Source organism: Podarcis muralis, chromosome 3 (genome assembly GCF_964188315.1).
Source record: "Podarcis muralis chromosome 3, rPodMur119.hap1.1, whole genome shotgun sequence".
In the NCBI taxonomy this organism is placed as follows: domain Eukaryota; kingdom Metazoa; phylum Chordata; class Lepidosauria; order Squamata; family Lacertidae; genus Podarcis; species Podarcis muralis.
The window spans coordinates 1101716-1212419 of NC_135657.1; the positions used below are offsets into that span (position 1 = coordinate 1101716).

Consider the following 110704-nt stretch of genomic DNA (forward strand, 5'->3'; position numbering starts at 1 on the left):
AGCCACCCTGCCGCTGCCACGAACGCTCGGAGCACGAGGGCGACAAAAAGCACATGACGGCAGACAGGCTCCGGGGCTTTTCCGCTTTTCCTTTTTGCACAAAACAGAACATTTATTCAAGTGTTCTCCAGCACAGAGTACATCAGCAAAGGAGCCTTTCCTTCTCAGAGTGTCCTGGGCACAAATGGAAAGAAAAACAAGCCAAAAAGGCAAAGGATGGGATGGAGGCGGAACGGAGAGACTTTCTAACATCTGCGGCACCATGGACCTTTTAATTATTTTTATAAAACAGCTATGTCACCAGCAATACTTACACAGAGATACAACAGCCTGCCCGGCGGGGGTGGAGAGCTGGGCCTCCCACCCCCCCACACACACTTCCCACCCCTGGCATAGCAGAACCATACTCTGAAATGTACATTATTTATTTGTCAATAAATATAGAAGCAACCCTAAAAAAAAAGGGAGAGAGGCGGGGGGAAAGCGGCAGAAAGGATGGCGCATCCCAAAATCATCCTAGCAAAGAAAAGTAAAGTGAGGGGGGGGGGTGTTGCTGGGTGCAGGGGGGGGCGATCAGCGGCATGGAATGTCGGGAAGGCGGCAGCGACGGCTGGAGAGCAGGGAACGTGGCCGAGCTCTTCCCAGGATCTTGACAAGATTTATTTCTTCAGCATGAATACATGATTTCCCACAAACAGTAAAAGCGTCTCAGCTACTTCAATGCCTAGGCTAAAACACATGAAATCTTTCCTTAAAGGTTTCAAGTACAAAGTTAAAATGCCTTTTTTTCTTTTTTTTAATAATAATATATAAGAGTAAAATAATAGAGCTCTTTTAAAACTCCACTACAAGAAAACAAAAAAAACAGTCATTGTCCAGACAGCAGACTTAAGTTAACAATAGAGATTTGTGATAAAAGAGGGATTTTTTTTTAGCACCTTAGTTGCCCCCATATCCTTCTGTGGTCGACAAAGGAATTCAGGCAAGGGGGGGGGGGCAGTCCGGTTGCTCCGCTTTTCAGTCTAGGGCTCTGCAACCTGGCGGGAGGGGGGCCTCTTTATCACAAGAGAAGACCAGAGTCAAGCCGGTCCCTAAAGCCACCCCCCCATCCTCCCCCCCCATCTTCCTCTCGCCCCCCCGGGGGGAAGCAGGTGGATTCTGTAGCAGACAGCAAAACAGATCCAAGACAAATACAGCGGGACGCCTTGGAGGGGGGGAGTTGGGGGGCTGAAAAGACAAAACAGACAGGAGGTTTTCCCGAGAGGCCACTTCCAGTTTGGGGAGGGGTCTGGGGTGGGGGGAGTTCCATGAAGCTGGGCTGCTCAGAAAGAGGTCTGCCAGGCAGACCTAAGGGAGGGGGCAGCAATTGGGGAATACAGCCATTAGCTGCTGAATTTGGGGGTGGTGGCCAGCCCCCCCCCACTGAGCCAACAGTCGCTGGAAGGAAGGCTCTGTGGGGAGGGTCCGCTGCCCCCCTCCCCACCTTCGATTCTCCGCCAAGATAAGCTTCCCTGGTCAGGGGCTGGGAGCGCTCCCTGGGCTCCCTTTGGCCCGGGTGGGAAGCCCCCCCAAAGGGACAGGTCATGGCCGGGAGGGGGCTCCAGGCGTCCCGCATAGCACCAAAGAAGTTAGACTAAAATAATCCCCAAGGCGGCCCCCTCCTTCCCTCTCCCACCCCCGTGGGGGCCATCAAAGTGCCACCTGCCTGGGGGGTCGGGAGAGGGAGATACCCGCCTGCTCACCTGCCAGGGAGGCAGCTGGGAGCGGGTCCTGCCAGACAGCCCCCTCCAGTGCCCCCCCTCCCTTGGCTTCCCCATCGGGTCCTGAGCGAGACCCCAGCACCTTTCACAGTTTGAGGGGAAGGGAGAGGAGGCCCCCGCCTGCCTGCCAGCTCCCCGGTTAGCACCGAGACCAGAGAGCACCCCTGCCAGCTGCAACTGCTTCACCCACTGGGGGGGGAGAAGTGGGGGGGCCCCGGCAGTCTCCCGCAGACCGGCCCCCCTGCTCCTGAGCGTTTCCTCAGCACCAAGCCGCTGCCTCCGAGAGCACCATGAACGCAGGGAAGACGGCGGGGGGGGGGGGGGCAGAGGCAGAGGCGGGGGGCAGCAGGGGACCCCCAACCCGGCTCCCCGTTAGCACCAAGGGCTTCGGGCCCTGCTGGGAGCCCTCCCCACAAGCGGAAGGGAGAAGCAGCCTCCCAGGCCGCGCCCCAAGGGGCGTCCGGGGTGGGGGGGTGGGGGGCGAAGCTGGCCGCTCTCTGCACCCCCCCTGCCCCAAAGGACTAAAGTGCACACAATTGCCAAGGGAGGCAGAGCCCAGGGACCCCGCCGCCCTCTGCGCAAGGACCCTGGGAGGAGCTGCCCCTCAACCCTGTATTTGGAGGGTGGGGGGGGCCTTGCAAAGGGTGGGTTGGGGGGGCCAGCCGGGGGGGGGGGAACGGGTAGCACAGCCGGAGCCTGTTCAAGCAAAACAGGAGCCCTGCCGTTCACATCAGCCGCGGGTGGAAGGGGGCAGCAGCGGCACGGACCCCCCCCCAAAGCCTCCCGTGCTTGCGGAGAAATGGGGAGGGGCGGGCGGCAAAGGGCACCCCCTTTATCTACCTCCCTCCCCTCACGGACCCCCCCCCCCACTGCTGAGCCTGCGGTTCCAGGGGCAGAAATGGAGGAAAGAAAGACCTCAGCTGAGTCGAGCGCCCGGTCTGCCCGCTGGGGAGGACACCCAGGGGGCCCCCCCTTGTGAGAAAGCACCAGTTTACGTGGGGGCCACTATTTGGGACACTGCAGAGGGTGGGTGGGTGGGGCCCCTGGCCTGAGGGTTGCCTTTTGCAGGGGGGGGGGAAAGCATTATTGCATGACACCCAGGGCAGAGAGCGGCACCCGCCCTTCCTAGCCCGCCTGCCCTCCCTATCTGAGAAGCCCCCCCCCGGGGGCCAGCACACAGAGCCCCCCCCTTAAGCTGCCACGGGTGCGCCCTCTCCCTTGATGTAGAAGCACCATTTTGAAAGTCAGTTGTACAGCAGTAACAGTACCTTTTTTTATATATATATAGACATTTCTCTCACGTAACTCTCACATATATATAAACTGTAAACAAGAGGTAAGAGCGGCTGTAGGAGCTGGACTGGTCAAGGTCTCCGGCCTGGTAGGCACCCAAATACTGTGGGGAGGGGGGGCAGGGTGGGAGGGGGTGGGGAGGGAGGGGCGGACAGCTTCCGGGCCTGCGCCCCCACCCTCCACCGCAGGAATGGCGCTGGTAGACGTGAGGAGGCCCCCCCCGGCACCTCCCTTTGTGCTCCTCGACTGAGCAGGGGCGAAGATGTCGCCCCAAGGCCCGCTCAGCTCTGGGCTCTCCTCCTCCGTTGCGGAGGCTGGCAGGGGGGGGCACACGCCCGTGGGCGCCCGGACAGCCGGGCTCCGTGCCCGGGGCTCAGCCGAGGAGAGGCGGAAACCCATCGGACGAGGCGAAGCCGTCCAGAAAGAGCAGGAAATTGAAGGGTCACCAACAGAAAAGGGGGGCCGGTCAGTTGGTCTGGGGCGGTTTGACCCAGGGAGAAGATGGGCGGGTGGTAGACCCTCCCGTGGGTGGGGGGGCCCGTCCTCTCCCTCCCTCCCTCCCTCTTGCCCACCAGCCACCACCACCTCCTCCTCTCTGGTGCCCCTTTTCTTCTGTTCGGGGGGGGGGGGTTGTGTTTGAGACGCCTCCTCCTCCTCCTCCTCTGCTTTGCCAGTTCCGAGGGCGGGTGTCTCTTTAGACGCAGGCAAAGTACTCCTTCAGGGGGGCAAAGAGGTGGCGGATCACTGGCACACTCCAGGAGCGACCCAGGAGTCTCTGCCTCGCCAGGCGGCTCATGTTCGAGACGTCGGTGTAGTGGACCGGGAAGCCAAAGACCCTGCGGGGAAAGAAAGTGGGGGGGGGGCAGTCAGCACCAGCGTGGCAGCAGGCCCCGGAGGCATAGCTGCCAACTTTTCCCTTTTCTTGCGAGGAACCCTATTTTGAATAAGGGGATTTCCCTTAAAAAAAGGGCAACGTTGACAGCTATGCACATGCGCAGGGAGCCAGGACTCCAGCCAGCCAGCCCCCCATTCCCGCCCCGCACTTTCAGGAGTGTAGTGATCAGGTGGGATTGCTATGAGGAATTATAACATATATAGAGTAAGCCATCTGTGTCAGCAATGAAAGCATTGCATTGACTGGGTCTAAACTATTTTGATATGATTCTTGACCAATCCACACCTCTGCATCCCTGTTCCATTTCTCTTTCTTGACCAGTCACGTACACTGCGCCAGGCAGGCATCCTGGGTCATCAGAGACAGTGGGCAGTTTCTTTGATGTAGCTTTTCTGATATGTTAATCTTAGGATGTTACTCTTAGGGCCAGGAAACAGGTCTCACCTGAAGGTGATAATGATCGCTGTCTTCCTGGCCATCCTTCTTATCATGTGTATTGATTGTTTATGACCTCCGGGTTTGCTGAATGCACTCCTTTGTAGTTTTCATTTATTTACCCCCAAAATATGCGTGCTTAACTAGTGTTTGTAGTGTAACTTTGTCCCCACGTGGGGTTTGTTGAAATGCTCAGAAGAAATCTGATTGGTTCTTAGGAACACACTGTAAAAAGTTCTTTTGTGAATAAAACGACCTGGGCTGAGGGGTAGAGGGACCAACATTATTATAGGCACCCTTCCCAGAGTCTTGCTGGTTCAAGCCTCTGTGTGTATTCTTATTCATCAGAGTTCAATCCTTCCTTTGCTTTGGGAATGCCTCAAGTGGGAAGGGAGGGCAGGCACCCACCTCTCCATCTCGGTGCACCACAGAATGTCTTCCTTCTCGTTCATGAAGACGGGGAAATGCTGGTCTTTGCCTTGCTTGATGGAGTTGGAGCGAGTGGTGATGGTTCGCACTTTGCTGAACTGGGCGGGAGCACAGAGGGCGGAGGCAAGGTCAGCCGGGGGGGGGCTGCGGGACGTCCACCCTGCCCCCCTCCCCCGTCCCAGCCCATGAAGCGGGCGCCTCACCTCCCCCAGCCCCCGCTTTGCCTGACCTCCCTGCCCTTCCTCAGCAGGGGACTCCTGTTGCCCCCAACTCTGACTGGCAACTGCAGGGGGCACTGGCAGCTTCAGCAGAATCAGATACCCTTGGCTTCTTCTCATAAGGATAGAAGGAGGAGCTGCTGGATCAGGCCTGTGGCCCTTCAAATTCTCACAGAGGGAAACCCGCAAGTGGGAATCGGACACAAGGGCAACTCTGCCCTCGAACTGGGCTCCAGGGGCCACATGGCTGCCTTGGACTGTGGAGACAGAGCAGGAGCCTCTCACAGCCCTCTCCTCCTCCAGGAACTGGTCTGGTTCTCTTTGAAAGCCAGTAAATTTCCGAGCACAACACAAAGTGTTGGTGCCGACCTTTAAAGCCCTAAACGGCCTTGGTCCAGTATATCTGAAGGAACGTCTCCACCCCCATTGTTCTGCCCAGACACTGAGGTCCAGTGCCAAGGGCCTTCTGGTGGTTCCCTCCCTGCGAGAAGCCAAGTTACAGGGAACCAGGCAGAGGGCCTTCTCGGTGGTGGTGCCCGCCCTGTGGAACTCCCTCCCACCAGATGTCAAGGAGATAAAGAATGACACTACTTTTAAGACATCTGAAGGCAGCCCTGTTCAGGGAAGTTTTTAATGTGTGGCATTTTAATGTATTTTTAAGCCAGCCAGATGGGCGGGGTACAAATAATAAATTATTATTATATTATTATTATTATATCCAGGTGGGTGGCCTTCCCTGCCTGTGAGGTCCGAACACTTGGCAACTCCTGCCTTCCTTCCTTCCTTCCTCAACTAGAGGCCCTTTCCCTTCCCTGCACTCACCTTGGCTATCCTGCCATGCTCCAGACACTCCTGCAGTTCCAACTTATCATTCACAGTTGAAGCCAACGGCCTGCAGGGGAAACAGACAACTGATCAGCCCAGAACAGGGATCCCGGGAGCCTCAAGGCCCCTCCCTGCAAGACCCCCACCTCCTGGGCCTCACACCTTCGCCCCCCAAGCCCCCTCCTCACAGATGTAAGCCAGAGGAGCTGGCAAGCGGGCTCAAGTTTTAATCCATTATTATTATTATTATTATTATTATTATTATTATTATTATTATTATTAATTTCCTCTCTGTCCCAAAGCAGGCAGGGTTCTGGCAGGACCTCACCGCTTCCTTGGCACGGGCGGGTTTCTGGGTGCTGGCGCCAGACCTCTGACCAACCTGTTCATGCCGGGCAGGTTCCCCCAGAAGTAGCGGGCTCTGTGCGCTGCCGAGACCTCTTTGGCATCGATCATCACTGGGTTGGACTGCAGCCGAGAGAGAAGGGGGGAGGAGGAAGGCGTCAAGGGGCGGGCAGGGCGAAGGGCTGCCCTCCCCCCCGGTCAGGCCCTCCAGACCTTTCCGGCGAGTGCCTGCCCCTGCTCGTGCCTTTGGGGAAGGGGCAGAGCTCAGTGGCGCAGCTCCCGCCTTGCCCGCAGAACGGGCATCTCCAGGGCAGGCCTGAAGCTCTGGAAAGCCACTGATGCCAGCCAGTGCAGTAGAAGGCAGCTTCTGATGCCCCTGTGCCAGCCCTGTCCTGCCCACCGGAGGGCCTCACTGAGCAGAAGGCGCCCTGTGGTTTAATCTAGAACCAAATGAGATTCCTGCCTCACAGGGGATTGTGCTAGATGACCCTCGGTGCCCCTTCCCTATCTGTGGATTCCCCGAGATTACATCCTATATTACATCCTTTGCTCTCTTTCCAATCGACCTCCCCTTCAGCAAATCTCTATTTGCTGGCTGGCAAGAACATATTTCTTACTGCACAGGCTGCAAAATTTGCCTTGGCTGCAAGTAAGTTGAGAGCTGGGCACCAAGACAAGTATCATAAGGGGGAGCGAGAGAAATGGAGTGCTTAACTTATGCAGGTGTGTTTTTCGCATTTTTGTATGTTTGCTTTGCTGCTGTTGCTGCTGCTGTTGTTCTGTTTTAAATCAATTATTTGTATTCTGTGCATTGTGACCAATTGTGACGGCTTATTGCTTTCAGCAATAAAGATTTCATTCATTCATTCAATGCCCTGATCATGGGTAGGCAAACTAAGGCCTGGGGGCCGGATCTGGCCCAATCGCCTTCTCAATCCGGCCCCCAGACGGCCCGGGAATCAGTGTGTTTTTACATGAGTAGAAAGTGTGCTTTTATTTAAAATGCATCTCTGGGTAATTTGTGGGGCATAGGAATTTGTTCATTTTTTTCTTTTTCAAAATATAGTCCGGCCCCCCACAAGGTCTGAGGGACAGTGGACCGGCCCCCTGCTCAAAAGGTTTGCTGACCCCTGGCCCTGTCTGACAACCCCACCCTGATTCAATCCTGGAACAGACCATTCAGCTTCTCAGCCTCATTTCTGACCTGGCTGTCGTGTTCACCCCTGGGGTGCTAACATTCTGGATTCACTTAGAAGAGAGAGAGGCTGCCAGATGTTGCCCCCTCCCTCAGAAGCTGCCCCCTTCCCAAAACCCCGACAGCCAGCAGGAACAATAGACAGGGATGACAGGAGGTCAACATTGAGACCCCAATTTCCCTGCAAGGAAATTGCACCTACATGGTTCTGCCCCTCCTCATTTAATCCCAACAACCCTGCCAGGTAGGATAGGCTGAGAGCCACCTGCTGAGCGTTTCCTGGAAGAGTGGGGGATTTGAACCTGGTGCTCTGCCACTCTAACCGCTAGGCAAGACTGCTTTTTAAGCACTGGCATATGCAAGATGAGCCCTGGAAACACTCAGGTGCCCTCTGGTGGCAGGAGGAACTCCCTGCGCCTGGAGCACAGCAGAGGCGCAGGCAGGTTGTGCCTTTGGTCCTGTTCTGGCTGCTTTGGCTCAGATCCGGCCCGTTCCCCCAGGCTGCTCCTCCCTCTCCCGCCCAGGGAGATTCAGGAACTTTCAGAGGGCGGGCAAGGAGGAAAGAGCGCTGCCTGCCCACCCACCCGCTGCCCACCCTCTCACCTCCAGGAAGCGAGAGATGTCTCTCTTGTCGCTGACGCCCATCGCCACCACGTTCTCAAAGAGCCAGAAAAAGGGCCGCTCGTCTCCCTCCTTGGGCCGGGCCTCGTGCAGCAGCCGGTAGAACTCAAAGAAGAGTCGGCCCGTGCCCTCTGGGGTGGGAGGGGAGGAAGACCGCCATGAACAGGGGCGCAAACCCAAGACCAGCCCACAAGACACAAAAGCTCCCTTGGCAAGCCCTTCTGGCCCCACGCTCCAGGGCGATTAAGGGCGTCCCCCTAGGCAAGGGAAGGGAAGGTAAAGGAACCCCTGGGCAGTTAGGTCCAGTCAAAGGCACTATGGGGCTGTGGTGCTCATCTCGCTTTCAGGCCGAGGGAGCCGGCGTTTGTCCACAGACAGTATTCCAGGTCATGTGGACAGCAGGACTAAACAGTTTCTGCTGCAACAGGGCACTGTGACGCAAGCCAGAGTGCATGCAAATGCAGTTTACCTTCCCGTCGCAATGGTACCTATTTTATCTACTTGCACTGGCATGCTTTTGAACTGCTAGGTTGGCAGGAGCTGGGACAGAGCAACAGGAGCTCACCCCGTCGCGGGGATTCGAACCGCCGACCTTCTGGATGGCAAGCCCAAGAGGCTCAGTGGTTTAGACCACAGCGCCACCATCACTAGACAAAGGAAGACCCTAACCCTGGGGTCACAGCTATCAGTGACACAGATGATTTAAACGGCTTTGAGGTAGTTGGGAATGTTTAGCCTGGAGAAGATATGTCAAATATGTCAAGGGCCATCAAATGGAAAAGTGAACTAGCTTGTTTTCTCCAGCTCTGGAGGGGAGGACTCGAACCCATGGCTTCAAGTAACAAGAAAGGAGATTTCAACTAAACATCAGGAAGAACTTTCTGACAGCAAGAGCTGTTCAATAGTGGATCGGTCTCCCTTGGGAGGTTGTGAATTCTCCTTCCTTGGAGGTTTCTAAGCAAAGGTTGGAGGGCCATCTGTTATGGATGCTCTAGCCGAGATTCCTGCATTGCGGGGCATTGGACTAGATCAGGCCTTCCTCAACTTGGGTCTCCAGCTGTTTTTGGACCACAACTCCCATCATCCCTAGCGAGTAGGACCAACAGAATAGAATAGAATAGAATTTATTATTTATACCCCGCCCATCTGGCTGGGCTTCCCCAGCCACTCTGGGCGGCTTTCAACACAGTATTAAAATACAGTGGTCTGTTAAACATTAAAAGCTTCCCTAAACAGGGCAGCCTTCAGATGTCTTCCAAAAGTCTGGTAGCCTCATGTTATGTTTGCTTCAGGTTGCGCGTTTTCAGATTGCGTCCCGCGGCAACCCAGAAGTAGCGGAAAGGGTTATTTCCGGGTTTCGCCGCTCGCGCATGTGCAGAAGTGCAAAATGACGTCACGCACATGCACAGAAGCGGCAACCCGCGCATGCACAGATGCAAGTTGCGTTCTTCTCAGGTTGCGAACGGGCCTCCGGAACGGATCCCATTTGCAACCAGAGCTCCCACTGTAAAACTTCAAACATTAAAAACTTCCCTAAACAGGGCTGCCTTCAGATGTCTTCTAAAAGTCAAGATAGTTGTTTATTTCTTGACATCTGGTGGGAGGGCGTTCCACAGGGCGGGTGCCACCACTGAGAAGGCCCTCTGCCTGGTTCCCTGTAACTTGGCTTCTCGCAATGAGGGAACCGCCAGAAGGCCCTCGGCGCTGGACCCAGGTGTCCGGAGTGGAGACGCTCCTTCAGGTATACTGGGCTGAGGCCATTTTGGGCTTTCAAGGTCAGCACAAACACTCTGAATTGTGCTCGGAAACGTACTGGGAGCCAGTGTAGGTATTTCAATGATGAGGGAGGAGGGGAACTGTAGTCCAAAAACAGCTGGAGACCCAAGTTTCGGAAAGGCTGGACCCAATGACCCAACCTGACGATTCTATGACTGCATGAGCCCCGGCAGGGACCGGGATGGGGGGGCACCTACCGTAAAGGCCTTTCCTGGCGGGGTTGACGATGGAGAGGTCGTTGCAGGGGCTGCCTCCAATCACCAGGTCGAAGGGCCCCCACTCCTGTATCTGCAGTGCGGAAGGAGGCGGGAGCGTCAGAGGCGGGAGGGGCGCCCCCTGGGGCTGGGGTCCTGGGCCAGCGACACAGAGGGAGGGGAAGCCGCCCTCCCCCCCTCCCCAGAGCTCCACGTACGTGTTTCTGCGTGACATTGCGGACGTCCCCAACATACATGATCTTGCCCTGGTGCCGCACCATCCCAACCGTGATGGAGTCCTCGCACACCTCCGAGGCGATGTAGCGGTCCACCTGAATGCCCAGGTCCTTCAGCACCAGGAGACCTGGAGGGAGGAGGGGGGAGAGTCACAGCTGCGCAAGGGGGGGGGTCTGCACCCCAACACGGCCCTCGCTTCCGGGAGAGGGGCTGGGCTCACCTGTGGCAATGCCGTCAAAGAGCGAGAGCACCCGGATGGGCTTCCTCTTCTCGGCAGGGACCGGCGGGTAAACCTTTGGTGGGTCCTGCCAAGATGCAAAGAGAGACGGCGTTGGGGTGGGCGAGAGAGGAAGGCGGGTGTGTGTGTGACAGGGCTGCAGGCCGGCAACTCAGGCGGGGGGTTGTGTCCCGGGGATTTGCGTGACGGGGCAAATCTGTGCAAAGTCAAGACCCCCGGAATTCCCCAGTGGAGGGAAGGTCGTGCAAGATCTCATGGGAGATCTCATGGGGTCAACGGAGATCTTGCAAGCCAACCAATGCCTCTACATAGCTCCATGCTTCTTTTGGACATCGGGATATATCCAGTACCTTGGTTCTCAAACGCCTTGGTACTCAAACAACTTGGAACCCAAAGTTCCAAGTGTTCCAGTTTGTGAACTTTTTTCAGAAGCCGAACGTGCTCCATTTTGAGTGTTACACTGAGGTCTGTCTGTTTTTACTATTTATTTTGCACTTTTTGTGGCTTTTTTTGTTTTGTTTTTGTGACTGTGTGGAACCCAGTTCAGCTACTGATTGATCGATTGTGTAACTGCAGTACATTGTTTATTGCTTTCATTTTATGGATCAATGGTCTTGTTCGATAGTGATAATCAAGTTAAAGTGCTGTTTTAGGGGTTGTTTTTCAAAGTCTGGAACGGATCGATCCATTTAGCATACATTCCTATGGGAAAGCACGCCTTGGTTTTGGAATGCTTTGGTTTTGGAACAGACTTCTGGAACGGATTAAGTCTGAGAACCAAGGTACCACTGTATTGCCATGTTTAGCTGGTGATATATTGCAATGCTGAAAGCCAGATCTTGCCCAGCCCAAATTCAGGATTTCCTTTCCCATAGAATGCAACTGGATTTCTACATATGCATATAGCTAAGGTGATGGAATGCCATTCTACAAGCATTTAACTGCCATGAGACCTCTGGGTATATATAGGGCAGTGTATAAATTCAATCAATCAATAATTAAATTAAAGTAAATAAAATAATAATAATAATAACAATAACAACAACAACAACAACAACAACAACAACAACAGAAGCTCATGCAATTTATAGGCCTGGAGCTCCCCTTGTGTGGCTTCCCTGCCGCTGCTGCTGTGCCTTGAGCATTACAACGGAATAAATCCACTCTTGCGCTCAGGCGCAGGGCCACTGGCCGGGCAAGACAAGCGGCTCCCCAGAGGACACAGTAGAGGGCAAGGGCCAAGGTGTCTCCTGCCGCCTCCTGAACCGTCCTGGCAAAAGGGCACCCAAGACCCGCCTTATCCCCCCCCCCCGCCCCGAACTTACAAACTCTTGGTCGTGGTTGTTGGCGAAAAACATCTGGAGGCGCGAGGGCCAGTCTTCCCGCCGCCGGAGCAGGCCGTAGATGCCTTTGTGGCCGCACATGTAGCAGTTCCAGGGGTCTTCCTTGATGGCCGCCTGGGCAGCGCCAGGGCCCACCAGCAAGTCCACGCACTCCACGCAAAAGCACCTGCGGGCAGAGTCCAGCCATCAGCGCTCCGGCCCAGCAGGACGAGGGAGGGAGGGATTCCGGACTCTGGCAGTCTAACCCCCGCCCCTGCCTCCCCCCGGCTTGCTCCACTGCCTGTGGGATCACCCTGGCACTGACTGGCAGGGGTCCCTCCCAGGCCTAGCCCAACCCAAACCCAACTGCTGGGCGAATCTTTCCTTATCCCTAGCCTGAATGTTGGAAGAATCGGGGCAAATAAGAGAAAGCCCTTCTTCATGCAGCGCCTCGTTAAACTGTGGAACTCCATCCCACATGAGGAAGCAATGGACTCCCAGCTTGGATGGATTTCAAAGAGGAGGGGACAAATTCATGGAGGTGGAGGAGGAGGAGGAGAGGGCTATTGATGGCTCCAACCAGGATGGCTCTGCTCTGCCTCCATAGTCAAAGTGAATAATGTTTCTGAATTCCAGCTGCTGAAAACGGCAGGAGGAGAGAGTTGCTCTTGGGCTCGGATCCTGCCTGTGGCTTTCCCTTTGGGGCGTCTGCTTGGGCCATGGGGCTAGTCCAGCAAGCGCTTTTTGCGGTCTGGTTCCCAGCCTGCTTCTGCGTGATCCTGAATGGTGTAACTGTGCCCCTGAAGGACCAGGTGCGCAGCCTGGGAGTCATTCTGGACTCACAGCTGTCCATGGAGGTGCAGGTTAATTCTGTGTCCAGGGCAGCTGTCTATCAGCTCCATCTGGTACGCAGGATGAGACCCTACCTGCCCACAGACTGGCCAGAGTGGTGCATGCTCTGGTTATCTCCCGCTTGGACTACTGCCATGCGCTCTACGTAGGGCTACCTTTGAAGGTGACCCAGAAACTACAACTAATCCAGAATGCGGCAGCCAAACTGGTAACTGGGAGCAGCCGCCAAGACCACATAACACTGGTCCTGAAAGACCTACACTGGCTCCCAGTACGTTTCCGAGCGCAATTCAAAGTGTTGGTGCTGACCTTTAAAGCCCTAAACGGCCTCGGTCCTGTATACCTGAAGGAGCGTCTCCACCCCCATCGTTCTGCCCGGACGCTGAGGTCCAGTACTGAGGGCCTTCTGGCAGTTCCCTCACTGCAAGAAGCGAAGCTACAGGGAACCAGGCAGAGGGCCTTCTCGGTAGTGGCGCCCACCCTGTGGAAAGCCCTCCCTTCAGATGTGAAGGAAATAAACAACTATCCTACTTTTAAAACATCCGAAGGCATCCCTGTTGAGGGAAGCTTGCCTGTAACCTCACTACTCACAGGGAGGGAACCGCCAAAAGGCCCTCGGAGCTGGATCTCAGGGTGTAATAATAATACCTGGCTGAGGCAATGGGAGGTGTCTTCTAGTGGGTCCCCTGGCCTTAGGGAGGGCCACCAGCTGGGGGGGGGGAGCAGACAGGTGTGGACCCCTCCCCCTTGGCCCTCCCCCATTCTTTGGCTCACCTGCAGCAGTTGTTGTTGCCACACATGAGGACTTCGCGGCCCCCACAGCAGATGGTGCAGTAGGACTGGTAGCCGTCGTCGTCATACTGGTAAGCGCATTCCAAAAAGCAGTTCTGTTGGGGGGGGGGGACAAGAGGAGAGAGAAGTGAGGGGGCCTTCTTGGCGCCGACGGTGAGCTGCGATTGTTGCCTCGCAGGGGGCTGAGCTAGATGGCCCTCGGGGGTCCCACCGAACTCCACAATTCTACGGCTCCATGCCCTTTGCAACACACTAACAGGAAAGGCGCTGGCTGCCCCCTTAGAGGTGGGGCGCAGGCAGAGAATAATAATAATAATAATAATAATAATAATAATAATTTTTATTTATACCCCGCCCTCCCCAGCCAGAGCCGTAAATCCCAGTAAAAACACAATAGGGGGGAAAGAGAAGGGGGGGGGAAGCCCCAATTTAAAATACAGGTTAAAATGCAATTTAAAATGCAGCCTCATTTTAAAAGTAGTCAATGGATCAAAACCATAAGGGGAGGGAAAACATAAGGGTTCGACTGAGTCCAAACCAAAGGCCAGGCGGAACAGCTCTGTCTTGCAGGCCCTGCGGAAAGATGTCAAGTCCCGCAGTGGCCTGGTCTCTTGGGACAGAGTGTTCCACCAAGTCGGGGCCAGTACAGAAAAGGCCCTGGCCCTAGTTGAAACCAATCTAACCTCCTTGAGGCTTGGGACCTCCAAAGTCCTTAAGGTCCTCCATGGGACATACCAGGAGAGGCGGTCCCGTAGGTACGAGGGTCCTAGGCCATATAGGGCTTTAAAGGTCAAAACCAGCACCTTAAACCTGACCCTGGACTCCACCGGGAGCCAGTGCAGTTGGTAAAGCACTGGATGAATGTGATCCCGCGACGGGGTGAGCTCCCGTTGCTCAGTCCCAGCTCCTGCCAACCTAGCAGTTCGAAAGCACGTCAAAGTGCAAGAAGATAAATAGGTACCACTCCGGCGGAAAGGTAAACGGCGTTTCTGTGCGCTGCTCTGGTTCGCCACAAGCGGCTTAGTCCTTCTGGCCACATGAGCCGGAAGCTGTACGCCGGCTCCCTCGGCCAGTAAAGCGAGATAAGCGCCCCAACCCCAGAGTCGGCCACGACTGGACCTAATGGTCAGGGGTCCCTTTACCTTTACCTATTTGCATTCTGGCACCTGGACGCCTACCTTGCAGTTTTGGCACATGCCTCCGTTGAAGAGAGGGTGCTCCAGGGTGACATTGAGGCTCCCACAGGAGATGCAGATATCTGGGGGGGGGGGGGACAATGAGAAGGGTTAGGGGGGGCGAGGGGAGGGAGATGGGAGCTGCCCCTGGTCTCCCCCCACCTTGCTAGTCCTACCGCCCTCCTCCCTTTGTACCTATCTGCATTGCTCCCCCTCTTCCAAAGGCAGAGCCAGCAATCTCTGGACTGGACCCGGAACATTACGGCCCCTCCTGCTGGACCGGACGGAGCTGGCAGCTGCAAGGGGGGGGCACAAAAGGCCCTCCGCACTGAGTGACTGCCACTTATTAGGCAGGGGGAGGACGGACTCTCCTCGCCCCCCCCCCCAGGACCCTACGGCTTCCGGGGCCAGCATCTCTTGAAGGAAAGCGCTGAAAGTGGATATGGAAAAGCGACCCCCCAAAAAATGCATGCACCCCCCCCGCGCTTCTGTGCAGCCGAGGCAACAAGGGCTCAGGCTCACCTTCAATGTTCCTGCACTTCTGCCGGACGTCGTAAACAAGACGCTCTGCGGAGTGAAAAGGGGGGGCGGTTTGGTGAGCGGAGGGCAGAGAATAAGGTTGGGCTCTGTTCTGCTATTTATAAAAATACTTATATACCACTGCTTCCCGGAAATATATCACAGCGGTTTGCAACAACAGGAAAGCGCCAAACTACGCATTAAAAAGTTATATTTATCTTGCTTTTCAAAAGATTTATTACACCACTGTATCGTAGAAATATATCACGGCGGTTTACATCAATATCAAACCAAAAATAAATACAGGAAAAGAATTAAAAATTTAAAAGTTTTTAGGAAGATGGGATATTGAGAGGCTGGAAGGTGTGCAGAGGAGGGTGACTAAAATGATCAAGGGTCTAGAAGCCAAGCCTGAGGAGGAACGGTTGAAGGAGCTGGGTCTGTTTGGCCTGGAAAAGAGGAGACTGAGAGGAGACAGGAGAGCCATCTTCAAATGTCTCAAATGGGAGAGGGAGAAAGCTTGTTTTCTCCTGCTCTGGAGGGAGGACTCGAACCCATGGCTTCAAGTGACAAGGAAATTCCAACTAAACATACAAAAAAACTTTCTGATAGTCAGAGCTGCTTGACAGGGAACGGTCTCCCTTGGGAGGTGATGGACTCTCCTTGGAGGTTTTAAAGCAGAGGTTGAATGGTTGTCTGTCCTGGGTGCTTCAGCTGAGATTCCTGCTTTGCAGGGGGTTGGGCTGGATGACCCCCAGGGGTACCTTCCAACTCTCCAATTTTTTTATTCTCTGGAGGTGCTGCCAGCTTGGCAAAGGCTGCATGATGGGATGCCAAGGGGTGACCTCAGCTGCTCATCAGCACATCTGATGGTCATTATCTATGCTGATTTTGCCACTTTCCCCATGATAAAAACAGAGAGGTGGTCTTGACGAAATCTGCCCAGATTACGTAGGGCTTGACTGAAACTATTTACCCGCTTTTCCTGTTTTGCTTTGTGGACGTCCGCCTGCTCTGAGCTCTGGGCAAAGGCTTTGCCCCTTTCCTGCGGAGTCCTCCATGACCCCCGGGGGGGGCACAGCCTCCTTGCCCCCTAACAGCCTCCTTCAGGGTCCCGGGCTGCCCAAAGGAACAGCCGGAAGGGTCTCTAACCCAGCCCCCCAAGCACAACACTGGCCTCTTTGGGACAAGGACTCTGTGCCAGCGATGCCAGGAGGGGCGGAAGAGGAGGCTAAGGGGCAGGGTGGGGCAGGAAGGTTGCCCAGGGGCTGTGCCAGGGTGCAGGTGACAAAGCACAGAGGCAAGAAGGCCCCCCCACGCCCTGCATCCCAGAAGGGGGGAGACAGGGAAAGAGGACACACTTATGGGGAAAGCTCTGCTCTGACCACTGCTCCACGCAGCCTCTTAGAATACCTGAACCTGTCCAGATCTTTCTCTGCACAGGAGGAAACTGGGGGCAGCTACTCCAGCAAGCAGAGGAGGAGGGGGCACCCCCAGATGGAGTGGGTTACAGAGGACCAGGAACACACGTCGGGGGGTTTGCACAGCAGGCCAGCTGCTGTCCTATAGCGCCTCCCCCCTGCCCCTGCCCCCAGAAGCAGCTGGGCCAGAAAAGTCCTTCATGCGGCACAGAGTTCAACTTTGGAACTCCCTGCCACAGGAGGGAGCCAAGCAAGGCGGCTTTGAAAGGCAAATTAATGGAGGAGGAGAGTGCCGCTCTTGTGTTCGGATTCTGCTTGCACTGCACTGGCGAGTCCACGGTTGCAGGTTCAATCCTGAGAGGGGGGAGAGGACCAGGTGATCCCCTTGGGCCTAATCCGGCGGATCCTTCTGATGGTCCGACATCAGAGAAAGCGGGGAGCCTCCCAGACAAAGCAGCCCCCCCGGCCCCCGGCTGACCTCTGGTGCGCTCGTCAATGATCTCCTTGACCTTGGGCTTCTCCGCTGTGCTTTTCCTTGGTTTTTTGGCGGGGGGAGGAGGGGCGTAGGCAGCGGTTTCCGGCTCCACCCACATCTCTGTGTAAACTTCTTTGTAGGGGTTGCGCTCCTCTGCAAGGAAAGAACAAGGGGGGTGAGGGGGCAAGCCCCGAGTGCGAATCTAGATCCGCGGTCCCTTAGTGAGGAAACTCCTCTGCTTGGCTCTCACAGGGCTTCAGGGACCCCCCAGGGTCTGCCTGCCCGCCTGCCCTAGAGCCCCCCCCCAGCTCCTGCCCCACTTCCTTACCTTCTGGCGGCTCCAGGCCCTTGGGGCCAGAGGGCTGGAAGCCCCCCACCGCCCACTCAATCATCTGCTTGTTCTGGATCTCCACCACTTTGGAGGTGTCGGTTTCGTCGTTCTCGGGGCAGGAGGGGAAGATCTTGCCTGACCGGCTGCTGGCCACCTGCGGGGGCAGAAGGGTCAGCTCGCTCAGTGGGTAGAGCACCTGCGTGCATGCAGAAGGGACCCCGGTGCAATCCCCGACGGCAGCATCTCCCTGCCTGAAATCCTGGAGAGCGGTCAGCGCAGGCTGCTCCCTATGCTCCTAGGGCAGCTGCTTCAGGGTGGGGGTCTGGCTGGCAAAGATACCCCCGCTGGACCCTCTGTTGCGCCCCCCAAACTCTGCAGGGGAGCCTGGGCTTCTTCCTACCTACTTGTAGGTGCATGTGAATCTGCCCCCCGGCAAGGCTGGCTGTGGACCCTGCTGGGGTGGGGGGCTCCCCACACATTGGTTCAGCCTCTGTTTGGCTTGCCTCAAGGGGGTGGGACTAGGAGACTCCTCCGACCTCAATATGTTGTTTTTCCAAGGAAACCCCTTTTCTTCCTCTGTGCTTCTGGCACAGGTGGATCTGGGGCAGGTGAGGAAGGCTGTGGAGCAGGTGGCCAGGTCCCTTCCCACCCCCTGAGCTGGTCTGTGGGGCAGTGTGAATGGGGGGGGGGGAGTTTCGCTTGTCCTTTTAAAGGCTTCCTTAAAGGTAAAGGTAAAGGACCCCCAACAGTTAAGTCCAATCGCAGACGACTCTGGGGTTGCGGCACTCATCTTGCTTTACTGGCCGAGGGAGCCAACGTTTGTCCGCAGGCAGTTTTTCTGGGTCATGTGGCCAGCAGGACCAAGCTGCTTCTGGCGCAATGGAACACCGAAACCAGAGCAGCGCATGGAAACTTAGGGCCCTCGTATTTACTTAGGGCCCTCCTGGTCTGCCCCACAGAGGACCTTAAGGTCCATGAATAATCGTAGTTTGGAGGTCCCGGGCCCTAAGGAAGCCAGACTATCCTCCGCCAGGACCAGGGCCTTCTCAGTGATGGCTCCCACCTGGTGGAACGCTCTGTCCCACGAGACCAGGGCACTGCAGGATTTAACCTCCTACCGCAGGGCCTGTAAGACAGAGCTATTCCGCCTGGCCTTTAATTTGAATTCAGCCTGATCTTTTATTTCCCTTCCCTTCCCTCACCCGCTCTGGGATCCCACAGCTATTTCTCCCCTGGTCTCCTCGCTGGCCCAAATAGGACTAATTTAGCCAGCTAGCCCTGGTGATCATCTAATGTTTATTGGATGGATTTCCCCCTAAATTGATTTTTGAATTCTGAATTGTTATTCACGTTTTATACTGTATTTTATGCTGTTTTTTGTTGCATCAATTAAGTGTTTTAAATTTGTTGTTAGCCGCCCTGAGCCCGGTTTTCTGAACCGGGAAGGGCGGGGTATAAATAAAAATTTATTATTACCTTCCCGCCAGAGCGGTACCTATTGATCTACTTGCACTTGCTTTCGAACTGCTAGGTTGGCAGGAACAGGGACCGAGCAACGGGCGCTCACCCCGTCGCGGGGATTCGAACCGCCAACCTTCTGATTGGCAAGCCCAAGAGGCTCAGCGGTTTAGACCACAGCGCCACCTGCATCCCTTAGAGGCTTCCTACCTGCCTGCAAACAGGGACCAGGAACGCTGGCCAGGTGGGAGACGCGAACGGGGGGGGGGGGGCAGAGTCAGGCCTTACCTGCAGCACCTCGTAGATGGCTTTGCGGTACATGGGCTGCTTGCTGTACGTGGCCTGGTGAAAGGCGTTGGAGAAGGAGCTGAGCGGGAGCAGCTTCTCCACGCAGACCTGCCGGAAAGAGAAGACCGGGGGGGGGGGGGGCATGGGTGAAGATACAGAACCCTCTCCACAAATCCCAGGGGCGGTCCAGGCAGCTGGGAAGACCGCCTTCGCCCCCTTTGGGAAAATAAATGACAGAACGAGGGCAGGGTGGAGTTTCTTAGGGTTAGAAAGCAAAGTGGAACCGCGGAACTCCCTGCCACAGGAGTGTTGCAGGGATTTACATATAGGTTGAGGGGGTTGCCCCTTCAGCAGATATCATGCACTACCAAAATCAGCACAGTCACTTTTGTGACTTTTGTGATTTGTCCCCACAAAACACCCCATCACAGTTTCTTCCTATCTATTCAAAGGGCCTTGCTGCACAATACCAAATGTAAGAATCCACTGATAAATTTATCTAGAAATTCATCTAGACCTGTGAGGTCAGCTACTCAGCAGCCCCTCTGCCTGAGTGATAATCCCTGGCCTCCTGATACCTGAGTGCCAGACAGGTAGCCATTCCAGAAAGAACAAACCCAGATGAAGACAAAAGGGTGTGATGAACTTGGCTGGGAAACAGGGAAATGTAAATATCTCTTTTGTTACACTTGATGGGTGTTTGGTGGAGGGCAAGGGGAACCATGGGGCAGGGTCCAGGGTGCTCAGATTCCTGCCACCAGACCTCCCCTTTCATGATGTAACCATGATGTAGTTTTGGGGGGGTGTAACACGGGGATTAGCAGCTAATAAAAGTTTGGGTCTTCTTTTGTATGGGGCTTCCATCTTGTTTCACCTGGTGGCAGGTGGGAGTCCTGTCGCGACAGTCTTCAATCAAGACCAAGCCTACTGGCTGCTGTTTTGCTCTGGGATTCCGGGCTGGGGTCCTTGGTTTTTGCCCAAGGGAGCCCTCAGATTTCTCCATTAACAGGGGGCAGAGATGGCCCCCAACTCGGATGGCTTCCAAAGAGGACTGGACCAGTTCATGGAGGAGGAGAGGTCTATCGATGGCCGTTAGGTTGGATGGAGGCAGCCAGGCTTCTGAATTCTAGGCACTGGAAACTGCAGGAGGGGAGACTGGGGCTCTTGGGTTTGGGCCCCTGGCCTGATTCTGCAGCCTCTTCTTTCATGCAGGGGACCCTGCCGGCCTCCCAGGGCTCAGGCCAGAGCAAGCAGCCGCTTCCTCGCCCCTCGGCTGCTTGCTTGGCTCCCCCCCCCCCCGAGCCGGCCTGCACCCCCCTGGGCCACTCACCACAGAGAACTTCCCGTCGCCAAACCACATCACCCAGCGCGTTCCCTCGGCGGCTCGGCTCCTGCCCGTCATCCACCAGGAGACGATGCGTCCCGGCCACCAGGAGAAGCCCCGCAGCTTCCCCCACACCAGCTCCCCGATCCCAAAGCCCCGGCCGTCCTGCCGTGGGGAGGAGAAAGAAGAGAGGAAGAGGCCATCAGGCTAAGGACATCCAGCTCTGTTGCAGAGGTGTGTATTTAATGGACGGAAGAAAGCAAAGATTGACAGCTGCCTGCCCAGAGTTGGAGAGACGAGAGTTTCCCGCCGACCAGAGCGGAATGGCAGGCCAAGTTGCTGGGCTATGCAGAGATGGCAAAAATGACCGTGAAAATCAGAAACCAGGAGGATCAAAACTTCAACAAAGAATGGGTGGGGGGGATTTAGACTATACTTGAAAGACCACTGTAAACATCTGAACTCTTTAGCAGGTCTTAAATAACTCTTGTAACGTCACACAGGCTTTGGATACAATGGAGAACCGGAAAATTAAGAGTGACTTATAATATGCAGCTGAAAAGGTTAAGAACCGATGGAGGGGAGTCTAGAGATTCGGGAGAATCTTGTGTAATTTTTACTATTTGTGATTTTGAAGGTCAACAAATCTGTACAATCAAATAAAAACTATATTTAAAAAGAAGCAAAAAAAAAAAAAAGCAAAGATTGTGAGTCATTAGGTGGGGAGGAAGAGTGTGTGTGTGGACTTGTTACATTATTTTATAGGTCCTAAATGCCTCGTTGGTGATTTGTTCATCACCTAACATGACTTGTGCTGAACCTGCCACATTTAGCTTATTTTTCAATCCCGAGCCTACGCTGCTCCCAGGATCTTGGCCTCACTTTCCCTGGGGATTTGAGCCTCCTTCCCCTCCGGCTGAGAGCAAACCCTCTCCTGGGCGCTCCCTCTCTCTCAGCCTGATCGTTCCTCCCTGCCAACTCAGCTACCCAATGCAAGGTGGGGGGGCACCCCATAGGCGCAGTCTTCAGCACACGGCTGCATGGGGGGCAGCAGTGGCGGCCAGCCACACCAGCTTCTCCCCTTGCGGAGGTGCCCTTGCCCGCAGCCTCTGCCCTGCGTGGCTCAAGCCAGCCCTGTCTGGGGGTCAGCATTCAGTGTGGGGAGAGACCCCCCCAGGGGGCCGGGAGCTCGGGGGGTGGGGCTCAGAGAAGGGCAATGCTCACCTCGTATTCCGGCTCGTCGTCGGCCGACTTGGACATGCCTTTGTCCACGGCCTCGGGCCCCACGGGCTCCGGAGTGGTGGCCACGGTGGGCGAGGCGGGGTCGGTGGGCTGCTGCGAGGCCGGGGGGCTGGCCTCCTCCTCCTTCTGGGGCTCGCTGGGGGGCATCTCCTCCACCGCATTCATCCCGGCAATGACCTTGGCCTTCTTCTCAGCCTGCGGGAGACGGCAGACAAGGTTGGGGCGGCAGACGAGGGAAGGGGCTTCTCCCCCCCCCCCTTCTGTGGTGCCCACCCTGGCGCACTCACTGTCGGGCAAAGCCCAGCCAGCTCAGGGGGCGCTCCTTCCGAGGACAGAGAGACATTTCGCCAGGAAGGAAGCTCCGTCGAAAAAAACTGGCAGGCAGCGCATGCCATTTCAGGGGGCAAAACTTAGTTTTTGCACATTTCTCCAGTGAGAAAAATACGTTTTCGGGTGCAATTATTTTTGCAACCGGACCGCATTTAGCTTGGTTAAGTCTACATTTGATGAAGAAGCACATGAACTGCTTTCGGAAAACCAAATCATTTAACTGCAAGCCCTTGGCAATAATTTTTAACAATTTCTAAGCAACTTTATACATATTTTACTTACCAAGCAATGCTAAATTATATTAATTGGACCCAAATATTTCTTGAATTCCCACGCTTCAACTTTTTAGCACCCCTCGTTTTGAGAATTTGAGAGTTGCAAAATTCAGCATGACCTTGTGAGGTGGGGAGGGGTCTTTCAGCTGGGGGGGCTTGCTCCGTAAATGAGGGCCTGGTTGAGACCACCAGAAGCAGCCCCCCCACCCCACGCGCAAGGGGGTCTCCACCTTCCCCACAGGCTCTGCCAGCCACGCTGAGCTCGCCAATTCCAGTCCACAGGCGGCCAGAGAGCTCAGTGCCAAACAGTCTCAGCGTAACGGAAACTGCCAAAAGGTTTTGGTTAGGGCAGGATGGAAATCCGCCCTGGAGGTTTCTGACCTGGGCAGCATTTCTAACCCGCAAAGTCGTTTCTCATCTCTCTCTCCGTTTCCCATCACAACCGCCCTGCAGGGCGGGCCACTCAGGAATCCACTGGACAGGTAAGGCGAAACAAAGAGCTGGCTTGCCCAAGATCCCACAGAGAATCCACTGTGCGGGGGGCAGGATCCAAACCCCTGACTCCCAGGCAGGCGCAAGTATATCCCCACATTCTGGTCTCAAACCACAACTGGGGAAGACCAATTTTAAAGAGCAAAAGGGAGCGTTTGAGTATTTCTGCCAAAATATTTTTAGCAAGCGTCCCCCACATTCAAGGCCTCAAGCAACGGCTCTCTCCAACTACGAAGCAACAGACCAATGGGGGTAAAGGAAGTGGGGGGGGGGGAATCTCTCTTTGCTGCCCCCAGAAGGAAGCACTGCCTCTCTGGAAGGACCGGGGCTCTGGAGGAGCAAAGGGGAGGGCCCTGAGTTTGAGACAGAGGCTGATGATGCGTGTCCAAGATTTGGGGGATCAGATGGCGGCAACTGTGTGTTGGCAGCGGCTGCTAAGCCCCTCAGGGACAGCACACAGCAAGCCCCCCAGGACGCCCCCACCGAAGGCAATGAGAACCGCTCATCCCAGTCCCACCGACCTGCTTCTGACTACAGAATTGGATGGACGTAAGCACAGATTTGGCCTTTTCCCACAAGAGCCCAAAACACTCCAGGAAGGAGACGGAAGATGAAATCGCCAAGGGGGGGTGCGGGGGCTGCTTCTCACACCCTGAAGCCGACTAGCATCGCAGGCCGGCATCTCCGCCAAGTCACCATGAGAGAGGAAAGACCATCCCCAAGTTGGGACAGGTGAGTTGCCCACCTGATTCCACATTCTGCCTTCCTCCCCCCAAGCAGCTGTCCTGCCTCTCCCTGGGAAGACTGAAGAGAAGAGAGTCTCGGGGGGGGGGGGACCTCCGTTGGCCCCAAGGATTTGGCGCAGGAGAACCTGTTTAGGCAGCCCTCTTTAGGGAAGCTTTTAATGTTTAACAGACCACTGTATTTTAATACTTTGTTGGAAGCCGCCCAGAGTGGCTGGGGAAACCCAGCCAGATGGGCGGGGTATTATTATTAATAATAATAATAATAATAATAATAATAATAATAACAACAACAACTATTATTATTAACCTGCAGGCGGATCATGGCCCCAGGCAATACGGGCTGATGGGAGCTGTGCTGCTAAATATCTGCAGGGCAGAATTTTGGCCAAGGGAGTCCCCCCCCCAGCACAGGGACTCAACACCACTGGCGTGGCCCCGACTCCCACTTAAGTCTGGATCAAGGTGCCCAGAAGTGGAACCACAGGTCGTCCCCCCCCCCAGGTCCTCCCATCGTTTACTTCTTTCTGTTTATAACTTATTTATTGCTTGGCATTATACTGCTGGAAACCACTGGGATAGGTTTTTATGATGCTGTGGTATTTATACACAAGTTATAAATAAACATATTTCCCCACGAGGTCTTTGCCGCCACCCACCCTCCTTCCACGTGGGATCTTTCCCCGACCTCCTTGTCTGGATCTCGCTTTGCACAAATCCACCTGGAAACTAAAGGCACTTTTTGGATGGGGGGGGGACTCAGGCTCACTCCCCCCCCTGCCCACCCCAGACAACTGGCCAACACCCAAGGCTCTCCCTCTCTTGAAGAACACTTCTCCATCCCTTTCCAACAGATTGCGGGCATTATCGACACAGTTCCGTTTCTGCACATGCTAAAAGCAACTGGACCGAAGGAGCCCACCCCAAATCTGTAGTTCCCAGAGCCATGCCAAGAAAAGGGCAGCGAGGAAGGTGCAGGAATCTGGAGAGCAGCACCCAAGCGAGATTTGCCCGGGTTCTGGCAGAGATGCAAGCGCCCACCATGCCCAGGGCTTGGGTGAGAGTCTGCGTCCAGTCGCCAACACAGCCCCCCTCTTTGCATGTCCCCAAAGGCAGGGGCAAGGAGGGGGCTGCCCCAGATTCCTCAGGCCCCCACCTCCTGGAAAAGCTCCCCAGCAAGGACTGTGGCAGCCCCCCAAGGAGGCTCCAGGACAGACCCCGGCAGCCTCTTCCGCTGCCCCTCCAAGCCTCCTGTTGCTGCCCAGAGGGCGGCCAGATCCGCTCACTTGCGCCAGCAGCAGGAAGCCTCGCGAGGAGGACAGAGGGTGGAGGAGCGCCTGCAGTCGAAGGATGGAAGGCTCCATGGAAGAGGCCCCCCAGGGTGTGGGATGTAACATAAGCAGTCAAATACAACATTTCCTGTTTGTCTAGAGTGAACAGACAGGGGGGTGTTGGTCCAGCCAGTTGAACCACCTGGTCTGGAGCATCCTTCCTTTGTAGGTGACCAGGTAGGTGGGCATGACCCTTCCAGACCCCATAAAAGGTCCAGTTATGCAGCCACCTTCCTCTCTTTTAACCTTGAAAGCCCTAAACGGCCTCGGTCCTGTATACCTGAGGGAGCATCTCCACCCCCATCGTTCTGCCCAGACACCGAGGTCCAGTGCTGAGGGCCTTCTGCCGGTTCCCTCATTGCGAGAAGCAAAGCCACAGGGAACCAGGCAGAGGGCCTTCTCGGTGGTGGCACCCTGCCTATGGAATGCCCTCCCATCAGATGTCAAGGAAATAAACAACTATTTGACTTTTAGAAGACACCTGAAGGCAGCCCTGTTCAGGGAAGTTTTTAAAGTGTGACACTTTAATGTATTTTTAATCTTTTTTGGAAGCTGCCCAGAGTGGCTGAGGAAACCCAGCCAGATGGGCAGGGTACAAATAATAACTTTTAATTATTATTATTATTATTATTATTATTATTATTATTATTTTGATGCCTTTTCTTCTCTCAGCCAGCAGCATGTGAGATGAACTCAAACCCTCTTCTGTAACTCTAAGCTAAAGCCTCTTTGCCTTCAGGGATCCAGCTGTGAACTGAATGTGAGTAAACTTCTTATTATTTTAAAAGAAGGCTGCTGTGTCTTTATTCTTTTAGGAGGGAATCAAAGGGGTCTTACCAGGAATAACAGAACTTGAGAGATTCTAAGGAATCTGCAACTAGCTTCCTGCTATGTAAAGAGGAGAATGTACTCTGCCAGGGGTAGGCAACCTAAGACCCGGGGGCTGGATCCGGCCCAATTGCCTTCTTAATCTGGCCTGCGGACGGTCCAGGAATCAGTGTGTTTTTACATAAGTAGAATGTGCCCTTTTATTTAAAATGCATCTCAGGGTTATTTGTGGGGGATAGGAATCCATTCATCCCCCCCCCCATATAGTCCGGCGCCCCACAAGGTCTGGGGGACAGTGGACCGGCCCCCTGCTGAAAAAGTTTGCTTACCCCTGTACTCTGCTGTATGAATAACCCCACTAGCGTGAGTTAGGAGGGATAATATTTAACCAGTATATCCTCTCCTGCTGCCACCACATTCCCCCAGAGGGCTCCAGGGAAGGAGAGAATAGGAGTGGGTGGGGAGAGGCATTGTTCCCAGGGAATTACGGAATGGTAGGGTTGGGGGGCACCCTGGGGTCATCCAGCCCAACCCCCTGCAATGCAGGAGAAGTGACCAGGGAGATCCGCCGGGTGCCCACTCGATCCCAGGCCCTTCCCTGGGCGTCTTTCCCCGGTGGCTCCATCCCCTGGTCTTTGTTTTCAGACTCTGCCAGCCAAACATTTTGATGCCGCTCTGGCCACTGCAGCCGGTCTGACCCTCCTCCTCCTCCTCCTGCCGCTGACGTTGCAGTTTTCTACTTGCATCGATTGACGGCTGACCTATTGCATTTTAATATGTTGCTCTTCACTCTGGGGGGCTCACAAAACTTAATAAAGCCTCGTAGAATTAATTGTCGTTGTTGCTGTCTGTCAAGCAGCCTTGAGAGCTATCGGCATAATGGAAGTGTGAATCCCCTCCTGGGTTTTTTTGCTTGGGGGGGGGGGCTGGATTATTGGGATGTTTTTGTTTTTATTATGTCTCTTGCGCTTTTATATTGTAAACCACCCTAAGATCTGTGGGTATAGGGCACTATACAAATTACTATTATTATTATTAATTATTATTATTATTATTATTTGCTGCTCCCACCCCAACCTTCCTCTTGCCCCTGCCTCCAAACTAAACAATGCCCCCCCACTGGCAGCCCACAAACTTCCCCAACTAAACTCTTTTTTAAAATAGTATTTTTTAAATTAGATTTTCAAATTTTACAAATTCATTTTTAAATACAGCAAGAACCAATCTCTCCTGTCCGCAAACTTCCCACCCACCCTTCTACTACGGTGCTCTTTTATTCCCTTATAACGCTGCTACGTTGATTACATTTTACCCATTAAACACACCGATTCTAAATGGCTAAGCTACAAATTCTCCTCTGCTGTTCTACTACATCAAACCTGACAACCATTTTTTATATCACCGTGACATTTCCCCCCCAAATATTCCACAAAATTCCAAGAATTCCGTCCCCCCCCCCACTTTATTCTCTAATTCTCAGAGTCTTGCACCCACTGAACTCTCTCTTGACAGCACAGGAGCAGCACCCTGAACAGCATGTGGCAACCTGGGGAGGGGGCTTGGTCCTGTGGCCCAAAAGCTTTCATTTCCTCTTCCTGCCCCCTTGCAGGTTGTGGGTTTGTGAGATGGCAAGACTGCGGGAAGCGGCTGTCTTCATCTGACTGCATGTCAGGCACTCAGAGAGCCTTTCGGGCTGAAAATTGGGGCGGAAAGCCACCAAAGAAATACCGTATTTTTTGCTCTATAAGACTCACTTTTTCCCTCCTAAAAAGTAAGGGGAAATGTGTGTGCGTCTTATGGAGCGAATGCAGGCTGCGCAGCTATCCCAGAAGCCAGAACAGCAAGAGCGATCCCTCTTGCTGTTCTGGCTTCTGGGATTCAGAACATTTTTTTTCTTGTTTTCCTCCTCCAAAAACTAGGTGCGTCTTGTGGTCTGGTGCGTCTTATAGAGCGAAAAATACGGTAAATATATGGCCAGGGACGGGGAGGAGAGAGATGCTCAAGGGGAGAGCAGGCTTCTAGAAGTGTTCCCATGAGAAACCAGGATCCCAAATCATAGGGGAAGGGATTCTTGACTGCCCCACATCTCCAGATCAAGATGGGGACACTCCGTGACCAAACGCAATTCAGTAGACAGGGGAGGGTTACTGGGAGAGGGCACTCACATATTTCCCCTCCTAGTCAAATGGGGTAATCCAACCCATTGCGGAATTCTGAAGTTCCTTTGCTGGCTTCCCTATCCAAGAATCAGAGAGCTTCAGTGTTGGACGGGACCCCCCGGGGGGGGTCATCTAATCTGGCCCCCTGCAATGCCAGAATACAAGCTAGAGAACTCGCCCCACAGCTCCTTTCCGTGGATATGCTCCTTAACATGTGCTGGCATCCGTGTGTCTCAGGGGTGCCCGTGGGAGTCCAGAGACGGTTGCAGCACCCGCAAAGCATCGTCACGGCAGATGATGGCCAGTCATGGTGGCCTGCCAGGCCTTGTGGCAGTGGCTAAAGCGGCAACCGCCTGCAAGGCCTTGTCATGGCGCTGGCAGCGGCCTGAGGCTTCGCGGTGGCGCAGGAGACGCTGGCAGAAGCAGATCTGGCCACCACGACTGCTGCCACCTTCCATCACCGCCACGAAGCCTTGCTAGGTGCCACTACTGCCGCCACTGTCTGTCACCGCCATGAGGCCTCGCAAGTCGCCACTGCTTGTTCCGCCAGCGCCAGGCCTTGCAGGTTGCTGCCGCTGCTGCCAACACGTATCGCGGTCATGGCAAGCGGTTTCTGCCACTGCTGCTTCTGCAGCCTGGCAGTCCCAGATTGTTTGTACAGTGGATGCTCGGGTTGCGAACGTGATCCGTGTGGGATACACATTTGCAACCCGCAGCGGCACCTCTGCGCATGCGCAGGTTGCAATTCAACGCCTGTTCCGGTACTTCCAGGTTTCGGCAGTCCGTAACCCCAAAAAAATGCAACCTGAAGCGTCTGTAACCCGAGGTATGGCTGTATTCCCTACGACTCATCTCCATACTTTGGATTGTCCTGAATCCCACCATTGGGTAGCCAAGCCCCAAACCTAAAGTCCTGCTGGGATGAATTTTGGCTTGCCTGCTGGCGAAACAGACTTGTGTGGGGATTGATAACATTGTCATTTCTCCGTTTCAGACCCTTAAGTAGTAGCAGTTGCCAGGACATTGTCCTTCTCGCCTCTGGGTGGTTCCTTATTTCAGACATTGTGGCAGATTGCAAGATTTAGCTGCTGATAACATTGCAATGCTTAGCTGGTGATATATTGCAATATTGAAAAGCAGTTATCGCCCAGCCCTTATACACACTGTGATTAGCGATAGACTGCCAGCTCAAATATTACAAAACAATTATCACGATGTGAACTTCAAAGCAGTTTGGGATGATATATCCATATATCTGCTGGAGGAGACTCTGGAGAGTCCCATGGACTGCAAGAAGATCCAACCTCTCCATTCTGAAGGAAATCAGCCCTGAGGGCTCACTGGAAGGACAGATCCTGAAGCTGAGGCTCCAATACTTTGGCCACTTCATGAGAAGAGAAGACTCCCTGGAAAAGACCCTGATGTTGGGAAAGATGGAGGGCACAAGGAGAAGGGGATGACAGAGGACAAGATGGTGGGACAGTGTTCTCGAAGCTACCAGCATGAGTTGGACCAAACTGCGGGAGGCAGTGGAAGACAGGAGGGCCTGGCGTGCTCTGGTCCAGGGGGCCACGAAGAGGCGGACACCACTAAACAACAACAACATCCATATATCGCCCAGCCCTGGTCTGTGGGTAGTGCCAAAGCAAAAGTCGTGTCTTTTGCTACTGCTCTGTCCCGCCAAACAGCTGATTCAACCGGTAGCGCAGTAGCAAAAGATGCGCATGAATCACCTCCAGGCCCCCTGAATCGCCAGGCTGGGTGAAGGTGAATCAGGTGTTTGGCAGGACAGAGTGGTAGCAAAAGACGTGTCTCCCGCTGCCAAGCTACCCCGCAGGACCCCCCCCCCCCCCGATTAACTGGGCAGCAATTTTTATTTTTTGTTGCCCGGTCTGCCTAGACGTTTTGTTTTGGCGCCCACAACCAAGGTCCCAGGAGCCACATGGCTCCTAGCATTCCTACCCCAGTTTCTAACACTGAGCAGACCCCCCCCCAAAAAAAAGCAAGAGGGGTGAAAATACACGCTTCCAGTAGCACCCCATAAAACCAACCGTCCCCTGACTTAAAGAGGAAGACTTGGCGCACATGGGTAGCCCATAAAGGGGGGCAGGAGTTGCATGCTCCCCCCCCCCCGCAATTCTCCTATCTGCTGGCCATTTGCACAAGGGAAAGCAATTGCCGGGGGGGGGGGGGTGAGAGCTCCTGTCCTCATCCCAGAAATGGTCTCTGTATACCAAGGACCCAGAACACTCTTGGCCAGGAGGACTCAACGGGGGTGGGTGGGGGGGTGAGATGCTCAGAGCACAGCCAATGGTCTTTCTGGGCGTCAGGAAGGAGCCCTGTCCCCCCCAGATGGGGCTGGGGGCCGTGAGGATTTGCCCGTGGGTAGCCCCCCCATGTCAGCGGCCCCTCGGATGTTTTAAGCCAGGCCACCGACTCACGGCGTCTTCCTAGCTCTTGCTCACGAGGCCCCTCGCACACCTTGCCCTGGCTAACCCACAGGAAGGCGACATGGGCTCTGTGTGGCATTGGGGGGCGCACTCAGAATCTGGGGGGTGGGCTTTGAGTTCCGGGATTCGCCTGCCCCTCTACCCTGCAAGCAAACAGACTTGCAGGCTGAACTTACTGCTTCCTTCCAAAGCACAGAGACCAAACTAAGACCCAGAGTCCCACCCAACTAGCGAGGGGTCCGGGATGGGGGGGGAAGGGGGGGGGACACACACAGCTCTGCTTTCCAGGGAAACTGCTCAGAGAGTGAAGCTCTCCTGAAAAGATCTCTGCAGGATCAGGCCAGCGGCCCATGCGATCAGCATCTTGCTCAAATAGTACTGCCCAATAAGTGTTTAACGGTTGTTGCATTCGTTTAAAAGCCAATAAAAATGGTTTCTTTTATAGGAAAGATATCCCAATATAAAAACTGGCAAATTCCCACCCAGAGCCCTCTCCTCCTCCTGAATTTCTCCAATCTTCTTTCGAAGTCACCCAAGTCGGGGGCCGCAATTCCGGGGAAGAAACAGAAGTGATGGTGAACTCACTACGATCACAAGCGTTGCAAGCAAAAGGGTGCCGTTTATTCACTGCAATGTGGAATTTATCCTGCATCTCCATCTTTATCTTGTCTGGATTTATTTACACGTTTAACAACAAAACGTCCCGTTTAGCAAACGTCCGTCTCTCTCTCTCTGCCGGCTGCTTTGGGCTCTGAGGAAAAGTGGCACTGGGTAAACTAAACTTTAAAAAGTGTCCGGGAACCTCTGGGGGGCCGGAGTTGCAGCACAGATTGGTGGGCAAGGAAAGGGGGCTTCAGGGGGGAGAAGAGGAAGCCCCCCAGCCAGACGGACGGAGCAGGAAGAAGGCCGAGCCGTGATGTTTGAGCAAAACCCAGCCGGGGGGAGGAACAAAATGGCTTTCTCAGTTGAACAGAATCGGAGTCTGAACCAGGAGGAGGAGGAGGAAGGGGCGACCTTCCTGGACAAATTCCTCCTAGAGATTTAAAGGGACCGAATGGGGAAAGCCAGCTCTGGATTCGAATTCTGATCCAGACTTGGCCAAGTTCTGCTCACTTTTCTCTCCTGGGCACCAGCTGCGCAGAGTCCTGCTTCTGCCCCCCCCCCAAAAAAAGGGGCCGATCTCTGAGCCAACTGCATGCTGCCCCCAGCCCCTTCTTCCTTTGGGGGGGCTGTTGAGAAAGGGGTGCTTTGTTCTCCCCCCCCCTGCAATCTTCGAGGTCCGTTCAGGCCTACTCAACCCGCCCGCCTGCGCCTTCCGCCTGCAGCCCCCCCCCAGCTTCCTTCCTCTTCTACCCCCCCCCAAAAAACTTCTGCTTTGGGACAAACATCTCGGAGGCAGGAGGATGCTCAGAGGTTGCTTGCCTGGGAAACGGGGTGGGGGGTCCGCTTGCTCTCTCCGCCCCCCCAGGCAGGGACCAGGCCATGCACGGGGTTTTTTTTGGGGGGGGATGCACCGTCTGGAGAAGTGCGGGGCGGACAGGGGCAAAAGGGAGGGCTGACAGCTGCAGCGGGGAAGGGCCCATCCTGCGCCCCCCACCCTGAATGGGGACCCCGAGGGAGCTTGGGGGCAGCCCCCTCCCCAAAACTTCTACTGAGAGCGCAGCAAACGGGAGGGGGCGAGAGAGAATCCCCCCCTCGCCCCCAAACAAGAGCAAAACTTTTCAGGCGGGAGCCTCGCCCCCCCCAACCCCGCTGTCCCGCCTCTGGCGAATTGGGGAGGGGGGGTCCACCTTTGCAAAAGGACAAGTTACTCTTCTCCCTTTTCCCTTACTCTCCCCCCGCCCCGTCCCTTCTCTTTGCAAATCGATCCCTGGAGGGGGGGGCTCCCTCGCCGCCGCCGCCTTCTGCACGCACAGACGCCCCCGCACGTAGTGGAGGGGGAAAAACAGCAACCCCCCCCCCCGATCGCGCGCGTGCACTCCGTGCAAATTTGCTCGGGGGGATCTGGGGGGTGCAAAGCGGCCGCCCCCGCCCCCCCCCGCGGCCGCCCCGCCGCCCCTCCGTACCTGCCCGCATGTCCCGCCGCTGCAGCAGCATCCGCGGAGCCGCCGAGGGGGCGGGGGCGGGAGGAGGGAGGGAGGGAGGGAGGAGGGCTTTGGGGGCGGGGAGGGGGCGCGGGGGGGGGAGGGGGCCGCGCCGCCAATGTTCTTTGTCTGGGAAACTCCGGGACACGTGACGCGGGGCGCCGCTCCTGGTTGGCCGCGAGCGATGGAAACGGGGGGGGGGGGAGAAAGCGAGAGAGAGAGAGAAAGGTGCGGGGGGGGGGCTTGTCGGGTTTGCAAGGCTGGTCTGGCGGGGGGGGCGCCTCTGCAATTGCACGACTGCAGAGAACAGATGGGGGGGGGTCCCCAAAGTTGCAAAGGGACCTCCGAGGTTGCTGTTTTTTTGCTGGGGGGGGGGGGAGAGGTCGAGCACCGCTTTCCCGCTTCCCGATCCGGATTCCGGCCCGGGCACGTTCACACGCCCCACTCCGGATCGCGCGGGTCTTCCTAAAATCTCAGGGGGGGGGTCGTCTGCTCCGACTGAAAATGCAACGAGGCGCTATTCCCCCCCCCCCCGCCAAAGAAAAAGCGCGCACGTAGAGGAGCAACGCGGTGTCTCCAATGTCAGCCGGAGACTATTGGCGCGCAGGGGCAGCGATCCTGGCTCCTTGCGCGCCTCCAGAAGACAGGAAGGGGGCGCGCACCATTTGCGCGGGGTTTCAATGAGAGATAAATGGGGGTGTCTCTTTTTTTTTTTTTGCAGCCGGGGCACTAGAACCCCCCAGCCCCCCCGGAAAGGGGTCACGAAACCCCGTCGGTGCTGCTTGGCCAAATCAGGATCCGACCCTCCCGGGGACTTTGGGGAAACCACAAACCTTAACTTTCTTCCTCGGAAGCTGCCCTGGAACACGTGTCGGGACAGACGCTCTCCAGGAGATGCCCCCCACTATCAAAGATGCCGCTCGGAACACGTGTCAGCTCGCGGGCGGGACCCCCAGCCCACCCCCTGCCCTGCAAGCGAAGTCCGTGCCTGGGAGGGGCGCAGCGCAGTTTTCAGGGGAGTTGCTCCGAGGGGGCCATTTGCCCGACCCAGAAGCAGCAGAGGGAGGGGGGGCTCCCACGACTGGGAAGGATGTGTCCCGAACCGACACGACGACGACGGAGCCACAACTCTGCAACCATCATTCACACGCACAGAGGCCTCTCTTCCCTCGCACTCAATGGCACTCGAAATCAGACCCGGTTGATTTCACCGACCAAGTGCCCGGGGTTGGACTAGATGACCCTTGGAACCCCTGCCAAGCCTACCATTCTGCCATCGTCAGGCCCATGGAATGGGAAGGCCCTGTACTTTTCCTCCCTTGCAGCCTTAAAGCTCCCCATCCAAAAAAGTCAACATGCTGTTCTCTGGACCCCCACCTGCGTGTATAGCGCCCCCCCTCTGTACCCCCACTGCAACAAGAGGGGAGCTCACACGGCAGCATTTAACAGAGGGAGCAACAGGAGATGGGTACATCTGCTGTTGTTCTATTTCAATTATTTTAAAGTGTCTCAAAAAAACTCTGAAGTGGCATACAGCCAAATATAGACTCTAATTATTATTATTATTATTATTAACAACAACATATACAAAGGATGCAATCGAAAACAGAACTGGCAGCTACAGGATACATTAATTAAAAACAACCCAAGGTTAAAAGTGTGGGGCTATCGGCAAAACTGACAAATTGAATCCCACTCGGCAGACCCACCGGAATTCAGTTTGCCAGGCCCATTGAATTCAGTGGGTCGACTGAGCAGGACAGAGCTGGACTCACTCCAGGAGTATCAAGGAAAGGCATAAGAAATTGGGAGCGTCCCTATAACCCAGAGCAGAGAGGCTTGCCCACCAGACCCTAAAATGCAACTGGCACACTCACAGCACAACCAAACACCAGGCCAACAAGAAGGAAAGTGAATCTGGGGGCCAGTTTACAAAGCCTCCCCCCCAAAAAACACAGACACATTCTAGGCAAATCCAGCAGCTCTGTTGGCTATGAGACGCCACCCTGGCCTTAGTCCAGGATACGGCTCCTGACCATCACCATATCTTAGCCTGAGATTGCCTTGGCAACCCAACCTGGTGCCCCCCGCCAGATGTTTCGGACCACAACACAGCTGTGGTGTCTTAAGTTGTTGCAGAATCTGGAGGGCATCCGGTATGTGGAGGCGCTGCTGGGTGGCAGGACCCCAAGAGGGAGACAGGGTTTGGCCACGGAAGTCACCCCACTGAAACAGAAACAGAGGGGGGCAGCCAGTGGCCAAGGCTGGCAAAAGGTCAAAAGGAGCAGGGAGGCAGCACAGGGCCCCTTGGCCCCAGAGTCCGGAGGTCCCCCTGGCGGGCACACTCTGCACATTGATTCCCAATGCAGCTGACTAGGAACATAAGAGACGGCTGGATCAGGCACAAAGGAGCCTGTCTGGTCCAGTGCCCGGTCCCCGCAGTGGCCAGACAGTGGGAAACTGAACCCCAAATCCTTCTCCCCCCTCCTGCCGTTTCCAGGCCCTGTAACCCAAAGTCTGGCAGGGGGTTGGATTGGATGACCCTCCCCACTTACAATTCCGTAGCCCCCTCCTGCAGGAATCTGTTCCCTTGCACCCAAGGCCGTCGCCTTTGCCTCTGGAAAACCCCTGTTACCTGGTGGCTGCGCAGAGAGCCAGCTCCTGTCTGAAGGCGGCAAGTGGCGGCAAGAGAGGCAGCCCCAGAACCGCCCCCCCCTCACCATGCGTCTCTGTCCCCAGGGTGCTCCCCCCCCCCCGCAAAACACCCCACAAAGGGAGTCTGCAAAGCGCTCTCTCTTTTTGCTTCTCCCTTCAGGGCAGATTCTGTTGCAGCTTGCCCACCTCATTCCATGGGGGGGGGGAGCCCCATTCCCGGGGGGGGGTGGGGGGGCGGGAGCAGGGACAGTGCGCTGGGGAGGGGCTAGACACTTGCTTGGCATGCAGAACGACCCAGGTCCTGTCCCCAAGGGCTTCTCCAGGTAAGACTGGGGCTGCCCCCTTCCCAAAATCCTGAACAGCCACTGCTGCCTCTACAGAGGCCTCCCGTCCACCTGAGAAACATTGCAACAAGTCCTGTCCCCCCCCCTAAAAAAAAAAGAACTGTGATTTTAAAATGCATCTGCCTCCCTCAGCCCTTTGAATAGTGGGTGGTTTTAGCACACTCAGGAATGCAAAGTTTTGTGTCCCTTTTGAAGGGAGGGAAGCTTCTGCCTGTCCCATTCCAGCGCATTCTGTGCCCCCCGCCCCCAAATATCATGTGGCAGGAGACATGCTGCAGGGCAAGACCCCCAAATCCCCAGACCCTCCAGAGACGCCTCTGGCCGTCCCTCAAGCCCAGAGAGACCAGCCCAGAATGCTGACCGGCCTCCCACTTCCGACCTGCAAGGAATTCCTGCGCCATCCGTGCCCTCGGTCATTTTACCAACATCCAGCAACAGAAACAGCACATGCCGTGACTTCTCCTGTCCTCTGCTGCTTCAGAAGGAGCTGCCCTGGGTTCAAATGCTCCTCCATCTCATATCTCCCTGCACACTGAAATCTAGCAAGTCAGGGGAAGGCCGCTTTAGCCACAGATGCCAGCTCTCTACATGCCAGGAAGTTTCGCGTGGGGAAGCACCTATGGCCTGCAGACCAAAGCAGAGTGGACCCCCCCCCCCCAGTCTCCAATACAGACCTCCCTGACCTCTGTACATTAATTCCTTGCTGTCCCTGCCGCTGTCCAATCTGTGCTGCTCACAGTTGACCAGAGCCTCCTTTGAATGCCGGGGGCACAAACTGGGCAGCCTTTTCCATGTGTGCCCTCCCAAGCCCCCTGAAGGAAAGCCCACACACAATGGTGGGGGAGATCAGAAGGGCCATGCGCCCCAGTGGTTAGAGCACCTGCAGGCCCCAGAAGACTCTAAAGGGATGGGGAAAGGGACCGCCTGCCGGACAGGAGAGAGACCTGGGCAAGGTGGATGAAGAACCAGGCCTGGCCAAGGCGCAAACCCTCTTCGGCTGCAATTCCTGCGTGGCAGAGGGTCAGACTAGATGACTCTGGGTGTCCCTCCCAACTCTGCCATTCTGTGATTCTCCTGGCTTTTTCACCAGCAGAGGAGCAACCGTGCAGGGGAGTGCCCGTCGCCCCCCTGCATGCTCCTCCTTTCTGCCCCCGCTGGCTGCTCCCTGCCCTCCCTCACCCCATAAGCCCTGCCTCTGGTGCTGGGCGGGACTAAGGAAGCCCTGGGACCCTTCCCCAACTGCGGGGTCCCCTGCTCCGCCCCTTGGGCACCGCTGCCTCGTGAGAGGATGCGCCTGAGCCACGCAGGCCCCGTGTTATCTGGATGCGGAGGTGCCTGCCACCGCTCTGGCTCCTTCCTCCTGCCGCCATGCCAGCAGCCAGGGCTGCCAGGCTATAAATAGACCAGGGCCGAGCAGGAGGGGACCTGTTGCTAGGGAGACCCAGCGGTGAGGCAGCGCGAAGAGCAGGGACACGGAGGAGATTCGGGGAGGAGGGAGGAGGAGGGCAGGGCGGCTGCTGTGTGCGAGTGCATGCCCGGGGGGGCGCGGGGGGGGGGCAGCGGGGGCACCATGGGTGCTCTGCGGCAGGTCTGCCATGGGGAGGGGGTCTCCACTTCCGCCATTTTGCTGCAGTGTGCAGGCGCAAGCTGACCCTTCGGATCCTTTGCAGAGGTGGCGAAAGAAGAACAGAGGAGGGGGGGTGCTTGCAGCTGAGGCTCCCCCCCCCATTTTGCACAGCACTTCAGGAAGGGGGGGCAGGAAGGGCCGCAGAGCAGGGGCTTGCATGCAGAGGGTCGCAGGTGCAGAGCGCAGGCAGGGCTGCGAGGGACACGGCCTGATTTTCCTGGAGAGCGGCTGCCGGCCAGTGCTGGCAAGGCTGAGCTCAGGCTTGGAGGTGCCGCCTGAACTCCCAGGAGCCCCCATGGCCAATGCTCAAAGGCACCCCCTGTTCCCAACAGCTGCCGCAGCAGACGCCCATCTGGAGCGGGCAGGAGATCTCAGCTTGGCCCACCTGGAAGCCTAGAACTGTAGAGTTGGAAGGGACCCCCCAAGGTCATCCAGCCCAACCCGCTGCCAGCTAAAGAATCCCTGCCAGACAGCCACCCAGTCTTCAGTCAAGGGCCTCCCATGGAGGTAAAACCCCAGGAGAAGCTGGCGGTGATTTTCTGTTGGGGCAGGAGAGCCCCCCCCCCCCCGCGGTGGCACAACCACCCCCAACCTAAGAGATCCTCTCGCAAGCCGGGCCCCTCCCTGATGAAACACCTGGCAGTGCCAGATCACTGCAGGGCACCACCTTCTGCCCCTGCGCTGCAAGAGACCCCTTTTTCTGGGGGGGGGGGGTGTCCATGCCATTGCCCCGTGAGATACCAGCCGCACCAGCCCTTCTTGGCCCCATTTCCACTCCCTCACTCCACTCGGGCCTCCAGAGTCTGTTCTGTTAACAGCAGGGTCCCGGGGGGGGGGCACCATCTCCTGCCTCAAACTCTGCTCTCCCCCCCCCTTTCCCCATCCAAAACTAGGGTTAAGACCAGAGCACTCGGAAGATTTGAGAGCCCCCTGGAAGGAGGATGTGGCCGAGATCCCTGCCTTGTGGGGGCTGGACCAGACTCTGGGGGCTGATTCTATAGATCTAATTCAAAATGTAAACAAGAATAAACCACATCTCCTTAATCTCTATTATTAGAGATTTTGTTATTTTATTATTATTGTATATATATATGTATGAGATTTTCTCCCATTCATTCTAGGAGCCTTTTTTTGCGGAACCTCGGCAAATCTCTGGGGTGCCCCCTTGATCCCCTACGAAGCAAGTGGGTATTTTGCTAGATGTTTCCCCAGCCCTGGCCTGCCCTCAACAGGTGCCCCCCCCCGGACTATCCCAAAGGGCCTCCCCCTGCAGAGCTGCGCAGCACCCTCACCCCCACCCTCCCCACGCCCTGCCCTGCCCTGGCTGACCCCTGGGCCTCCCCCTATCAACAGCCTTGGAGGCACCCCTGGGTGCAAAAAGAGTCCCCTGGGCTCCTCCCAAGGGTGCCCTCCCCCTCTCCCTGCACCCAGCAGCGTCACAGGTAGCTGTGCTTCCTGCCAGCAGGGGGTTGGTCTAGATGACCCTGGGGTGTCCCTTCCAACTCTACTAGGATTCTGTGAGCAGGAGCAAAGGTCCTGGACAGCAGCAGAAGACCTCTTCTGCTTGCACCACCTGCCCCCCCCCTGGGCCAGGCAGGGTGCCAGGTGCGAGTCACCAACCAGCCCAACCTGAAAATCCACGGGATGACAGAAGGGGCAGGAAACACCAGTGTCAAAAATCTTTAAAGTCCCTTTTCTCTCTCGCTTTCAGCTCATCCACCACATATTTGGAAGGGGGAGGAACTCCAGAAAGAAGCCAGGCGGAGGATCGGGCAGGAAGGAAGCCTTGCATTGGAAACAGGGTGGGGAGAGGTCAGCAGCAGGCCTCAGCGCCCTCTCAAGCATCCTGAGCCCCACACAGCCCCACTGATTCCTTGGGGTGGGAAGGGACAAAAGGAGCGGCCGTTGATTCAGCTGATTTGGGCTGCGATTCCCACACTGCAGGAGGTTGGGCTGCGTGGCCTTTGGGTTTCCTTCTGGCTCTGCAGTTCTGTGATCGCCCCAACTCACCTGTTCCAACCTGCCAGCTCTGGCAGGCAGCTAACAGGAGGGAAATAAGGCCGCGTCCAACCCAGGTGGCATCCCTGGAATCGAGTGGGCAGGGCCTGGTAAGATCACGGAACTGTGGATCCAATTGCTGGCTTTCCAGCTACGTGGCAGGCTGCCTTTCGCTTGCAGGACGGGTCCACCGAGTCGAGATTCCCGCGTTACGGGGGGTTGGACTAGATGACCCTTGGGGTCCCACCCAACTCTACAATTCCAGGATTTTAGGATTTGGCACTGTCCCAACTGGGCAGAGGGTTCCAGGCAAGAAAACACTCCACCTGCAGATGCTGCTGCTGGGGACTGAATCTGGGTGCCAGGCGGATGCTCTGCCCACTAGGCCTCAGTGCCCTCTCAGCTCCCGGCTGCAGAAATGAGCCGGGTTATCTTTCCATTCCTTTCAGACCCCCATTTCCTTCTGCCCAGGGCAGGGACGAGTCCCCCCCCCCCCCCCGCAATTTAAAGGCGACCACTGGGTCTTACGCCACCCTGGCTTGCCCTGGGCCCGATAAAGCGACTCACAGATTCAACAAATAATAATAATAATTTTTACGAAGCACCCCAACCCCCAGAGGGTGGCTTGCCTGGCGAGTGGGGTGGGGGCCTAGGTGCCAACTTGGTGCCCACGGGCAATGGTGACATAGCTCTGGGGCAAAAGAGGTTCTGGGCATGCGAGGAGGAGGAGGAGGAGAGAGAGGAGATTGTGGGGGGGGGGTTAGGGGCCAGCAGCAAAAGGGTGCCCCCACCCTTGCCCCCGTCTTTCGAAAACCATGCCCTGGGCACCTGTGCGTGAGGAGGAAGGGGCGCTCCCTGGCAGCGGGCAGACGCAGGGGGAGGGCGTGGGCACACCCACAGCCCCCCTGGCAAACCCACAAGCCCCGGCACGGGGTCCACATGAGACAAGCCGCCCCCCTCCCCGCAAAACCCCAAAGGTGGGCCACGAACCTTGTCGAGCTGAGCTGCCGCTGGGTTATCAGTCTGTGGGAGAAAGGTAAAGGAGAGGAGGGAGTTAGCACACACAGAGCCACAGCAAGAGGACGCGACTGCCGCCTGCCCCACAGGCAGGCACAGGAGGGGGGCACACGGGGGGGGGGGGAGGATGGGGGGCGCAGCTTGGCAGGTGCCAGTTCACCTAAGGCAGGAGCAAAGCCGGAGCGACTGAGGTCCTCGCCCTTTTGCCCCAGGCCAGCCTGAGATCATCTGCAGGAGCACCGTGGGTTGTTCCCTGAGAAGCCAAGCCTTTAGTCCTGTGGAACTCCCTGCCACTGGAGACGCAGCAAGCGCCTTCTGCGCTGGCTTTTTACACACCTACTGGAAACTTTTCGGTTCCCTCTTGACTTACGCAGGGAATTAAGAGCGCCATCCTTGCCCAACGGCTACTTGACGTCTGTTTCTAACTTCTTTCCGTGTCTTTTTATTGGCATGAACCATAATAAATGCAGGGGGGGATTGGTATACAAATATTCAGTATTGGAGCGCCTTCTGCCCCAGTCCCCTCCTTGCTCAGGACGTCCTACGCTGCGCCAGCCTCAAGGATGCCAACCCATAATGCTTTGCAGCCAGACCCGAGTACCAGGGCACAGCAAAGCATGCTGGGAAGGAGGATGCCATTAGGTCACAGAGATGCTGCAAAGACTTAGCGATAAAACCCACCCCTCTAACTCCCTAATTATTATTATTTGAACCAAGAGTTGTGGGTCCTTGCCAGTTCTATGATTCTAGTTACACAAACAGAAGTGGCCACAGTGATCCTAAACGTGGAAGGAAAATAGGGTGTGGGAGTCCCAGTGCAGCCCATCATCGCCTGAACCCTCTGCCCCCCCTGCAAACACCGCCAGGGCCCTTCCTATGTCTTTGCACAGTTCAAAGCATCTGCCCAACATCTGCAGCAATGCATTTTTGCAAGTGCGCAGCCTCACATCTTATGAACTCAATGAGCCCACGATGGACATGCGCCCTTCCTGAACGCCAGACTGTTTGATGGGCGGCATGTGCGCCCAGGAGCTGGCAAAGTCATGGGACGAGGGAAGGAAAACCAGGGGGGCTCTGTTCATGGCAGACCTACAGGGAGCCAGACCCGAACATGTGGAAGGCTGTGAAGAGGCAGAAGATGGGGGGGGGGTAATGGGGACCAAGAGGGAAGGGGGGTCCGGGTGCACTTGCCCAAGCACATGGCGAAACGGTGGAACTCGCTGCCACTGGAGGCCATGATGGCCTGACCAAAATCACCCAAATCTCTCAGGCCCAAGATTCCCATAGAAGATTGAGCGTAGTTTCTTTTTTTGGGGGGGGGGGGGGAATTGTGAGACACTTCAATGCCTGGCTGAGTAAGGGGCTGCCTCAGAAAGCAGACGGGTGAAGGGGGGGGGGAATATTAGGCAAGGAAATGAAATCAATAAGTAGATAACCACACATTTTTAAAAAAAAGATACGTGCCAAGCAAAACCAAATGCTGCAAGCTATGTAGAAGTATGAAGACTTACATATGATTTGCATAATTATATCCTGCTAATTAAAAGGAGGGCTCTGACCCCCCCCAACCTGGTCAACTGAGAAGCTGCTCCGTCCCCAAGAAGGCCTGAGACTTCTCTACACTTTCAAGCCGCACCTGACTCTCTTGAGGACTAGAAAGTTGCCTCTTTAAACAGCGGAAGCTGAGCTAGCCAGGATGCCAACTTCCTCCCCCCGCATCCAGCCAGCCCCCTCTTGCCTTAGACACACAGAGGGAGAGCAGAGACCCTCAAATTCTCCCAGCCGGCCCCCCCAGTCTCTCCCTGGGGCTACGAAAGACCCTCAAGGGTGGGAAGAAGGCAGAAAAGGGATTTGGGGAGCCAAGAGATATTGCTCATTTCTCCTTGGAATGAGAACACAAGGGAAAGGGGGGGGTGCTAGGAAAATGAAGACCCCTCCCCACATTTCCCCAAGCAGCAAAGCGACATTGCAGGGGGTTAGACTACAGGACCTTTGGGTTCCCTTCCAACTCTAGAATCCTGTGCAATGGGAGACATTCTGCAGCCCATTCTGGGCTAGGAGAGGAAGGGGAGTGCCAGAGAGACCCAGCAATGCCCCTGGGGCAGCCTAGGCTGACACTCTTGACCCCCCCCCACCGTCCACTGCACACACACGGGACCCCCCTCTCAGTGACCCCCACCAAGCACCCAGCAGCACTGACCCCCCTGCTCTGCTCGACGGCCCCCCTTTCCCGCTGCCACCCCAAAGCAGCCGCTCCGACCACTACTCACTCCTGCCTTGCATGGCCTCCAATGGACCACCGCCTTGGCCCGGGGCAGGACCAAGAGGCAGAGCCCCGCCAAGGCCCCAACCTTCTCTGGGGCAGGCGCAGCGTGGCTTCTTCCCCCCTCCCCCAAACACAACTGGATCACAGAATCGTAGAGTAGGAAAAGGGCCCCTGCGGTCATCTAGTCCAACCCCCAGAAATGCACAGGGTTGGACTAGATGATTGTGAGAACTGTAATTTGGGGGTGGAACAAAAATGGCTCCCCTGTGGACCCCTAGATGTCCGCTGTGCAGGCAAGAGGGGTGGGTTGCTCTGGCAAAGTCTCCCTCTCCCATCTCTGGGGCAGAAAGCGCTATGGGGAAGAGCCGTAGTTCAGTGGTGAGAAACACCTCTCCTGCAACCAGGTCAAGCCCCGCCGGCAGCATCTCCAGGCAGGGCTGGGAGAGACTCCTGGAGAGTCACTGCTGGTCAGTGCAGACAATACTGATCAAGATGGACCAATGACCTGAATGAGGCAGCTTCCTGTGCTGCCCCCCTTGCAGACAGAACCCCCCACATTCTCTGCGATGGGGGGCTGACAGAGCAAGCCATCACCTGGAAAGCATAACCCCCCACAATAGCATCTTGGAAAACCCCAGAACCAGCCCAAGGCCAACACCCCCAGAGCCCATCTTGAGACCCCTGAGAAATATTGGGCATGGGGGGAGACTTGGTCCACCGTATTTGTGACCCTGGGAGGCAGAAGCGGCAGAATTCGCGCTGACCACCCTGGAGGAGCCAAGAGGGGCCCCCAGGGAGAGCTGAGGACCCGTGGGGAGGGGGGCAGAGGGGGGCCCCACCCAGGACGCCTCCACCCCGGGACCCGGGGCGCCCAGGCTCACCTCCCGCTTCCAGCGCGCCAGCCACTCGTCCCGCTTCCTCTTGCTGATGTAGTAGGGGTCCCCCGCCTGGAAGGTCAAGCGCGGCATCGGCCGGGGGCGAAGGCTCGACTCGCAGCCCAGGCCTCCTCCTCGCAGGCGGCCGCGGGATCCCTGCGCGGGGAGAGGAGAGTCAGAAGGGATCGCCGGATCGGGCCGGATTCCCATCTCAGCCGTTGCCCCGAGCGCCAGACCCGCTCTGCCCTCCTGCCATTTCCAGGAAAAAAGCACACCAAGAACTCTGGCCAATGCAAGTTTCAATAGTGGGAGGGGTCCCTCCTCCCAAATCAATAGTCAATACTTTTGAATGGATTAGTTTTTGCTACTATTGACTATTGATTTGTGAGGCGGGACCACTCCCATTATTGAAACTTACAGTGCTTTTTTCTTGGTATATTTATTAACAAGAACTCCAACTTATTTCCAAAAAGTGGCCTTCAGAAAAGCATTGCTTTTATTTTGGGGGGACAAGGCCGTTTTCATTCCGTTTCTTCAATAATAATAATAATAATAATTTATCATTTATACCCCGCCCATCTGGCTGGGTTTCCCCAGCCACTCTGGGCGGCTTCCAACAGAATATTAAAATACAATAGTCCGTCAAACATTAAAAGCTTCCTTAAACAGGGCTGCCTTCAGATGTCTTCTAAAAGTCTGGTAGTTGTTTTTCTCTTTGATATCTGGTGGGAGGGTGTTCCACAGGGCGGGTTGCACACGGTTCAGAGATATATCTCAGTTTACACTGAACCCCAATACTTGAAACAATTACATTAAAAGTAAAAACAAAACAACAAGACTCGGACAAATGTTTCTGAATACATTCAAAAAGTTGTGTTGAAACGTATATACAAAAAGTATTAACAATTATTAATGGAGATAAAAATTATGTATCGCAAAGTGCATTGCTTAGACTGGAAAAAAATTGAATTTATAGGGCTCTGTCGGAAGGGGAAAATAAAAATATGTACCCCCCCCCCAGCCAGTCAAGATCAGAGCTGCAGCTTTAAGTACAGGAACATGAGCCTGCTGTTTTCCTCTACCCTCCTCATCCTGTTTTTCCTTGTGTGTCACACCTTTCAGACCGGGACTGTTTTATTCCTGGTCATTCTATGATCCATTTTCGGCTAAAGAGTATATGCTCTGCATCAGGAGAGGGGTGATTTGGGCAGCCCCCTTAGTCCCCACCCATGGGCTCTGGTGGGGGCTTTAATCCAAGCGTCCCTGGGAGAGCGCAGCAGGACTCGCACTCTAAGCAAGCAATGCTCCAGCGTGGGGGCCCTGGAAGCTGCTCCCCCCCCAAAAAAGAGCCCAGCTGTGCGGAAAATACTTGCCTCCATTTTGAGGGAGTTGTAGTGGTTTTCCTCCTTCTCTTCTTTGCCTGGAAACAGAGAGTGAACAGAGTGAGTGCCAGGATCCCTGAAGGGCCGGGGGGAGAAGTCTGGGCCATGCGGGCCCCTTGGTGGGGGGCAAAGGAGGGCGTTGTGCCTGCGCTGGGTCTGGTGGCACCACCCCTCACGGCCAGGGTCCTCCTCTCTCGCTTTGCACATTTAAATTGTTACTGGATTTAAAAACTTAGCACAAAATCCAGTTTATACACTTCTCCTAACAATTCGACTTCCCATCTTAACATTCGTGATGTCCCCCCCAAAAAACAATTTCCTGCTGCCTTGTATTCAATATTTATTCTAAGATACATTTCTTTATTTGCTTTCTTCTTCCTATCCTTTCTTTTTTAAATTAAATAAATTTTATTATTAAAATAATTCAACATTAATACATACATATTACAAATATACAAACATACATACATTTCATACAGTCCTTAAAAATATTCCTACATACCCCCACTCAATCCCACAGATACTTCCTTTTGACTTCCAATCTACTCAATTGCAATTTCTTTCCACTTCTATTACTTTCTTTCACACACTTTTAAACCAACTTTTCCTGTTACACCTTGTTATCCATCTTATTTAGCATTTCAGTATTTATAACGGAACATGTTTATTCTAATAGTTCTGATTTTTCGATATGATTTTGCAAGTATCCTTTAAACACCTTCCAGTCCTTGTCTATCTTCTCTTTTGAGATCCTTCCAATTTCTCCCATGGTTTTGTAATACTCCAATAATTTGGCAAGCCACTCTGTTTTCATCTGTATTATACCACTTTTCCAATTTTTCGCAATCAATAGCCTTGCGGCTACTGTTGCATGTAAATATAATGTCTTGTCTTCTTCCTTTAGACTTCCTGGTACTATTCCCAATAGAAAACCTTCTGGTGTTTTCCTAAATGAATATCTGAACATTTTTTCATTTCATTATATATTGTTTCCCAAAACTGTTTGATGTTCTTCCTGTCCTTTCATTGCTTATACTTCAAGACCTGCTCACGATTTCATTTGGCTAGAGCAGTTTTTTAAAATAGTCCGGTAGGAATTTCCATTCTTCCATCGACTTTCCTTCATTCTGGTCCCTTATTTTGGCCGTCGATCTCACCATTCACCTCAAAATCCATCCCTCGCCTCCTTTCCATTTCTGTGCATACAGATCACAGGCTTGTTTTAGTCGCCTGCAGAAACAATTTGGGTGCCCCTCTCATGCCCCCCCAACCTTCCCCCACCTCACTGCGCTGGCAAGGGCTGATGGGAGTTGTAGTCCAAACCAGCTTGGGCGAAGAGGCAGTGGTGCCAACTTCCTGGGGCCCTGGGTGCCCGGGTACCCACAAAACTGCCCACAAAGGGCCCAGACACCCACAAATTTCAGTGCCAGGGTCACGAACACCGCATGGCACCCACGGATCCAGGCATCCGTGGTCAAGTTGCCAAGCTGGCACTCCTGGGGCGAGGGATAAGCAGGCAGGCTCCTTCTGCTTGGCAAAGGCAACTCCTTGAAGGTTCTACGTGGTTTCTTGCGTCCCGGGTGTGTGTCCCCTCTTAACAATATCACTTTACATCTTATATATAAAAAGCTGTTCTGCCTGGCCTTTGGTTTGGACTCCGTCTGACCCTTATGTTTCCCTCCCCTTATGGTCTTGATTTATCGGCTACTTTTAAAATGAGGCTGAATTTTAAATTGCATTTTAACCTGCATTTTAAATTGGTTTCCCCACCCCAAACATGTTTTTTACTGTGATTTTATTGGTGTTAGCCACCCTGAGCTCAGCTCTGGCCGGGGAGGGCGGGGTATAAATAAAAATTATTATTATTATTATTATTATTATTATTATTATTATTATTATTATGCCTATCGACCGCTTCAATCTGCAGAACTGGCACTGCATGATACCCATTCCACATTTGTAAGAAAGCGCTATTTTGGTGTGGCAGCAGCTGCCCTGTGGAACTCCCTGCCAGTTGAGATCAGGCTGGTGTCTTTGCCACACTCTTTCTGGCTACCTGGCCAAGGGTGCCCCTTCCTCAAAGCGAGTGGGGAGAAGCCCCAGAGAAGCGGGGGGGGGGGGAGGGGAGAGAATGGGGAGAAGCCCCCTGGAAGCCATGGGGGGGGTGCCTGACGCCTGCAGGGGACAGGATATGCCAAACAGGAACCGAAGGGGGTCAACCGTTGGCTCAGCCTCTGCATTCTCCGCGCCCCCCCCCCTCCATGAGAGCCGCCAGCTTCCTGTGTCGTCTTCCTCGCAGGTAACAGAGGCCGCAGCTCAGCTTAAAAATAGCACCCAGCCTGAAATTTGGGTGTGGGCGGGGGGCAGCGGAAGAGAGCACCTCTGCGAGGCGGTGGTGGTGGTCGTGGGGTGTCAGGAAGGACGAACGCACAAGCCGTGTGGGAACAGGGGGGGGGGGCGGAGAGACGGCAGCGATGAGAACGTAAGATCACAAAAACCACGCCGGTGGATCAGGGCAAGAGCCCGGCATCCTGTTCTCACAGCGGCAACATGGCCCCAAGGACCTAGGAGTCCAGGTAGACTGCCTCTGGGCCTGGAGGCTCCATTAGAAGCAACTGTATCACGCCAGTCTTCCCATTCTCACCCCACATGCCCCAAAGGGTGCAAGAAGGGATCTGAGCGCAAGAACAAAACTCTCCCCTCTGCTGGTTTCCAGGATCCAGGATTCACAAGTGTTGCTGCCTCCACAGCCCTCTCCTCCTCCTCCATGAATTTTTTCCAAACTTCTTTTAAGACCATTCACGTTGGTGGCCCTCACAGCCTCTTGTGGGAGGGAGTTCCACCGTCTAACTATAATAATTTATTATTTGTACCCCACCCATCTGGCTGGGTTTCCCCAGCCACTCTGGGCGGCTTCCAACAAAGATTAAAAATACATTAAAGTGTCACACATTAAAAGCTTCCCTGAACAGGGCTGCCTTCAGATGTCTTCTGAATGTCAGATAGTTGTTTATCTCCTTGACATCTGGTGGGAGGGCGTTCCACAGGGTGGGCGCCACCACCGAGAAGGCCCTCTGCCTGGTTCCCTGTAACTTGGCTTCTCGCAATGAGGGAACCGCCAGAAGGCCCTCGGCGCTGGACCTCAGTGTCCGGGCAGAACGACAGGGGTGGAGACACTCCTTCAGGTATACTGCATCAAAGCCGTTTTGGGCTTTCAAGGTCAGCACCAACACTTTGAATTGTGCTCGGAAACGTACTGGGAGCCAATGTAGGTCTTTCAAGACCGGTGTTATGTGGTCTCGGCGGCCGCTCCCAGTCACCAGTCTAGCTGCCGCATTCTGGATTAATTGCAGTTTCCAGGTCACCTTCAAAGGTAGCCCCACATAGAGCGCATTGAAGTAGTCCAAGCGGGAGATAACCAGAGCATGCACCACTCTGGCCAGACAGTCTGCGGGCAGGGAGGGTCTCATCCTGCATACCAGATGGAGCTGGTAAACAGCTGCCCTGGACACAGAATTAACCTGTGCCTCCATGGACAGCTGTGGGTCCAGAATGACTCCCAGGCTGCGCACCTGGTCCTTCAGGGGCGCAGTTACCCCATTCAGGACCAGGGAGACCCCCACACCCACCCGCTCCCTGTCCCCCCAAAACAGTACTTCTGCTGATTCAACCTCAATCCATTAGCCGCCATCCATCCTCCAACCGCCTCCAGGCACTCACACAGGACCTTCACCGCCTTCACTGGTTCCGATTTGAAAGAGAGGTAGAGCTGGGTGTCATCCGCATATTGATGGACACCCAGTCCAAACCTCCTGATGATCTGATGTGGTGGAGCCTCCTTCTTTGGCGTTCTTTAAGCAGAGGCTTGACAACCATATGTCAGGAGTGCTCTGATGGTGTTTCCTGCTTGGCAGGGGGTTGGACTCGGTGGCCCTTGTGGTCTATTCCAACTCTAGGATTCTATGATTCTATGATCTCTCCCAGCAGCTACATATAGATGTCGAAAAGCATGGGGGAGAGGAGGGAACCCTAACTATGTGCTGTGTGAATAAGGACTTTCTTTTATCCATCCCAAATTCCCACAATGCGCAGGGGGAAATTCAGGGCAGCTGCCCCCCCCAACACCTTGACACTCTGCACAGAAGTTCTCCTATAAGAGTGCGGCTCGGTTCATGCTAGGAGACGCCAGGTGGATTGGGCCCCATGGGCTGGCCAGATCCAGCTGGGCTCTCTTCCGCTGCTCCACTTGCTGGAGAAAGAGCCTGTTCACCCTCTTTTTGGCTCATTAAAATTTGGGTTTTTATGATATCTACGTGTCTTATCTGTTGTGCAACACACCCCAAACACAGACTATTCCTTTCCCCCTTTTGGGTCCCTCCAAAGATCTGGGAAATGTTGGCGTTTTGCTCCTCCTCGATGGGGACACACAGCCTTTCGGAAGCTGCCTCCCTGGCCCCAACCAGTATCTTCTGGACCTGGGATGCCCAGGCCGGACGCTCTGGGGTCCCAAAGTCAGGAGGTTGGGGAGGGGGCAAAAGCCTCTCTGCTCCTGCCCTCCCCAAATAAATCCCTGGCCAGCTCAGCAACAACTCCGGGGCTGCTGGCGGCCGCCTCCTTCCTCCGAGGGTCTCTGGCTTCCAGAATTTCCATCTGGCCAAGCCTTGGCCGCGAGGAGGCCCCCTCCCAAGGAACAATCCTGGCACAGCGGCAGAGGAAGACCCCTCCCCTCGCAGGCTCCCTGCCAGCAGGAAACCTAAGCTGCCTGGGAACGTGGAATGAGGACTCTGCCATTCTCCTCCACCGCCCTGGAAAAAGCCCCCCCCACCCCGGATTTCTGGGGCAGGAGGAATTCCTCAGGCAGGAGCCACCGGGGCTGGGGGGGGGGCAGGCAGGAGGGGGCGTAGACCCTCCTGGGAAGGATCCTGCTGCCTCCTGCCCAAAAGGGCTCACGTCACTGTTCTGCTGCCCCTTCCTCAGGACACAACTTTGGGCACTCTGAAAGGCTGCCAGGCGGGGGAGATGGGCAGATTTCACCCATAGGGCACAAGCCCCACACTGAGGGGGGCAGGTGGAAAATTATTATTATTATTATTATTATTATTATTATTATTATTTATATGCCACCCATCTGGCAGGTTGCCCCAGCCACTCTGGGCAGCTTCCATCATATTATAAAACCACAGTAAAACATTGCACATAGAAAACTTCCCCACTCTTCAGCCAGTGCTTGCGCAAGAGAGCACCCCGATGGGTCGCGCCAATGTGCACAGGGGCGCCAAGTACGGTGGGGCCAGGGAGCTGGGGCCCCCAGAAAATTATCAGTGAAGAGGCTGGCCCCTCAAAGTTCCACGGCAGCCGTGGGGCGGGCTCGCATCATGCATGCAAGCTGCAAGAGACGCCAGCATGCCGTGGGGCATGGGCGCATGGCACGAGCCCATCGCAGGGTGTCCCGACGCTGTGTGGCCCAGGGCCTCCTCAATCGGGAGGGCAAGGCGGTGTGCATGGACGCATGGAAGCATCGGAAGAGACTGGCTCCTGGATCAGGCCAATGGGCCCCCTTGTCCGACCTTCCATGGGAAACCTGCAACCAGGATCCGACCACAAGAGCATCACTCCCGGCTCCTGTGGTTTCCAGCAAGTGGGATTCAGAATCATGGCCGCCTCGGACTGTGGAGCCAGAGCAATAGCTCATCCTGGCCCGTAGCCTCCATGGCCGTCTTGTTTCTTTCCGTCTCTCATTTCACTCCCTCCAACACCTTGGGCTGCCTCTGCCTCCTTTGTGCGCTCTCTCGCTCTCGCTCTCACATACACACAACTTGTCAACACCTCTGAAGGCAGCTCTTCTGGCCGGCAACCCAAACCACAGCCCCATTCGGCTGCCTGCTTTGTGGGCTTCTGAGCCGGTGGCTGCCCTGGCAGCTGCTCTCCCTCGCCCAAGCCAACGGGCAGAGCCACCCAGCAGCCAGGCTGGCCCTGGCACCTGCAGGCCGGATCCTGGAGCCGCCTATGGACGTGGGCAGCCTAGTCGACTGCAGAGAGAGCTTTTTTGGAAGACGGTAGAGAGACTTCCTGACTCAAGAGTTTAGGAAGTGTGTGTTACGGGAGTCCATTCTCTTTATTTATCACCACACAGGTCCCACCTTTTCCCCAGAGAGCTGAAGATCCTTGGTTCTTTCTCTTCTCACTGAATCCTCACAACAACCCTGTGAGGGAGGTCAGGCTGAGAGGCAGGGCCACACCCAGATTTGAACCCTGGTGTCTCCCAGGTCCTAGTCAGACACACTAACCACTACACCACACTGTCTCTGCACAATAGCCCTTCCCATTGCGGGGGTCCAGCAGCCAAGAGCATCATCTCACCAGCCTCCCAGGCGACCCTTAGTCCACCACCCACATAGCTGGCATAACCAGGCACACATCGTACAATCACAGAATTGCAGAGTTGGAAGGGACCCTGAGGGACATCTAGACCAACCCCCTGCAAGGCAGGAATAAAGGAGGCAACCTTTGCCAACCTTGTGCCCTCTAGATCTTTCGGTCTGTAGCTTTCGCTACACAGCCAGGCTGGCAGGGGCCAACAGGGCACCAGGTTGGTGAAGGCAGAGCTACATGAGCTACCAAGTCAGAATTCCTGCATTGCAGGGGTTGGGCTGGATGACCTTTGGGGGTCCCCTTCCAATTCTATGATTCTGGGCCACCCTCCTTGGTCTGAGCAGCTGAGAAGGAAATAGGGCACAGCCTTCAAGGGACTCCCAAAGGGGCAGCAGAGCAAACCCGGCTTCCGCATACGAGAAACAGATGCACACTCCAGTGAATCGAATGCCATCTGCAGCATCAGGCCTGCCCCTCTCAGGCGCCTCACCATTATAAAGTGATTTCTTAAAGCACATGCATGTTCATTCTGCGCCTTACAGTGAAGGATGCTGGGGGAGGGGGGGTTATAATTGCAAAAGGGATATTGGGGGTGTCACCGGCGCTAGCCAATCAGCCCTGCCCACAGACGGAATTCGTTTGCAAGGTTGCAGCACTGTTTCCTTCGGGAAGAAAGGTTATGTTTGGACTGAATGTGGAAAGGGGGCAACTGTGAGGTTCCTTAAAGGTAAGTGACCCCTTGACTGAGCCTCATTTCCACCCCCCAGAGCCTGACCTCCCCCCTACACTGACTAGCCACCCCCTGCCCCTCGCTTGCAGTGTGGCAAGAGCCCCAACCGAAGACCCTTCCCACGTCCCCATCTCACCTTCGCTGGCAGGGGGGTCGGGGCTGTCCTTTGGGGTGCAGCGGCCGTTCTCCAAGGCCCGCCCCCCCACCTCGCCCTCCGGGAGGCTGCTGGCCTCGTCCTCGCTGGGCTGCCGGCCCTTCAGGTCGGTGGTGGTGCTGCCGCTGTTCTTGGGGCTGCCCGTTCCCACGTCTCCATTGGGCACTTGCTCCACGGGGCTGGTGCTGTGGGCAGGCGGGGGGCACTTGGGCGCTGAGGCCGTGTCTTTGGGGGCTTCTGCGCTCTCCACCTGGAAGGGGAAAGGGCAAGACAAAAGCGGGGACAAAAGGCGTGAGACGCTTCTTCGCACCCTCCAGGTCGAGGGAGGGGTCTTGGGCAGGGAGGGACATCGTCCAAGACCCTCCAAAGGAATGACCCTTGACTGACAGCCTGGGAGGGAGGAAGGGGGGGGGGAGCCAACTTCAGGCAAACAGGGACCAGAGAAGTAGCAAATCGCTGTAGGTGAGAATTCACAAAATTCACATTTCCTTTTTTTGAAAAATGCACTTCAGGTGTATGATGCTTTCATACACACAAATACACACACACACACACAATTTTTGTTAACTTTTCTGTTTTACCATTTAAAATACTCATTTAAACATTCTCAAAATATGACTTCCCTTCTTCTCTTTCCATGGTTCATTTTGCATATCACAAATCCCCGCATATTTTACAAAAACTAAACCATTCAGTATTCCATTATTGCAACCGTCAAAACTTATTTGCACTGCTGAATTTATCTGAATGCTGCCAACGTTTTCAGGTGGGCACAATCCCCCCCCCCATCTATTCAATAACGTTTTCCAATTGTCTCTAAACGTTTATGACGTTTTCTGCCTAACCCTAAAACAAAGGCAGCCAAGAGATTTGCGGGAGAGAGAACGACTTTTCGGCAGAGCCATCATTGTGCATGGGGAAATAGGGGCATTTATAGAATCAGAGAATTATAGGGTTGACCCCCAGGGTCACAGAGTCCAACCCCCTGCAAGGCAGGAATTGCAACTGAAGAATCCCCAACAGGTTAAAAAATTCAGATGAAGGTGAGTCCAGCACCTTCCGAGATTGGCTGAGGCCGCTGGTCAAAGATGTTTGGGGAGCTTTTCTACACACAGGCACAAAACCACCTGCAAAACTCGTTTCCCACAAGCACCTGCCGGAAAGAGGATTCACGACGAGATGTCCTTAACCCCCCCCCCCAAGTGTGGTGTGACCATCAGAGTGTGCCTGGGAGAGCAGGGTTCAAATCCCGACTCCGCCAGGAAGCTCACTGGACGATCTGGGGCCAGTCCTCATTTCTCATTCGCCGAACTACCTCACTGGGCTGTTGTGAGAATAGAAGGGAAGGGAGAGGAGAGCTCTGTGGGTTCGGGACAGAAGCCCACAGCCAGCAACTCTTGAGGAGTCCTCTCCGGCATGATGTTGTTACGAAGAGCGCACTTGCCTTGCGCAAAGAAGTTACGCCTTTTGTCCCGAACCGACTTCTTTAAATCAGGTTTTTGACTGAAGCAGAGCTCAGGGGAGAAGAAGAATCTCCCACCTCCACTTTGCTGCTCGTTTGTCTCTGAAACTCTTTCCTGCCCCCCTTTTCGCCCTCTCCCCACAAGCTGCTGGACAGCCCCCAGTTGGCACCCCCTTGAAGAAACTGGTCGGGATTTGCAGGCCTTGCCTCACCGGCGGAGGAAGAAATAAATCTGGTTCCATTGCAAGTGCAGAGATGCGGACAGGGAGCAGAGAAAGGGAGAGGGCACCCCTTCGCCCCCCCCCCAGGACTAGCACCCAAGTGAGACAGGAAAGGAACATGTTAACAGGCAATGTTCTTGGGGGGCCCTCTGACGCCTCTTTTCACCCACCGCCATTTGCCTCCTGCTCTTAAATTCGCTTCCCTTTGATTCCAATTGGGTTGACCTTACGAGGCAATAAGCCATTTGGTGCAGCCAAAGTCTCTACTCCCCCCCCCCCGGTGCCAAATGGGCTTCTGCCGGGGGGTGGGGGGCAAAGGATGCTTCAAATGGCCTTTCCAGGAGGGACCCAAAGACTGGCAAGGCTGCCACCACTCAGAGGCCTGGTCTGAGCGGTGTAGCCAGACATCCGAAGCCTCTTCAAGAACATAAGGGGCGTCTGCTGGGGGTCAGTCCCACCTAGCAGCCTGTTCTCGCAGATGCCCATTTGGGGAAACCCGTGAGCAGGATTCGAGCACAAGAGCAAAACTCTGCTCTCCTGTGGCTTCCAGAAACTGGGATTTTGATCACGCAGGCAGAGCATCACCATTGTGGCTTTTGGGGAAGGACTGCAGCGGTCCTGTGCTCCTCAGGCAGACACACAACTCTGGGTACCAGTTTTTCCTCCCCCCCCCCCGGGTGATTTTAGCCAATCAGGGGCCACACCACGAAGGCAACCCCTCCACGGAGTCAGGTAGCCAATCTGAGCGGGCCACCAGGCAACATGACTGCGGGCAAACAAAAGAGGGAGAAGAAGGGATGCCTGTTGCCAAGGCAACAAGGTTGGCAGCTCCCAGCATCCTGTTGCTGCGCTGGAGGCTCCACTGGCCACCAGGAAGGGAAGGCAAGGACCATGAGCATCACCCCCCCCCATCCTCATCAGCCTGGTTGCCTTGGCAACAGAGGGAGGCATTCCCTCCTCTCCTGTGAGCATCCTCCCTCCCCTTCCTTCACAGCCAAAAGGCAAAAAACAAGGTGGGGGGGATCCTGCCCTCTGTATTTGGCCGAAAGTGGCTGTTTGAGGGAACAGGGCACCCCAAAAAGTGGGGTTGCCTGCCAATAGCAACTCAAGATTGTCATTGCATACACAGAGTATTACACACACACACACACACACACACACACACACACACACCCGATTCTCCCACAAGTGAGGTCAAGTTAATCCAGAGGTACAAAACAGCAGCATCTCTCTCTTCCCACTCTCCTAGGGCGACACGAGGCAAGAAGTAGGTGAGTATCACAGCAGACTTCTTTTATTGGGGGGGGGGGAGCGTCAACAGCGGCGCCACCTCAGAGCCTTGTCCTCGGTCTTGCTCACTGGACGAGCACCCCATCTAAGACGCAGCCAGACCAAAACATGACAGAACGGACTTCCCGGCTGAATGGGGGGTCACGGACAGTTGCTATAGCAACGGACCCAGTTACTAGTCCTCCCAACGGGAACTTTGCCACCTCTGTCAGGCACCTGCCAACCATCTGCTATTGAGGGTGGTGGACTTTCCAACACTGGAAATTTTTTAACACCGTCATTTGTCAGGGATGCTTCACTAGAGATTCCTGCAACAGGGGGGTTGGACTAGATGACCCTCGGGGTCCCTTTCAATTCTAGGAGCAGCCCATCTTATGACCCAGCAAACCGAAAGCTGGCTTTCAATGAGCTGCCTGTCGCAACCATCCAAGGGCCAAGTCAGGCCCTTCACCCAAATGCCAGCCGCAGAATCAACCGGGCACATGCAGCCCAGCGGTTAAAGGACCCCAAAGCCCACAATCAGCCATGAACCCGGTCCTGCCTGTGCAACACAGATAGCACTGGCCTACCTTGCAAAGTTGTCGTAAGGAGCAGAGAGAGCGCCATTCAGAAATGGCAGGTTTTAAAAATGGCAACTCTCCAAATCCTACCACCAGGAATAACGCAGTGAAGAAGAATCTGGTTGGAGCAGATGGGCCTCTGGGCTGACCCAGCCCCACGGAAGCCGCCGCCCTGCCCCACGGAGCCACCCACGTGGCGCAGAGGGAGGGACTTGGGGGGGGGGCAGCGACACGAGGCAGCCAGGAACAAGGGCTTCCTCCTGCCTCCTGGAGGCCCATGTCCCCGCGAAGACTGGCTCTCCCAAAATAGCACCCTCGACCCACCCACACAGAGCGGCATGCAAAGTGGGGCCGGCCCCACACTCTTCCGCAAGGGACACCTGGGGAGGGGCAGAGCAGGGAGAAATCCAAGCTGACCCAAGGGACCCACAACAGGCGAGTTCACAACTCTCCCGTATTGTGATGGTGAATAGTCATCACCCTCCGCGGCTGTGAATCACGCACTTGTGGCCACAACTCTTCCTTCCTTCCTTCCTTCCTTCCCCTTTCTGCTCTGCCCAGGAACTGACCTCCTTTTCTTGCGCAGGCCAAGCACCAGGAGGGATGTGACCCGTGCGCAGGGCCTCCTGCAAATCCAGCATGCGCAACGCACAGCAGGCTGCAGCGGCTGCGCAACTTCGCATCTGTGGCAAGGAAGCACGGAGGCGCCATTTCAGAAAGTGCTCTCTGCATGGGGGAGCAACAGGGGTTTCCCCCTCCTCTCACCAGAAGCAGAAATTGAGGGGAGACCCACATCTGGGCGGGGAGGGGGGCAGAGTTTGCTGGTCTGGTTGGTGCTGCAAAAAGCCCGACAGAGACTGCCGCCCCCAACGCAGCCACACGACTGAGGAAGCTCCAGCCTGTTCCCATTTTACAGGTGGGGAAGTGAAGTGGGACAGGGATGTCACGCAGGGAAACCACAGCAGAGCAGGATCCCATCTGCCCCCCCCCCCGCCCCCAGCAGCCACTGAACCAAACCGTCGTTGGAGACGGCAGGCAAGGAAACCCGATTCATAAGAACAGGAGGTCATCTATCTCGATTCCTAGGTAATAATAATAATAATAATAATTTATTATTTATACCCCACCCATCTGGCTGGGCTTCCCCAGCCACTCTGGGCAGCTTCCAACAAAATATTAAAATACAGTAGTGCATCAAACATTAAAAGCTTCCCTAAACAGGGCTGCCTTCAGATGTCTTCTAAAAGTCTGGTAGTTGTTGTTCTCTTTGACATCTGGTGGGAGGGTGTTCCACAGGGCAGGCGCCACCACCAAGAAGGCCCTCTGCCTGTTGCTTGGGGCGTTGGCCTGATCTAGAAGGTTCTTGTGTAGGGAAGGGATGGGTGGGAAGAAGAGGCTTCAAAGCAACCCCCCCCCCCAGCCCAATCTAAGGGGCAGTTTAGCACACAACACCCTTCTTATTCTTTGGCAATCACTCATGTCTTCCATAAACATGGTTTTAATACAAAAAAAATTCCTTCCAGTAGCACCTTAAAGACCAACTAAGTTAGTTCTTGGTATGAGCTTTCGTGTGCATGCACACTTCTTCAGATACACTGAAACAGAAGTTGCCAGATCCTTCTATATATGCATGCACACGAAAGCTCATACCAAGAACTAACTTAGTTGGTCTTTAAGGTGCTACTGGAAGGAATTTTTTTTTGTTTTGACTATGGCAGACCAACACGGCTACCTATCTGTAAATGGTTTTAATAGCGAGTCCATGAGTGACTGTGGAGGCCAATTCTGGACCCACACGTCCTTCCACAGTGGGGACATTGGTTTCCAGGCAGGAGTTGATCAAAGTGTGAATTTGCCAAGCGTGCCTTCCTCATAGCACATTTCTCCCTTGCGTCCTGAGTTCGAGTGTCTACAAAGCCTAGGACACCTTTGGTGAAGGCTGTTCTCCAACTGGAGCGCTCGCAGGCCACTGTTTCCCAATTGTTGGTGTTGATACTACATTTCTTTAGATTTGCCTTGAGAGAGTCTTTAAACCTCTTTTGTTGACCACCAGCGTTACGATTTCCATTTTTAAGTTCAGAATAGAGTAGTTGCTTTGGAAGACGATCATCAGGCATCCGCACAACATGACCAGTCCAACGAAGTTGATGTTGACGAATCATTGCTTCAACACTGGTGATCTTTGCTTCTTCCAGTACACTGGCATTAGTTTGCCTGTCTTCCCAAGTGATGTGTAAGATTTTTGGAGACCACCCACCCACCTGCCCCCTGGTACTTATATGGGGGTACGCTAAGCCTTTCATTTCTCTTGCGCCAGCAGCCCCACAACATCCTGCCAGAGCTTTGGGTCCAGCCCCAGACAATCTGCTAATACAGTCATACCTCGGGTTAAATATGCTTTGGGATGAATGTTTTTGGGTTGTGCTCTGCGGTGACCCAGAAGTAACGGAGCACGTTACTTCTGGGTTTCGCTGCTCACGCATGCGCAGATGCTCAAAATGATGTCACACACATGTGTGGAAGCAGCAAATCACGACCCAAGCGGACACAGGTTGCGTTTGCTTCAGGATGTGAACGGGGCTCCAGAATGGACCCCGTTCGCATCCAGAGGTACCACTGTACAGTCATACCTCAGGTTAAATAAGTTTCAGGTTGAGCGTTTTCAGGTTACATTCCATGGCGACCCGGAAGTAACGGAACGCGTTACTTCCAGGTTTCGCTGCTCGCGCATGCGCAGATGCTCAAAATGACGTCACACGCATGCGCGGAAGCAGCGAAACGCGACCCATGCACGCGCAGACACGCAGTTGCGTGTTATGTTCTACTCAGGATGCGAATGGGGCTCCGGAACGGATCCCGTTCACATCCAGAGGTACCACTGTAATTCCGAAAGCAAGCTGAGCCCCAGGCAGCCTCTCCCCCGCGCCCCCCTCTGCTCCTGCAGCTGAAACAGGTGTCCTTCATCTCTCCAGCGACCTTGAAAAATCCACAGCACCAGAGCTGTCCCTGGACCCGTCAGGGATATTTCCCTTAAATCCTCACCCCTTGAGAAGAGCCTGCTGGATCCGACCAGGGACACCTCTAGTCCAGCATCCTGTTCTCACAGTGGCTGAACAACTGAAGCCCACAAGGAGTATCCAAGCACAAGATCTTCTTCCGTGAACTGGTCCTCTTTCCAAATCATCCAGCTTAGTGGCTATCCCTGCCTCCTGTGGGAGGGAGTTCCACAGGTGCTGCACGAGGAAGCAGGTGATACCAAGAGGCGAGAGCGATATTCATCCCCAGCCTTCTATAGGAGCTCCAAGATGCTAGCAGTTTGCGGGGGGCTAGCAAAGGGGGAGGAGAATTCAGTCCCCCTTGCAGCTTGCTTGGTTACTATGCTGGAGGGGGCAAAGGAGGAATGGAGTGCTCCACCTAACCTTGCCAGTCCAGTCGCTCATTCGCCTACGTGGTGTTCCGTGTGGTCGCCTGCCTGCCAATTCTGCTCACCTCTGGCGACCAGGCGAGTGCTTAAATGCAAGGGTGCATTGATTATCCCCCAGCCTCTAACCATGAGAGTTAAGCTACTGGCTGTCATGGTTAATGGCTACTGCTCAAGTATCCATCTCTTCCTTTCTAAGTGGCTGCTGCCACAAAATCCTGTGGCTATAAGTTCCACAGGACCTCCTTTGGCTGAAATGATTCCAGCTGCCTGATAATTCAAAGCGGGTTTCTGGGTTCTTGCGGGGGCTTAGTCCCTGGGAGAGTTGTTGTTTAGTTGTTTAGTTGTGTCCGCCTCTTCGTGACCCCCTGGACCAGAGCACACCAGGCGCTCCTGTCTTCCACTGCCTCCCGCAGTTGGGTCAAACTCATGCTGGTAGCTTTGAGAACACTGTCCCACCATCTCGTCCTCTGTCGTCCCCTTCTCCTTGTGCCCTCCATCTTTCCCAATATCAGGGTCTTTTCCAGGGAGTCTTCTCTTCTCATGAGGTGGCCTCAGCTTCAGGATCTGTCCTTCCAGTGAGCACTCAGGGCTGATTTCCTTCAGAATGGAGAGGTTTGATCTTCTTGCAGTCCATGGGACTCTCAAGAGACTCCTCCAGCACAATAATTCAAAAGCATCCATTCTTTGGCGATCAGCCTTCTTGATGGTCCAGCTCTCACTTCCATACATCACTACTGGGAAAACCAGAGCTTTAACTATACGGACCTTTGTTGGCAAGGCGATGTCTCTGCTTGAGACCTGGGTCCAAATGCACTCTGTGACGTTCACGGGCTGTGACGTTGGGCCAGCCGCTGTTTCCAAGCCTACCTGACAGGCAGGTTGTTGCACGGAGAGAAAACGAGGAAGGGGGAACCACACCTTGAGCTCCTTGGCATTTAGAAAGGCTGTAAAATAAAATTCCACACGCACAGAGCCACAAGCACACGCCCCAACCGCGGGCTGCGTCTGGCTGCTTTATACAAGAATGTGGGGCAGGGCAGGCCAGCTCCACAGAGGGGGCTGAGCGTGCACACCCCACTCCTGGCCTCCCTCCCTCCCCCCGCATCATCCGCAGCAGAGAGCGCTGGCCCTTTAACTCCACGAGGATTTTGGGGACTCAGCCAAGCAGCTGCAACCATTCTGTTGCTGGGCCCCCGCTTTGGCGGCAGCGAGACAGCAACCTGGCCGCCATCCAGCAGCCCTCCAAGCAACCTGGCCAGCCTGCCTGCCTGCCTGCCCCGGGCAGACCCCTCGCCTTGCCGGGCCCGATCCAATTTCAGGAAGCAGGACGCAGCGCTGGGGGAACAGCCCTTCCCAGGCGTGTGGCCGGGGGCCAACTCTGCTCCTCGCTTGCCCTGGCAGCAGACGCAGCCAAGAATCAGGTTGCAGCTCCACAAGGCAGAGGGGGCAGAGCTGAAGGGGGGGGCAAGGAAGGAGCCCCACAGCCAGGAAGAGGCGTTCCCATGCGCCCCCCAACAGTTCTCAGCTGGATCAGGGGCTCCCAGAACCAGGAGACCCCGCCCCGTGGAGATCACTGCGAGGGGCAGGACACTTTTAATAAGAAACCAGAGGCATTTTTGTTAGGGTTAATCGGAGAGGAAATTCAGAGATGTAAGTTTGTTTATGCACGCCACAAGGGCTGCAAGAATACTCCTGGCCCAGAAATGGAAGCAGCAGGAACTTCCTACATTGGAAGACTGGCAGGTAAAGATGGTAGAATACGTGGAGTTGGCAAAGCTGACGGGGAAGATTTGGAATCAGGAGACGATCTGTTTCAAAAGGACTGGAGCGAATTTATATCTTATATGAAAGAAAATTGTAAACACTCGAAAACGTTCGTAGGCTTAAATTGAAATGTTTTGTAATGTGAAAATAAGGATCTGATTTACATATAAGGAGGTAATTATCATAAAAAAGGTAAAAAAGTGGTTATAGAAATGCGAGAGTTTAGTAGAAAATGTTTGGAAGTCAGAAAGGGAGGGGGGAGGGAAGTCGATGCTCTGTCTGAGCAATGCTTTATGTTATAGATTTGTGTAAAGAGGTGTAATTAAATATGAAAACTCAATAAAAATTATATGGAAAAAAGAGGGGCAGGAGGAGGGGCTGGGCACCCCACCTGTTGTGGGTGCTTAACCAGGACCTAGGCCTCCCCCACCCCCAATAAATGTCTGGGATGTTTGGCAGGACCCAAAGCAGAGACCCCACAAGGGAGAAACAGCGGAAGATCTCCCATAGGCAGCGCAAGAGGAAGAGAACCAGAGAACTGCAGAGCTGGAAGGGACCCCCCAAGGTCATCCAGCCCAACCCCCTGAGATGCAGGAATCTCAGCTGGCCACCCAACCTCTGCTAAAAACCTCCAGGGAAGGAGAGTTCACCATCTCCCGAGGGAGACCATTCCGCTGTCCAAAGGCTCATCACGTCTTAACTGCTATAACAAGGGTGTCTCTGGACCTTAAATGGAGGCTCATAATATTTGGAATATACTGGACCCCATTACGTTTGGTTTTAAAAAGGGCTACCTCAGGTATCTAACTGTTGGAGATGCAACAGGGATAACGCTTCTCTAAAACGCATGTTTTTTTCCATTGTCCTATATTGAAAGGTTTTTGGCAGAAGGTAACTCAAACTCTCAACAGAACTGTACGGAACAACCTTACATTGACAGAGCAAAACATCCTCTTGAATTATACAGCCAGCACATGCTACCTTGCAAAAGGACAATACGAGTGGATTCTCCTCCGTGCCTTTACCATGGCAATAAGACGGATCCTGATGAACTGGAAAAATTAAAATGCTGCTCCCGCCTACGACTGGGTTGAAGACGTATACAACCTCACAACATATGAACAGCTTGCAAATCAACGCAGGTTTGCCATGGACAAATTCAACGATATTTGGAATCCATTCTTACAAACACTGTAATAGGTTAAGATCTGGTGAAGTACAATAACAACTCTGTAAATTACACAGTTTTGAGTTTTTCTGCCTCCCCACTTTATTTTCCCTTCTGCTTCTCTTTTTCTCTCTTTTATTTATTCTCTCCATGTTCAGTGCACGTATAATTATGTACTTCTTGAATTTTCAATGAAGATGTTAAAAAATAAAAATAAAACAAAATGTTTGTTTAAACGGGGGGGGGGGGGAATCCATCCTTAGCACACCCATCCTTTCCCCATTTAGCCAGGTACATTTTTTAAAAACCAGTTCACATGTTTCCAAAGCAGTTCCAACAAGCGAGCAAAAGCAATTGCAACTGACCCCTCAGGCCTCTCCCCCCAAGTCAGCCAGCTCATTGCAATTTGGAAAGCAACGTACAGAGATTAAAACACAGACGTGGTTTCAAATACACACACACACATAAAATCAATACGAGAAATCAAACAACGAACAGCAGGCGACAACACAAGCTATCAAGAACCGCAATGAAACCGAGAAGGAGGAGCCAGCGTCACGCACATTTCAGTTAAAAGCGCATGCAAAACAAACGCTGATTTAATATAGGATGTAAAGCTGGACAGATTTGGCCCCTGGGAACACTCTGCTGCAGACGGATGAGACACCAAGAAGCACAGCGTTCGAAGGGCCCCCCACGAATCGCCTAGTCCAGCCCTCTGCAAGGCAGGAACCGCAACTGAAGAATCCCCGTCCCATCTGGCAAAAGAAATTCCCGCACAGAAGAAATCCCCAGGGCCATTTCCACAGCCAGGGGAGCCAGCACTGAGAAGGCTCCGTCCTAGGGAGACACCAGCCTAACGTCCGAAAGAGATCTCAGCACTTGGACTTCTTGGGGGGGGGGGGGGAGAAGGGGGTCTTCCAGCCATTCCTCTTACAAAGGGAATCCCCCTGGGGAGATTGTGTGGGTCAAAAGGGGCGCTTCTAACCTTGCCCAGCGAGGAAACCATCGGGCAAGAGCGGAATCCCGTGCGCCAGGCGGTGTCTACGGGAAAGTGTCTCGCAGACGGCGCCTCTCCTGAACTCCCGTTTACGAGGCCAAGAACGTGAAGCTCCTTCACTCGAAGCAGTCGAGGCGTCCAAAACCGCTCCTTCTACGTCCCCTGGAGGAGCGGATTCACTGGAGCATTTGTGCGCTGTGCCAGAGGTGACGGGCATGTCTGCGCATGCCCACGCTTCCAGAGAGGGATGTCGCCGGGAGCCGTATTCTTTGCAGCAGGAGAGGGCAGGGCAGGAGAGGGTGTGCTTTGCGGGCGCACACGTGGATCTGCGGCTCTTGGAGACGCCCAAGAATGCGGGACTTTCTCTTCCTTCCTTCCGTGGCCTGGTTCCCGCACCAGCTGAAACCACGGGTCTACTCTAAGGAGCCCTGATCCCCCACTGCTCTCAGAACCGGGAGATGAAGTGCCGAACGCCCAGCTCCCCTGCTGTGTAACTCAGCCAATGCCACCTCCTGGATCCTTCCTCAAGAGGAGGCACACAAAACCTGCTCCACGGAGGCTTCTGCCAGCCCCGGCCACCGTGCCCAGGCCGGCATTTATGGGAACCCACAAGCGCAAGAGCTCCATCTGTGCCCGGTCACCCTTGCCCCCCAACGGCTCCTGGCCCCCACTCACCACGGGCTGCCTGCGCTTCCTTCCGGGACGGCCGGCTTTCCTGGCGGGGATCCCTGCGTCTGGCCTCTCCGCCTTGCTGCGGTTCTCATCAGGGTCCTCTTCACCCTGCTGGAGAGAGGGAGGGAGAGAGAGAGGTCACCACAGGTAGGAGCGGAGATTCCAAAAGACCAGAAGAAATTATTCATGCCCAGATACTCTTAGCCCAAAGATGCAAAGAGGAAGCAGTTCCAACCAGAGAGGAGTGGCAAACCAAGTTAATGGACTATGCTGAAATGGCGAAACTACACTGGATGCTTGGTTTGCGCACGTGATCCGTGCAGGATGCATGTCCGCAACCTGCAGCGTTCGCAACCCGCAGCGGCGCGTCTGCGCACGTGCGGGTTGCGATTCAGCGCTTCTGCGCAAAGCACGATTTAGTGCTTCTGCGCCTGCGCGACCCCCAAAACCTGGAAGTAACCCGTTCTGGTACTTGCGGGTTTTGGCGGGTCCGTAACCTGAAAAAACGCAACCTGAAGCGTCTGTAACCCGAGGTAGGACTGTAACTGGAAAGCTCAGAAATCAAGAAGACAAGAAATTTTAAAGAAGAACGGGAAATGTTCAAATGATGTACCTGCAAAAGAATCGTAAAAAGGTTAATACATTGGCAGGATTTTAAGAACACTTGTAATTTTAGAGATAGTCTAGGAAATTTGGGGTAAAAAATAATTTGCAATGGAAATGATATGCAGTTGAAAAGAAAATTTAAGGAACGGGAGGGGGGTGTCACAGGATTCAGAGAATCCCATTTCATGGATTTGATATTGTTTTTGTGTACATTTTTCGTTGCTGTTGTATTTGTTATTGTGTTTTTTTTGTTGTTACTTTCGAAGAAAAATGAATACAAATATTTTTTTTTAAAAGAGAGAGATCAGCCCAGGTGAGGTTGTGGGTCAGCAAGGTGACGCTCAGGGCACAAGGGCACACAGGAACACACTTATCCTGCCACACCGGGGTTTTTTTGGAGGGGGGAGAGAGTGTTAAGAGGTAACGTTCTAAATGGTGGAATTGCACTATTCACAAGATCAAAGGAGGAAAAAGACATTCAACTGGCACTAACCAGAAAGACCAACAAAGGGCAGGATTTTCATGGAATCACAGAATTGTAGGGGTTCGAAGGGACCACCAAGGATCATCTAGTCCAGCTCTTGCCAATGAAGGAATTTGATTCAAATCATGCTTTTCTCAGCCCTTGCTAGTGCACTGCTATACAGTCATACCTCGTGTTGCGCTAGGTTCATGTTGCGTCTTTTCGGCTTGCGAATGTGTATACTTCTGGGTTTCTTCGCATGCACAGAAGCTTTCTGCGCACTTTGCACATGAGCAAAAGCTCTCTATCGCGCTCCGCGCTTGCGCAGAAGCGCCGCTCGAAGTTGCGGGCTTTTCAGGGTGTGAACGGCACCCCGGAACGGATCGCGTCCACAACTAGAGGCACCACTGTAATGACTGTCTCAATTGCTTTTTGAAAGAATGTTTTGAAATGATTGTTTTTATTTACTGGGTGTGAGAAAATAGAGTTCTGAAGCCAATGGGGTTTATTGCATTTGTCATTCCTCCCCCCCCAAAACTAGCACATGGTGTTTTTTTAAAGAGTATATTTTGTGCACATTAGTATAATGAATGTGGCCCCTGAATGAACCTGCAGAACAAACATCAGGGCCCCACTCTGCTGCCCCCAGGAAGGGAACAGGGGCTGAGCCCCTTCCCAGCATGGCGACAACCCCCCCAACAGAAACAAGGAACTAACCGACCCTCACCTGCCTCCCATCCTTGCCAGGGGAAGGAGAAATTGTGCCCCAGAGACCTGCGGACTTTGCAAGGCAGCCTTCCTTGGCCCAATGAGGATGCTGAGCACACCCAACCGAAAAAGCCTTCCTGCCTCTTCGCCCTGAAGCGGCCAAAGCACAGCCAGCACCCTAAACTGCCCCCAAACCCCGCTTCTCTTTGGGGTTTTTGCTCCAAAGACCTACTATCCCGATGAAGAGTTTGGTTTAGCCTGAAGGCTTGCTCAGAGAGTGTTGGGGCTTTCCAAGAGGATCTTCAAAGCCGCCCAGTTCCCTGCGCACCGGCTCTGCTGCACATTCAAAGGGCCCCAAATGCCTCCATGGGCAGCCGGGACGCCAAAGCCCCTCTTCTCTTGGCAAGGGGGTTGGACTAGATGACCGCTAGGGGTCCCTTCCAACTCGGACACAGAAATCTCCCAAAAGTTCACCAGATGTGCTTCTGGGAAAAGATATATAATGAGATAAAGAAAATATTGAAATATACATTTGTTAAAAAACCAGAAGCATTCCTATTAGGAATTTTAGGTGGTGAGATAAAAAGGAAGGATCAGAAAGTATTTTTGTATGCAGTAACAGCAGCTAGAACTCTTGTGGCCCAGAAATGGAAACAAGAAGAAATGCCCACGAGTGAAGAATGGAGAACGAAATTAATGGATTATGCAGAACTGGACAGATGAACAGGGAGGATTCGCAACCGACGGGACCAAAGATTCACTGAGGACTGGAATAAATTTACAGAATATATTAAAAATATTTGTGATAATGATATAACGTTTGTAAGTTTCCAAGAAGCTCTGTAAGAAGGTTTGGTAGAAATATTGTTTAAATAACATGGTAAGATAAGATATACATAGTGCAATATAAATGAAGAAATGTGAAGATATGCAATAACTGCGGAAAATTATCAGACATGTTGATGGAAGTCTAAAAGAAAAAAGACGTGTGATGAATTCCTAATGTTTAATTGTGTTATAAATTTGTTTTTATTGGAAAATTAATAAAAATTATATAGAAAAAAACAAACAAAAGTTCACCAGATGAAAGCTTTAGGTCATTGGGCCTCAGGCATCGCGTGGGACCATGGAGAGTTGCTTGGAGCCGCGCAGGTGAGAGAAGGGACCCTCGCAACTTAAAACCCGCACAACAGCTGCACAGTCAAGGCAGAGAGGAGCGTAGGAAGCGGCTGTGCACTGGGCCTGACGGCTCCTCCGTCAACTTTGGCCAGAGACACTCTGCACGACCTCAGGCAAGTCTTTCTCCATCACCACCCCAAAACCACCACCTCTCATTTCGTCCCACCATAAAATGGGAAGGAAAATCAGGACGTCCGGAGAGCCTGGCCGCTGGATCAGACCAAAGGGGGGCTCACCCAGTCCCAGTCCTCCTCTCCTACAGTCCCCCCCCCCTGCTTGTGGGAAGGGCCCAAGGGCCACAGCAGCAGCAGCAGGGCTCCCCCCCCCCCCAGAGATGCACAACAACAAGCAGTTGAAAGGCTGGAAAGGAATCACGCCAGGCCTAATTTCAGAAATCTCTAAAACGGGCACGCCTTGGAGAAGGCAGACAGAGAAACGTTTTCCTCCCTCTCTCGTAAGCCTAGACCTACGGATGATGGGAGATTCAGGACAGATGGAGGAAAGTTCTCATTTGAGCAGCACAGAGGGGAACTGTGTCCCTGAAGGACCAGGTGCGCAGCCTGGGAGTCATTTTGGACTCACAGCTGTCCATGGAGGCGCAGGTCAGTTCTGTGTCCAGGGTGGCTCTTTACCAGCTCCATCTGGTACGCAGGCTAAGACCCTACCTGTCTCGCCAGAGTGGTGCATGCTCTAGTTATCTCCCGCTTGGACTACTGCAATGCGCTCTACGTGGGGCTACCTTTGAAGGTGACCCGGAAACTGCAACTAATCCAGAATGCGGCAGCTAGACTGGTGACTGGGAGCAGCCACCAAGACCATATAACACCGGTCCTGAAAGACCTACATTGGCTCCCAGTACGTTTCCGAGCACAATTCAAAGTGTTGGTGCTGACCTTTAAAGCCCTAAACGGCCTCGGTCCAGTATACCTGAAGGAGCGTCTCCACCCCCGTCGTTCTGCCCGGACACTGAGGTCCAGCTCTGAGGGCCTTCTGCCAGTTCCCTCACTGAGAGAAGCCAAGTTACAGGGAACCAGGCAGAGGGCCTTCTCGGTAGTGGCGCCTGCCCTGTGGAACGCCCTCCCATCAGATGTCAAGGAAATAAACAACTACCTGACATTCCGAAGACATCTGAAGGCAGCCCTGTTCAGGGAAGTTTTTAACGTGTGACATTTTAATGTATTTTTAATCTTTGTTGGAAGCCGCCCAGAGTGGCTGGGGAAACCCAGCCAGAAGGGCGGGGTATGAATAATAAATTTTAAAATATTATTATTATTAATCAAACTGGTGCCAAACATCTTGCTCTGCTTCCCTTTGGACCCCCCACCAGTGAGGGTCTTGTCGCCTGGGCAGCCCAGTACCTCCAGACATGCTGCCCAGGCTTGTGGCGCATGCTAACGCAGCCGTTTGACTTGACCCCCAAAGGTGCCCTCCCTTCTCTCTCGAGATTGACAAGTGGGCTAGAAGACGGACAGGAAGAGAAGACGCTTCCTTGGTGGAGAAGACGCAGCCTGAAGGCCGACAAGCCAAGCAGGCGGGTTGCTATGTGATCCCAGGGCAAAGTCAGGTAACACCTCTTCCCCTGTGCAGCGAGGCTCCTCCTTCCGGCCGGCTCGGATCAGGTCCGCCCCGCTATAAATCAAGTTGCTCCACCTGTGCCTCAGGTGCGGAGAGCCACCTGGCTGCCTGCAAAGCCCCCGGGGCCCCTCCAACCCGCCTCCCTCCTGCTGCTCCTGCCAAACAGCTCCAGGGGAAACTCCCTTGTTCGGGGGGGGGGCAGGGGAAGAGCCCCCCCCCTCCAAGGGCCGGATTCTCCTGCAGAAACAGGGCTGCGCAGCAGACAGCAAGTGACGGAAACAGCCGGCAGGAGCCTAGGATACTGGAATGCCTCTGGGGCAGCCTGGGCACAGGAGCTGGGCGGGGGGTGGGGGTGGGGCAAAAGAGAATCACTCTCCTCTCCTGTGGTTTCCAGAAGTCTTGCCATCCTGTCTAGGGGCCATTGATATCGCTCATCCTCTTTTCAAGCCCTCGAGGTCCTGTGGCGGGGAGTTCCACAGTTCCAACTATGGCTGCGGGGAAAAGTTCTCTCCTTCCTCTGTCCTGAATCTTCCACCTGGATGCGCGCACGTTCTGCTGTGCTCAGAGAGGGAGAATGCGCGCGGGGGCGCCCACCGCACACATGCAGCGGAAACACAAAACCCCGTTTCAGGTGTCACCTGGGAATGGTGCCCAAGAGACTGTGGCGGAGAACAGGGGAGGGAGGGCCAGGCCAAAGCCCGCAGGGAGCCCTCTGCACGAGCCCTGGAGCCTCCCTCGCAGCCTTAGCGGGCTCCTGTGCCAGGGTGCCAGAGAACAGCGCAAGCAGCAGACTTGCAGGAGGGGTGCCAGTCCCCGGATGGTCCTCAGCAGCAGCAACAGTGCCTGAACACTGCCCCTTTAGGGCTTTCCAGGTGTGGGGGCGGCAAGAGAGCCGGAAGCCGTGAACCGAGCCGTAGGGAAAACGCCACGGACACATAACGCACGCCTCAATGGAGAGCGGCTCTGGAACTCGGCACCCGCAGGGCACAGCAGAGCAACCCTGAGTCAGTCCCGGCATGAGCCAGGCTGTGCCAGCTGGCTCCCAGCCCTCTGGTACCAAAACAGGTCTCTTTCTCTCGCTCCGGTTTCCTTGATCCCGGAACGCCTCACCTGCATCCCCCCCCCCACATGTGCATGACAGCTTTGCCTCTCTCTGGTCTCCCCTCCAAACAGCATCCCATTCCAAACTGCCACCTAACACCCCCTTCTGCATTTGTAAATACACAGATCTTCCCGTGTGGCAGCATCTCCCCTTTGGAACTCCCCGCCACTTGAGCCTTTCCCACCCTCTGTTTGGCACCTGCTGAAAGCATTCGTGTTTAGAGAAGCCCGTCCGGACATTCAGGAAGAGGATGAGCGTTTTCGTCCGTTTCCAGTCCATTGTTATTTTAATTTAACTTTGAGAAAGGTTTATTGGGGGGGGGGGGATTTGTTTTTGTTTCTTCTCTTTGTTCTTTCTTTTTTGTTTCATTTTCTTTCTAGGTATATAAAATTTGTATATAATTTTTGTATACATGTTGGAAATTATATTATAGTAAGTCCTGTAATGTAATATGATAACCTTTACCGGTGTAATATAAAAATGTTAACAAATAAATAAAATGCAAATTCAAAAAATAGAGAGAGAAAGGTTTATTGATCATGTTAATGCTTTCTTTAAACCACTTCGGAGGTTTTTGGGTCTTCCCCCCCCTTTTTAACCAATCAGTGGTATATAAATTGTATGAAATAAAACATATTTTTAATTGCCGGTTTGCCAAAAGCGTTTCAAAGATTGTAACTGCTTTTTTGATGTGCTGTTAATTATAGCGTACGGTTTATGCTGTACTTAACAATGTTTGCAAGACGCTTTGGGATTTGTGTGAATGGAACGTGTCGCAGACATACGAGGCACCCGTCCGTCTTCCCTCTCCCTGGGCCTTTCTGAGAACTCAGCGGAGGCTTCTTCTAACGCCCACAGGCTGCCAGCCCCCTGACCCACCTCTCACGAGAGAACAGAGCATGTGCAGAGGATCCTCTCTCTGGCACCACAATCTGCCCCAGGGGCTCCCTGCAGAGGGTTAGACTAGATGAGGCCTGGGGGTCCCTTACAACTCTGAGGTCACCCACACACTTTTGGCTCAGCATTACAGTGATACCTCCATTTTCAAACAGCTTAGTTCAAGAACATCTTGGAACCCAAATGCTGCAAAAAAAAAGTCCGGTTTTTGAACTTTTTTCCGGAAGCCGAACATGCTCCATTTTGCTTCCCCTTGTGTTTCCTGTTGCGCTGCTAATTTGCGTCGCGCCCCCCCCCCCCTTGTAATTCAAGTCTTCAGTTTCCGATTGCACTGTTTTGAATTGATATTTGGAGCTTATATGTGGTGCTTTTGTTTTTGCTATTTATTTTGCGTTTTTTGTTATGAGGCTTTTTCGGTTCACTTGTTTTTGTGACTGTGCGGAATCCAGTTCAGCTACTGATTGATTGATTGATTGATTGTGTGACTGCGGAAATGGATAAAAGCCCCCCACCCAAACAATGACTATCATCAGTGCAGGTATGACAAATTTTTAATTTTAATTTTTATCATCTACAATACGGTTTTATTTTATAGTACAGCACGCTGATTATTTCTTTCATTTTATGGACTGATGGTCTTGTTAGATAGTAAAATTCATGTTAAATTGCTGTTTTAGGGGTTGTTTTTAAAAGTCTGGAATGGATTGATCTGTTTTGCATTCGATTCTATGGGAAACCGTGCCTTGGTTTTGGAATGCTTTGGTTTTGGAATGGACTTCCGGAACGGATTCTGTTTGAGAACCAAGGCAAAGCCCATGCCATAATGCTCTCTCTTCCTCTTCCTCTGCCCCACAGACTTCAAAGCTGCCCGTCTCATTATCAAAGAATCAAAGGAGCTGGAAAGCACCTGAGGGTCATCTAGTCCAACCCCAGCGTAATGCAGACGCTCCCACCCCAAAAACCGGAGCTGGGTTAAACCCGAGGCTGGAGAAGACAGAGAAGACCTCTTCGCACCAGCCAATAATAATAATAATAATAATAATAATAATAATAATAATAATAATAAAATTTTATTTATACCCCGCCCTTTCTGGTTCAAAAACCGGGCTCAGGGCAGGTAACAACAAATTTAAAACACTTTAAAACACTTAATTATAAAAACAGCATAAAATACAGTATAAAAACATGAATAACAATAAATTCAAAAATCAAAAATCAATTAGATAATCCCCAGGGCTAGCTGGTTGAATTGGTCCTACTTGGGCCAGCGAGGAGACCAGGGAAAAATTAGCTGTGGGGTCTCAGAGCGGGTGAGGGAAGGGAAGGGGAATAAAAGAATTCAAATTAATTAAAGCTGAATTCAAATTAAAGGCCAGGCAGAATAGCTCTGTCTTAGAGGTCCGACGGAAGGAGGTTAAATCCTGCAGGGCCCTGGTCTCCTGGGACAGAGCATTCCACCAGGTCGGAGCCACCACTGAGAAGGCCCTGGCCCTGGTGGAGGCCACAAACTTTGCACAGGTGAAATCGGCGTTGGAAGGGACACCCAAGGGTCATCCAGTCCAACCCCCCAATGCAGGAATATTTTTGCCCAACGTGGGGCTCAAACCCGTGACCCTGAGACCCATGCACTGAGCTCTCCTGCAGGCAGTTACTGGCCCTGCTGCCACCCTTCCCAATCACAGCGCGCCCCTGCTGCGCCCCCCCCCTTACCTTGTGAGCGTCGGCTGACTCCCGGTCGGCAGAGGGGCTTCTGGTGTCGACGGCCCCATTGGACGGCATGGCGAGCGAAGCGGCAGGCGGGAGGCGGGTCCCCTTGAGGGGGGCTCAAGGTGCAAAAGGCTTCAGGGGGAGCGGGAGAGCTGGCACGCCGAGGGCCCCCCTTTGCGGATGGATCCGTCCTGGTTTCCCTGCCCCCTGCAAGGGCGAGAAGAGAGGAGGCGGTCAGAGGGCGAGCGAGCCCCACATCCAGGGCAACAGGCGCGCACGCACTGGGGCAGGGAGAGCCCCTCGCGGGCCTGGGGGGGGGGGCAATCATTAACAAGCCACAGCCTTGGCTCTGGGTGAGCTGGGGGCCCGGGGCCACTCGCAGAAGGAAAGGTCCCCACACTACTTCCAGGGTCCCCACTCAGCCCAGAGACCCCCACCCTCAACACCCGTTGGTAGGGCAAGAGCTATGGGGTGGGAGAAGGAACAGGCCTTGGCGCTGCACAAGGGGCAATGGGGGTAGGGGCAAGGGCAAAAGGGTGGGGAGGGGGCAACTGCATCTGCTGCTTCAAGGAGATTAGTCCCGCATCTGGGACCCAAACCAAAAGATTCAAACTACAAGAAAAAGGAGATTCAAACATGCATTTTAAATTGCATTTTAACCTGTATTTTAAATTGGTGGTTTTTTTCTTTCTTCCCTCCTTCCTAATAATAATAATAATAATAATAATTTATTATTTATACCCCGCCCATCTGGCTGAGTTTCCCCAGCCATTCTGGGCAGCTCCCAATCGAGTGTTAAAAACCGATACAGCATTAAATATTTAAAACTTCCCTGAACAGGGCTGCCTTCAGATGTCTTCTAAAAGTCAGATAGTTGTTTATTTCCTTGACATCTGATGGGAGGGCCTTCCACAGGGAGGGCGCCACCACCGAGCAGGCCCTCTGCCTGGTTCCCTGTAACTTCACTTCTCGCAATGAGGGAACCGCCAGATTTTACTGTGATTTTATTGGTGTTAGCTGCCCTGAACCCGGCTGTGGCTGGGGAGGGCGGGGTATAAATAATAATTATTATTATTAGGAAGAATTTTCTGACAGTGAGAGCTGTTTGGCAATGGAACAGTCCCCCTCAGGTGGTCTCTCCTTCCTTGGAGGTTTTCAAGGAGAGGCTGGAGGGCCATCTGTCAGGGATGCTTGAGCCGAGATTCCTGCATTGCGGGGGTCAGACTGGATGACCCTCGGGGTCCCTTCCAACTCTAGGAGTCTATGAATCAGGAGCCGAATGCAACAGTCTGGGCACCCTCCAGTCTGGGCACCTCCAACGCAACCATGGGAAGGACTCTGGAAATGGGTACCCCCCCACACAATGGTTGTGGTCTGCCCTCTGCCTGGGAATGCCAAAGGGCCAAAAGTGTGCGACCCCTTTGGTGCCCAACCCCCTGCCATAAAGGAATTGCAGCTAAAGGGATGTAATGCGCTGCAAGTGAGTCAAGTCACAAGGGGAAAACGGAATCAGCCCTTCCCAGGCGGAAGACGACACCCCCCCCCCCCCTGGCCCCCTGCCAGGCTAGGAACAAGATCTGACCCACATCCGAACCACAGTGGCACTCAATGCCCCCTGCAAGTGGGCAGGGATTGCTGCGGAAGAATCAGAGCAGCCTCCCTTGGCTCTTTCACACACCCAGATTCACATGCCAGCTCCTGCCAGCCCCCAGGGTGCCCACAAAGGCTCAGGGCACCCAGCCCTCCCTGCCCCTCTGCTCTCGGTGTGGGGCTAATCTGGCTATGGGGAGCAGTGGCTCCGGATGACCTTCACTGCAGCATCTTTTTTTTGGGGGGGGGGTGTATAATATTTTGTTTTATTTCAACCTTAAAAGTTACGTTTCGCCACCCATCGTTATCCCAAATTCCACAATACTAATTAATTCCTGCTCGCCCACCAGCGATGTTTGCAATAAACATTTCGGACAACTGCATCTTGCAATTCCACCAAATCCATCTTCATCCTCTCTAACAGGTTTATTAATATGTTCTTGCTATTTTTCTCCCCTTAAACTTCGAACCCCGCTGCGTACTTCGCATTTGGAAAGTAACTTCGTAAACAGACTACAGATGTTTCTTATGAGAGCTGCCAGTTTTGCCATCTCTGCTAATTCCACACTCCAGGAAACATCTGTCCCCAGACTGTTTTGGGCCCTGCCCCCTTGGTCCCGTAAACTCCTCCCCCTGTGCCCCCCCCACCCCATAAGAAGCATTATTCAGAACGGCAGACCCAACCAGGGTAGACAAAAACCCAATGCAAACAGCAGCAATTTATTGCACATCTATTGAAAATCAATCAATACGCTCCCCCAAACTGATGATCTTTTCAAAGCCCAATACACACTTACCCCTCCAGTGACCCCCCTGCCATCCCCTCGCCTCTTAGAACCGCCCCCCCCAGGTAATCCCAGCACCCACTTTGGAAACCACTGGTCTAAAGGCCCAAGAAAAGGGAAGATTTGGCCCCCAATGGGACCCCCTCCTGCAACAAGGAGTAAAGGTAAAGGGACCCCTGACCATTAGGTCCAGTCACGGCCGACTCTGGGGTTGTGGCGCTCATCTCGCTTTACTGGCCGAGGGAGCCGGCGTACAGCTTCTGGGTCATGTGGCCAGCATGACAAAGCCGCTTCTGGCGAACCAGAGCAGCGCACAGAAACGCTGTTTACCTTCCCGCTGGAGCGGTACCTATTGATCTACTTGCGCTGGTATGCTTTCAAACTGCTAGGTTGGCAGGAGCAGGGACCGAGCAACGGGAGCTCACCCCGATGCAGGGATTCGAACCGCCGACCTTCTGATCGGCAAGTCCTAGGGGCAGTGGTTTAACCCACATCGCCAGCTGCGTCACTTGCCAGGGGACATCTTCCCAAATCAGATGCAAAGAGGACACTGCACACACACACACACACACACACACACACACACACACACACGGAAACGCAGCTTTCTGGGAAAGAGCAACAGATCTGGGGTTCAGTTTCCTTCAGCTCTCAAAACAGTCAGGTTGGGATCTCCCCTGAGCATCACAGAGACCCGGTCTAAGAGGAAGCCCCTTACCCAAGAAGGAGCCATCAGAACAGCCTGTGCCAAGCCCCCCCCCCCCCCATGGGAAAGGGTCCTAGCACAGGGCCAGGGCTCCTGCTGCCTTGCCAGCAAAATAAAGTCCCGGGTTCAAGTTACACTGCCGGCATCTCCAAGGAGGGCTTGGAAAAACTGCCTGCCTGAGAGCCATCGCTGCCGTCGAATGTAGACAGACTGGTAGTCTGACTCTGGATAAATCAGATTCCTGGGTGCTGGAAGCCTCCCCACTCAACGGCCCCCTGGCAAACAGGTTTGGGTCCCATCGCGAGCTCTGAGCATCTCACCTCCCTGCGGCCCCAAGATGTGCTCTCCTGACTCTGCAAGGACGCTCTCGTCTTCGCCACAGCCTCCAGGGCAAAGGACCCCCTTCCTTGGCACCGCAGCTCTGCCAAGCGGCAAAGCCTCAAGGAGTTGCAAGGAGGGGAGGGGGTGTGTGACACACGCACGAGGAAAAGGAGCCTTTTTGCACGACTCCCTCCCACGCAGAAGGCAGAGCTGCCAATCAGCCAGGTCTGCGAGGGGAGGGGGGCAGGCAAGGATGGAGAGCCCAAAGAGGAGCTCTCCGTCTCAGGAGGTGTTCGCCAGGTGATTGAAAGCTCTCCCCCCACTTTGCCACATGGCAGCCCTACTCATGGAGAGGGGGTCCTCTATCAAGGCTGGTCACCCACCCCACACCCCTTGGCACAGCCCTGCTAAGCTCATGTGGCGAGAGGACTCAGCCTCACCCAACTGGGCACAGGAGTGCCACAGCCAGAGGCAAAACTGGGCAAGGCTCAAATGCCAGGGAGAGCCTCTAGTCAGGGCCAGACCTGGGGGGTGGGGGGGGTCTACATGGTCTTTGGCGCCCCTTCCAACTCAACATTCCCACGCCTGAGTTAAGTCAGGCATTGATGGCACCCTGAGTTATGCGTCTTGAATCTGCTGCCAGTTCAACAAGTGCAGTCAGTGGCCCACCAGTTATGGAGTCTCGGGGGACAACAAAACCAGCCCCGATTTCAGGCCCTCCAACACACAAGTCCAGAAAACAGACCTGCCTCCCAAGGCTTAAAGCAGGATCATGCTCTCAAACCTGAGAATCAGAAGGGACCCCCGAGGGTCCTCTAGACCAACCCCCTGCAAGGCAGAAATCTCAGCTAAAGCATCCATGGCAGGCGGCCATCCGACCTCTCTTCAAAAACCTCCACCACCTCCCGGTGCCACTGCCCAACAGCTCCCACTCTCACAAGGCTCTTCCTGAGGTGGAGTGGGAATCAACCTTTCTTGTCACTTGAAGCCGTGGGTTCGAGTCCTACCCTCCGGAGCAAGACCCAGACCAATGGATTCAAGAAAGGAGATTCCCACGCAGGAAGAACTTTGGGGCAGCAGGAGGTTCATCCAGTCTCCACATACAGACAAGTGCCAGGCGAAATGGCCGCCTGGAAAGTCGGGGCCACTGAAAGAGCTCATTTATTATAAATAATAAAATTTTATTTACAGTGGTACCTCAGGTTGAGTACTTAATTCGTTCCGGAGGTCCGTTCTTAACCTGAAACTGTTCTTAACCTGAAGCACCACTTTAGCTAATGGGGCCTCCCGCTGTTGCCGCGCCGCTGGAGCACAATTTCTGTTCTCATCCTGAAGCAAAGTTCTTAACCTGAGGTACTATTTCTGGGTTAGCAGAGTCTGTAACCTGAAGCGTCTATAACCTGAAGCGTCTGTAACCCGAGGTACCACTGTATATCCCGCCCTCCCTAGCCGAAGCTGGGCTCAGAGCAGCTAACAACAATAAAAGCAAAACAGTTTACAATCAATTAATTGAAATGCATTCTAAAATGAACTCATTCTATTTATTTATTTATGTTTGTTATTGCATTTATATTCCACTTTTCATGGGGCACATACTTCTCCCCCTCCCCATTTTGACCTTACAACCCTGCAGAGTAGGCGAGTCTGAAAGGCAGGGAGTGACCCAGAGATCACCCAGTGAGTTTCAGGGGAACTCTGGTCTCTCCCAAGTCCTAGTCCAGCACTCTAACCACTAGCCCACCCCACCCCACAACGCAGGGGCCAACACTTTAGGCACCCCGCTGAACTTTCAAGAGTTCAAGAGCCAACGGCTGAACTTATTTCTTTTAGTATTTCGTCCGCCTCCTAGTGCTTTGCTTCCAGGGCTGTTTACATTTAGAAAAAACAATAGCGCAAACCAGAATTATAATTAAAAAACCATAGCAGCCGCCAAAGTCACTTATGCCTTAAATAGCCCAGCAGAGTAAAAATGTCTTTCTCTGCCTGCTGCCAGGAAAACAGCCTGGCTGTGGCTGCAGGATCCCACCAGCGAAAGGACCCTTCCCCCTCCTTGCAGGGCAGGGGCACCCAAAGGGCAGCTTGCGGGCAGAGCCTTGGCATAGGGGCAGGCCCACAGGGGCAAGACAGGGCAGCTGGCACGATGCCTGCTGTACTCAGGGCAGATCTCCCGCTTTTCTGTTCAGACCATGAGCTGCAATTCCTGCATTGCAAAGGCTCGGAGCGGATGGCCTTTGGGATTCCTTCCCCCTCTGCAATTCTAGGAGATCCCATCCAAATTGTGTGCAAGAGAATACAAGAAAACGCATCAAATGCAAAATGTGTTCTGTCTTATCGCCGTTTCCAACCTCCTTCAAACATGTGCAGAGCAGCAGCCTGGGGAAGCTCTCGAACCCAGAGCAAGAACCAGGGCGAGGAGAACAGGGTAGATGTCAGGGAAGGGAAAGCGCAGGTGAAGGGAAAGTTCTCCATTGCAGAGAAGAATGGCAAAGAGGTTAAAAAGGAAAAGGGACCCCTGACCGTTATGTCCAATCGTGGCCGACTCTGGGGTTGCGGCGCTCATCTTGCTTTATGGGTCGAGGGAGCCAGCGTACAGCTTCCGGGTCATGTGGCCAGCATGACTAAGCCGCTTCTGGCGAACCAGAGCAGCGCACGGAAACGCTGTTTACCTTCCCACCGGAGTGGTACCTATTTATCTACTTGCACTTTGACGTGCTTTCGAACTGCTAGGTTGGCAGGAGCTGGGACCGAGCAACAGGAGCTCACCCCGTCGCGGGGATTCGAACCGCTGACCTTCTGATCGGCAAGTCTTAGGCTCTGTGGTTTAACCCACAGGACCACCCGCGTCCTGGCAAAAGGTTGGGTCTGCCTTAAAGGAGGGCGTGTTTCTCTATCCAGGGAAAAGCTTCCCTGGGCCAGAGCACACAGAGAGATAAAGACACACACACACATTACGTAATATTCTATCGTGTGCACAGGACGGAAACAGTAAACAGTGGAGTCCAAAAACCAAGAGATGCCACAGGAAAACCCAAATAAGAACAGGAAAGCTGAACGCAGGATCCGTGCTCAAGAGTCCTCTCCCCTCCTGGGGTTTCCAGAAACTCAAGCAGAACCACCCAACCCAAAGGTGCCTCACCTCACCCTGCGCCAAGCAAAGTGCCCACAGGCTAAATGCACCCACTTTCGCCTGCCAGCGCCTGGGAATCCCCAGCGGGGAAAGGATGGCTTGTTGCGCTGACGCCCTGTAAGGAGGACTGCCCCCCTTGGTGGCATCTGGAAACAGGACTGGATGGGCCCCCTTGGGGCTGGCGCATCTGATGTTCTTGGTGTTCATGAAGGGGGCGGCGCCAAGCGCATGCCAGGAGGTGCCTTTAAGGACACCGGAAAAGCCACAGCGGCTCAGCCCCCTGCAGGCGGCGATTTCAGGGAGCCAGACACACAGGGGCCCCCTGAAATCAGCCGTGCCCAAGCAAGCGCCCTTCAGATAAAAAGAAGTGCTCCTTCACGCAGAGTTAAACTCTGGAACTCCTTCCCACAGGAGCCAACAACAGCTGCCAACCTAGGACTGGGCCAATTCACAGAGGAGATGGGCAGGAATGGCACTGCTCTGGGTACCAGCTGCTTGAAACTGCGAGAGGGGAGGTTTCAGCTGGGGCTGAAGGGGTTGCGGGGCACCCAGTTGGGCAGGGCTGTGCAGAGGGTCCCAAGACCCTCCTAGAATCATTCCCCCGCCCCTTGCAGGCATCCTCAGACCAGAGCTCTGGGCTGCTGCTGCTGCCAACGTGCCACCCCAAGGGAGCTCCCTCTGGCAACTAGCCCTCCCCGCCTGCTGATGCCGTTCCCCCACAGTGGCAGACTTTGGGCTTAAAAATTTCAGTGTTAGAAATTAGCCAGGCGCGTTTTGCTACCAGTGCGGGTCGAATGGTGACTATGTGGAGATCTCTGGTTGTGAAAACCTCTGCCTTCCATTTCCACTCTGTGTGCTTCTCCTTCTTGCATCCTGGGACAAGTGAACTGCTGTAAGAGCAGCCCAGCGATGTCGCTGAGAGCATAGAATTGTAGAAGCGTAGCTTTGGGAGGGGTCCCCAGAGGCATCTAGTCCAGCCCCCTGGTGAACAGACACTCTGTTGTGGTTACCGTAACCTAGATTTAAGGTGCCGCTTAGTTTACACACCTGAGTTTCTAACACTGCACCCTGTGCAAATCCTCTCCTGCCCCCCCTTGCCCATCCTCTCCTGCCCCCCCCTTGCAGTGCCCTCTTGGCCCGGTGCCCAGTGTGGGCAAACCAGTCGTGCTCCCCTAAATCCGCCTCTGCCTCCCCACTGAGCCAAGAGGAGTGACTTGCCCAAGGCCAGTGAGGGAGAGGGAAGGAATCAGCGCCACCCACAGGGCACAGGCACGCAGAATTGCCCCGCTATCACTCTTGACAGACAGCCGTCAATCCATAGCCAGGAGCAAGAAGAACCTGGGCGTCTTCCAAAGTCTGCCAGCTCCAAAGTCTTGGAGAAACACCCGTCCCAGCAGCCCAACAGGCGTGGGTCGCCTTCGGGGAGAGGAAGCTCTCCTGTGCACCCTGCTCTCCTGTGCACCAGGGGGCAAACGCAGCAAGAGCGACGGCGTGGCCTAGCAGTTAGAGTGTCGGACAAGGCTCAGCCGTGAAACTCACTGGGTGTCCTGGGGCCAGTCGCTGCCCCTCAGCCTAACAGGGTTATTGGGAGGGTACAGGGCAGGGGGGAAGAACCCCCGAGGTCACCTTGAGCTCCCTAGAGGGAGAAAGGTGGGGTACAGAGACCACAAATAAATAAGCACCCCCCGACAGACACAAGATGCCAGCAGAGTCTCTGTCTCCCAGAGGAATGGAGCAAGCTGCGGGATGGATGTTCAAAACCCAGCACTCTGGGCCACCTGCACTGACTGGCAGCAGCAGATCTCTGGGGTTTCAAGTAGGGAATCTCAGACCCTCCAAGTGCCCCAAATTTTCCAGGGACATCCTTGATTTAGAGAAGCTGTCCCAGTTTCTGAGTGATCCTGGAATGTCCTGCTTTTCCTTAGGACGTCCCTATTTTCATTGGAGAAATGGTGGAAGGTATGGAGTTATCTGACCCCCGAGCCGTCTGAATGTTAGAAGCTGCCCAGAGTGGCTGCAGCAACCCAGTCTGATGTGTGGGGTATAAATAGTAAAATCATCATTACTGAATCCTTATTTTCATTGGAGGAATGTTGGGGGGTATGGAATCTATTCCAGCCCCGTAAGTGGAAAACCACTTCTCAGGCCACATTTGCTGCAGCCAGAGGGACCGATAAATCGCTGCCTTGCAAGCAGGTTCAATCCTGAGCATTTATTGGCAGGTGTGGGAGAGACCCTGAAACCTGGAGAGAGCTTCTGCCGGCCAGTGCAGACAATATGGAGCTAGATGCAGCCTTCCGGTGAAGAGCGAAGGAGTCCCGGCCAGGCAGCACACAGACCCCCAGCTCCTGGTCAGCCTGAGAGGGCGGGGCCACCTCTGCCGTCCAGATAATGGATTTGCTGCAGCGTCTTAATGTGGTGAGCCACCCGTGGGTGCCTTGGCAGGAAGGCGGCATGCAAGTCCAGTATAAACATGCAAAGAGAAACAAATGCACTTAACGGGGCTGCACCGCCGATAAGAAAACCCCCGCATGTTCCCAACGTGCGCCTGGCCACACTCAGCCAACTCGTCCTGCCACCAGAAGGGACACGCAAGGACTTCCACCTGCCCAAGGGGATTCCGCACCCCCCCCAAAAAAACTGATTGGGGGAACCCCCAGAACAGCATGCAGGGGGAGGGAAGATGGGGGCATATTTCCGTCCAGCTGAAAAACAGGCCCTGACGGAACAACTGAACACAGCGCCTCAGTGAATTCCTCCCTTAATGTAGATTTGAATTAGTTGCTATAAAGTGGAGGGGGGATCAAATATACTCCTAAACAAAGACTGCCACCTTCTTGCCAGACTCTGCGACCTGGACAGCATCTCCTGTACAGGTGAGAATCACACAAGCAAGTAGAACCCCCATAAAAGACGCTTGGGCCCCCCTAAATCTGTTGTGGTAATGGGAACTGGGGTGCAGGTTGTGCACCCTCTTTTCACATCCAATATGAGGCTGCATTTTAATGTTTCAATGTTGTATTTTAATCTTGTTTTTAAGTTGTATTTCAATCAACTTGTTTTTATTATTGGTTGTTAGCCGCCCTGAGCCCGGTCTTGGCTGGGGAGGGCGGGGTATAAATAAAATTTATTGTTATTATTATTATTATTATTATTATTCGTAACCTGCGGCCCCCACGGGTCCAGATGGAGAGCAGAGAGCATCCGAAGCCAGTCAGGATGCAGGTGCCCTCAGGCGACCTCCCTGCCTGCCCTCAGCAGCCCCCCGGTCCCCCCCCCCATGCTATCTCATCAGGGGATTCCCTTTGGGAAGCCCTGCCCAGGACAGGGCTGCCGCTCTGGATTAGGAGAATTACAAGGCAGCCGCCTCCTTCGCAGGTGGAGGGGTCAGGAGGCCCCCGCCGGGGGTCGCAACCTGTCTGCCCTCCCGGCTCCCAAAGGCACTGCCCCCCCCACAGCATCCTTGGACAGCGGCTGACAAGAGCTGGAGGCCCCGTGTGTGCGGCGCAAAGCAAGGCAGCCCCGGAGAACTCTGCACGCTCCCAGGAAACGCCTGCCCTCCCCTGGAGCAAAAGAGGAGATTCGCTATCAAAATAAGCACTGACTGTAAATGTTAGGAGGATGGATTTGGCGTGGGGGGGAGAGAGAAGTGGTTCCCACCCTCCAAAGGAAGTTTGCGAGGCAGGAGCAGGGGAAAAAGAGAGATGGGATCCTGCCAACTTTCTAAAGGCAAACATTCCTTTGTGCGCCTCCTGCCCCCCCTCCCCATTTCTCATGACAATCAAAGTTTGGCTCCCTCCGAGGAGAAATTTATAAGAGATTATCCCAGCCTAGAGGCAGCCTTACCCGGAATCTAATCCTGCTACCCCAAGAGCGGAGGGGGGGGGCTCCTGGAAAGCCGCCCCCTCCCCTGCAAGTTACCCCAGGCCTCCATTAGCCCCTCAAATGTTTTTAGACATCTAATTGGAAGGAGAAAGAGCCCCTGCCAACATGTTTCCAGCTGACTCAGCAGGCGAGGGGTTAGGGAGAGCGGACCCCCCCCCAAATCTCCAGCGCACAAAAGGTCGCCCCCTCCCCTTATTGTCAAGACCTTTTCAAAGCCGCTGGGCTGAAGAATCGGCTCTGGGGTTGAGGAGGAGAGAGAGAGAGGAGAAGAGAAATCTTGCTCCCCTCCCTCCAGAGACAGGGGGGGGGTGCCAAGGAAGGTGGGCAGGCAGGTGGGATGGCACAAGGGGGGGCGTTGAGGGTGCGCCAATGTCCTGCCCACCTGGCCCCATTCAGTGCCCACCCTCCTCGGCTCCCGCCAAGAAGGGAGCCAACTCCTAGCTGCCCGTTCCCTGAGCCCCACAGAAAAGCCCAGCCTGGCACAGGGAGGGGCACCCCAATCTCTCCCCCCTCGCCCAAAAAGGGATCACAGGGGTCACCAAAAAGTTTGGCAAGCGTTTAAATAAAGGTGCCCAAGGGCGGACAGGGAGATTGGCATCCTTTTGAGGCTGGGAGGGGGGCATTCCTGATCCTGGCAGCAGGACCCCCCCCAAAGGGGGGTTCTGGAGTTTGGCAGGGGGCAGAGATGTCACAGGGTGGGGGGTGAGGGTCGGGGCATCAGGGTGACCCTGGCAGGGGCTGCCCTTGACCTGTCTCTTGCCACAGGGCACCCAGATTTTGGGGGGGTCTCTCTTGCACTTCCTGGGCCTGCAGGGGGCATTGGAGGCCCCACCTTCGCAACTGCAGGGCTGTGCCCATCTCCCCCCCCCCGCCAACCACTGGTGGGGGGGGCAACAGCAGCACGCAAAGCCCCCCCCCCTTCCAAAAGAGCAGGAGGGAGAGAAGGAGGCGGAGCTGGGAGGCTGGCACCGTGCCAGGCGGGCGAAGCCATCCCCGCACGCAACGGAGGGGGGCACAGCCTGGGGGGGGGGCTGTTGCACGGAGCGTGGGGTGGGTGGGGGAAATCCAGACCCGGGGGGGGCCTTCCTGTATCGGATCTGGCATGCTAGGGAGGGGTGGGGAGCTCAGCAGCAGCAGCCCCCCCCCATGTTCGCCCTTCACCAGCCGCAGTGCAAAGCCTTCAAGGACACAGCTGCGCCCGCCGCCCCCCCCCCCCCAGCTCCGGGCAGAGAAGGGTGACAGGCAGCGCCTCGCCCCCCCCCCCCGCAGGGAAGCCTCCGGCCAAGCTCCCCCCCCCCACTCCGCGACCGAAACCGGGAGGGGGGGTGCAGGGAAACAGGCGCCCGCTCGCCCTGCATCATTTCCGCTGCCCCCCCCCCTGCCAAAACTAGGCGGGGGAGGAGGGAGGGGGGAAATGCACCAGCCTCCCTTCTCCAACCCCCCCCCCGCCGGGCCAAGCTACAGGTGTGCGGGGGGGCGAGAGTTAGGCTCCCCCCCGCCGCCCCTCCTAAGCAGAACCCCCCCAGATCCCCCTCGTCGCCTCTCCTGCCCCCCCAATAGAGGAAAGGAAAGAGGGGCGCCCCCCCCCCCAGGGTCATGCCAGGCTGCCATGTTTGCCGCCCGCTTGGCAGGAGAACGTCAAACCCGGGAAGCGGAGGCGATCTGGGGGAACCCCCGGGTCTCCCCCACGCGTGGCTCGGGGTGGGGGGGGTGGGGGGGGGGCTCCCATCTTTGCAAACCTCCCCCCCCCCAATAGAGCAGACGCGGGTCAGACACGTCTGCAGAAATGGGGGGAAATTAATAAATAATCACAGCCGACCCCCCCTCCCTCCTCCCTCTCGCCCGGGCACACCGCACGGCGCACGCGCGCACACGAACACAGGCGAGGAGGGGGGGGCGCCTCGCCGCACTCTGCCTCCTCTCCCCCCCCCCCCCGAGCAAGATACCTTCCTGTCCCTCCTCCTCCCTGCCAGATACGTGAAGTTCAAGTTCAACCCAATGGGCAGAATCTCGGGGGAGGGGGTGATGGGTGGAAAACCGGGGGGGGGGGGGCGCACACACCGGGCAGCCTTGCCAGTCCCCGTGCCAACCCCTTTGAACTTGAAGAGTGCGGGGGGGGGAGAGAGGTGGAGGCGCTGCCAACCCCCCCTCCCCTCCCTCCTTCCAACCCATCCCAGCAAGTGGCGGGCGGGGGGGGGGGAAGCCTCCCATTTCCGTGCAATGCAACCCAATGCAACAAGCGGGGGGGGGGGGCAGAGTTGCTGCTGCTGCAATTTGGGCACCTTGCAAAATGCAAGCCGAGAAAGGCGGCCGGGGGGGGGGGCTCTACCCGCTTCCCTGCAGCAGCAGCATGTCAAAGCAGCGCCCCCCCAAAAAAAAGAGGGGCATCGAGGACTCCCCCCCCTGCCCCCCCATGCAAACTGTCAGCTGCTGCTGCACCCCCCCCCCCGGGGAGGGGGATCCCCTCCTCTTCCTCCTCCTCCTCCTGCCCCCCCCCTCTTTTTCTACCTTGCTCCCCGGCGCTGGTCTTGCAGCTGCTGCTGCTTCCTTCCCGGGGGGGCTCCTCGTCCGCCTCCTTCCTCCGCGCTGCCGCCGCTCGCCTTGCCCTGCCCGGGGAGGAGGAGGAGGAGGAGGAGGAGGCCTCGCCCGCCGCCGCCGCCGCCGCCGCCACTGCAGCACCGAAGCCGCTCGGCTCGGCTCGGGCGCGATCGGAGCGCAGTGCCCGCCTCTCGCCCACAGGGGGCGCCAGAGAGGGAGGCAGAGAGAGAGAGCGCCGCCCGCGCCCGGCGGGTCCTAGAGCCCCGCCGCTTCTCCCCTCGGGTCCCGCCTGGCCAGAGCTGTCAACGTATTTGAAAAGAAGGGTAAAAGAAGAGGTAAAGTCAGTTGTGTGATTAAATGGGCACAAAGTTAAATGTTAGTATTTTTGTATGTTTTAATTTTGTATTGTTGTGTTTTATATTTCTCTTGTGTTTTTTATTGTTCTTTGCTCTGGTATTTTCTTATTGTTAAAAACTTAATAAAATATTATTATAAAAAAAAATGGGCACAAGATGTAGGTCACAACATTATGATGGAAGGTTGAGAAAAATGATGGAAAACTGACTTAAAATTTACAGATAGTAAATAACGCTAGTAGGGTTTAAAAGAACTCTGTGAGAAAAGTAAGTCTATTGTCAAAAGGAAAAGGATGGAGAGGAATGAAACAATGTCAATAGATAGTAGGAGATGCGAAAATATGTGTAAGTTGGATAACGAAAGATTTGCGAAGAGGTCGAAGGAAGTCTTAAGAATGAATTTGTAAAATAGTAAGAAACTGTTTGTTTTATTTCGTCTGTTTATTTTGAAATAAAAAAATTATGTTGCAAAAAAAAAAAAAAGGCAAGTAATTTGCGCCCCCTAACCCCTAACCTGCCGCCGCTGCCAGCTTCTTCTTGCTGCTGCCTGGGCTGGGGTATTTACGGTAAGGTAGCCACGGCGGCGGCGGCGGCGGGTCTGTGTCAGGTGATCTGAGGCGAGTTGCCGCCGGCGCTGCCGCCCAAACGACGCCGCTTGCCCAGAGGAGGAGGAGGGCAGAGAGGCGAGGAAAATGCAACATGGCCCAGCAGCTGCAGCAGCGGCGGTGGGGCTGTGAGGAGGGGCTGCCTGGCGCGCCCTCCACGGCCCTGACGTGCGGGAACCGCGGCGAGCGCTGAGAGCCGCTGCCAGCTTGTCGGTTCCGAGAGACATGGGGCTCTGCTACAGCCTGTGCCCAAGGCTCTTCGGCGACTCCAGAGGCGGCGAGTGCGCCCCCCCAGATGTTGCGCCCGGTGCGGCCAGCCCCCCCTGCACCCCCCACGCTATGCCACTGAAGGAGAATTACATGAAGATGATGTACAGATGGTACACGACACCAGTGCAGTTAGGGAAAATGTACAAATATATGTTGGAAGTGTAAGGAAAAGGAAGGGACATTTTATCATATGGTGGGATTGTAAGGTAATTTTAAACATTTGGGAAATGATATACAACGAATTGAAGAAAATGTTCCATTTAACATTTGTTAAAAAACATGGAGCATTTTTGTTGGGGATTTTGGGGAAAGACCTGCCCAAAAAGTTGAAAAACATCTTCATGTATGTGACAACGGCCGCGAGAGTTCTGGTAGCACAAGGATGGAAGACTGAAGAAATCCCAACTAAGGAATCATGGCAAGAAAAACTGGTGGACTATGCAGAACTGGCAAAACTGACATATAAGCTACGGGACAAGGATAACTGTGACTTTAAGGATGAATGGGAACCCTTTACAAAGTATCTGAAGATGCAACAAAGCGAACTGGACTCCTTGGCCGGTTTTGAATAAACATTCACAAACTTTTTTTTGATGATAATAAGCTAAATAGTTTGAGGATCTATACAACTGTGTAACATGCAGAAAACAGCATTCTTAGAGAAACCAAAGACTGGAACTGAGGGAAGTCGGGGGGTGGGGTGGGTTTGGGGGGGGAAGCAAAAATGGGGGGGGGGCAAGGATGATATGTTTTTGGATAATATGTCTTGTTATAATTTTGAATAAAAAGAAAAAAGAAAATAAGGGACCAGCAGCCTCGAAAATAAGGGATCAGCAGCCAAATTAAGGGACAGAAATCCGCCACACACAGTTCCAAGAGTGACTGTTTATGCTTATTCAGTTCCTGCACAGAAGAGGCTCTTCTGCTGGGCTGTTGTGGAGCCTCAGTGGCCCAAACGTAAAGCTGAGAATGGATCAAGACAGATGTTTTGCAGTGGCACCAATTATACTATTCCAGGCTGCATCCAGGGACGCGGGTGGTGCTGTGGGTTAAACCACAGAGCCTAGGGCTTGCCGATCAGAAGGTCGGCGGTTCAAATCCCTGCAACGGGGTGAGCTCCCGTTGCTCAGTCCCTGCTCCTGCCAGCCTAGCAGTTCAAAAGCATGAAGTGCAAGTAGATCAATAGGTACCACTCCGGTGGGAAGGTAAACGGCATTTCCGTGCGCTGCTCTGGTTCGCCAGAAGCGGCTTAGTCATGCTGGCCACATGACCTGGAAAGCTGTACGCCAGCTCCCTTGGCCAATAAAGCAAGATGAGCGCCACAACCCCAGAGTCGGTCACCAGAGTCGGAGTCAACCCCAGAGTCGGTAGGGCAGGCGCCACTACCAAGAAGGCCCTCTGCCTGGTTCAAGGGTCTGGAAACCGAGTCTAATGAGGAACGGTTGAGGGAGCTGGGTATGTTTAAAATGGGCTACTGTTAAAATGAGGCTGCATTTTAAATTGTATTTTAACCTGTATTTTAATAAACTGGTTCCCCCCCCCCCGCCCATTATGTTTTATTGTAATTTTACTGGTGTTAGCTGCCCTGAGCATAGCTGTCAACTTACAGATTTGAAAATAAGGGACCAGCAGCCTCGAAAATAAGGGATCAGCAGCCAAAATAAGGGATTTTGCTTAGCTTATGCAGAAATCTGCCACTGATGGAGCCATGCTGCTTTGGCTGCCACTGACTGTGTTTTGCAGGGGGTTGGACTAGATGATCCTGAGGGTCCACAACTCCAACCAAAGAAGAGGGGCAGACAAAACTGATGAACGACGTCGAGACGGCAAAGCTTACATGCAGAATTAGAAACCAGGAAGAGGACCTCTTTCATAAAGAATGGGGAAAGTTTATAATTTAGTGGAATAGCTATTGTCAAGAGTTACATACATTGGTAAGATTGACAGAAAACTTGTAGTAAAACTTTGAACTATGGATGGACAAATGATTTATAAACATAGAGTTAGGAAAGGGATGCAGAGGGGGAAATCACTACATGAAGATGCTGCACTGGTTGGAGGGGATGCTAAGCAGCACGTCGGGGCTGCCGTCGTCCTGGCGCGAGGAGTTCCATCGGCCCTTCCCCGCCCGAGAGGGATGGAGGGAGGGAGAGTCTCGCCCACGCCACCCGCGAGCCTGGCATGAGGTGGTTGCGGCACCACAGCAGCCACTGAAGCTCCGCCCTTCTGCGTCCCAAGTCGGGCAAGCATGAATCCTGGGAAATTTAAGGGACATCATCAATCCGGGACAGCAGCAGAACATGGCGCTGGGATAAGGGAGTTTCCCACCAAATAAGGGACGGTTGACAGCTATGGCCCGAGGAGGGGGTTTTGCCCCTGGTTTCTCTCAGCTGGCCTAGGCAGCCCGGAAGATCGCCATGAAAAGCGCTGCCTGGGCGAGGTGTTGGGACTTAGGCCCTCTGCACGTGCTCAGAGGAACTCTTGTTCAGGAAGAGTTAAGGGTTGTTTGACAGGGGAACGGTCTCCCTCGGCAGGTGGTGGGCTCGGCTTCCTTGCGGGTTTCCAAGCAGAGTTTGGGTGGCCATCTGTCAGGGATGCTTTAGCTGAGATTGCTGCACAGAATGGGGTTGGACTAGATGACCCTCGGGTCCCTCGCAACGCTGCAATTCTGCAATTCTTTGAGAGGGGCCTTTTCATACCAGGAAGCCCATGTCAGATTCATTCAGAATTGCACAGAAATAGGCCAACTTGAGAAGTGCTTTCAGTTCTGCCTCATCTGGAATTGGGGGTGGGACTGGGGGGGATGGAGGGACATGCCTCTCTTTTTACATACTTTAAAAAAAATAATTTTAAAAAATTTATTAGTATTTTCCACACAACAACAACAATACGAAAAATATTGAAAAATAACAAAACACAAAAACCAGCATACAAAAAGACAAACCCATAGCTTACAAGTTACTATAAAAACAACAACAAAACATTGACTTCCTCCAGTCCCACAGCACCTCCTTTATCTCTCATTGTGTCTTCCTGTCTTCCTTATCATCTCTATGCTATCATCCAGATATAAATCCCTCTTTCTTATCCTTTCACTTCGCAAGGTTATTCCAGACTCAGCCAGATTTCTGTCCTCGAACCTTGGCTTTTGAGGTATTCATTTAGGCACTCCCATTCCCTTTTCGCTTCACTTTTTGGTTTTTGTCTTATTATATCTGTCAATTTGGCTAATTCTAAATATTCTGAAAGCTTACATAACCATTCTCTTTTTACCGATTAAGCACCGCTACTGAGACCAGCACTGTCTCTGAGAAATACCCCCTTGGTATCTCGATCAGCCTAGAAGTTCTATTTCTATCTACTACTTAAAGCTTTGTGACAAAATCTAGCTTTTGATATTTCCAAAGATCACCTGCGTCTCTTTGCAGCATCCTGTAGCATTGAGTTCCATAGGTTAATTCAGATCTGGGGAACCTTACCTTCAAGATGCTGCTGGGGTGGATGGGAGTTGTAGGTTGGCAACTTGTGGAGGGGCAGAGGTGTCCCACTCCGGAGTTGATGATTCATCTTGCTTTTCAGAGCTGAGGTTGAGGCAGGAACAATCCCATCTGAGCACATCCTCACTGCAGCAAAACCATGGAACCTTTTCCCCAGAGAGAGAGAGAGAGAGAAGTTGAGAGCAGTCCTCAATAATGCATGCTGTACTGTGTGCTTTTGAGCATGGACAGAGTGCCTCCCGACACCACGTTCATAAATGTACCAACCAAGCGCATACATAGATGTGTGGACCACATGTCTGGAGCAGCACAGGAGAACTGCCCTGAAACATTTTCACTCCAAAACTGACCAAATGTTTTCTCTGCAAGGAGGGAGGAGGTGGGGGAGCCTCCCCATTGTCTTTTCCTTCAAAAATCCTGTCTTAAGGGTATGTCTGTGTATGAATAGGGTGAGCCTGTGACCTGGCTCTGGAACTAAGTATTTGTCATTACAAAAGGCTGGCCAGGCTCCCCAGGGTATCCAATCAAGTGAGCATTAACAGGTAACTTGCCAGACAGGAGATAAACAATGCACTCAGATTTCTGTTGTAGACTGCCTCTTCTGTGATGTAGGTATGATGTGTCTGGGGGTGGTCTTGGATTCCAAGGCAGGAAATTTAAAATGTCTATATAAGGGCAGGCACACCTTGGTTCTGGGTCCTCCTCCTTTCCTGCGTGTGAAGGGGACACCCTGTTGCAACAGTCGAATAAAGATCAGGCTTATGAACTGCTTTGCTTCTCAATATTCTCTGGCTGGCCTCTGTTATTTTCCCCGACCGATGGAGAACCTGCAAAGGACTCTATAAGGGCTCTTGTGTCCCCCATAAGGGAATAAGGGCAGATTTGCTTTTATTACTGTTACGGAAGGGGGGGGGGGCATGTCTTCTTCACTACAAATATTTGCTCAATTTCTCTAGGACTCCATCACCCCTCCCCTGTCCTCCATAATCTCTCAAGTGTGTCAAAATCACTCTGCCAAACCTTTCCTCCGGGCAATGCCAGGTGACAGACTACGCATACATGGACCATTGTCTTCTCAGGATGTGCTTATCTGCGCATATCTCCAGCTCTGCATATTCCCCCCTCCCTCCTCCATATGTTAATCCAGTGTAACCCAACCTCTCCTTAATGTATTCATGATGTAATCTGTGTAACCCAACCTTTCCTTAATGTATTCATGATGTAACTGGGATGTATTTTGCACTGTATTCTGGGACATGGAGGGAGTTTCAAAAGTTAATGCCACCCCTTTCTCGCTGTTCAATCTCGTCTTGAACCTGTTGCGCAATAAACTTGGATCTTCTGCAGTTTGCTCCTGTCCAGCTGAGCTCATTTCTTCCGCAGGGACCCGCGGACACTTAGTCCGACGAGCTGGGTGGCAGAGTAGCCCCGCACCCAGATTTTAGCCGTAACAATTACACAGGTTATGGGCAGTCTTTTATAAACCCCTTTTCTCATGAGCCTCAAGCATGGAACCCATCCTGTTCTCACCAACAGGTCCAGAGAGCCAGTAAGCAAACAAAGAGAGCCAGTGGATCTCTGGGCTTCCCAAGAAGAGAAGTCAGTGGCACAAACCACCCCTTCTCTGGCTGAGGGGAGAGACTTCACCAGGCAAGGCCTTCTTCCACCTGCCTCGCCTCACCCTCCAGTCTCTGCTTCTCAGTTTGTATTGTATTATTTCATGCACTGTGACTTGCCGTTGTTTTATTGATTGCAGTTTAGAAATAATTTATTTTAACTTTTAAGAGTGGATATCTGTTTAATTTTTATATGCTGATATTTAATATCATTCTATACTATTCTAATGGATTGTTGAAAGTTACTTTATTTGATGCAGGTTGATTATTTTAAAGTTACGTTTTATTATCACATTTTTGTTTTGGATTATATTGTTTATACGGCGTACATTCTTTGTTTCTTCAGCTTGTAAACCGCCTTGGGTATTGTAAAATAGAAAGACGGTGCACAAATTAAAAGCGATGATGATGGTGGTGGTGACTTGTCCACACAAAAGCAATTCTGTTGTCCAGGGGAAAGATCGCAGCAGCCCTGGAACCCAGCTGCACCTCTGCCTTGTAGTAAACCAGAAGGCAAATATCAAAAGGCACTTTTTTAAAAAAGGCTGTTGTGTTTAGCCTGGAGAGGAGGAGACAGAGAGATCTGCAGGGCTGTCCCCTACCTTGTTATCTCCTGCAAGAGATTAAAAGGACAATGAAGGAGATGGGAGATTGTGGCCTCTCCTTTTACGGCCCTCTGTCTGGGATCCTTTAGCTGTGATTCCTGCATTGCAGAGGGCTGGACTAGAGGACCTCTGGAGTTCCCTTCCAAACCTGCCATTCTATGGTTCTATGAGATTTAAACAGCCGCAGTCTCATGCGTTTGTGTGTGGAGGGGTGCATGTGCAGAAGCCGCTGTCAACACCAGCCGTGGGTGGTTTGGGGGGAGATGTGGGGGTGGCCTCCACCAATCCCAAAAGGCCCCCATCCTCCTTCTCCTCCGCTCTGCTTCAGTGCTAAGCTGAATCCTCCTGGCAAGTCACTCAGGGGTCCTTCACACCTGACAAAATCCCTGTGCAGAGGAATTAATGAGCTGCCCACATGCAGATCCAAGAGTGACTGTTTATGCTTTTTCATTCCTGCACAGAAGATGCTCTTCTGCTGGGGTGTTGAGGAGCCTCAGTGGCCCAAATGTAAAGCCCACACCTGTCCTCCTTTTGCCACCCCCTCGGCCACATTTGCCCCCTCTCCCAGTGCAAAGTGGGCCTCTCAATGGGACATGCAAATAGTTAACAAAACCAAATTGTCAGGGTTTTGGCACCAAACAGGACACATGTGTACACCTGCATGTCAGGGAGGAGATTAACAGGGCCCCCCTCTCTTCCTTTTTTCCCTTGTTTCTCTCCGAAACCACAAATCAACACTGATTCGTTTATTTTATAAAATTTATACACCACTGATTGTAAAACAAGGACATCAGAGCAGTTTACAAAAACAGATTAAAATAATCACTAAGAAAAATGAGCAACGACGATTTAAGACTTCCAAGAAGTTAAAACAACAGGCCCAAAAAAGACCAAAATGCGCATCAGCTTTCTAAACACCCAAGGAGGCTTGTCTGAACAAGAATATTTTTAGCAGGCAGCAGAAGGCGTGATCTCAATAGGCAGGGAGTTCCAAAGAGCTGCCACACTAAAAGATCAAGTCCTTACTGTGAGTAAGTTAATTTTATGAGAAAATAGGTTTTGGAAAACTGTTACAATGATATGCAATGAAACTCAGCCAGGGGGATTTGAGGAAATCATTTAACAATGTTACTAAGATTGGATTAAGTACAGTTACAGATAGGTAGCCGTGTTGGTCTGCCATAGTCAAAACAAAAAAAATTCCTTCCAGTAGCACCTTAAAGACCAACTAAGTTAGTTCTTGGTATGAGCTTTCGTGTGCATGCACACTTCTTCAGATACCACACTTCTTCAGATTTGTATCTGAAGAAGTGTGCATGCACACAAAAGCTCATACCAAGAACTAACTTAGTTGGTCTTTAAGGTGCTACTGGAAGGATTTTTTTTGTTTTGGATTAAGTACAGTACAGTTAAGATCTATGTTTGTTTGTTTGTTTGTTTGTTTAAAATTTTGGAAAATCAATTTTAAAAAAAGATCAAGGCCTTACAAACTGGGAATGGGTATTATGTATTCTGTAATCTGTGGGTCTGCATTAAGTGCTATTTTGTGCTTTAAGAATTGTTTCCTTAACTTTTAAGCTTGTTGCCTGAAAGTAGCACAGTGATAAGATTACTATCACAGTGGGGGGGGGAGGGGGGCTGCCCAGGAGATCCCAGAGATCAGCTGAGGCCTTGGGCTCCAGGACAACTTCCTGCCATTGTTCTAATTGACTCATTCAAGTATTTATATGCTGCTTTCCATCCAGAAAAAGATCACAGCAGGGTTTCCAAATACAGTAGTACCTCGGGTTACATACAGACTCCACTAACCCAGAAATAGTACCTTGGGTTAAGAACTTTGCATCAGGATGAGAACAGAAATCTTGCAGCGGCAGCGCAGGAGCAGCAGGAGGCCCCATTAGCTAAAGTGGTGCTTCAGGTTAAGAACAGTTTCAGGTTAAGAACGGACCTCTGGAACAAATTAAGTATTTAACCTGAGGTACCACTGTACTCAACAACAGACTGAAACAATAAGATTTAAACAACTGAAACAGAAACAATGAACCATCCCATAATTCTAAAACAGAACCAGAAGCGCTAATGTTTCAAATGCCGCAGATCAGAGTCCCCATGTCAAAAGGACTTTCCATGGTCCTGGGAGATGAGCAAAGATGAAACTGGGGTTAATGGTTTGGTTGCTTTTGTTCTTGCTTTTATTGTGCATTTTGTGTTTTCGTCTTGTATTTTTATGCTGTGGGGAAGGGCGGCATGCAAATAAATAGTAAATAAATAAAAGCTAGGTGCCTGTGCGATGGGGCAAACGCAGCTCCACAACTGGGGCACCGCCACCAAGAAGGCCCCGTCAATCGTCCCCAATCCTTCTCTGCCTTCATGTGCAGGGGAGCAAATGGAAGGTTTCTGCCCACAGTGGGGCACTTCATCTAAATGCCAACTCATGCCTATGCCCCCCCCCCAGTACCTGAAATGGCTACTCAGCAACAGTAAAGGGGCACCCCACAGATGTTATAGGAATTCTAAGGTCTCATATATATATATAAATCATATGTTCATTAAGTATATAAACTACATGTCTGAAATAGTACAGGAGAACAATCCTGAAGTCATTTTGTTGTTTTTTTAAAAAGAATATTTATTAAGGTTTTACAAAAAAAAACATAGGTTTACAGAATAAGGAAAATTAAAACAAAAATTAACAAACTAAAAAGCACACATAGAAAAAAGAAGAAAAAAGATACAAAATACAAAAAACAAATAGCTAAGAATTTTTTTAAAAAAAATAAATCCATTTTTCAATATCTTTAGGCTCGTTTACTTGTTTCCTTGACCTCCTCACACCTCCCCTTTTTGTATTCCCATTTACAAAATCATTTCAGCAAATCCTTACCCTCTTTCATTTATCTTTACTCTATATCTTAACCTATTATAACTATATATTTTCATCCATTATCAATCCATATTTGCATATTCTTGTTAACCTTATTACCAATACCACTTATTTTCAGTCCAACATCATTTTAACATTCATTAATTTTACAGTATTTCTGCAAATAGTCTTTAAATTTCTTCCAATCTTCTTCCACCGACTCTTCTCCCTGGTCTCGGATTCTGCCAGTCATTTCTGCCAATTCCATATAGTCCATCACCTTCATCTGCCATTCTTCCAGTGTGGGTAAATCTTGTGTCTTCCAATACTTTGCAATCAGTATTCTTGCTGCTGTTGTTGCATACATAAAAAAAGTTCAATCCTGAAGTCATTTTGACTCTCCCAGTGACCTCAAATGTTTCTCTGCAAGGAGGAAGGAAATGGAGAAAGCCTCCCCTTTGTCTTTTTGCTTGCAAATCGTGTCTTAAGGGCCAATTTGCGTATGAATAGGGTGAGCCTGTAACCTGGATCCAGGAATTATTATTTACCACAGTGTTTCCCAACCGGTGTTCCGCGGCACACTAGTGTGCCGTGAGACCTTGCCTGGTGTGCCGTGGGAGGGAGGCGGGAGAGGCGGGGCGGCGGCGGCATCTCCTGCTGGATGCAAATCCAAACATGGCGGGCGCCTCCCTCGCTCCTTTGTAGGCGGACCATCGAGAGAGAAAGAAAAGGAGGCGAAAGAGCGAGAGAAGGCGCCTGCGCGGAAAGAGGAGTGAGCAGTGCGCCTGCGCGCCGCGGCGCCCGAGATCGCTTCTCCCCACCGCCCCTTGCTTCAAAAGAGGTCCGGGGACAGCGGGAAGCGCTTCGTGCTGCCCCCGGACCTCTTTTGAAGCAAGGGTTTGCGGGGAGAAGCGATCTCCCCGCAGCCCCTTGCTTCAAAAGAGGTCCGGGGGCAGCGGGAAGCGCAGCGCTTCTTCCCCGCTGCCCCCGGACCTCTTTTGAAGCAAGGGGCTGCGGGGAGATCGCTTCTCCCGGTGCTCCGAAGTGGGGCGGGGGGGCGGGAACCTCGCACCCCGCCGCCGGGCATCGGAACGATGCCCCGATGCCGGGCGGTGGGGCGGGAACCTCGCACCCCGCTGCCGGGCATCGGAACGATGCCCCGATGCCGGGCGGTGGGGCGGGAACCTCGCACCCCGCCGCCGGGCATCGGAACGAGGTCCTGGACCTCTTCTGAAGGCAGGCGGGGGCAAAAGTCTTTGCTCCCCCCGCCTGCCTTCCCAGGACAGCGGAGACTTCTCCGCTGCCCCGGGCGATCTTAAAATGCTGGCGGGCGGGAGCGAAGCGTTCGCTGCCGACCCCCAGCATTTTAAAATCTCCTCGGGGCAGCGGAGACTTCGCTCCCGCCCGCCAGCATTTTAAAATCGCCCCGGGACAGCAGGGGCTTTTAAAATGCTGGCGGTCGGCAGCAAAGCCCTCCTGTCCCCGGAGCTTGCGGGGCGGGAGGTGGGAAGAAGGGCTTTTCTTCCCACCGCCAGCCTTCAGAACAGCCTTCTGAAGGCTGGCAGTGGGAAGAAAAGCCCTTGTCCCCCCCCCCCCAGCCTTCAGAAGAGGTCGGGGGACAGACTGTCCCCGGACCTGGTCTGAAGGCGGTTTCCCTAGGAACGCATTAATTGATTTTCAATGCATTCCTATGGGAAACCGTGCATCGCAAGACGAAAAACTCGCAAGACGAAGAGACTTGCGGAACGAATTAATTTCGTCTTGCGAGGCACCACTGTACTTTTTATATAGTCAATATAGGCACAGAGTTAAATTTTTTAACATTTTCTAATGGTGGTGTGCCTCGAGATTTTTTTCATGAAACAAGTGTGCCTTTGCCCAAAAAAGGTTGGGAAACACTGATTTACCACCACAAAATAATGGCCAGGCTGCCTATATAAAGCAATCAGTGACCATTATCAGGTATCCTGGCAGGCAGGATTTCTGCTGTAGACTGCCTCCTTCTGTGATGTACGTATGATGTTTCAGGGGTGGTCTCTGGCTACAGGGTGGGCAATTTCAGAAGTCTATATAAGGCCTTGCACACCATTGTTCTGGGTTCCTCCTTCCTGCTGCGGGTGGGGAGTGAGGACCCTGTTGCAACAGTTTAATGAAGATCAGCTCTGTCCCCCATGTCCACAGTATTAGGGGGCCTCCTAACATCAGCCATGCCATCTGGGGCGCATGAACGATGGCATCCTCTGCCAGCCACCCCCTTCCTCTTTCTAGCCAGAGCAAAGCCCCTCCGTGATTCTCTGTGCAAGAGAGTAAACACACAACCGAACATTAGAGATGGCAAAACTCCAAAAGCAGCGGGAGAGCCTTTCCGTCTCCCAGGACCCGAATATTGTCATCCTTTGCTGAACTTCAAAGACAGGCTGCGTGAAAAACTGCTGAAGTGGAATTTTCCTACTGGAAGAGATAAATTAGCATAGCAAAGCCAGTGGATCTCAGCTGCTTCCTGCTCCTGGGTCCTTAAGGTGTGGATTTCAGACCTCTCCTCACCTTTTGCCCTGCCCAAACCAGGCCCTTCTGCATGGGTAGGCAAACCAAGGCCCCTGGGCCGGATCCAGCCCAATCACCTTCTAAATCCGGCCTGCAGATGGTCCAGGAATCAGCATGTTTTTACAAGAGTAGTGTGATAGGAATTATATGGTCTTAGATATATGGTAATGTTCATAACTGCACATACATAGATCAACACAGGAAGGCCAACCTGGAACCATTTTGATTCCTAAACTGACCAAATGTTTTCTCTGCAAAGTCAAACTGGAAAAGTCTCCCCATTGTCTCTTTCCTCACAAATCCTGTCTTAAGGACACATTTAAGATATGAATAAGGTGTGAGCCTGTGACCTGGCCCAGGAAATAAGTATTTTACCACTACAAAAGAATGGCCAGGCTCCCCGGGAAATCCAATCAAGTAACTTGCCAGACAGGAGATAAACTGTGACAGGAGAAAAACAACATTTAAATTTCTGTGATGTAGGTGGGATGTATCTGAGGGGTGGTCTTAGGTTACACCCCTTCTGTGATGTATGTGTAATGTTTCTGGGGGTGGTCTTGATCTAGAGAATGGGAATTTCAAAAGTCTTTATAAGCCCTTGCACAGCATTTTTGGGGGTCCTCCTCCTCTCCTGCATGTGAGGGAGTACCCTGTTGCAACAGATCAATAAAGATCAAGCTTACTAGCTGCTTTGCTTCTCAATATTCTCTGGTTGGCGTCTGTTATATTCTCCTACCAATAGGGAACCTATGTAAGGACTCTATATGGGCTCTTGGATACCCCATAAGGGAAAAGGGCATATCTCTGGGTTATTTGTGGGGCCTGCCTGGTGTTTTTACATGAGTAGAATGTGTGAATAATAATAATAATAATAATAATAATAATAATAATAATAATAATAATTTATACCCCGCCCATCTGGCTGGGTTTCCCCACCCACTCTGGGCGGCTTCCAACAAAACACTAAAATACAATAACCTATTAAACATTAAAAGCTTCCCTATTTAAAATGCATCTCTGGGTTATTTGTGGGGCTTAGGAATTCATTCATTAATTATTATTTTTTTCAAATTATAGTCCAGCCCCCCACAAGGTCTGAGGGACAGTGGACCGGCCCCCTGCTGAAAAAGTTTGCTGACCCCTGCCCTTCTGCATTGGCTCAGCTGTGTATCCCCAGGCACAAAAAACCACTTGCTGGATAGGGGGGAATATATGCCTTTGTAAACACAGTAGACGAGCCTGCTGGATCAGGCCATGGTGAGCCCACAAGGTCCAGCATCCTGTTCTCACAGGAGCCAACCAGATGCCTGTTTCAGAGAACCCTCCCCTCCCACAGTTTCCAGCGACTGGTACCCGGAAGAATTGTTGTCTCTGGTCACGGAGAGAGAGGAGAGCCAGCCTGGCTAGGAGCCAGCCATCCAGAGGAGGGCAACCAAAATGGTCAAAGGCCTGGAAGCGATGCCTTATGAGGAACGGCTAAGGGAGCTGGGCATGTTTAGCCTGGAGAAGAGGAGGTTAAGGGGTGATATGATAGCCATGTTCAAATATATCAAAGGATGTCACATAGAGGAGGGAGAAAGGTTGTTTTCTGCTGCTCCAGAGAAGCGGACACGGAGCAATGGATCCAAACTACAAGAAAGAAGATTCCACCTCAACATTAGGAAGAACTTCCTGACAGTAAGAGCTGTTCGACAGTGGAATTTGCTGCCAAGGAGTGTGGTGGAGTCTCCTTCTTTGGAGGTCTTTAAGCAGAGGCTTGACAACCATATGTCAGGAGTGCTCTGATGGTGTTTCCTGCTTGGCAGGGGGTTGGACTCGATGGCCCTTGTGGTCTCTTCCAACTCTAGGATTCTATGATCTCCTCCTCCATGAATCTGCCTAATGCTCTTTTAAGCCACTTGGCCATCCCTTCCTCCTGTGGCAGGGAGTTCCAGAGTTCCACTCTGCACTTCTCAAAGGAGGACTTTCTTTTATCTGCCCCAAATCTTCCAACATTCAGCTTGCGCAGTAATGCAGTGGATTCCAATTGCAAACTAATAAGTCTGGACGCACCTGGCACCGCGGGCTCTAGTCTGTGGAAGTTGTGCAGCAACAAAGGTGCCTCTGTAATAAACGGAAATCTGCCCTTATTCCCTTATGGGGAACACAAGAGCCCTTATAGAGTCCTTTGCAGGTTCTCTATCTGTAGGAGAAAATAACAGAGGCCAACCAGAGAATACTAAGAAGCAAAGCAGCCAGTAAGCCTGATCTTTATTAAACTATTGCAACAGGGTGCCCCCTTCACACACAGGAAAGGAGGAGGACCCAGGACAAAGGTGTGCCCACCCTTATATAGACATTTTAAATTGCCCGCCCTGGAGTCCAAGACCACCCCCAGACACATCATACCTACATCACAGAAAGGGAGGTCTACAACAGAAATCTGAGTGCATTGTTTACCTCCTGTATGGCAGGTTACCTGTTACTGCTGTTACGGCTAAATCTGGGTGCAGGGCTACTCTGCCACCCAGCTCGTCGGACTAAGTAAGTCCGCGGGTCCCTGCGGAAGAAAATGAGCTCAGCCAGACAGGAGCAAACTGCAGAAGATCCAAGTTTATTGCGCAACAGGTTCGAGACGAGATTGAACAGCGAAAAAGGGGTGACATGAACTTTTGAAACTCCCTCCATGTCCCAGAATACAGTGCAAAATACATCCCAGTTACATCATGAATACATTAAGGAAAGGTTGGGTTACACAGATTACATCATGAATATATTAAGGAGAGGTTGGGTTACACTGGATTAACATATGGAGGAGGGAGGGGGGAATATGCAGAGCTGGAGATATGCGCAGATAAGCACATCCTGAGAAGACAATGGTCCATGTATGCGTAGTCTGTCACCTGGCATTGCCCGGAGGAAAGGTTTGGCAGACACCTTACTTGAGAGATTATGGAGGACAGGGGAGGGGTGATGGAGTCCTAGAGAAATTGAGCAAATATTTGTAGTGAAGAAGACATGCCCCCCCCCCTTCCATAACACTGCTCACTTGATTGGATACCCTGGGGAGCCTGGCCAGTCTTTTGTAATGAACCAGGTCACAGGCTCACCCTATTCAAACACAGATATACCCTTAAGAAAGGTTTTGTGAATGAAAAGACAATGGGGAGGCTTTTCCATTTTCCTTTGACCTTGCAGAGAAAACATTTGGTCAGTTTGGGAGCCAAAATGGTTCCAGGGCTGGTTTCCTCTGCTGCTTCAGACAGCGGATCTGGTCCCAAAGAGGTTTTATGGTAGCCGGGGATGAGTGCTCCACATGGATGAGCTCTCCTGGAAACAGCTGAGAACTTTCAAAGCTTGGACAGGCTCCCCAGGAAGCAAACTCAGGATTAGGTTCAGAAATTAATCCCACTCTCTCCACCCCCCCTGCAGGAGACCAGAGTCCCACGTGCCAGGCAGTCTCCCCCCCCCCCACTTTGCTCAGCTGCACCTGCAGAAAGAGACTCATCCTGAACACGCCTTTAGTGCAAAGCTGCTGTGACAAGTGCCAATTTGCAGGGCTTGCAACGCCTCCCTAGGACCTCCAACGGGACAATTTGAATTTGTTATTTCACCAAGAAGGCGGATGCCGAATTAGAAGAAGGTGACACACGGCCGGTCCCTGAGTCAGCCAGTTCTTTTATATACACACACACACACACAAACTTTTATTGATTTTTCAACTTATAATTTCCAACAGTCATTTAACATAACTTCTTATCTTATACAACATTTTGGACTTCCGTCAACAACCTCTGATGATTTTCCGTTCTTTATCACTTATTCTGCATTTCTTAATTTCTCCATTACTCATAATTATCATTAAGTAATAATTCTCCTCATAGTCTTTCTTTCAATATTTCAAATAGTCCTCCTTACAGAATTTCTTGCAGTCCTGCTAGCGTAATCTGTTCATTACAGTTGCTTTTCAAATAGTTCATATATTTAGTCTTCTAAGAATCTCTGGTCCCACAGGTTTTGAATCCTTCCCGTTAATTTATCTAATTCTGCATAGTTTGAGTCAGCCAGTTCTGAAGTGGCTGGAAGGCACCGAATCCTCGTCTCAAGGAGGAAAGGATTGTATTGATCGCATTTCTCTCCTTCTATCCGCCAACAAGCTCAAAGTGGTAAACCTGCTTCTCCCCTTCCTTGGTTAATCCTCAGGTTAGGCCCAAGGTCACCCAGCACCCTTCATATCCAAGGGGGAGGATTTAAACCCCGGCCTCCCAGGTCCTGGTCCACAGCTCTAACCACTACACCACACTGCCCCTGATGAGATGAGAAAAGGCCCTCTGCTTTTCAGTGTGGCCCCCTGAATATCCAAGTGTGAGGACGCTTTATGGGAATGGGTAGTGGCAGCTGGCAACCGGTGGCAGGGCAGAAGGCCAGTCAGAGAAAGGAACCAGTTCTGATCTTGCCCTCCTTCACATCATCATCAAGAAAGTGCAGCAATTGCTCGGTCACTGGTAGTGGATTTGCAAAAATCACAGAATCAGAGACTGCGAAGGCTCAGCTGATCCAACCCCTGCAAGGCAGGAATTGCAGCTGAAGGATCCCCCACAGATCCCCTCTGTTGAAAAATCTCCAACGGAAAAAAAGGGACCCCTGACCGTTCCTAATGCTTAGTTGGGATCTCCTTCCTTGTCATGGGACTCCATTGGTTTGCGTTCCCCCCTCCAGAGCAAGCTTGTTGCATATTCCGTATGAAAGTCCTTGAGATATTGGAAGAAGGTTCTCCCATCTCCTCCCAGTCTCTTCTTTTCCAGGCTAAACATGCCCAACTCTCACCTTCTGATGAAACTAGGGACGTCCTGTGCTATTTTTTTCAAGAGGTACCAGAATTCACCACGAGTTCTCTTTGAATGGCGCCCACTTGAGAGGTGCCGGAACTGAGCTCCAGTGAGTACTGGCTGAAAAGAAAGAACCGGGGACGTCCTATTCCACACCCTCCAACATTTCTCCTAAGGAAAATCCATCCTGCCCACCTAGCAGTTCAAAAGCACGTCAAAGTGCAAGTAGATAAATAGGTACCGCTTTATAGCGGGAAGGTAAACGGCGTTTCCGTGTGTCGCGCTGGTCCTGGCTCGCCAGAGCATCTTTGTCACGCTGGCCACGTGACCCGGAAGTGTCTGCGGACAGCGCTGGCTCCCGGCCTCTAGAGTGAGATGAGCGCACAACCCTAGAGTCTGTCAAGACTGGCCCGTACGGGCAGGGGTACCTTTACCTTTACCTTTAGATAAATAGGTACTGCTCTGGCGGGAAGGTAAACGGCATTTCCGTGTGCTGCTCTGGTTCGCCAGAAGCGGCTTAGTCCTGCTGGCCACATGACCCGGAAGCTGTACGCCGGCTCCCTCAGCCAATAAAGTGAGATGAGCGCCGCAACCCCAGAGTCGGCCACGACTGGACCTAATGGTCAGGGGTCCCTTTACCTTTTAAGGAAAATCCAAGACATAATGGGATCACATCAGAAACTGGGGCGGCTTCTTTAAGTCCAGGGCTGTCCCTGGAAAATAGGGACACTCCCTCACAAGGCTAGGTCCCCAGACCTTTGGACATCTTGCAAAGCACTTACCAACACGGGTGGGGCTTCTAGGAGTCCGGCAGCAGCCCAAACAGACCCAGGTGGAAGGCAGGGAATCCCCAGGACAGATCCACAGCTGGTGCCATTTTTTGTGGTTTTTCCTCAGGCGCCAAAATGCCACAGCCACTCATTGTTATCTGCAGCAACTAGAAGAGGGCGGAGGGGGCCTTAAATACTCAGGCCTTCTAAGCCACAGCTGCTGGCAATGAAGGAGCATCAGGGATAGTTTACTCACAAGTAGACCTCCACCTCTAGGTCCATTGCTCCAAGGCCTGGATGGGAAGCAGCTCTCTCTAGGACTGTGGAGCAGTTCCACCATCTCTGACCTGCCCAGAGCCCCACCCAGTGGTGGACTTACATTTTGGGGTCTCTCCCCCCCCAAATCATTATTCTTCCTCCTCCTTGACTATTATGGGTTGGCAACATTAGCCAGGCCCTCCTCCTGGCTCGCAAATAACTCCTTGATTAAAGACCAGCCTTGCTTGGATCTGACATTGTTCCAGTAACAGCCCTGCTAATGCGCTCAGCTTGTCTGCAGGGATGGGTCTCCTCAGGAGCAGGTTTGTTCTCTCCAGAGGGCAGCAGGACACTCCCTCTGCTGCCCTCCGCTGCCACAGCCTCATACCCTCCACATTCCTCAGATAAAAACAGGGGCATTTCTCACTCCTTCCCCCCACAACTGACCCTCCTCGACCCCCACAGAGCATTTCCTAGTGGAAGCAGGGCAAGGGCCACCACCGCTTCCCCAAAGGGACACAGCACAAATGTCCTCCGCCGTCCTGAGAAAACCCTGTAATTCAGATTTGATTTGATTTTCTTCTTTAGTAGGTTTACCAAAAGAAAAACACACACCAATAAATGCATTTAGGGACAAGATTAGAAGCAGACACATTTATTTTAATTTTATTTTTTTAAAAACCAAGACATCTTTTGCTCCTCTTTGCTCCCCCCCTTTCTTCCTGCTCAGGGCAGCCCTGCCCCCTGCCTGCCTCTCAGAGCTGGGGAGGGGCCTTGCCAGTGCCCCCCCCCCCCCCCCCGTTCTCCAGCAGCTGCTAGGAGCTGCCCAAGGGAGGAGGCTGGCAGCCAGGAAGAGGTCAGGGGATGCTCAGGACAAACACCAGCTCAGCGGCAGTTCTGGAGGAGGAAACAGGGACCTTCCAGGACCCAGTCAGAAGCTGGGATGGCTTTCGCAATTCCAGGACTGTCCCTGGAAAATGGGGGCACTTGGAGGGTATTGAAATTAAAAAAATTAAGGCCATATGTATGTATAATGTTCATAAATGTACCAACCATGCGCATACATAGATGTGTGGACCACATGCCTGGAGCAGCACAGGAAGGCCGCCCTGAAACCATTTCCACTCCCAAACTGATCAAATGTTTTCTCTGCAAGGAGGGAGGAGGTGGGGGAGCCTCCCTATTGTCTTTTCCTTCACAAATCCTGTCTTAAGGGTATGGCTGTGTAGGAATAGGGTGAGCCTGTGACCTGGCTCAGGAACTAAGAATGTATCATTACAAAAGACTGGCCAGGGTCCCCAGGGTATCCAATCAAGTGACCATTAACAGGTGACCAGCCAGACAGGAGATAAACAACGCGCTCAGATTTCTGGTGTAGACCGCCCTTTCTGTGATGTAGGTATGATGTATCTGGGGTGCTGGTCTTGGGCTACACCGCTTCTGTGATGTATGTCTGAAGTTTCTGGGGGTGGTCTTGGGCGGGCAATTTAAAATGTCTATATAAGTTTCGTGGGAGAAAAGCAATGACAAACCCAGACAGCATCTTAAAAAGCAGAGACATCACCTTGCTGACAAAGGTCCGTATAGTTCAAGCTATGGTTTTCCCAGTAGTGCTGTGTGGAAGTGAGAGCTGGACCATAAAGGCTAATCACCAAATAATGGATGCTTTTGAATTCTGGTGCTGGAGGAGACTCTGGAGAGTCCCATGGACTGCAAGAAGATCCAACCTCTCCATTCTGAAGGAAATCAGCCCTGAGTGCTCCCTGGAAGGACAGATCCTGAAGCTGAGGCTCCAAGACTTTGGCCACCTCATGAGAAGAGAAGACTCCCTGGAAAAGACCCTGATGTTGGGAAAGATGGAGGGCACAAGGAGAAGGGGACGACAGAGGATGAGATGGTGGGACAGTGTTCTCGAAGCGACCAGCATGAGGGAGGCAGTGGAAGACAGGAGTGCCTGGCGTGCTCTGGTCCAGGGGGTCACGAAGAGTCGGACATGACTAAACGACTAAACAACAACAACAATATAAGGGCAGACACACCTTGGTTCTGGGTTCCTCTCCTCCCACTTGCGTGTGAGGGGAGCACCCTGTTGCAACAGTTCAATAAAGATCAGGCTTACGAGCTGCTTTGCTTCTCTGTATTCTCTGGTTGGCCTCTGTTCTTTTCTCTGACCGATGGAGAACCTGCAAAGGACTCTACAAGGGCTCTTGTGTCCCCCATAAGAGAATAAGGGCAGATTTATGTTTATTACAGAATGAAGCCACCACAGGAGCCACCGCTAGTCCCAAGAACAGCTTCTGCCAACTGCACCTCCAGATTCCTGTCCAGAAGCCTTGGGAAAGTCCAAGCTTGGCTGGTGCAGAGTAAATCTTTACGGAATCACAGACTTGCAGAGTTGGGAGGGACCCCGAGGGGCATCTAGTCCAACCCCCTGTGATGCGGGAATCTTTTGCCCCCCGTGGGGCTCCAACCCACAGCCCTGAGTTTTTAGAGTGTCAGGCTCTGACAGCTGATCTGTCGCTCTGTCTCTTTCTCTCTCTCTCACTCTCTGGTCTTCTGAGGACGGTGGAGGGCAGAGTGAGACTGTCATGGTCGTGCACTCAGGGTTTTCTCCGTGCCGTCGCGCAGGGGGAGAGCACTTCCTTTGCAGGCAGAAGGTCCCGGGTTCAAGCCCCGCATCTGCAGAGAGGGCTGGGAGAGAGCCCCTCTCGAGGAATCCTGGAGAGTCACAGCTGCCAGTCAGTGTAGACAATACACTGGTGGAGGGATGGACTCACTCAATATGAAGCCTCTTCCTCTGGTCCCCTGGGCTGGTGGTGCGTCAGGAGGCAGCTGGGCCATCACAGAGTGCACTCCTCCTTTTCATAGAATCCTAGAAGGGACCCCAGGGGTCATCTAGTCCAACCCCCTGAAGCACAGCCAATCTTCCTCCCAAGCCGAGGTGATAGTGTTAACGGAGAAATCTGAGGTCTCCCTTGGACAAAAACCAAGGACCCCAGCCAGGAATACCAGAGCAAAAGAGCAGCCAGGAGACTTGGTCTTTGTGGGAGTCCTGTCGCGACAGTCTTCAATAGACTGTGGCGACAGGACTCCCACCTGCCACCAGGTGGAACAAGATGGAAGCCCTGAACAAAAGAGAACCCAAACTTTTATTAGCTGAAACAAAAAAAATTCCTTCCAGTAGCACCTTAAAGACCAACTAAGTTAGTTCTTGGTATGAGCTTTCGTGTGCATGCACACTTCTTAATTATTTTTTTGTTTTGACTATGGCAGACCAACACGGCTACCTATCTGTAACTTTTATTAGCTGCTAATCCCCATGTTAAAAGGGACGCGGGTGGCGCTGTGGGTAAAAGCTTCAGCACCTAGGACTTGCCGATCAAAAGGTCGGCGGTTCGAATCCCCGCGGCGGGGTGCGCTCCCGTTGTTCGGTCCCAGCGCCTGCCAACCTAGCAGTTCGAAAGCACTCCCGGGTGCAAGTAGATAAATAGGGACCGCTTACTAGCGGGAAGGTAAACGGCGTTTCCGTGTGCGGCTCTGGCTTGCCAGAGCAGCGATGTCATGCTGGCCACGTGACCCGGAAGTGTCTGCGGACAGCGCTGGCCCCCGGCCTCTTGAGTGAGATGGGCGCACAACCCCAGAGTCTGGCAAGACTGGCCCGTACAGGCAGGGGTACCTTTACCTTTACCTTTTAATCCCCATGTTACCTCCCCCCAAACTACATCACTCATACATCACGGTTACATCATGAAAGGGGAGGTCTGGTGGCAGGAATCTGAGCATCCTGGCCCCTGCCCCATGGTTCCCCTTGCCCTCCACCAAACACCCATCAAGTGGAACAAAAGAGATCTTTACATTTCCCTGTTTCCCAGCCAAGTGAATCACACCCTTTTGTCTTCACCTGGGTTTGTTATTTCTGGAATGGCTACCTGTCTGGCACTCAGGTATCAGGATGCCAGGGATTATCCCTCAGGCAGGGGGGCTGCTGAGGAGCTGAGCTCACAGGTCTAGATGAATTTCTGAAGTTTCCCCAGTGAGCCAGTACAGAGATGCATTTATCAGTGAAATCCTACATTTGGTATCGTGCAGCAGAGGCCCTTTGAATAGATAGGAAGAAACTGTGATGAAGTGTTTTGTGGGGACAAGTCACAAAAGTCACAAAAGTGATTGTGCTGATTTTGGTAGTGGGCTGCATGTGCGTGATATCTGCTGGAGGGGCAACCCCCCCCCCAGCCTATACATAAATTCCTGCAACAAGGGCGTGTAGAGGCACCCAAAAACATTGGCAGGAAATCTCGCATGTGCCTCTCCTGCCCCTGCTTCTCCCTGGAGTAACAATAAATTAAGCAGCACACACTTTGCTGCCCGAGAGTGTTGCCTAATGGTAGGAGCGACCCCGAGAAGCAGGCAAGAGAGGGCTGTCTGGGGCAGCCGGAGCCGTTTGCTGACTGTTGCCACGAGGCTGTTCCTCAGTGCTCCTTGGTGGATCCCATTTGGAGATTCCACAACCGGGGAAAGTTCTGTGGACAGGAGCAGACTTGCTGCACCAGGTGAGCTTCCACCTGACTTTCCGCAGGCCTGCCTGGGGGCTGCCTGCCTGTCTCCGCTCTGCCTCGCTGGCTCCCTCGCATTTGGGTGACTAACGAGGAGCCCCCGTTGTGTCATCATTAATCATTTGCTAACTAAATAGCCCACAGATTATTTGCTGACACAGACCCCAGCTTAGTCATGGGAGAGGCTGATAACATCTCCTGCAAGCAAGCCAGAGGCCAGAGGCCCACCCACCCACCTCCTGCCTCCCCAGGAAACAAGCAGCTGGAGGGGAGGGCGGCAGGGTGCCAGGGAGGGGCTCAGAAGGCCATTCACAAAGGGGGGGGGGATATTGCTTTGCTGTTTTCGTTTTAACTATTTGCTTGTCTTTTGACCTTGCATTGTCTCCTGTGAACTGCCCTCAAATCTTGTGATGGAGGGCAGTACCAAAATATAATAGAGAATAACGATGATAATAATAATAATTCTGGCCACAGCCGAGAGCAAGGTGGCACAGGGACATAAGAGGAGTTTGCCGAATCAGGCTAGTGTCCTATCTGGACCATCTGTTATGGATGCTTTAGCTGAGATTCCTGCACTGCAGGGGGGGTGGATTAGATCAGTGTTTCCCAAATGTTTTTGGGCAACGGCACACCTGTTTACTGAAAAAAAATCTCGCGGCACACCACCATTAAAGCCCCGCCCCGTGACGTCAGCGCGCAGCGTCACGCCGGGAGGGACGCACAAAAGTGAAAGTTTTTTCCCTCCCCCTTGCTGGGGAACCTCCAAGCTTTGGGGGTGGGAGGAGGCAGCAGAGCGAGGGACTGAGGGACGGCGGCAACTGAGGCGGCGGCGGCTGAGGCAGAGCTGGGAAGGGGGTTTCCAGGGGACACGGCAGCTCCTCGAAAGGCTTCTCTCAGCTGCGCTCAATCCGCCTCGGAGAGGATTTCCCCTCCGGTCCCATGCGTTCGTTTGGGGCATCGCTCCGGCTGCTCCCTCTCCCGCCGCGCAGGAGCGATGCCTCTCTCTGGCTTTCCCTCCGCGCAGGCTGAGGGAGGGAGGGAGGGGCGCGTGTGACCCGTCTCTGCTGGGAGACCAAACCCAGCGAGGCAGAGTCGCGCGGAGGCGCCCAGGCAGCGCTTCCGGCTGCGAGGAGGAGCGCCAGGCAACAGCAGGAGGCGCGGCCTCTCCTCGCCGCCGCCGCCCCGCCTCTCGCCGCCCGACTCGCCCGCCTCCCTCCAGGCATCTCGCGGCACACGAGGCAACGTCTCACGGCACACTCGTGTGCCGCGGAACACCGGTTGGGAAACACTGGATTAGATGACTCTTGGGGTCCCTTCCAACTTCTAGGAATCTATGGCCAGTATCTTGTTCTCCCCATGGCCCAAGCTAACAGAATGGATTTCCATAGGGACAGATGTCAGGTTCTGCACAAATATAAGTTGGGGGGGACACCAGGCTTACTAGCAGTACATGTGGAAAGGATCAAGGGGTCTTGGTGGACCACAAGCTGAGCATGAGCCAAGAGTGTGATGCAGCAGCAAAAAGAACTAGTGCTATTCTTTAAAGCCCTCTGCGGCCTAGGACCCTCGTACCTACGGGACCGCCTCTCCTGGTATGCCCCACAGAGGAACTTACGGTCTTCAAATAAAAACATCTTGAAGGTCCCAGGCCACAGAGAGGTTAGGCTGGCCTCAACTAGAGCCAGAGCTTTTTCGACTGCGGCTCCAACCTGGTGGAATGCCCTGTCGCAAGAGACAAGGGCCCTGCAGGACTTGACATCTTTTCGCAGGGCCTGTAAGACAGAGCTGTTCCACCAGGCCTTTGGTCAGGGCGCAGCCTGACTCCCTCCTTTGGCAATCTCTACAAAGCTTTAGTCTATGGTTGCCATCAATTTGTATTTTAATTAATTTTTAGAATGTATTTATAATGTTGTACTGTTTTAGTGTTGTTAGCCGCCCTGAGCCCGGCTTCGGCTGGGGAGGGCGGGATATAAATAAAATTTATTATTATTATTATTATTATTATTATTATTATTATTATTATTATTCTAGGCTGCATCAACAGAAGTCTAGTGTCCAGATCAAGCAAAGTCATAGTCCCTCTCTATTCTGCCTTGGTCAGACCACACCTGGAATACTGTGTCCAGCTCTGGGCACCACAATTTAGGAAGGATGTTGACAAGCTGGAAGGTGTGTAGAGGAGGGCGACCAAGATGGTCAAGGGTCTGGAAACCAAGCCTTGTGAGGAGCGGTTGAAGGAGCTGGGTATGTTTAGCCTGGAACAGAGGAGCCTGAAAGGAGATATGAGAGCCATCTTCAAATATCTCATGGGTTGTCACATGGAAGAGGGAACAAGCTTGTTTTCTCCTGCTCTGGAGGGTAGGACTCGAACCCACAGCTTCAAGTGACAAGGAAGGAGATTCAAACTAAACATTCGGAAAAACCTTTCTGACAGCAAGTGGAACAGACTCCCTCAGGAGGTTCCTTGGAAGTATTTAAGCAGAGGCTGGATGGCTATATGTCTTGGATGCTTGAGCTGAGATTCCTGCATTGCAGGGGGGGCTGGACTAGATGACCCTCAGGGTCCCTTCCAACTCCAAAATTCTCTGATTCTCAGGTTTAGCTTTGACTGGGCAGAGGGAGAGGGGCGTGGCTTCTCCCAGCCCAGCTGAGCTCCTCCTGTGACATTGGGGTGTGGGTGTGTGTGTGTTGTCCCCCTTGTGCAGATGCTGGAGGGGGGGGGCAAGGGCAATGGTGAGAGTGGCAGTTGTGTTGCTCTTGGCTGAAAGGCCAGCCTGAAAAGGGTTCAGAAGTAGATCAACGCTGACCCTGATCCTTCCTCCAGTCTGTCATTGCACAGAGCCAGGCAGATTGGCACAGGATTGGCATGGGGCGACCTCCCAGTGCAGAGAAGGAACTCCACTGGAGCACAGCACCCCCCCCCATGGCATTTGCAGCCTTGTTTTAGAGTCCCGCCCCCAACAAATCTCATGCCCCCCCCTCTCCTGCCTCATGCACTTCTATCCTGTTTGAACTCAGAGACACTCCCGTCCTGGAGATTTTTCTGTCCTTCTCCTGTTCTCTGGCCAGTCAGCTCTCTGCCCCCCCTCAGCCAATCCCTATCCAAACGTCTTGCTGTGTCCTGGAGGCCCCTCCCACCTGAAAAACCACCTGGTAAATTGGTCTTTTACTAGAGTTGCAGTCTCTCCTTAGCCCTAGTTTTTCAGGTTCACCTCCCTCCCGTTGCCACAGGGGCCAATCCAGCCAAAGTAGAGAACTCTAGCTGGGCTCCTGCTGTGGTCGGCCAACAGCCTGGTAGACCTATCAGAATCGTGCCTCTATTCTGAGCATGCTCAGAGCGCTTTCCTTAAAGGCTCCACCTATGCAGAGCTCCGCACCTTCCAGAGGTGCCATCTTCCTAAGCACCTTGGGGAGCCCAGACGTCCTGATGTCACACA

At 53.4% G+C, this 110704-nt stretch overlaps 1 protein-coding gene across 6 annotated transcripts; it reads right to left on the reverse strand.

Annotated features, from left to right (window-relative positions):
* Window positions 1-239: 239 nt before the first annotated feature.
* Window positions 240-84652, reverse strand: DNMT3A (DNA methyltransferase 3 alpha). Of its 6 annotated transcripts, none has more exons than XM_077926703.1 (24): window positions 84493-84652; window positions 71574-71777; window positions 63337-63441; window positions 51755-52022; window positions 44508-44554; window positions 43141-43290; window positions 39967-39999; window positions 21643-21855; window positions 20425-20583; window positions 19095-19202; window positions 17346-17502; window positions 17021-17170; window positions 15125-15169; window positions 14606-14685; window positions 13410-13522; window positions 11787-11970; window positions 10444-10528; window positions 10205-10350; window positions 9990-10080; window positions 7999-8147; window positions 6238-6323; window positions 5853-5922; window positions 4792-4910; window positions 240-3889 (listed from the first exon to the last, which is right to left on the reverse strand). In XM_077926703.1, exons 2-24 carry the CDS (start codon window positions 71640-71642, stop codon window positions 3748-3750), a joined length of 2769 nt encoding a protein of 922 aa, XP_077782829.1. In that variant the 5' UTR covers window positions 71643-71777; window positions 84493-84652; the 3' UTR covers window positions 240-3747. The 6 variants fall into 6 exon arrangements, with proteins under 6 accessions (XP_077782829.1, XP_077782828.1, XP_028581152.2 ...); XM_077926702.1 differs by having other exon boundaries at window positions 63337-63444; XM_028725319.2 differs by having other exon boundaries at window positions 6184-6323; window positions 63337-63444.
* Between the last annotated feature and the right edge of the window lie 26052 nt (window positions 84653-110704).

Bases quoted from the DNA above. Each gene is read 5' to 3' on its own strand.
- DNMT3A (XM_028725319.2), bottom strand. From the start codon at position 71,642: ATGCCGTCCAATGGGGCCGTCGACACCAGAAGCCCCTCTGCCGACCGG. The intron at 52,023-63,336 runs GTGAGTGGGGGC...TTCCCCTTCCAG, and splicing joins GGAAGCGCAGGCAGCCCGTG to GTGGAGAGCGCAGAAGCCCC. The intron at 8,148-9,989 runs GTAGGTGCCCCC...CTCCCACCCCAG, and splicing joins CGCCAGGAAAGGCCTTTACG to AGGGCACGGGCCGACTCTTC.